Raw genomic sequence first — 140,122 nt, forward strand, 5'->3', positions numbered from 1 at the left:
GTTTGGTTGTGGACGTTTGACTTGGATGAAGGTAGTTTAGGTATTTAGTAAGTAAAAATATGATGACATCACTAATTTCTGTTAGGTTTCCAATGGAAAAATAACAGAAGGGTGTAGTCAAAGAATAATTTCAAAAGCAAGGGAGTGCAGTGCAATTTCAGAAATCACAAGGGAGGTTCTTGCATTTGTTAGAAAAAAATGACAAACAAATCACATCGGAGGTTCCTGCTCTTTTTCTCATTTTTTTATTCTACCGATTCCTCTTGTTGAAACAACAAACAATTCAGAAATTTTTTTTTAATCAAAACTAACAAATGTGAATTTTTTTAAAAGAGAACAAAATAAAAATGCAAGTTGGCTTTTAAAGAAAAACTAGGGCTTACTCTTTAGGCTCTTAAAAAGGTTTTAAATCGATCTGATCGTGAATCGAATTTGAATAACTTGATTTCTATACGTAATATATATTAATTGGGTATGTGAGTGAATTGTTCAACCAGATTCAATGATTTAATATGAGTTTTAAAACTATGTTAAGTTTAATTCTTTAACAAAACAATTAATCAATCTTCAAAGGAAATAAAATAGGTTTGAGATTCTAAGGTAATTGTCTTAGATCACTATTTTCTCACAACAGAGGAATATCATGACAAGAAGATATTTGTCAGACTCATAATGTGTGATAACTCGAATCCATAATAATTATTGGTGAGCATTTGCTACGTGACCTACATCTGATTGTATGGGATCCATTCTGAAGTTTCACACTATTGATTGGAGTAGTTCAATTGGTTTAAAATAGTAATATTACATTTGCCGTAATAGACTGAGCTCATTTGAATATCGGTAAGGAGTTAATCAATACATTCAAATTTTGTTCGTGCAAATTTAATTACAAAGTCGATCAAGCCTCTACAGATATTCGTGTGAGTTGATTTTCCTACATGAACTTAAACAAAATTGCATAATTCCGATCATTTTTGTGTAACTCTGAGGTAGGTCTCGTGCACTCTAGTGTGCAAATAGTGCACCCATGGTATATTTTTTGGGATCCACTGCGGATGAATTACCATGGGGTTTTGGAGATTTTCCTCCAGTATGGTGGAGCCCAAAATTGGAAAAGATAGTCGTCATGATGATCTTCCAAATCCAACGGTACAAGCTATTGGTTTCGTTTACTCTCTCTCTAATTATGATATGCCAAAGGGGTCACTTCGATCTGGTACCCACCTGTTACAATTCCCCTAACTCCTCCTCCTTCTTCTCTCTCTCTCTCTCCCTCCACACATAATATACCAAATCATGATTACTCTCATCATAATGTTCATCATACCCACATCGTATTTGGCCCTTCATATATCTACCCCATTACCGGAGGGGAAGATCCATTGCAGATAGAGAGAGAAGATAGGAAGCCTCTGCTTTGAGGGGGATGTTGTCTGGCTCGATGCCACTCAATTTGATGACCCAAATTCTCGATTCATACACACACGAAAATCACTTCACACATATACACGATTCTTCAATTGGTGTCGTCGGACCAGGCTTCATTCCCCTCAATCACTGCTTCCTCCTACTCTGCCCAAGATCGATCTTTTTCCGATTCCATCAACCGTTCAATCACCAGGTTTGTAGTAAATTCCTTCAATTCCTGCAATTTTTGGCTAAAATGTGTTGTTCTTGTTGTTGGGTTTTTGGTTAATTTTCCATGCAAATCAAGGTTGTTTAGTTTAACTAGACTAGACTAGACTAGATAGAAAACAGATTGGGGCAATGATGAGGGTTTTGACCGATTGCATTCATCTGACAGAGTAGACAATGGTTTCCATCATTACTTCTTACTATTAATTAAAAAAATTCGTTTCAATGATTTTCAACCCTGGTTGTCATTGGCTTTTGATCTTTTCTTGCGGGTCTATAAAATCTTCGTAACCCTTTTGCGGTCCATCATTGGACTAATTATTTTGGCCACGACTTCATGGAAACGTCTCTCTCCTTCTTCTTCTATCCATTTTCGTTTTCTCTTTCTTTCTCTCTCTCTCTCTCTCTCTCTCTCTTTCTTTCTTACTAGGGTTTGTCTTCGAAAAAAATACCCAGAAGAATTAAGTAATTTTTGCTCTTTAATTCCGATTTAGATTCACAGTTTTCGCTCACATTGCACCGGAGTCCTGGACTAGCTTCCAAATGCTGTTATTTTCTGGGCGGATTTGCAGATCTGTACAGCTTTACCAACCACTAATGTTTCTGTTATTGTGCTTTGATTAAATAAAACATGGCATATACTGTAAAACTGAGGGTTCAAAGTGGATAGGAGGAGGAGATCATGGAGATTCGGTGTGGAATTCTGGAGGCGAGAGTGGATAAATATCCGATGGCATCGATTCTATCTTTTTGATAATATAGTTATCCGGGTTAACTTATGCGGATCTCGACTAATCCTCTCATCTTTCTTTCAATAATCTTTTGGTATTTGGACATCTTTCTTTCACTAAATCTTTTGGTCTTCTTTCTTTTCTTGTGTTTCCTTTGGGATGCAAACTCAAATCTCTTTCTCTTTAGAGAGAGGATAACGCAATTAATGGGAATGCTACTATTTTCCTTTTTCTAGAGAATATGTCTGCTTTAACTTGAAGACCAAGCCTCTCTCTTGTTTAAACTTTTTGAGAGTGGGCATATTTTTGTTATCTTATTTAAAAAAAAAAATTTTGGCGTCTTAATATATCAAACAGAATAATACTACGTAGAGAAATTAAAAATCCAAAACCTTACCAAGGTACATTTTACGAGATGAGCTCACCATGCGAGATTCGGACATGTCATGACACTTTTAGTTAAAGTTATGTTGTAGTTTAATCACAACGAACTATTAAATTTGGAGTGATCATGTCCACTCTAAGTAACGCGGTTTAACCACAACACGACCGGTTTAACATCCCTTTTAATATGTTGCTAAAAAATTCACAGCTCTAGTTTTTACTTTTCCTCAGTATTGTATGCAAAAAAACATTTATATTTCACAACAATTCACAGCTCTAGTTTTTATAGGTACGTATAAATATTTTGGGGGAGTTGAAGCGTTTCTCAATTGAAAATTCCTAAAATATTTTGTTGACCTGTATAGTGATTGAGAAAACTTCCATAAGCAATGGGGAGTGATTAATAAATATGGACTGCCAAAGTGATTCATAAACTTGTGTGAAGGCCATTCTTCTCTCCCTTCTTGAGAATCTTCTTGTATACGGTCAAGAATCATAGGCATTGGTCGGTTTGAATTTTGAGACGGGTTTTTGAGAGAAATGAGTGAAGAAAGATAAATAAAGAAAATGCATTAAAAATCGTGTCCAGAGATTTTTAGATTCAAAAACGAATAAGGCCTATCGATGTACCTTATTGTTCGATCTTTAGTCGATGATGCGGTATAGCAAGGCTTGTATCATTTCAATCCAAGTTCCAAGAAAGAAAAAAAACATAAGGTTGGTTGAGTTTGACCTTCTACCCTGATTGAAAACTTTGATTCATAAACTTTTTAAGTAATTTTCTGGTGAAGTAGCTAATGACATAGTATCTTCTTCTTTTTTCTGTTGTGGGCTTTCAATGAACAATCAGATGGAGCATCAGCCTGTTCCCAAATTTTCACATTCTGGTGTCTATTTTTTACCAGTTTCACTCGAGTTTGCGTCATTTTCATCACTGTAGTGTCCCATTCATTCACTGCACTTTGCACGAATTTGACAGCGATTCAGGTCTGGGATTCTGGGAAACACCACCAAGATGCACATGTATTATTGATAGTGTGATAAAGGAAGATGATGGACGCCAGAACACAGACTCTCTCTCTCTCTCTCTCTCTCTCTCTCTCTCTCTCTCTCTCCAAACTTCACAAGCTAGCTAGCGTCGGGCAACAGGTCAGCTAAATATGCCGGAAAATGAGTTTGCTGAAAATGGCAAAGCTTTCATGTGAAGAAAGTGGAGTTTCAAACTTCAAAACCTGTTTGTTTCCATGCTTTGTCAAATTCAGTAGCTGCTCCGGCATCTAGGAAATAGATACTATAGATGTGTTAAAAGCAAATATCTTATCGATTGCAAAAAAAAATGTGTAATGTACAAAATGTGGGTTCAGTACTCCAAGCCAAGCCGAGATTGGTTGGAAAATAGAAATATATTTCCCTATATTTAATGAAAGTTAGAGTATCTCCAGTCTCATTTCGAGTTTAATCAAATTTTCTTTTGCCGAGAAAAAAAAAATCATGACCCAAACCATTCCCAGTTTTTGAGTTTTACCCATTTTCTTTATCAAATTTGAGACAAACCAGACTCATACCCATTTTTTCTGCGTCTCTCTCTCTCTCTCTCTCTCTCTCTCATTGTAGATACACATTCACATCCACACCTCATTGTATGTCCATGTCTCGAAACCTAGTCCCGTTCAAGTGAATTGCTCTTTTGATTCAGTCCATGACACTCTCAAGCTCAATTATGCCAACATCTCCCATTGCTGCGACTCATCAAAAAACGACCCCAATGACTTTCACCTCATTTCTTCCAACCTGCACGTGAGACGTTCGAGCTTTGCTGGAGCAGCATTGGAGCAGCTAATTTGAGGATTTTCTCTTGTCTTATTTACATGAATGCCACTGGGTATTTAAAAAATGATAAATTTGGGTCAAAATAATGCTTTGCTATTGGAGATGCTTCTACCTAAAATGAGTTTTTTTCTCAAAATTTGACCCAAATTTAAAGAAGAGAGAGTAAGGACTAGAGATGCTCTTAATTTCTATTTTATTACTTATTAGTATTACTTATAGTGGGTGGCATGTGTGCAGTGTGTATTGCACAAAACCGATAGATCAGAGAGAGCTTCCGTTTTTTTTTTTTGCTGTGGCGTACGTACGTAACATCACTTGACACTTATTTTCACTTAAATTTTGTGACTTTACCCTAATACCAAAACTAATTAAAATGACACCTTAATTAAGATAATCTTCGTTTAGCTCGAACAAGGAAGCATCCCCAAAAGTATTCACTAATAACAAAAAAGGGGATAAGTCATTTTGATGTGAACAAATATATAAAACTCTGTCACAAAAATAGTTTTCATAATTCTTCCATCAATTAAAACCCGCTCATCTTTCTCTCCCTAAGTACGGAATGGGAAGACTTAAATTGACAATCGGAGGGCAACAAACAACAAGGAACGGAGGGCAAAGACTTGACAAGGTGGGTTAGGGCTTGTTCGGACAAAAAAGCCATTGGCTTTCCCGCCAAAAATAAACCAAACAAACCCACATAAAAACAAAAATAAGCCAAAATAAGCTGTAAATCGCTTCCATTTTCCAACCAAGATCTTCCGATTTTTCTTGCTGATGTAAGTTGTCTCCATCGACTGGTTGAGTCAAACTCTGTAAATCTCCTTCCATCGACGTGGATCAAGGTTTCGAAGTTTGGTTGTATTCCCTTGTGTTTGCTTTTACGGTTTTACCCTTTTTTTCTTTCTCTTTTTTTGTTTTCCCGCTTCTTTCACTAAGTCCAATAACTCAACCATACACTATAAATCCAATTCAATTACAAATCTCCGTTAGGGGGAGAAAAAATCCCAACGGAAGAATACCCACACGTAGGTGGGAAGATCGATTCAAACTCCTAACCTCTTAGAGAAATACAAAAGTCTTGGCCAACTGAACTAGCCTCAATTGATTTCTAGTCATGTTTTAATCAGCTACATAACGCAATGATTTTTGTACCCTTCCTTTACTATGCACATGTTTTGGTCACTATTCATGTCAATTTACAATACTATCTTTTCGTCGTTCTATTTTTCACGCATATTATAATTTTAGTAAATTCATTTGAATAAGAACAAAAAATAGAGTATGGATTTCAAAAAATAGCAAAGTGGTAAATTCAAATCGCAAAAATTAAATAATTGTTTTTTCTCTTTAGCATATTTTGATGAATTGGTTTCCGGCGCGCTCGAGTAAAGACCTACAAGCATAACTAAGACCAATGTGAAGAAATTGTCACCCAATCTTGCCAACCATACGAATTCAGTGGAAAGTTAAATTGCAAAATGTTCTAGCAAATTAAGAATGGAACAAGGGCACTGTAAGCTAAAATGCCACGGGGAAAATTGCTTTCTACTTGCAGTAATTTTTAGCAACACAAAATTACAAACTATACAGTTTCATCTGAAAAAGAATTAATTCTTGCAAATCCAATATATGGTAGGGGCAAAGGAAAAATATCATCATTCATCGTCTCCCATTGAATTCACAGACTGATAACCATTCTTGTGCTGCGCGTCGTGACCAATCAAGCTGACAAAAAGTGCCCCGGGAATCGACGAGAGAAGACCGCGATGTCAGTGACTCAATTGACATCGTGATCTTCGGCTCGTTGCTATTGACTACCCTCCACCGCGGTCTCTCGTCTCCCTTCCTCCGAGGGCCGCGACCACCGTACGCTACCGGGTTTCCACACGGAACAATCTCCTCCGGCCGCCAGCGCGTCCGCGATCGGTCTAATCACCAAGATGCCCTCCCCCACGGCGGCGCACGACAACACGCTGAAAAACATTCCCAGCATCACGCCGCCGTACACGGGGCTCTCCGGCAGCCAAAAGGACGACAACGCGAGGAACAACACTTGTATCGGCAGGCAAATCAGAACCGAGAACGCCAAGACGTGGATTCGAGCCCTCGTCCCCTTGTTGATCACGAGAGAAACTACCCTCCAATACGAAAACAAGAACGCGAAGGAATAGCCGATCCCGAACCCGGCGAAGACGACGGTGCTGAACAACGGGTACCTGCACAACAGAACCTCGTCTTCGGTCGAAAGAACGGAACTCGTGTAGAAAACATCGGGCAGTTTATCGTCAAATGGCTCGAAAAACACGAAGAACATCTGGAGAATCGCGACGGGAAAACACGCGAGGAGGATAATCCCGATCGGGCACAAAGGGCTCCTCTTCTTGATCGACGCATTGAGGAGGAAAAGGAGGGTGGTTAAGAAACCCGGCTGTAAGAATCCTAGGGAGAAAACAATGTGGATTTTACAGATGACGGATTGCTGGGGCAGGGTGAGATAGGGGAGGAATGGGAAGACGTTGTGGCGGTAGAGAAAGGGCAGGCGGAGGATTTCGGCGAGGGACCAGAGGGAGACGAAGAGGACGAAGAGGAGGCGGGCGAACCAGAGGGAATTGAAGTTTTGCAAGTGGTGGGAGGTGCGGGACTTGAGGCGGAGGTAGAAGATGGAGGAGAGAGAGAGGAGAGAGAGGAGGAGGAGGGAGGAGATGAGGGAGAGGGTGGCGACGTCGAAGGCGGAGTCCGCGATGGGGATTGGGGGGAAGAAGGAGGGGCCGGTTGGGTCGGGATGGGAATTGGTGAGTGATGGGGATGGGGATGGGGAAGGGGCGGTGTTAACGGGGTTGAGTTTTCTCATAGGTGGGAGGTGGTGGTGGTGGAGGAGGCGGCGGCGATGTGGTGGTGTTGTTGAGGGGATGTAATTGCATAATTTTTTTGGATGAGGGGAAGGGAGAAGAGGAAGGAGGAGGGTGGTGTAATCTCTTCGATTTTTTCCCCCTTCTCTTCTCCCAACCGGCGGAAAGGAGGCAGGTGGGAAACTACAAAAAGGAAGGAAGAGAGAGAGAGAGAGAGAGAGAGAGAGAGAGAGAGAGAGAGAGGTGGTTTAGGAGATGGGTCCGGGGATATCGGGGGTGTAAAGGGTTTGGTAGTTAATGAAGGGGAAATGGCTTTTATAGGATGTCAAAATCTAAAATATTGGATGTGTTATTGCATATGGAAAAACAAATACAGAGTATTAATACTCATCCGTTCCATATAAGGGCCCACTTTCATTAATTTCATTAATTTGATTGTACTTCTTACAAAAATGTCGATCTGTTTTAATTTATAATTTTTGGCACATGCAATATGAATCTTATTTATTAAGAAATTATTTATGGTTAAACTCTTCTCAACTTATCAATAGATATAACCCTTTTGGTATGAATAGTTTATCGGTTTGGGCGTGGATGTTCTTATTTGGACATCTTGTTTGGGCTACTGGATTTATGTTCTTAATTTCCTGGCGAGGATATTGACAGGAATTGATTGAAACTTTAGCATGGGCTCATGAACGTACACCTTTGGCCAATTTGATTCGATGGAGAGATAAACCAGTGGCACTCTTTCCATTATGCATATATAAAATATTATAAATTATAGGATATAAACAATTTTCTTAAGATGGTGTGTATGGACCATCAAATGGCTGCTCGGACCATATGTGATTGAGCACAGAGATTCATTACGGTGACTAAGATAAACACTCGAAATGGGTTTTGAGCGTGATAGAACTCTCTTACATTGTCTCTACGTCTACAAAATAGTAACTACAAGCAGTCCAAGCCCAGAGAATTCTTATAATGCTAAAGGGATTATGAAAGCTGCGGTCACTGGACCCAATTGGTGTCATCCTTATCTACATTTTGGGATTAGGATCCAATCCTCATGGGATTTTCCCCCTGAGATACACATATATACAAACTGACTGACTTAGGCATCGGGGGTGTTGATTGACCCCACACCACTGTCTAGCTAGCTTTCTTGTAGGTCCTTAGTCGAGCGCGCTGGAAACTAATTCATCAACTATATTGTTCATTCGAAAAAAAGATAGCAAACGTATTCATGAGAATCCAGGCCCTTTTTGTGAATTCCGGCCTGTGACTATTTCATAACCCCATGTTTTTGTGCTTTTCGAATGCAGTCCACCAGTATATGCAAAAATTAAGCTGGTTAAAGCCCACTTTCAATTGTCCTTGTCCTATTCGGATTGCTCTGAATTTGCTTATATTTGTCTAGTAGTATAAGTGACCTGCCAATTATGCAGCCCAAATTTTCTCACCTACAATTCATTCTTAGCTTTTTTTGAATCCAATTACTTTAGATACATTTTAGGCCAGAGGACAAGATAGAACTATTATCCAAAACCTGGTTAATGCAACCAATATTTACGAAGTTATGGTTTTTTTGTTTAAAGTCCTTTCACAGTGTCAAGGGCATAAGTATCGAGCTATAAGTATGTATCATGCACCAATGAGGGGTTGGTTAAGTGGTTAGGAACTTAGACTTGGTTGGACAAGGTCCAGGTTCAAATCCCCATAGCCTCTAACACCATTAACGCATGGTGGGATCTTAATTTCGGCCTCGACGTATGTGCGGTGGGGTCCCTTACGGATAGCGTTGTGGTGTGATGGAACAATACTCTCTAGCAGAGATGACAGGATACCATACCTGCACTTTCCATTTTGTATACCAAAAAATACATATATGTATCGCGCTACGGGCCTGTAACTGTTACTGGCCCAATATTGCGGACTTCTTGGACCAGCTTTTGAAGTAAATGGGCCTAACAAGATTGCAAGACTGGCCTGAAAATCTTGGCGAAATAGTGAAACATCTTTCGAGGAAAGCAAAAAAATTTCACCAAACTAAGGCCCCGTTCCCGAAATGAAAATAAGTACTCCCTCCGTCCCTTTTTGTGTGTCCAGTATTTCATTTTGGGCTGTCTCTTAATAAGTGTCCATTTTGTAAAAGTTAGGGGGGTAAAAGTTGGTACATTGTCTATTTTGTCCCTAAAAGTAGATTTCATTTTGAAAAGTTAGTGAATAAAAGTGTAATGATGATGAGTAAGTAGGGAAAGTGGATGAAAAAGTTGATGTGAAATGTGTAATGATGATGTCTTTTTAATAAGTTGGAGTTATGAAGCAGGACACTTAAAAAGGAACAGAAGGAGTACTTATTTTTTAAAAAGACAATTTCAAGTTCAAAAATTATGTGCTTACGCAAAAAATTTTCCTATCAATATGGATTTTGTTTGTTTGATTTTATTGAGATCTTTTATACGGTACAAAAAAAATTGAAAAATTATTTTACATTTTTATTATTTTTGAGTTTGAAAATATGAAATAAATACTTATTTTTTTAAAAAGTATTCTGAAACGGGGCCTAACTGGGTCAATTGGCAAGTTCTTGAGAACATAACATTTGAAACAGTAGAATAAGGCATATATTTATTTATTTATTTTTGGTGCAATAAAACTATAGTCTTGTCCATCACAAGAACATTTATGTCCATGGCGTGCTATTTTATTTATGTTTTCATTCTAAAGTGTTGCTATATGTACCGACCACGGGGAGGGAAAACGTACCGACGGCCGCCGGCGGGCCGTCTCCGGCCACCGGACGGCCGATCCGAGCCGTTCAAAAATTCTAAAAAATAAAACCGAGGGGGTCAACGCGGGAATCAAGGGCATCCGAGGTGTTTAGGGTGCTTGATCAAAGCACCCTTTTTTCGTGTATATATGTACACACACATATATACACGAAAAAAGGGTGCTTTGATCAAGCACCCTAAACACCTCGGATGCCCTTGATTCCCGCGCTGACCCCCTCGGTTTTATTTTTTAGAATTTTTGAACGGCTCGGATCGGCCGTCCGGTGGCCGGAGACGGCCCGCCGGCGGCCGTCGGTACGTTTTCTCTCCCCCAATGGTCGGTACTCATAGATTTTTCGTTTCACCTATATATACTTACTACTCAAATAATTATTCAACGCTACTAGAATATCATGTGACAGTTTTCGTGTAGTACTTCAAGGTATCACGTAAGAGATGCCACGTGCTATATAGTAAATACCCAATAATTAGTTCGATCCTCAACTCGGCCTACTCCATATACATCCCTTTTTTTCTTGAAAATTAACAAATTTTAGAACCCAATGAAAGGATAGACGAAATTACTTTAAAATCTGGCACATTCTATTTGGACCCGATTCTTGGGTTGGTGTCCTGTTGATTACTTGATTTTATAAGTATAGTCAAGATCTGAATCCTCATAAAACATTGACCAAAAGCCTTTTCTTTCCTTTTTCTTTTTCTCAATGGGAGACCAAGCCTCTTGATAGAGGAGGCGTATAGATGCAGGCCTGCCTGATCACTAACATTACGAAATAGTACATTATTCCACCAAAACAGTTTTTTTTTTTTTAATAACCAGATGTCCAGACCTACTTGTGCGCGCACCTCGATTGATTTCAGAGAGCCCTAAAGTTAACGACCCGGCAAACCCTCCAGTGGCTCCAAGAATTGAAATGTTTGGCCTTTATACGATTCGAACGCTAGAACGTAACTTACAGATAACAAGCAGTTATTGTTTTTTTATGCTCACTTGACTAGACTTGGGTTTATTTCCACATAAATAGCTGAACATGTATGATTAGGTCTCACATCAGAATTAGAGAATGGTGATGTGCAGTAGTGTGCACAGGACAGTGCTGCACACCTCCGAGCCGTCGAATCGTGCATCCGACGGCTTGAATCTAATCTTGACAACCAACTATAGAGAGTCGTTCATTGTTGAAATGAGATCCGAGCCGTCGGATACACAATCTGACGGCTCGAAAGTGTACGGTGTTGTCACACGTTTTGTACACACAGTTGTGTATGTAGGAATGTTCCAATTGTGGCGCACTACCTCCTAGCGTTTAGGGGACAAAGAAAAACAACAAATCCTTTCACTATGCCCAACTTTGCCGTTGCTTTGTCCGAATTAAAGCAAGCCAGGCCAACCCCACCCATGCTTTATGGGTACTTAGGCATGGAGCTGCCTGATAGTTGTTGTTCATGGTGCTGTCGCTCAAGTGCTTCATACGGATCGTTCGTCTCGGCAATCAATATTTCGCATTTTAAAAGAATTTTTTCAGAAAAGTGTCTAACTCTTCGCTGAAAGATTTATTTTAAAATTCGAACCATCCAAGATACTTTTAAACGGATGAAATTAATTAAGCACTATACGGTACTGCCCCGAATCTGCTTTTTGGACAGCTTGGCTTGCTTCATACCTTTTCCTATTTTTTATATTATTCCTTTCTTTTGTTCCCCCCCCCCCCTCCCCCCCGGGGATTGTGTGTGTGTAAGCTTTGAGTTAAAGAGGTCGGATTAGGCTCCATTTCTATTAATCGTTCATGTTGGGTCATGTGGTACTCTAGAGCTATGTCACTTAATTCGAGAGCACAAGCGTGAAGCCTCTCATCTTTGAAAAAATTTCAAACTATCAAGATTTGCGTGAGTGATATGATTGAGAGCGAAAGCAAAGAACATTCTGAAGAATTATGTGAGTAAGGTTCAGAGTGAACCTACAAGGCTAGCTACAATGATAATCTTAATCACTCGATAAGTGGAATGATAATGCAAAAACTTAACTTAATCAGACATCGATCAGTGGAATGACCACACACGGTGAAAGCCGATCATGTTTGTTTTTTTTCCTTTTCCCTTTTGACTACAAATTTCTTTGTTGATCATTAATAAATCAGAAGAAGACAGTCCTTTTTACACGTTGGTGGTGATTATGTGGGCTTGATCGCGTACAGCGGAGATAAATTCTCATAACTCATTGATTCGTCTAGTAACTAAAATAGAATTCATTTATTAAGGCTTCATTTGGCTTTAAAAGTGGAAGAATAACTCTCTCTTTTTTTGTCTTTATTCAAAAAAATTTGCATTTATTAGTTTTGTGTCAAACTTTTGTGACTTATTGACTCGTCTCGGCAAGAGGAATCGAAAAAGTAAAAAAATTGATCGAAACTCATAATTTTTTTCAAAAAGACAAGAATAAGTAAAAAAAAAAAAGCCTACTTATTGACTTAATTTTGTCTTTATTCAAAAAATTATGAGTTTCGATCAAATTTTTTTTACTTGTCCGATTCCTCTTGTCGAGACGAATCAATAAGTTACAAAAATTTGACGCAAAACTAACAAATGCAAAAAAAATTTGAATAAGAACAAAAAAAATAAGTCACTCAACTTTTTAATCCAAACCCATCCTAAATTTACTAGTAAATCGAAAATTTATCACATTAAAAAATGTATACATCCAATGTTACATCCAATAAAAATTTGTGATACATGTGTAAGGTGTAGTCAATATGTCCGAACCTGCCTCGTAGATGTATTTGAAATGATACCCAGCTCATGCTTTGTTGGAAACATGATTTTACCATCACGCTAAGATTGGAAAGCACCACCACGATGCAGAAATTACACCACACTTTAAGAAGACCCAAGAGATGTGAGGACTAAAATTTTGGTTTTCACAAGGAAACTACGACTTGTCAAAATTCTTCACTTTACGCGCTTTCAAAACTTTCCACCTCCACTTCGTATCCACTTCAATGATCGGACTCGTACACACTATAGAGGTTAGAGCTAGCTACTCAAGTACGTAGAACAACCGAGCAAAGCATCAAGTTAATCAGAATTCAACTAATATCTTATTGGAGTATATTTTTTTTCAAGATATATGTCCTTAGATTAGATAATACTAGCTAGTTGGTTTCCGAGTAACTTGATTTTTTACATATATATAGTTGTTGTACTCAAGAAGGTCTACAATGTGAACCGCTGCGATCGTTGAAGTGGATGAAAAACGGGTTAACATACATACTCCATATATGACCGGGCTACACAAGACAGCCAAAACAGAGAGAGAAGCCTTCTCCTTAATTTTCTGATCCACAAGTATGCATGCGGGGATCCATATGCTCACAATTCAGCAATCTAAATGGAAACAAACAAGCTAGCTACTCAAACTAACTAGGGAAAGACTACAATACATACCTCTTATTTGGGTGTGTATCATATGCACCCATCAAAATGTTATAAATTATAGGGAAAATATTACGAATCGTATTGCTAAAAAGTTACGAATCGTATACGTATAAAGGTTACGAGATACACCAAAATGTTATGAATCATAATGAAAATGTTACGAATCTTACTGCTGAAAGGTTATGAATTCTAGAACAAAAGTTATAAAACACACTAAAATGTTATGAATGAACCCTTTGTAAGGGTGTGTATTGTAGACTTTCCCAACTAACTAATACAACTCTTTTTTTTTTGGGCTTTTGAAGTTGATCTTGGAAGAAGTTGTAATAAACCATTTGCTAACTAATTGTCAAACCCTTTGTTTAGAGTTGGAAAAATCTCTCTCTCTCTCTCTCTCTCTCTCTCTCTCTCTCTCTCTCTCTCTCTCTCTCTCTCTCTCTCTCTCTCTCTCTCTCTCTCTCTCTCTCTCTCTCTCTCTCTGGGATGGAATCAGAATTTGTATCTTCAGAGGATCAAAGCATGACGATAAAAAAATATACTCCTGTATCACTAGCTGGCAAAGCAGTTTGTTTATTTACCGGTTCAGTTCTATTGAGAGACTCGGGATTTTTATTTTTATTTTTTATAATCGAATGTTCGGACCGGTTTGCGCGCACCTCGATTAATTTTGAGGCCCCGGAGATAATGACCGGGCATAACCCTTAGTGGCTCCAAGGTTTGGAATATTTTGGCCTCCGTAGAATGAAACATGCGACCTCAAGAAGGAACAGTTATTGCTTTCTCACAACCACTTGGACAAATCCCTCGGGGTTAAGATACTCTCGATTTTACGAGTCACCAAATCCGCAGTAAAGGTTTTAACTAGAAATCCGACCAATGAATGTGAGATTCGGGGATCAAAAAAAGAAGAAGTGAGATTCGGACTGAAGCTTGAACCTGTTTTTATATTTTTGTCAAACTTCAACGATGTAAAGAGGAATATCTTATTTCGTTTTTTTTTTTTTTGGCTTATTTCAAATAGGAAAAGTAAATATAGGTAACTAGATGTGTTCATTGTATTAATCTTGTAGGCATATATGCAAGGACGGAGCTATGTCGGAGTTCGGGGTCCTGGCCCCAGCTCCCCGAGCTTCCGAGTTTTAAAATTTTTATTTTTTACATATCTGATTTTGAATATTATTGATAACTATTCGTGTATAGCTACTTATAATCTCAATAATTTTGGTTCGATTTGATAAAAAACCAGTTATTTTACATTCTCAATTTCTTTCATAAATAAAAAAATAAGCACGTGATAGTTTATGTAGCCTAAAGAATCATTTTAATGTACAAATGTAAAAAATTGGAAAGCAAAAATCTTATGATATACTATATGTTCCGATGAAAAATACATGTCTATTAAGCGTCTAAGCCGGGCCCCCGGAGTTAAAATCTTGACTCCGCCACTACATATATGAGAAGAAAGTTTCCACATTGCCTGCATATGCTTCAACGATGAATAAAAATACTACCGTACTTTTTACTAGCGATGACCCGTTCTATACACGGGATCATTAGAAAATTGACGTCTACATACTGGAGTACTAGTATGTGGTAATATGTTTTTATTTGTCAAACTTCAACAATGTAAAAAGTAATTCTATTTACTTTTTTTTACTTGTTTTCTTATTCTATGCGAATAGAGAAAGTAAATAATGGTAACGAATGTGTTTATTGTTAGTCTCAGAGACATGAGAAGAAAGTATATATATCAACATTGCTTGACTCTGCTTTAACAATGAATAAAATTACTCGTATAAAAATAGAATAATTTTTAGTACTAGCGATTGACCGCACGTACGGGATTAGCAGAAAGAACCAGAACAACTGGGAGTGAAAGTTTGTTGTTTACATTTAAGAAAAGAGAGAAACTTCTTCACGAAGCCTCCGTGAACAGGATGTTCACGAGGTCTCTCAATTTCGAGCGTCCATTTCGATTTTGGATGGTTTAGATTTTAATAACATCCAGACCGTCTAAAATCGAAACGGACGATCGAGAATGCGCTCTGCAAAAACTTATTCACGGGCCCTCTTAAGAAAATCACATGATGGTTTTTATTTCGCCCCTACGAATCAAAAAATAATACTTACCGATATCCACTAGAGCTGATTTTTTACAGGGCCCCATAAAATAATATTCAAAAATTTATGAATATTTTTCTAAATTTTTTTGGGACCCGAAATAAAACCAAACGCGTTTATCTCTGCGTGGTTCTCTGCGAATTGTCTCTGCCGTTTGCAGAGCTGTTTTCAATACTCCAACATGAGAGCATGCTATTGCTAGGTTTAGGGAGAACGGTGTGCAGCCAAATCCGGCACGCAATCGGGTCATGGCCCAACTTGGCCTCCTTGGGGGCGCGACTTGCGGATCCCGGATCCGTACTGGCTATACACAGAAAATTCCTGCCGCATAAATCGGTAGTTTGGTGATGGGGCAATGGGGGTGTTTGGCCACCCACTTTTCACAAATTATTCAAGTCAATTTACGCGCACATTGACTAATTTTAATGGTCTCTTCAAAAGAGTTTGTAGCACATAAAAATTTCGAACATGAGAACTTGAGAGGGAATAAACTCCCAAGTTTCAGGTATTCACCACTAGGTTAATCCTATTTTAGGTTTGCCATTTTCATATTTTGGGGGTTTTGAGTTCACGCTATATTTTTGGTATATTTTGTTTTGAAATTCCTTTTTGTTTTTTCTGAATTTGTTTTAAATTCATGTTTTATTTTTTGGATAACTACATGACGAGAAGAGTTTAAAAAGTGGAAAATCGTGAGTAACAGCAAAAAAAGGTTTTACAAAAAAAGAAAAAATACCAAACAGTCAATATTTTTTTCGTGTCGTTTAATATGAAATTTTTTCAACTTCAGTGCACATTTTCAAACTTTTTCGACTCTCGTGACGAGATAAATGATTAAAATCCCAAAGATTCCAGAGAATAGCTCAACAAAAATTACGGAAAATAACTTTTTATTAAAAAAACATATTTGCGCGACTTTAATGTGCTCCGGTCTTGTTGGGAATAGGAATCAGGTGAAGTGACGCATTTGGGTGGACATGTTCGATCGAGCTCGGCCATTGGATGTTACCCCAAGCTGACGTGTAATGACAGGCTCATTGCCGGTTAAACTTAGCGCTTGTAGACCCCACAACCACCGGCGTGGCGCAGCCTTCGTGGTCACACCTTATCCAGGTGATTTGATCTCCACCTTATCAAAACTATCACAAAGTCTTTTTTTAGTAAACTAGCAATTACTATGAGCAGTCCAAGTTAAATTCTATTTCCAGGTGATTGCTTAACAGCCCAGGGATTATTAAACTTGCGGTACAATTAAACACGAATCTACGGTGTAGAACTCTGCCATGTTAGGACTCAACTTCAGAGATTTGGCTTTTGCTTATAGATATCTTTGTTTTTAAAATTTAGGAGTAGTAATTTCACAGCATTTTACCATGCACAATCAGCTAAAAGACACACAAGAAAAGAAAAAAATAAACCCCAAGCCTAGGTCATAGCCGACCAGTAATGCTACATACACATCAACAACATGCATCTCTCTTACATACGTATCGGCCCCACATATTTAATTGTGGGACGGGATCCACCCTTATGTGAGATGGGTGTGGTTGGAATTGTTGTGTTTATAGATTTCGTCAAATTCAACCGAGAGCATTTAAATCTAATTATTCGTGCATAACACTTAAGTCTAATTAATCTATTTCATTATACCTCTATATATCATACCTAAATACTTATTGGAGTACATATTTTTTTCCCGATTGCCAGAAAATAAGGATGTTGGTGAACCAAATTTCACATCTCAGTAAAATCAAAATGTACGTCGACGTACATTTTAATACCTTATCAAATACCCTTGACCGGCTTTGCAAAAAGAAAAAGAAAAAAAAAAGGTAACAGGGAGCGGACTGCGAAAGGTCAACGCCTACCGGCCGTTACAATTGTGTTTTCATATTATCATAACTGGCGACAGCAACGTTTGACCTGGGAATAGTCCTTTCTGGCTTTTTTACCAGTTTTTTTTCCCGTTGAGAGCAGGAACTACGAAACCCCAATCCCTCTCTCGGACGGCAATTATATATCCCACCCCCAAGTTAACTAAATGGCGGTTGCACCTCAAAAACACCTCCTCTAGAACATCCTCAAAAATACCTTTGACCTCCCTTCTCCTCTTTTGTGGTGCTGTGTAAATCAAGAAACCTCTCTCTCTCTCTCTCTCTCTCTCTCTCTCTCTCTCTCTCTGTGGTATACCTCTTGTGTATACACATATCCTCCCTCAGGACCCTCACTATATAAATCGCCCTCCCCAATCTCTGAATCCCCCTCTCAAACCCCCCCTCCTCAGAAAATTCATGTGTTTAATCTCAGAATACTACTCTAACCAATTATACCATGAGCAACGTTCCAAGAGTATCTCTATCAGACTCTTCCCTGACCCTCTTCAAACTGGCCATTTCTGGCTCTGACCCCTGGCCCTTCTCTATCGTCTCCTTCTAGCCTCTGATCAAATTCAAACAAAAAAGAAAGATCCATCACACCAAGGGGTTTCTTGTAATTTTCTTGGTTTTTTTTGTTTGTTTGTTTTTTGTTTGGAAGTACAGATGGGAGGAGACAAGATTAGTGTGTTGAATAATTTTCACCTGCACTTCCCCCACCTTCATCTCCACCACAAGAAGGAGATGATGGTGAAGGACATTCCGAAGGGCTGTCTGGCTGTTATGGTGGGGCAAGGGGAGGAGCAGCAGAGGATTATAATCCCGGTCATATACATCAACCACCCACTCTTTATCCAGCTGCTGAAGGAAGCCGAGGAAGAGTATGGGTTCGATCACAAGGGACCCATTAACATTCCTTGCCACGTCGAGCAGTTCCGCCATGTCCAGGGCATGATTGACAAAGATCAGCAGTCCCACCACCACCACAGCCACCACCACCACCACCTTCTTTGCTTCAAGGTTTGAAAGATTGTGGATTTGAATTGAAAGTTGGGAGCTTCCGTGTAAAATATTCAGCAGTGTCACGGATACAGATGTTCCGAAACCATCTCCCAATTATTTTAAACTTGTTGTTTAATGTTTGATTTTTTTGTTCTGTTCTTGTTTTTATTTAGTGTAGTAATTTGGTGAACCCAAATACATGTACCCAGATTGCTGTGGAAGTTGATGACAGTATTAATTATTACATAAAGTTATTCATATTTGTAGCTGTATTTTTGTTGTTGTTTTGATACTCCTAGTTTAGATTTTTCTTATTTCTTTAATTTCTTCATTTACAGATAACTAAGATATACTACACCATCATGTTCCGATGGATCAACACTCAAATAAGACATACATATATGTATGATACTTTTTGAGATATGAATCAATAAAAATACTTTTGAAACAGCTCGGATTGTGCATTACATCAATGCATGCACGTACTACAAGGTCCCCGGTTCCAGATCGGAATATTACTCCATTTAAATTTGTGTAGATACAAAATGTTCTCTGTTTTTCTTAAGGTCTTCTTCCTTCTTCTACATCACTTTTTTGCCAGCTATGGTATTAATGATGAAAAGTATGAACGCATGAAATCGGTTTTTAGAGAGAGAGAGAGTGGTTGGGAGGGTGGAGGGGCCCCAGATGGTATTTGCTCGATCGAAGGCAATTAGAAAAGTTTGATTGATTAGGTTGTGGGGTGGTGTAGAGCCCAGAAATGATGGACATAACAGAACACGAAACTCTTTCCTTCCTTATTAGCGTTATATATTTGTGCCGTTACCCCAAATCAGCTTACCTTAGCATTACATAATGAATGATGCAAACCATATACATATAATAGTCATTCTCCAAATTAGGGTTTCGCGATTACGGCAATACCCATGCTAATTAATTATATGGAGTAGATTATGAAGTAAGAATATTAATACGGGATACTGATCACATATGAGATCGATACGATGATATGGTTAAACCTAAACAACGAGGACAACTAGAGTACGTATGCAATTCCGTGAGTACAAATGAGATTGATTCGATCGACACAATCTCAGTTTCATAAAAGTACAAATACTTGACCTAAATTATGTGAAAAGTATTCTATACTTTGAAAATAAAATAAAAAATCTTTTCATATTGTGCATTGAGACACAATTCCGTGAGTACCAACATATGATACGAATATGTTATTCATATGACTCTCGTATGTACAGAACTATTTGTGTTTCATAGCGTGTGGACTACTAACCCTCAGCCATTGTAATTACTAGTTTTTTGCAAGAATCTTATCAAATAAATGAATGGTTGTGGAAATTACCCTAACGCGTTGAACATCACAAAATAATTCCAAATTATAAGTGACATCATTGTGCTTGGAATCTTGAAAAAGGAAATTGGTTTCATATAACATCACCTGTATAACGATATGTTTGAAAATGATTAATGGAGTCAACTGTTTCTTAACAATGAAAAACATCTTAGTGGAAGACAAAGTCAAGAGTCCCATCAAGAGGTTAGGCCGGAAACTTCGTCGGAGGTCATGCGTCGATGTCAGATACTTGGCGAGACACTCATCAAATTAATATACGAAATCAAAGTGTTCTATATTTTTTCAGGTAGTGATTTTGCCACACCCTTTTTTGATAATGTCACACCCTGCAAATGTATTTTTTGGTGTAAAAATACACTTGCAGAGTATGACAATATCAAAAAATAGTGTGACAAAATCATTTTCCATTTTTTCCCCTTCCCTTTTTTTTTTTTTGCTCTTTCTTTTATGCCTTTTTCCATAATCTAATTGTCATCAAAGGGGGAAAACAATCAAAGCTATAAAATAAAGTTTGCTTAACACAAAAAATGCCCCAAAAAAAGATTATCTTTTCTAACCGTTTCCTCGAATTGGGTTATTTGTTTTCTATTTTTTTATTTCTCTCTTCGAGACAAATCACATAATGAATACCCGATTATGAAAAAACATAAACTATATAAAATGAACGAGTATGCCTAATTACATGTGTCCAGTTAATTTAGTCTTCTGTCATCAGTTAAGTAGTGGAATCAAGCAATGTAATTAATAATGAGAGATTTAGTGATAGGTCCACTATAGACAATTTATAAGTCCACAAGTCACACCTAATAGTTTTGTAAAGCCACAGGTCCACACAATCTAAGCCCTAGGGTACCCTATAAAAGTGTCTAAAACCCTAAACCCTATAAAAGTGCCTAAAACTCTAAACCTTATGAAAGTGCATAAATCACTAAAACCCTATAATAGAAAAGTGCATCTTAAAACCTTATAAAAGTGCTCAAACCCTAGGATACCCTACGCTAGGGTAATCTACCCTACCCTTGGGTACCCTATCCTATAATAAAAAAGTGCACCCTAAAATCTTATGAAAGTGCCTAAATCCTAGAGTATCCTAAAATAGACTTGAGACATTACATAATTAATAGGTGGACTTATAGGTTTATGAAGTTCACATAATGAACCTATGACTAATTTTCTAATTAGTATATACTCTTATCTGAACAATAATTCTAGCATCAACTAAACCAATGAAAAAGACGTATTGATTGATCAATCAGAAAAAGCCAACAATCCTTCCATCAATCATCTGTTAACGTCATGTAATTCAATAGTTCAAGAGCACCGCCATATAGTGCTCCGGATCACTCCACAACCACACGTTTCCGTGGGAAATGTTAATTAGAATATTGTCACTATCTTTCTTCTTCACTTCTCATTATTTGAGATTAATCAGTTGTTGGTTTAATTTCTTTCTTTATTCGTCTGTATATGAATATGTATCTTGTTCTCTTTTTTGTTTTTGGATGCCAACCTCTTATCTTGGGGTTCGAGAGGCGCGTGATAGTCGGGGCCTGAAGTGCCAACCTAATTGTGATGCCAGGTTTTCCCCGTAGTGATGCCATTTATGGTTGTATCCATTTTCATTGTTGTACCTATATATTCCACTGATTAATAAATTCCTTTTTCGCCAATCGAAAAAGGCAGCTGATCGATTTCTTTAATAAATTCCCTACATTTTCAATCGTTAGTTAACCGAATAAGTATTAAATTGTGAACCACTAGCTAGCAACACTTAGGATTCTCGTGCTATCTAGTCTATCCTAGAATTTCTCTCCCCTAAAATGTAGGGAATTGTACTGAACAGCTTAATTTCTTTAATATTGGCTTGGATGATTGATTATACAAGCATATATTGACTTTGAACTTGTCTTTCTCTAGATCTAGAAATTTAAGATTTCAATATATACGGTTTACACTCCGATTCATATGACACATGCGAGCACTTCTGGTTAACGTGGCAGAGCTAGAATTTTTATTGTGCCGCGACCGAACTATATAAGGCAGAGAAAACGCAATTGGACCAAAATTTGGTTATCTATCGGTTTTATACATTTTTTGCTAACTTATTATATGCATCAGATTTAATTATTTGGTACTTAGAATACTTAGATAGATACTCGAAATTGATTATTGTCATAAAAAAACCAGACAATTTTTTCTTACAGAAAATTAAAAACTAGTATTCGAATGGGAGAATTAACTTAATTTGTTTCAACTTTTTGAGATAAATTTGTAATTAATTATACCATATTTATGTACTACTATAATAAATAAATGAAAAGCACCAAAGCTATCTTCGCGATGCCAGGCACTGACTTCTAGACACATGAGTTCTCGTGAGTCACTTAATTAGTACTAACATATCGGAAGTACAAAACCTCGATTTGCAAAAGTTAATCCTATTAACCATCTTGACGAGAGTTTCTGTAGTGGAAAAAGTAGGCTTGTCGGACTTGGCTCGAATTGTCAAGATGAAATCTAAACCATTGATAGTCGAGATAAAAAAGTTCGGATTTTGAAAGTTCAGATTTTGCCCTTCAACCCGACACCGGTTCCAGGGTTGTATACGCTATATAGTGCAGTGGAAGATGGCATGCAAGAGAATGAAGAAATTATTGAGCTTCAAGTTTGCTTTGTTGCTTTTGAACTTTGAATAATACTCGCGAAAGTTGACAATTGGATTGGCCTGAAATTTGAATTATATTTGCGAAAGTGGACGATTGGATTGGCCCCAACTGCTTTGAATCAATCATATATACACAGTTGACGGTACTCATCCTATATCTTAACTGCAGCAAATTCTCCTTTTGAAAAAGAGGAGTGGTTCTTAATCAAACAAAGTGTCTGCCATATTCCCCACACTCAATCTTCAACTTGTTTTTGCTTTTTTCCCTTTACTTTTTCTCCTTTTGCTTATTACCCATTATGTTTGTTACAGGAATAATATTGTTCCATAATATTGGAGTCCAACAGCTTACAGCTCCAATAATCTTGCATGTATATATAGGCCAGGAGTAGCGTTACGATTGGCAACGGGGTGGCGTGGGATGGATATATATACCACTTGTTCCTGTCCCCGAACCCCAAAACTCCTATCCAATTCTTGTCTCCGCCCCAATCTCCATCAGGAATCAGTTTGTTTACTCTTCATCCCCGCCCCAAATGGGAAACTGTCTCCGGTAGAAAAACCCAAATATGAAATTTCAACTCCAAACAGCAAGCATTTGGGGAAAAAAGGCCAGTTGATGTAGAAAATAAGAAGAGAAGATCAAAATAAAGTGTGTTTCTCATGGAATTCGTTTTTCGTTTTGTTTCACATAGAAATTGAACAACCACAAGTATTGCAATTTCCTTTTAGTTTTATTTTCGGAATCACATACCAGGTCCCAAAAGAGCCCAATATTTGGAAAATATTCAAATTAATTAATAAATCTGTGGCAACTAGTTAATTTACTAAATAGATATCTGTATTTTTAACCCCAAAAAAAAAAAATCACTTCAACAAGATTAGCTTCTTTTTATTTATTTATTGTTTTTCATAAAATTCATTCATCAAACTCATACGGCACTTAAAAAGAGATTTCGTAACGTTACAATAATTGATACTTTAACGTCAGCTTGAAGCTAAAATAGTTTCAAGGCAGACAATCTCTATTATAAAACAGAAGGGTGTGGGGACAAGTTGTTGGAACGGCTTAGATTCATTTGATCCAAAGGCTGTAGTGTATTCTCCCACTTCCCGGTTAAGTGTCCATGATTTTCACCTAAATCGCACAACTGTCATCCCTTTCCAATCGGGATGCGTAGTGCCGTAGGCACGGGTTAGCACTAGTCTATGATATTTGACTTGCAACCCGCTTGTATAAAATGGATCCGGATCCTCTCCGGTCCATTTGGACATTGGACTAGACAAGATTGTCCAAATCGGAACCGTTCACTAGCATAATTAATGGTTTAGATTTGTTCAAAAACTCTTCCAGGTAAGAGTTAACTCTTCCATAGAAGAGTTTTTGAACAAATCTCAACCATTCATCGCAAAAACTCAACCATTCATTGCAAAAATGGACGATTACATATGCATGGACTATCTCGTCCAATCCAAATCTTTGAACGGGAGAGGATCCATTTCCTACAAAAGTTATTGTATAGTTACAATATGGCATGGGTGTATATCAATATATCTGAGGTGCTATATACATTACTGCGTGAGATTATTCTGCGATCACAAGAAAAGTTTTTACTCCTATATGGAATAGGATCCTCTAGCTTAGTCTCTTAAAGGGACTAAACGGTTTTGGTTCGGATCGTTTTTTAGCCCTTCCTGAGTCCATTTTGATGATCATCACCGCTAATATTTTAGATCGATCTCATCTAGTACATTAGGCACACACACACACACAAAATCATGTTAATCGTACATTGATGTCTTCTCAAACCATATTTATCTCTAGAAAAATATATTTTTACCCAATATTGCAATGTTTCTGAACCCATTTTTTTAAAGATAAATGTGTTCCGAAAATATATTAAACGCTATCTGATTAACATGGTATTTTGTCGACGTGCCTAATACTCTCGACGCTATCTAATCTCAATCATTAAAACGGACCGGTAAGGACCCGAACAGAACCGTCAAGTCCCTCAAAGGGACAAATCCCATTCCTTTATACATCTGGGCCAGTACTCAACAAGGACATGATACTCAGAAAAAGGGGCAAGCAGGCATGCATCCACAGTCAATGGGAAAACCAAATTCACTCAAGTTTTTTTTTTTGGTTCTCAAATATTAAACGATGGGTAGCGGAACATACAGTTCTGCATTTTTGAAAATATCGAAATCAAGAGTGTAGTACGCTATGAACTTATACACAAAATTATAATTAATTTTGTTACCGAGGAGTGGATACCCGTATTATTTAAACACACTCAATTGTGGGGTGTGGATCGTAGCATTGCTCACCGTGGTTTTGACAGGCACACTTTTGATTTCACTACCTCTAGGATTTGTTATGCACAAAAAATGAAGTTTCATTGCCATCCTTTTTTTTATTTTATACGAGCATTGATAGGAATTAATACAGATTTTTACAATACAGAACCGGATAAAATTGTGTTTAGAGAACTGTTCGATGTACACATACACATTCATCGCACACATACACACGTGTATCGAACGATTTCGGATACAGTTGTGTATTGAATCCGTGTTACTAGACTTTTTCTTTTGTGATTCTCTTTGTTTGAATTAGCCAAATGATTGGTGCCTTTTCTCTACATGTCACAATCTAGCTCCACCAATAAATTAACAATCAGACAACAAGTATTATTACAATAGAAAAAATCTTCTTTACGGTTGTTCCGTAAAGAAGAAGTTACGGAGCTCATTCATGAACGTCCAAAGTGATTTGAGAATCTGGATTGAAAATCAATTATGACCGGTAATAATTGATTGTGATTAACTTTTTCCCGAAAAAGTTTCATTAAAATCTAAACCGTCCAGAATCGAAATGAACGCGCGAGATTGAACAGCTCCGTGACACTCTCATTAGAATAATCTAATGTTGTTAAGAGGGTCATTATCAGGCCGTGTTCGGTGAACGCTCGAATCTATGGACTAATTACACGAATATAGGAAAATAGACTTGCCTAATTAATTATCATTTCCCTCTTACTTACTCTCTGATCTTTTTTTTAGTTTTAAACTCTGAATCGAAATGAGGTGTTCCTTTTTTCTTTTTTCTTTTTCTTTTTTTATCACCATCAAAATGAGGCGTTTAAGTTTTGTTTAATTAGTTCAGTTGGTTGCTGCGGCTATTAATGAGACTAGAACAGAAGTATTAGAACCACAAACACATTTGCAGAAATAATTGCAGGTGTGGGACCCCACAACGCTGCGCAAAACTTTCCGGATTTGAATAGTACTTACAATTTTGTTGACGTTTAAGTGAGGCCTCGCTTTTAATCTTCGCAAATAATCACAATAAAATTAAAAATTTAAAAAGTCAATTAATAAGTGACCACCACCCCCTAATGTTATAGTAAGACCTAGCAAAGGGCTATATTTCAATGTGGGAATGTTCAAAGAATTGCAGACCAGTTGCAACTACTTTTACAAATCCATAATATTCTAGCAGTCAGGAAAAACATTACATGGTTGACTTCGTGGAAATCCGACCACTTCTTCAAAATCTCTGATGTTCTGATCAGAAGGAAAGAAATCGCTTGTTGCACAAGGTTTAGTGCACATTAGGACGGTCCGTCTCGGTAATTAATGGTCTAGATTGCTCGGTGCCGTGCGTAATCTCAACCACCCAACCGTCTCGGCAATTCTGGCTATTGATTGCCGAAACGGACGGTTTAGATGTGCACAGCACCATTCCCTAGTCTGAAAGTTAGGCTGAAAATTGATGTTTCCGAACTATATGTGGAAACCAGAAAAGGGGGAAACTGGTTCCAGCCCAACTCTTTAAGACACCAAACACACAGTGTCAAAATCCTTTGAAATTCCTTTTGAGGAGTTGTATATGTTTGACACGCTTTTCATGTCTTTGATCTGCTCTACCTTTATTTTTTTAATTTGTTTTCCTATTCAGTTCTTCTTTCTGTCTTATTCTTTTTTATTTCGACAGATGAAGAGTTCATATCAACTTATACACGGCACATCAATTAATCCGGAAATTCTGAAGTTAACAAAGCAAACCACTGGTACTTCTAAGAGCTTTTTACTAGCAATGTGAGTCTAACCTGCAAGCTCAGATTGAGGTAGATGGAGATGGAGATGGGGATTCCATATAATTAGAGGGCTTGAAGATATCATAGTACTAATTAAAATGCATGTGAGCTCCTCCCAACAGTTCTCTTTTTTTCTTTAGCTCCCAAAATACTCTTCGACAACCAAAAAAAATTTCAATAAGTAAAAAATTTGGACCATTTCTCGATTTGTGTGTGCTTCTTGGCCATGCTAATCTTCTCTGTATTGTTCCAATCTTTTCAGATGTCCCCAAAGGGACCTTCGACAACAATATTAGGAGAGTAAGATGGCTACAGAATAGCCAGCCACGTCACAACAATCAATTTTTGTTATATAATGCAGAAACTCAAGTGTTTATACAACCTCAAGAATTTCAACAGATTGCTCTTTTTTATACACAGTATCCATTCCCCAAATGAAGACTGTTAGATCTTGACCACATTTCAAAGCATATTATGATCGCCGGAGTTGGTATGGACTATGGAGTTGTATTGCCCAAGAATCTGGAGATTTTAGGCCTTCTAAATATATTCGCTTTCCCTCGATTTCTTTCCAAAAAATGAAGGGAAAAAAAAAGAAGAAGACACAAGGGGATTTCTTTCGGCGATCCTATGTCCATGAGTATTAGACAAACTATTGATGTCTTGTATTAGAACTGCGAATCGTCACACCATGCAAAAACTTGGTATACCCAAGGAAACTGAGTCTTCCGTCGGAGCTCCTTATCCAATCCTTAAGTAAAGAGTGCGCGGAATGACCCAAATTCAGTTCCTGCAAAGTTTTCCGAGTTCATATATAGTCTGAAAAGTGAGAATCAAGAATACTAAGCAGTTGCATATTAGATAGACGAAAACCTGGGCCAGTTCGGCAACCGAGACGCATCGGTTCCCTTCTTCTTCAAAATACTGGAATGCTGTATTTGCAATATTTTCCCACCCTTCAAGAGCCTCAAGCTGATACGTGCTAATGGCCGCGGCACAGAATTCCTCGAAATCCATATGCTTATAATAGAGTGGTTCCATCTTCAACAACAAAAATTGCAAGCTTTAGCCCCAGATTGTAACTTGTAAGGACCAACATTATGTCATAGCAGTATGAGCAAACATTAACTAACTACGATAAATTCCAGTCGCCATAAACGAAGAAAGATGGACATTAGTCCCCAAAAATTTTCTACTGCAGTAATGGCTTTTCATGCAAAAATTCAAACAACAAACACAAAATTAAGACATCGAAAAAATGGGGAGATGAAGGGAAAACAGAACTTTATACGCATGCCGGTCTCAATGTAGAAAGTTCAAATTTCCAACTGCAAGTATGGAGAATCTCACCAAATTTAAAATATCAGTAACCCTCGACTCCTTCATAGCATTGGTTACGTTCTTCGTAAGGGCCTGCATAATATTTTCAGTAATTAAAAGGTCATGAGAAAACATATTGAAAGATAATTAACACCTTATAGGCAAAGAAAACAAACAAGTGATACAAATGGGGTAACACAACGAACCTTTGTAAAATTATTGAGCGACACAAGCCCATTTTTTGGCTCCAAGAGGCTAAACTGAGCCCGAAGGTAAATCAGTTCATCCTCTGTTAAAGCTTTTGAGAGAGCCTGAAAAAAAAAGAAAATGAGCCAAATAATATGCAACCTAAAACCAACTTTCATGACCCAACGAATAATCAATGAAATGGTTGCCTCTCTTTCTTTCTTCAAACACTCATCGACTGATCAATACCGTAATATATCAATTACAAGCAGCCTAATGCAGAAACTTTGTAAATCAACCAGTATGGGTCGGTAATTACCATGAATGCTGCACGCTTCAAAGGTGTGGCACGAATATATGACTTGACCAATTTGTAAATCAGAATATCGAGAGGCACATCACAGTTTTCAACTTGCAACCATGGGTGAGCTGCAGTTATAAAGGGAATAATTATTTCCAGCAGAACAGAAACAGAAATCCAGATGCCACTATCGACAACAACAAATTATTTACATGTTTGTAAGTCCAGAGTCTATCCCTGTTGGACTAAAAGAGTACACGAGCTGATCAATAAGAACTTACTCAGTGCTTGGGCAGCAGTCATTCTTTTCCTGTGATCCTTGTTCAGAAGCCTTCTGACAAAATCTTTGGCTTCTGCTGATACCCCAGGCCAAGGTGCATCGTCAAAATTTGGATCAGCCCTTAGCACAGAACGAAAAATTCCTGATTCAGTTCGTGCCCAGAAAGGTCGGCTTCCGCATAACAATATGTACGTTATCACTCCAACACTCCACATATCTGCTTCAAGGCTGTATGATCTATGCAGTACTTCAGGTGCAACATAGTATGCACTACCAACAATATCGTTGAGACGTTGATCTGCTCCAAGTTCAAGAAACCAAGATTTTTAATTTTGGAAGATATGCAAAAAAAAAATGTAGTCAAAGAGCTAAATCTAATGCTAGACTGTTGGTATAGCCATGATCAGAACAGCACATATTTCACCCACGCCGGAGTTGCTGGCTCACCCTTGCTGTATCCGTGAACCACCGAGCAAAGTTTTCTACCTCTAGTTTATCAGAGAAGTTGTCCTATACCAACAACGGTAGAACTCCCATTCCACTTCTTCGAATCCCAACGCCAGTATTATTACTTTTTTTTTTTATAAGAACACCACTAGTATTACAGAACCCAAAAAGACAACAATGATCAAGAGTCCATTCGTTTTGCTCCATCAGGCAACAGATGGGTACAAACACCAACCTAAAAGTGCAAAAGGAAGCAGAAAGATAATTCAAGGTCGTTCAGCCGTTACCTGGCCTAATAAAATCCGATAGACCAAAATCAATGACCTTCATAGGAGCATCCTCGGATTTAGTAGTAAAAAGAAAATTCTGTCAAGCCACGTAAGTAATTTGTTAACAATAGAAAGAGTCATGTGCATACAACAAACAACTGTAGGCACTGAGACAAACAAAAGGAAGTACATTATTGAGAAGTTCTGCTCGTCACAAGTACCTCTGGTTTCAAATCACGGTGTACAACACCTTGAAGATGACAATAAGCAACGACGCTTAATATCTGGGCGACAATAGTTTTAGCATCCTCCTCTGTATACCTTCCACCTCTGCAACAAAGTAGTACAATGAACCATTGAATTCAGCATTAGAATAATTAAACACCACCAGAAGTTGTAAATAAAAGTGTTCCATATTCAACCTTGATAAAATTCTGTCTAGCAGTTCTCCACCTTCACACAATCTGTCAAAACAATATCATAAATGGCTTAGAACATGCTTCGAATATGTAGAAATGTTGAAAGTTCACGTAGATAGATTAATTCACTGGCACAATTGGATTCATTTATCAAAGTAAAGTATTAGATATGAAACTCTAAACAGAAGAACGGGCATGAAAATGTTATGAGATCCAGAGAACTCGTGAAGTCCGTTTGATACTGTCTAATAGACCTATAAAGACACATTATCATTTTGATGAACCACATAACTACACAACTATGTCCACACAAAACAAACTTGAGCAAAAAACAGTATCTTAAGTCTGTCTTTTCACCACTCTATATGTGCATGGAAAAGAAACTACAACAGGAATCACGTACTCCATTACGACGTAGACGTTATTTGCATCCTCAAACGCATCGTAGAATTTGACCAGATTCTTATGTCCGGACAAGGCTTTTAATATTGTCACTTCCCTACGAACATCTTCAATCGATATTGCCGTCGTCATCTGCCAAGTGATACTCAGTTAGTTGCCTATCTAACGAAAACTGAAATGAGTTAGTGCCAGTAAAACTATAGTAGACTGATTCTATAATTTGACACAACACCCCATTTTATCTCCTATCAAGAGGATGAGATAATAAAAAAATAAACATTCCAAAAAAAATCTGGTGACAAGACTGTAGGACAAACTACAGCGATATTCTTCATGCGTTTAGTATCTCAAGTTCCCCGATAACTTCATACCAGACAAGGTATACACAGCTTCAATACTACTGGCAAATTCTTGGCTTGCTGTTCTCTCCTTTCAATTCACGGCGTATTCCCCACGAACATAATCCCACTGCTCTACTGCAGTTTGGTAGATCCCAACTTGGTTTACTATTTGTCAAGTATCTAATTTATGGATGATTGATTATCCTCAAAAGGTAGAGGATTCTGGTCTAGGTAACTTGTAACCTCGACATTCACTAGTTCTTCAGCTTGAATAACCTAGGGAATAACCTGAAGACGACAGCGTCAAAAAGGATGAAGAGATGTATTACATGCAGAACAACAGAGCCTAGGGCGACTTGTAATCGATAGTCTTGGAAGAAACTTCTGCCGGTTACCACTATCTTGTGGATTGGCATTCCAGATTTAATTGAAATTGGTCTGAATAACCATTTCTCGGAAAGAGCGGATCCATGAAAGACAACTTTTGTATTTGTGTGCAATATAGAAACATAAGATTTCCCTCATCCAAAAATCTGCTATCCAATGAAACAACACATTCACCAGTAAAAAGGAAACTGACAAACGTTCCTCAAGCAACTCATCATTGTTACAACTTAAATCGTTCCAAGCCGAACATATCCGACAGTCTAAGTCATCTTTCTTGGAATGGTTCACATCATTTCGACCATCTAGGAAAGAACAATCTGGTCAGATTGTCTAAATGTGGTATGGCACTGTTGGTACATATAAACGTAGTCCAACTTTATGCATCAACTACAATAAAATCTTCACCCAAATAATTTTCTCCCAATCCCTCTGCCACCTCCTTAAGAATATCAACAGCGAAATATGAATGTACTGAAACTGGTGAATTAGGAATTTCCAAGCTATATAATACCCCAGTGTCCACGCCCTAGGATATGGAGTAAATTCCTGTTTTCATGGTGAAATGGCTAACACAGCGTCGGTCCAAACCTCCATCCTCAGACAAGAGCATGGTCTAACAATAGATTGCACAATGGGCAGCCCTAAAAACGCTTCATACATAACTGGTAACACTAATGGTAATCGAACAACTATGCTTCGGGTTAGGCTAATAGGATGATAAACCACCCAAATCAACACCACAGGGCATAGTAACAGCTGCATGTAAGTACCATGCTGCCACCATTTGTCACCTTCCAATCCAAGGAAGTAGCAAGTGACAGACTATTGAACTCTTTTCAACTAAGCTAATACCAATAGACGTCCCCAATTCAAAGAGAACCCCTACTTCAAAGATAAAAATAAATAAATGCCCCTGAAAAATCATCAAATTTAGACCACATTGATACTGATTCTAATAGACACGGACTTCGGCCCTGTGGTCTTGTACCGGCCGTTAACATGCTTGGAGTTTCTGGGTTCGAGCTGATGGAATATCATCGACTCACTAACGCTACCTATGACACACACACACACACAAAAAAAAAAGCCACCTTTGGCGAAAACAAAGAAAAAAAAAACCTGATTCCAATCTACACTTCAGAGTATAACCGATTCCATTGAATCATGCAAACAAAAAACTGATTCCAGATTGAATCATGCAGACAAACTGGTTTACAATTTAACCCAAAAAAGTCAACCGATGCCGAACAATTGAACTCAAAAAGTCAACTGATGGCTTAGAGAGAGGAGATGATAAACAGAAGTATGAAAAAACACAAACATGCCACCACACACCTTAGCTTTGGAAATTATCTTCACAGCCACGGGTTGATTCTTAAGCTCACCCTTCTTACCCTTTGCCCAACATGTATGACCGAAATGCCCTCGCCCCACCTCCTTTCCCAATTCGTACTTGGCCGGAAAATTCTTCGGGTACCCAAAGTTCTTGTCAAGATTCCCATCATCTTCGCCGCCGCCTTCGCCGCCGTTTTCCTCCGGTATGGTCCCCTCCATGGGCGGCTTAGGCTGTCCCTGCCTTTTCAGGATGGCCGAAATGATCGGCCTCGCCGGCGACGGCGGAGGGAAAGGAAACTTAAACCTCTTCCTCGGAGTCCTCGCCGGCGAGGGCGGCAAGCCGGCGGGGTACGTGGTTTGCCATGGGCTGGTGTCTGAGAAGGAGGTGGCCGGGGTGGCTTTGGCGGAGTTAACGGCGTCTACTGCTACGGTTCCGTTAGTAGGCGGCGTCTCCGGCGGGGTCTCAGGCGGCGGATGCGGCGGGTTTGACCGGTCGAACACGGTGGAGCCGCCGGCGTAGACACCTCTGCTGCAGCACTGGCCCATCTACACGGCCCACGGATTGTCTGCTGCGATCGAGATCGGTCAAAGTCTGCACATTGAACGGCGGTGATGATTCTTATTACTTGGAGTTGAAGTATATTCTCTCGTACCTTTTGGCCGGCAAAAGACCGTTGGATATGTATACGAAGAAAACCGGATATAAGTATTGTTTATATATGTCGAGAGGGAAATGGGTTGGCCGGTTGGGTGCGTGGGGAGCGAGAAGGTCTAGAGAGAGAAGACGGCAAGCTCAGCAATGGTTCTTTTAGAGAGAGAGAGTAGTCGAAGGACGGACGTAGTTAACTTTTTCTTTTTTTAAATTGATACTGTAGAAGATAATCTTTTACGGTATAAATCCGGCACACTATATTAATTTTGAGAGTTCACAAGATAATCGAAGTTGGCCTATTCGGACAAATAAGTCACAATGGCTTATTTTTTATCCTCATTCAAAAAAATTTCGTATCACTTGGCTTATTTTCATTTTTATGGGGATTATTACATCCTCACGATAAGAAGAATCTAAAAAGTAAAAAATTTTGACAGAAATCCAATTTTTTTTTGAATATATACGAAAAAATTGGCTTATTAATTTTTTTTCGTATTTATTCAAAAAAAATTGAATTTTGGTCAAATTTTTTTACTTTTTAGATTCCTCTTGACATGAGGATGCAATAATCTCCAAAAAAAAATGACAATAAGCCAAGTGATACGAAAAAAATTTGAATAAAGACAAAAAATAAACCAAAGTGGCTTATTTGTCCGAATACCAATAACTCAATCAATACTAGAAAATTCGGAATAATAAATCTGGGTCTTGTGATGATTTGATAATTTGTCGTTTCAAACGCAAAAACAAATAATTTGTCAAAATTTCCTAGGTCCGGCAGGTTAGCAGACACGTGTTTCCACTAATTCTGATTGGGGTTTAACTATTCTTGAAATTGGCATGTAATTGGCAGAAATTGATTTGTACGTAGACCATGAAAGTCAGGTGTTATTTGACATTTGACTTCCTCTACAATTCGAGTTTGAACTTTAGACCATCGGAATTTTATTGCATTAGCAATTTATGAAAAAGTAATGGCTCGTGAAAATGAAAATTAAGAGCTTTTAGTTGTCTTGATACCATTATCAATTGCAATTTGGGTGTCCAGATTGCACCCTGTTTTCAAATTCAATTTTAAGAAAAGGCAAATATTTTTCAACTACGTGAGTCTCATTACTCCTCATGATTTGAGCCGTCTCATTACTCCTCATGATTTAAACTGCAGCTCAGTAGGCCAAAGAAGACTCAAACTTTTTTTTTCAATTAATAGAAGAAATCATTCATCATATATAAAGTATAAAGTACAAATCCGGAACACTATATCAATTGTGAAAGTTCACGAAATAACTAAGCCTAATAACCTAATGAATACAAGAAACCCGTTATATGGTAAAAACAAAGAAAGAAATGAAAAACTCCTCCAAGAGAAGAACACTCACACGCAGATGAAGAGATTCGAACTCCTAGTGAGATGCGAGAGTTCTAGTGGTCACAGTTTCTGTGGCCATGTGGGTGAGTAAAATGAATTTTGAATTAGTAGTGTATTGTTTGGGAGAGAGAGCACAAAATTACGGAGCAGATTTTCTGCAAATACCAATTAATTCAGTGATGAACATATATGGACGGACTGGGACAAAGTTGCTAACTAATCTCGAGATTGTTTTTTTCCCTCAAAAAACGTTTAAAAAAAAAAAAAAAACAGAGTGTCTTTTGTTGTTGGAATTGAGTTAAACCAGTGACATTATTTCCTGGAAATAGATTGGATTATTAATGATGCAACCAAATTCACCTTGGATTTTTTTGCGGTGGAATGATGATTTTTGGGTTATGGCCATCGGGACTTGGAATGTGCGCTGGATGGATGTCCTCTGTTTCCACAAAAGCGGGAACAAAATAAGGAGAAAAAAGGACAAAGAAGAAAAAGGTTTGAACCAAACTTCCTACAGTATCTTGCACATTAGCTCAGGTGTCTTGAACCGTTTATGCACGCTCTGACTAATTTTGGAGGTCGATTTCACCGTTCATTTACAGGAGTCTCATTAAAATCAATGTAAAGCTCGGTAATATAGACTAGTCCCGGAAGAGTTGATAATACTAGCACTTTAGAAATTTCGAAAGGAAATTTGATTATAGAGAAAATTCCAAACTCTCAGACATTTACCACTTGGCCAACCCTTCGGTGCGTTTATATTAAGCTATCCTTGCAAATTATATACTCTCATATAGAAAAATTTACACAAGAATGAGATGACATTTTTTTGCCATTGGAGAAATCAAACTGAGCCTTTTTCATTATTTTTTGACAAAGATTTTGTGGAGTTATACTTATTTATCACAAATTCACAATTAATGTGACTTACATAAAAAAAAATACATCAGGAAAATTGAACTGTGGCATATCTTGGTTCTTGAATGTGAATTTCTTTTTTGGGCAAAGTTCACTTTGACCCCTGTGGTATGGATCATTTGTTGTGTGCTGATACACTCCTCGTACACATAATACCAATATGGTTTGTGAAGCATACATGTAACACCCAATTCCGTTTATTTTAACGGATGTGTATCATTCAGTTACTGCCGACTCACCTACCAAATGAAGAAGGGCATTTATTTATTCATTCAGAAGTTGAAAACTCCTTCGAAAAATGGCCAGGTGCTGGTTTTCCTGGCAAAAAGGCCCCTTCCCAATTGATCATTCTCATCAGCCTGCAGTGATTAATTGATGAAGTTGAATCCCATTAAAAGTGTTTAGCTGTCAGTTGGTGAACTGATCGATGGTTTCAGATCTGTAGCCTAATACTAGAGGGCCTCCTAATTAACGTAAAAATAATGCAACCAAACCAACTGTTTATATTAATTCTATATATTGATTGTTAATTCTTCCCTACCAAAGAATGCTAGCTGCTCTGCTCCTCCTATAATCGCATGGATTTAGCCTGGATACATTATTTCTTTAATAGTATAATCACTTGTATGGACCATAATCAAGGAATCAAGTATCCCAGTTATGGTTTAATGTATATGCTACCTTTCACCAGAAGAATATATTTTTCTTATAACTCGTGTGTCTGAGGCAGCTTTTACAATGCATCTCGATTTATGCTGAGTTCTAATCACACCGCTCGCTTAACCTCGGAAAGCAACACTCCGTATGGACAACAATGGACAAGTTTTAAAGGGATTGATAACACTTGAGAGGTTTCGAACATAATATCTTAGAAGCGAACAAACCCTAAATCCCAATCCTCAAAAAAATATTTATTATCGATTGTCAAAATCCTACATTTTCAACATCCTAATAACATCTATAGGCTTGTTCTTATGTTTGGCGAGGGCAATTTTGTGACCATTACCTTCCATCTTATTAATTGAAATAGTGAACAAAACTCATCTCATATTTGACATGTATATAGTAAGCAATAACGGGCGGAACGACTATAGGAAGCGGGCCTCAATTTTTACGAGCAAAGAGTATTTTGATAATTATAATACCAAAGCATTACTGGTTTGGCCCCTTCAATTCTGTTCCGCTGAAGTTCTTATTTTTTGCTTTACAAGACAAGTCATTCTCTCACAATATATATCACTTTTAATTTCAAAAAATAAATACTTATTTGTGTTAACGGGACGGAGCCTGTTTTATTTTAACCCGTTCAAAATTTCTTTTTTTCATCACAATGTTTCCAAACTCAACATAATTTTACATTTAGCCCCTTTTTATTAAAATTTTGCTTTTGTCATTGAGAATGAGGGAGGGAAAGAAACACTCATTTTGTTCCAAGTATCTCTAACTTAAACATGGATCATATCGTGTCAAAACCAAACAAATGCACGCCAATTAAATGAAGACACCAACAAATTAGTTGAGTAGTAAAGCCTATATATGGAATTAAGCATTCTAACTGGGTTTCACTCTCAACAAAGATTGAAACTTCCAGTACAATTTATTGCTGCACAAATTATAATATCTGCAAAAATAGTTTGGTGTTTTTGAATTATATAACTAGTAAGTTGACGTTGGAAAATTTGAGATGTTCTTCTATATATCTTACTCCTATATTTCTATCCGGTGTATCTTTATGTTATTATAAAAATACGTAGAGAGATCTCATAAAGGATTTTGTTTTAGTTTTATAGAAATGTTGCAGAGGACTAGGTATGAATATCAAATACGAAAACGAGTCACTTATAGCGCGTCAAGATTGGCGTCAATCTAGCATGAAAAGCGATTAGACTAATAAAGTCACCATCCTCCATTAATTGCTCAGGCTTCAGAAAAATCAGAACCCTATATTTTCGTACCGTTAGGTAGTATGGTCGTTGATGTAATTGATTACGTTGCACCTTTCGTTTTAAGAAGTACTATAATTACAATCACACTAAAATTCACATGCCACTTGGAACTCTCAGGGTTCTAATCAAGAAAAATACTATTAGAATGTTATAAACACGTTGCGTAATCATACAAAAATCATAGACGTATATACTGTGACTCTTTTGTTAATTTTTTCTCATTGAAGTTACAAATTGTTTGGGTGGATGGTAAACCACAATTGGGCTTTTCCCCAAAACGACTAATTATTACTATTATTATTTTTTGTTACTAAACGAGTAATATGGTTGTCAAGGATGGAACCAATGGAGTCTAGTGGCGGCGGCCGTCACAACAAGAATTTTAGAAAATATAATTATTATATGTAAAAAGAAATTATCCCAAATTTATAGTCTCTCTATCACTAGATTTTTTTTTAAATTTTTTTGTCATATACTAGTCTTAAATCTTCTTCTTATTTTCTCCAATAAAGGAGACCTAAAAATGAAATAATATAAAAGGTGAGGTGTAATTAAAGGGGAAAAAAAAAGTCTACACTTTAACTGTAAAAACAAACCTCCAAAGTAGTCCCATTGAAAGGCCCAGCCCAAACCGGGAGCGGCGCGCGTTCGATTTGGCGCGAATTTTGGCCCGGCCCGGCCCGGCCATTTTGTTTCCCACAACGACTGACGCCTGTACTACTTTCAGTTCATTGCACTGCACTACTCCCAATTCTCTTATCAATGGAAAGCGAAACCACCGAACAATCTCTCCTAATGGAAATAGACGAAGAAGATGAAGAAGTAGAAGTAGTAGAAGAAGAAGAAGCGGTGCCCACTCCATAAGTACAAGAGCCCCCGAAGATCCACCGCCTGGACGAGTCCGTGGTGAACCGAATCGCCGCCGGAGAAGTGATCCAGCGGCCGGTCTCCGCCGTGAAGGAGCTGGTCGAGAACAGCCTCGACGCCGGCTCCACCTTCGTCAACGTCGTCCTTAAGGACGGCGGCCTCAAACTCATCCAAGTCTCCGACGACGGCCACGGCATCCGTGTATGTTAGTCGTTAACCCTTCTTCCCGCGATTGAGCTGCCTAGGGCTGAAAAAGAACCGAACTGGTATAGGCTCGGCTCGTTAGCCAAACGTGTCGAGCTCGAGTTTTAAGCTTGTTTTGGTAAATGAGCCGAGCTAGAGTTAGTTACAGGACAATCTCTTCTGGGGCAATATTCATGTTATTGAGAGGATTTTGTTTATGGAAAATTATAAATCCTGTTAAACTTTGAGGATTTCCATTAGTGTTTTCGAAATCCATAGGATATTTACAATCTGGTGAATTTAAGAATCCTAGTGTTACTGAATTTGAAACTTGACTCTTTTATGGAAACTCGGCTCGTTTGTAGAGGCTCGGCTTGTTAGGCACAAGTCTGAGTTTGGACTAAATTAACTTTTGTTAGAGACTGTAATAGTAATACAGTATGTATTATTTAATTGTAGTTGCTTTTTTTTAGCATTTCGTCTAATTTTTACGTCACATCGTTGGGACGAAGTGAAATCGAAAAAATGTGAAAATATAAATCAAAGGTGAAAAATTGTTCATAAGAAGATGCGCTAGACACTAAAATATATATTTTTTTGTTTTGTTTGTGTGTGGTCTTTTTCGAACTTTTTCATCTTGACCAAGGATTAATCCAAAAAATTTGACCCCATTATAGTAAATTGAGGGAAAACAACAAAAAAATCGGCCAAAAAACTCGGAAACCTAGTCCAAAGGGGGTCTTAATAGAGGCTCCCTTAGTAAATGAGCGGAGTTCAAGCACATCGATACTAAACGAGCCAAGCTTGAGATTGATTATTTGGGATCGACTTCAGCTCGGCTGCTCGAGTGAGTATAGTTTTGATGGAGCCAAACTCGAATAGTTCAAAGCTCGGCTCTGCAGCCCTACTGAGCTCTGTACTTTATTCTCAAACTTGAATAGGTTAAATAGCCATTTGTTGTTGTTGTTTGGTGGGGTGTAGTTTGAGGATTTGCCGATACTTTGCGAGAGGCACACGACATCCAAGTTGTCTAAGTTTGAAGATTTGCAGTCAATTCAGTCGATGGGGTTTAGAGGAGAGGCATTAGCTAGCATGACCTATGTGGGTCATGTAACCGTCACCACCATTACCAAAGGCCAATTGCATGGTTATAGGTATATATTCATTGCTTCTTCTTGCTATTTCACTTCATTTTGGCTCTTATTTCTTTTGTTTTGAAATTTATGATACCCAGCCACCAAATGTGTTTTTTCGTCTGTTATTTGCCCCCGCTCTAAGAATCCGGAGCACGTTTTTTAATTATGTTTTTTTGCTGGTGGTTGTTGATTTTTATGCTTTTGTTGTTCAGGGTGTCAGAGAGATGGTGTAATTGAGCATGAGCCCAAAGCATGTGCAGCTGTAAAGGGGACACAGATAATGGTATGTTTTGGAACTTTTACCTTGTCATATGCTATCTTATTAATGACAAATTGACAACTTCGTGATTTGAGAGTGGGATTAGAATAATTCAGTGGTTAGTTGAGAAACACGAAGAAAAAAAAAAAAGGGATAGTTCAACGCAAAAGTGGAGAATGGAGATTAAGGAAAGAAAAACATACGGGGAGAACAAAATAAAGAGTAAAGGCTGTCATCATTCCGCAATTTACTTAGAATCAATTCACTAGATTCTGAGTGAATATGGGAACTATTTGCATCGATTGGGGGGGGGGGGGGGGGGGGTGTTGTGTTAAGGGTTTGTTGGGTAATTTGAATCCTATAAAATGCCATGGGTTTCAGGAGATAAAAAAAAAGGCATGTTGTAAAGGAGTTTTAACTTGGTTGTTCTGTGAAAATGTTCTTATGCATCCCCAAGTATTCCACTGATCGATAAATCTATTTTCTGTTTTTCCTGTGTTTGATTTGTGCTCAGATAGAGAACTTATTTTATAACATGACTGCTCGGAGGACTTATTTTATAACATGACTGCTCGGAGGAAAACACTTCAGAACTCTGCTGATGATTATCCAAAAATTGTAGACCTACTAAGTCGGTTTGCCATTCATCACACAAATGTGAGCTTCTCTTGCAGAAAGGTTAGTCTATTTTCCCTTGATGCTCAATTTATCCACTTGGGGAAACATATTTGTCTTCCTTCCCTGTTCCTTTTACATTATGATTAATAGGAGGCCACGTCAATTTTTCGTGTATGTAGCATGGAGCTGCTAGGGCAGACGTTCATTCAGTTGCCACAGCCTCAAGACTCGATGCAATTAGGTATGTTTATGGGGTGTCAGTTGCTCGCAATCTGATGACTATAGATGCTTCGGATGATGATCCTTCTAGTTCAGTTTTCAATATGGATGGTTTTATCTCCAACTCTAATTACATTGCTAAGAAGATAACGATGGTTCTTTTTATAAATGGTATGTGTGCATATTCTATTGATGTAGAGGAATTGACAGGTAACCATAGGTTGATCATTATCTGTTGAATCTTATCTTTGTGGTTACAGTTGTGCCATTATTTGTATGCAACTACTACGGGCTTTGATACAAGTAGTTGGGCAGAAATATAGGTTAGGACTTTGGAGCACGTGTTGATGTCCAAGCGTTAAGTCTCTCTAAATCCTAAATTGGGTAGGAATGTAGGAGTGCCCTTTGTTGTGAGAGAAAGAAAGGAAAAGTGTATAGGGTGTTAACTAACCCTAACACATGTGAGCTTTATTTATATTATGTGGCGACTAGTTACATAACATAAGCAACCAATGTGGGACTAAGTCCAACTCTATTCTAACACTCCCCCTCAAGCTGGAGAATAAATATCACAAAATCCTAGCTTGTTACGTAACAACTCTAAACGTGGTTTAACTAGAGACTTGGTGAAGATATCTGCCAACTGAGCTCCTGTAGACACGAAAGGGGTAGCCAACAGGCCACTATCTATCTTCTCCCGAACAATATGACAATCTACCTCGATGTGTTTGGTTCTCTCATGAAATACCGGATTCGAAGCGATATGTATTGCTGCCTGATTATCACAATACATAGGAATAGGTAACTGTACACCAAGCCCCAACTCCTCGAGCAAAGCTCTCAACCATACAATCTCGCATGTAGTATGAGCCATGGCACGATACTCTGCTTCAGCACTGGAACGAGCAACCACAGTTTGTTTCTTGCTCTTCCAGGTAACTAAATTTCCACCAACAAAAGTACAGTACCCAGTTGTGGACCGTCTATCAGATGGTGATCCTGCCCAATCAGCGTCGGTAAAGGCTTCGACACGCAAATGACCATTTGAACGATAAAACAAGCCACGTCCAGGATGAGCCTTGAGATACTTCACAATACGAAGACAAGCGTCCCAATGTGGAAAACGAGGAGCTGACATGAACTGACTTACCATACTGACAGCAAATGAGATATCAGGCCGTGTATTGGTGAGATAATTCAGCTTGCCTACCAAGCGACGATAACGGTCTGGATGAGGAAATATCTCCCCCTGATCAATACACAATTTGACGTTTGGATCCATAGGAGTCTCCGCAGGCTTTGCTCCTAATAAACCAGTCTCCTCTAGAATATCTAGCGTATACTTTCTTTGAGATAAACTGATCCCTTCCTTGGATCTTGCTACCTCAATACCCAAGAAATATCGTAGCTTACCCAAATCTTTGGTGTGAAACTGACGCTGTAAGAACTGTTTCAGCTCATCAATACCTTTCTGATCATCCCCAGTAATAATGATATCATCCACATACACAATCAACACTACTCTTCCCCGATCTGACTGAATAGAGAAGACAGAATGATCAGAATGAGAGCGACGCATACCAAACTGCAACACAGCATCACTAAACCTGCCAAACCAAGCTCGAGGGGACTGCTTAAGACCATAGAGGGCTTTGCGAAGGCGACACACCTGAGAACGCTCCCCCTGAGCAACAAACCCAGGAGGTTGCTCCATATAAACCTCCTCGAGCAGGTCACCATGTAGAAATGCATTCTTAACGTCCAACTGAAACAAGGGCCAACCAAGATTGGCAGCCATAGAAATAAGAATGCGAATAGAGTTAATCTTGGCCACCGGAGAGAAAGTCTCAGCATAATCAACGCCATACGTCTGGGTATAGCCTTTGGCCACAAGACGGGCCTTGTACCGTTCTACTGTGCCATCTGGATTATACTTGACGGTAAATACCCATCGACATCCAACAGTAGACTTTCCTGGTGGAAGAGAAACCAACTCCCAAGTGCCATTGTCATGAAGAGCAGACATCTCAGCCTCCATAGCTGTCCGCCACTCAGAAACAGATAAGGCCTCCTGAACAGTGTTAGGAACAAAAATGGATGAAATAGAAGTAGTAAAAGCACGAAGGGACGGAGACAGATGATCATAGGAAACAAACTGAACAATAGGATGAGATGTGCAAGACCGAATACCTTTGCGAAGAGCTATAGGAAGACTAGGTGATGGCGGAGGTGGAGGTGGAGGTGGAGGTGAGGGTGGAGGTGGAGGTGAAGGTGCAACCGGATCTTGGGACGGAGGAGGCGTGGTGGCTGGTACTTGTGGGGCTGTTAATACTTGTTGCCGACGAACATACACCTGCAAGGGAGGACCAGATGGTACACAAATAGGAAACACAGACTCAGACTCAGGAAGGTCAACTGGAGTACTGTGACCCGAGTAAAAGGGCAATGACTCATTAAATGTGACATCAGCACAAACAAAATGACGACGAAGAGATGGTGAGTAACATTTATACCCTTTCTGAGTGCGTGAGTACCCCAGAAAAATACACCGAATTGACCGTGGATCAAGTTTGTCCCGGTCAGGATCCAGAGCATGAACATAACAGGTGCACCCGAACACTCGTAAGGGTAATGAGTGGAGAGGGCGACCAGGAAATAAAACGGTATGGGGTATCTGACCACCTAGAACGCTAGATGGCATACGATTGATCAAGTAACATGCTGTAAGAATAGCATAACTCCAGTAAGACTTAGGAACTTGCATTTGAAATAATAGAGCACGCATAACCTCTGATAAATGCCTAATCTTGCGTTCGGCAACTCCATTTTGTTGTGGAGTTCGAGCGCAAGAAGATTGGTGAATTATACCATGGTCATCAAAAAACTTAGAAAGAGAATTATGAAAATATTCACCTGCATTGTCAGAACGAAATATGCGAATGCAAGTATCAAATTGAGTTTTGATTTCCATATAAAATGACTTAAAGATAGAAGACAACTCTGACCGCTCTTTCATGAGATAAAGATACGTAACACGAGAATAATCATCGACAAAAATAGCATAATACTGAAAGCCAAAAACATTAGGAACACGCATTGGACCCCAAATATCAGAATGAACTAAGTGAAAAGGACGGGTTACGCGACTCTCAACCCTAGGATAAAAAGACACTCTATGATGTTTACTAAACTCACAGACTTCACAAGGCAAAGCATCAACACGGCTACATGAAGGTACCAGCCGTTTAAGATTCTGAAGGGATGGATGACCAAGTCGACAATGATGTTGATAGGGTGACACAGAAGACTGAAAGGCAACAGAACTAGGGTGAACATTGTCAGTAAAGTAATATAAACCACCACGCTCAGTACCACCACCAATTTTTCGCCCCGTCTTGAGATCCTGAAACACACAACCATGAGGAAGAAATGTGACAGAGCAATTTAAAGATTTAGTAAGTTTACTAACAGACATAAGATTTAATGGAAAACGAGGAACGTGCAATACTGAATCCAAAGTCAAAGAAGAAGTAACAGAAACCGAACCCAAACCAGTAATATCAGTGGTAGAACCATCTGCTAAGGTAACACGAGATGGTTTATCAATAGACTGATGGCCAGAAAGAATAGTAGAATTACCAGTCATATGATCAGATGCACCAGAATCAATAACCCAAGGAACAGAAAAATGAGAAGTTGCAATACAAGCACTAGAAGAACCTGTCTGAGATAGCGTAGCAATGGAGGAACTTGTCTGAAGTGACACAAGGCGTTGGTACTCCTCCATAGAAATAGTCACCATAGCAGTGGAGCGTGCAGCTTGCCTAATATCCTTGGGAGAAGTAACCCGATGAGCCTGAGAAAAACCATGTAGGTCATAGCAGTGGTCCACCGTATGATTAGTTCCCCCACAATAAGTACAAAGTCTATAACCATGGCCTCGACTATGGCCACCTCTCCTTGACATGTGACCTGTACGACTAAATCCACAACGACCAAAACCATGACCACCAGAAACGCGGTCAAAACGACCACTGTACCCATAATCACGGCTAAATGAAGAACCAAAATCACCAGAATCAGCGGAAGTAAAATCAGAACCAGATTTCATTGCAAACATATCACCGTACAATGAGAGGCAACTAGTCAACTACCGATAGATCAACCAACCAAATACTCCACTAACAAACGGCCAATAAACAAGAAATAAGGAACTGATTGACCGGCTAACGACCAAGGGCACGACACCGCATGCATCCAACAAAACCAAAGTAGCCACCGAACAACATAATCCCAATATCAAGCAACAACCAAGAGCTCATATGCCAACATAGACCAAATAACTCAACACAATCTAACAATTGAAATCAGACTTCAACATACCCAAACTACCATCTATTGGAGAGGATAAACTGTAGATTGACCAAAAAATCCAAAATTACTAGAACAATCAGTGCATAAGAGTAACGGAATAATACCCAACAATGATGAACAGTGCGCGATGAACAGTACGACGGTGAACAGTAATCGGTGAACAGTGCCGACGATGAACAGTATCGGTGAACAGTGCCGACGATGAACAGTAATCGGTGAACAGTCCTGTGAACTAATGATTAGGGTTAAGGCAGAGGCTAAGATTAGGATTGTGATTTTATGTACAGAGACTAGGGTTTAGGCTAAGATTGTAGGGATTATGTACAAAGGCTACGGTGGTTTAGGATTGTTGTGGTGGTTTAGGATTAAGATTAAGATCCCGCTCTGATACCATGTTGTGAGAGAAAGAAAGGAAAAGTGTATAGGGTGTTAACTAACCCTAACACATGTGAGCTTTATTTATATTATGTGGCGACTAGTTACATAACATAAGCAACCAATGTGGGACTAAGTCCAACTCTATTCTAACACCCTTGACATATTCAGGTACCTTAGGTTAGGTCGTATAGAAGAGTCCATGTCATGCCACTGACAGGGAATGTAGTATAGGACAGGTGTTGCTGGAAGAGTGACGAGATTAGAACAAAGCAATTGACAGTAAACAAATAATGAAATGAAACCATAAGTACCCAAAAGAAAAGGAAAGATCAATTGCCGAAATTTCTCTTCTCCAAGTCTCAAATCACTATTCTCAATGTAGAAATTGTCTATCAATAACAATAAGCCATGTATATTAAGTCTTTTTAATGAAGCTCTTTTTTTTTCTTTTTTTTGGGTAAGGCTTTTAATGAAGCTCTTAGTATGACAGAGAAATCTATCCTGAAAATGCATAATTATCCGAGAATAAAGCCTAAGTCAAAGTTGATCTTAACATTTCATAGTTCCTCAGCTGATTCTTTTTGTACCTATCAACTGGTTAGCAAAACAGGTAGATTGTACATAAAATCAAGTCGTATACTGTTCAAGTCAGAAAAAAAATGATTGAATACTGAACTGGAATAGCTTCTGTAATTGATGTTACATAACGGATGTAGCTGAGGTCAAGTGATATTTTAAGGCCAAAGATTTGGGGTACGAATCTTAAATTCTTTTGGTTCCGTGTCTCCTTCTATATCAATGACATTAGCCTGGTCATTTCCACTTAGGTATTATTAGATTGAGCAACCAGCTGTCGATGATACTGGTTTTGCAACGTTAATGCATTCAAGTTTTATTTGTTCCCTTGGGACCAAGATTTCCATAACCAAGTTTAGTAGCCATCAAATTTCCAAACTGCGAAAGATTTTAAATTAATAAACAAACTACAACAAGGAAGGAACTTCACGTGATATGGTGTTCCGGGTGTCATAGGTTTTCCTTAATTTCCGTCGTCTTTAGTGAAGGGAAGGTAGAGCCAACCAAATGGGACAAGCTGAGCAACCTTGATGATCTCTCAACTCTAGCCTACAAGCCCTCCAGTTATCTCAAATGGAGATCCATATCGGCAAGTGGGGGAAGGTGGAGGGGAGGGATGAGCCGCGGTAGAAGTGAGGGTTTGGCGGTTCTTTGGGCAAAATTACTGTCTATATTTTTGCCTCGGTTAACTCATTTCCCTACATACATTTAAAATTTTAATTTATGAAATTGCCTGTTATACTGTTCTAGTTATTGTTTTGACTGTAACAATCATACTAATCTCTTTTGCCACCCCTTAACCTAGCAATCGAAATAGTATTCACCCTTTTTTTTTTTTTTGCTTTTCCTTTGTTTTACTTCCAGGTCAATTAGTTGAGTGCAGTGCTTTAAAAAGAGCTATTGAAATTGTTTATGCGGCAACCTTACCCAAAGCATCAAAGCCCTTCATTTATATGTCGGTTGTATTGCCACCTGAGCATGTTGATGTGAATGTACACCCGACAAAGCGAGAGGTATGAATGTCTCTTGACACATTGCTTGAAAGCTGATACTATTCTTCTTAATTTTAATTTTCCTTGAGCCTCTCACAGCCTCCATAACTCAATGAAATTGATCTATGAAAACCTGATAGTTGATTCCAATCATCTTTTGAAATTCAAGCCCTACACTTCGTTTTTACTGAGCTTGAAACTCCAAACTCAATGAAACTTGTTATGGTGGTCCTTCCATTTCGTGCGCTTGGAGGTGTTCCTTTGTCCCTCCTCGTTTTCGATTTATGTCCAATGAATTACTGTGTTTGCTTCCATTCTCAAAAAGAATTTTCAAAAAATTCCCCCTAGATTCCCCCTACTTCTGACATTTCTCTCTCTATCTCTCTCTATTTATTACCCCTACTATTTTTCAAAAAACAAACCAAACACAGCATAAAGAGATTGGTTGATGGAAGCTGGTGTAGTTGAGTTCTTCCTCTGGTAGGAAAGGTGGAAACCCTCTGAGCTGTTCTTTCTTCATTGGGGTTAAGCTCATAGTAAAATATTGCTGTAAACTTGGTAACCTCATTAGGGAATCATCCATGTGCAGGTAAGCCTTTTGAATCAGGAAATTATCATTGAAAAAGTGCAGTCCGCAGTGGAGTCAAAATTGAGAAACTCCAATGAATCGAGGACATTTCAAGAACAGGTAATTTTTTTCTGCCAGATTGGTAGCTTATAGTTTACTGATTGATCCAAACAAACTGAACAATGGTTATTTAGTCCCCACTACAATGATATATTGGTTCTAACATCTCCTTGAGCTTGAGGACTGGCTTCAAGCATTGTCCCTGTTTCCCTCTTCCCGGGTTTTCTTGTTTACTTTTACTTGGATTTGAGATAATTTCTGTAGTTTCGTAGTGCAGAGTTTCTGTATGGAGCATTTACTATGGCTTTCATCCCCGGTGATATTTTTTAGAATCAATAGGGCTCACGCTCCCAAACTGTAATCTAAAGCAAATACGGATTTCTGCCAGCTACTTATCCATCACAACTCACTCCTCATTAAATTACCAAGATCATCATATAGTCCTGCTGTAATTAGAGTTTTAAACATAGTGTACGGGCCTTAAGGCCCTTTTAAATCGTTAGGTTGAGCAAGGCTGTTGGGAAATGTTGACTCTGTATAGATATTGGAACACTTGCTACCTGTGCTACAATTGTATATCCTTTTTTTTTTCCGCAATTATAAGTCTAACTTTTATTTCATGCTTTTAGAGATGGAATTGGGATTACAATTAAGTCATTAATATTATTCAGCATGAGCTTTGTTGACTGTATGTTCGTAAATATATACTTAGCACTTAGTCCTAGGGGCATGCAGTTATCTTTTATGTTCCTGCTATCTACGGCTGTGCTGTTAGTGCTTCGCTTTTTCTTTATGCTCTCTGCATTTCAAATATATCTACGCCATTTTACTATTTTCCTCAGTCTTTTAGCGACATAACCCTCTAAACTTATATGCCTACATGTGTTCTCTTTTGTTTCATTTATGAGACAGGTGGTAGATCCCTCTCCATGTAGTCCTATGGTTATCGTCAAAGATTCGCAAACGAAGCCCTCAGCTTCTGGTATGAATATATGTTTCTCTCTTACTTGGCAGTGCCTCATCCTTTAGCAGATCTATCAAAGATAAATAGGTCATTGTGGGCTTTGGCTATCAAATTCACCAATTTTATTGGCCTTGTCTTTTAGGGACGAAATCACAAAAAGTTCCAATCCACAAAATGGTACGAACTGATTCACAGGATCCTGCAGGAAGGCTGCATGCTTACTTGCAAGTTAATCCTTCTAGCCTTCAGGAAAAGAGTGCTAGTTTGACATCTGTTAGGTAGGAGTCATATACAGTCCAAGTGCATCGATTACTTTGTCTGTTTGTCATTGACGTACTTAACTCATCTTTCATTTGTTCCCACTCTAGAGATCACCATCTGTTCGACAGATCAAATCTTCCCTACAACTTACCACCCTCTCCTCCTTATCATTGGTCAATATTGATTTTTATCATTGCTCTTCCTGAGTGAACACATGGAAGAAGCAAACATCACATTGTATTTATGGGGAAAAGGAAAAACAAAACATAATTAAAATACACCAACCAATATTTGAAAATTGTGCTCCGAAGAACGGCAAAACAAAAACAGGAACAAGGTTAAATAGGGACAATGGTAACAAGGAATATGACTTGGATGAGTGTATACAGTAACATCCATAAGAACAATGTTAAATATCTTTATCTGACCCTAGCCCAATCCAAATCAAGGAGACAGCTGTTAAGATTTGCGGTACAATAGGACCTAGATAGGAGTAGAAAATTAGGGTAAGTTATTGATAGCAGAAAAATCTCAACATGAGATGACTCTTTTTGTGGAATGACATGACAACACTTGGATTCTTATGATAAAAGATTACTCGAACTTTTAGGTATGCAGGTGCCAACTCTTAGCCAAGTAATCCAATGTGGGTTATAACTTACATTGGTTGGACTTCAAAACTGAACCAAACGATCTACTGAGTGTCCTTAGTTCTAAGTACTCCATTGTTTGGTGTGTGTCCACAAATTTGACATGCGTGAGAAGTATAAAATCAGTTATGTTTTGGGTTCGATGGGTTGACGTGGTTGGTTTTCAAATCCTAGTGTAATATCTGAGCTTTCATAAAACGTAATATGGGTATGTATGTCAGTCGAAGACAATACAGCACTTGCTTGGATCTTGCATAGTAGGAGAAGTAATGCCTTTGTTTGGTTCTCATCTTTGGGTATTTTAGTTTTGGTAGTGGGTGGAGAGAGAAATAAGGTAATGATTGGAAAAAGGGGTAATGAGTAGAGAGAGATAGAGATAAAAATGAAAGTAATAATTGGAGAAATAGGGTAATAATTGAAAAGAGAAAGAGGGTAATGATTAGAAAACAAAAACAAAACAAAGTTAAATTAGAAAACGAACAAAGCCAATATCTCCCTGTCAAAGTGAGGGTATTTCCATGTGCCATCTTATTTGTTTGTCTTTATGCAGAACCATAATTTGAAAGTGAGAGAGTTCATTTCTGGCTTGATCTACTCTTGTGTTGGGAACATTTTAGTTATTGTCCTACGGCGGAGGACAGAGGTATCTAGCAGTTAGTATAATCTGAAATGTGTCTCATATCCTTGGTGTTTAATTTTAAGAAGGAAGTTGAATAAGGAGGAATCCTTTAGAATTTTGGTAGTTATGTGGAGGATGAATCTGTGGTCAGTGGACACGTAACGGTTATTCTTGTTGACATCTATCAATTAAACATTGGCTGCCTATATTGACTGGACATTGATTGTACATTTCACTTTGGGTATCAATTATACCTCTGTGAGGGAAACATAGTTGGTCTTGTCAGGTACCCTGATCCTCTTTTCTTGTTGCCCTTATTGGTTTCGTATTGTTATCTTTAAATGTATTGTAGACTTTTTAGTTTTGGTAGCTGAAGGCTGGTAGCTAGAAAATTATATTCTAAACAATCTGTAGTAAACCCAAAGTTGGTACTGTACTGATTCATAATCTTAATTTCGAGAAGATTTCGTGGTGTTGTCTCCTACCAAAATTGTAAATAGAGTATCCAATAGCAAGTAAAGCTCGTGAATGACTGAACTGGAAATATTATTCAGCAGAGCACCGAATAAACATTTTTAAAGCCTTGCTTCGCAGGATTAAACTAATAATGAATACTGTAGTGAACAGCTTAGCTTACTGTTAGGCACGCACACACACAAGTTATATTTGTAGGATGAGAAGTCTGTTTCTTCGGATATTTTTATGGTCTGGCCACGACTGGGATTAAGTTGTAGATGCGTATTTTGTTATGTGTAAGGTTCGTATAAGAGAGCTCTACTGCAGGTCTTCTATCAGACAAAGGAGGAACCCGAAGGAAACTGCCGATCTCACTAGTATTCAGCAGCTTATTGATGACAGTAGTCATTCTGGTAAGTTTTTACCAGATTCATCATCTTCAACAATAAAAATCTTCTCCTGATATACTTCTTTCTCTGTAGCTCTGCTGGACATTTTAAGACACTGCACATATATTGGGATGGCAGACGATGTGTTTGCTCTGCTTCAGTATAACACTCACTTATATCTTGCTAATGTAGTGAATTTGAGGTAATAATGCTGCACTGTTGCTGTTTCTTAGAACAAAAAAGAATGACAGATTTAGATTTTTATTTTCTTATCTATGTTCCTGGAAAAAAAATTGTTCCAGAAATTTTGTTGTCATATAATCCTTTGTAAGACTACCCACTAAACTGAAGATTCTGAAAAGTAAACTATTTGAGTTTATCTTACTCGTTTGTCAAGTTCAAATTGATCTAGGGAATACTGATGACTAGATGTTGCACTTCTATGTTTACTTGTTCCCTTTATTGTTGCATCAGTTCCTAATTCGTTCTTTTGTTTTGGTCGTATGCTTTTGACAGCAAAGAACTCATGTATCAGCAAGTCCTTCGTCGGTTTGCTCACTTCAACGCAATTCAGCTTAGTGAACCGGCCCCTCTGTCTGAGCTTATTTTGCTAGCACTGAAAGAGGAGGATTTAGACCCACAATGCCGTGAAAAGGATCAACTGAATGAAAAGATTGCAGAAGTAACTAAATCTCAACCAAGCAGATTGTTTTCTTCACTTTGCACGTTATTTTGCTTCTATCCTGTTTTTCCTTTGCCATCAAGTGCGTAGTACATTTTGCTTTTGTCTCTCGTTTGACAATTTACTATTTATGAATTGCTTAAGTGCTCGTCCTCTCACCTCCTCCTCTCTCTTTCCCTCTCTTTCGACAGGTTAGAGTAAAATCTGGTTTGATTGATAAATGCAGATCAACTTAGATCACACGGTTCTTATTGGTCAAATTCGTGCTGACCTATTATCTGGGGCTCGCTCATTAGTTTAAGATACTTTGATATCATTTATTCTGTTGGCAGTAGGTTATTTATCACTCTTATCCATCAATAGTCATGCTTCATGTACATGAAATTTGTCTGATTCATGAGAAAAAAGGAAAAACAAGCAACATACATTCGGTGTAAAAGTGTACTGATATAGTGATGGATTAGTTATACTCCCTCCGTCCCGATTTGTTTTTCCCCTTTTTGACTTATACATGTCCCAAATTGACTGTTCAATTTCAAAATCAATAGATGAGATTATGTAAATTTTCAAATCAAGGGATCAGATTTGGTTTCCTTTATAAGTTGGAAATCCAAGATTAGACAAACAAATCGAGACGGAGGGAGTAATGCTAAACACGAGGCTGCAGAACACTTAAGGATGCTGAGGCAAGATCAAACAATTTTTACTTGATTGTTTATGCATTCAGAGAACAAATAGCATTTTTGGTTCTTACGTAATTATCGCATAAGACAAGATAGAATGCAAAGAACTTTTTTATGCTTTTTGGCCTCTATATCTTAGTAACAATAGAAACTAGTACATACCCTCTGTTTAAAACAGCACTTTCTCTCTCTAAAACCAGTCTCCACTCTCTACCATCTGCAAATAGGGTTTTCGTTTGGGGGCGGCACCCGCCGCTAGCCGCTCCCCCCTGCCTCTCTCCCCCTTTTCTTCTCTCATCTCTTTCTGTGTCCATCTTTCTTCCTTCCCCATTCTCGTCTGATCTATTCCCTTTCTTTTATTCACAAAACGATTGGCATCGCAACCGATTGGGCGGCGATGGTGGCGGCTGGGTGATGCTGTGTTCGTTTCTCGGCGTCTGATTCTTCCAATCGTTTTTGGGAGTCCTTTGATATCGCTTCACAGCGGTTGGGTCCTGGATCTGGCGGCTGGTATGGCTTCTCCTCCTCTTTTTCCTCTCTCCTCTGTTTTTTCGAACCCCTGCCCTCCGATCCCGCTGTTCGCCTGTTGCTGGACTCACTGACTTTTGCCTAACGGCAGGGGCTTTCCTGAGGGGGTTTTTGCGTCCGGCGTGGTTCCTACCTGGGTCTTTGTCGGTGGACCTGGGTTTTGCTTAACGGCCTGGTCGTAGCTTCCGCGGTTGCTTGGGTTCGTTGGGCTTCGTTTTACTCCGTCGTTGGGTGACCAGTGGTGGTTTGGTGGTGGACGATGGTGGCTGACGGGTGGTGGGTGTTGTGCATCCTGATCGGATGGGCGGCGGTGGGCGATGGTATGATCTGCTGTGGTTGTGTTCGGGTGCGGTTTGCTGCTCCGTTGGGTTGCCAATGGTGGTTTGGTGGTTGGCGGAGTGGTTGACCGGCGGTGGGGGCGGTTGAGATCTAGGGTAGGTTTTGGTTTTCTTTCGGGCTGGGCTGTAATGTTTTATCTGGGCTTTTTGGCTCTCTGGGTGTTTTGTGCTTCATTGTATTATCTGGGCTCTTGGGCCCTTAAGTGTTTGGGCTTCGGCGGTTCGGCCCTTTGGGTGTTTTTTCCAACTTTTGGTTGAAATCCTCTTTCTCCTTAAATAAAATGTTTGCTTCGCCTTTCAAAAAAACAATAGAAACTAGTAGCCTAAGTAGTTCCAGAAAAAATTCTATTGCCTTGCACTGTTCTGTGACATATTGAGATTTATCCAGCTCAACTCAGCGAAACATAATTCTTACCTCAATGTCTGTGGTCATATACATACATTGTGTCAATCCCTTCCCAATTCGCTTTATCCAGCAGTTAATGGTCATCCTCCTATATGAGAGCCAAAATTTACAGGTGGACATTCTAAATGAAAAGGTAAAGCATCCAAGTCAAAATTTGGAAAAGAATGTGGATTGCAAGCTGCAGCTCCTCGTATCAAAATAATCGTAAACTAATTGTTTTTTTGGTCAGACTCATTATTGTAGAATAAAATCTTTATGAATAGGGGTATTTACAACATCCTAGTGGGATTTAAGATTTTTTAATTACGTTTCTATGGATTTTTATGTACTTATAGGTATTGTTTTTCTTCTTCATCTTCTCCAGATGAATACAGAGCTGCTCAAGCAAAAAGCTGAAATACTAGAGGAATATTTTGGTATTTATGTTGATTCGCAGGGTAAATTGTCTAGGCTTCCTGTCATACTTGACCAGTACACTCCTGATATGGACAGGGTCCCAGAATTTGTACTTTGTTTGGGCAATGATGTGAGTTCTGATATCTATTTCTTTTTATCATTCCTTTCCTTTGCATGTTTGTCTATCTTAATGTATATTTAGAAGCACTTGCAGATGTGATGTTGTCTGGAAACTTAATTGACTACGTATGCGAGTCTTGTGTCATTCTAACGTCTAAGGGTTCCACTCTGCATTATTGTGGGAGATACAAGGCATGTACAATTTCACAATAGTCTTCCCAATCAAACCATGTTTGGAAAGACCGCCTAATAGTCGATACAATTGTTGAGTTCATCTTTCAGCACAATCCTATTGGTCCCAAAACAATGAAAAGTCGAACGAGACGGAAAATTGGCAGAAATAGAATTGGTTTCTTAGTTTTCCTTCCCCGAAAATATATCACGGATGTTTAATCTAGGAGACAATTAGAGATTTGTTTTTAATCACCAGTGTATTTATCCGAGAAGGCTTCGCTGTTGGTAATGTGGTATATCATTTAAGTTTTTGTTCTATTACATGGCGGTTCAGAAACTTTTAAAATTTGGTAGGAGATGTCAGATTCCCAGAACTGCTTTTATAATTTTTTTTAGGTGGACAATTCTATTGCGAGATTAATGCATACTAGAGGTTCTTGGTGGATTATCTCATCCTTGAATCTGGTATATTTGGAAAGGAGTAAGTCATGGCATTATTAAAACTTCTGCTTTCAGGTTGAGATTGCTGCTAGTGAACTTTTGGGCTGCTTTTTCCGGGTTTGGTTTGCCTCCTTCCTTAGGTTACATAATTCAGTTTAACGACAGCACCAATCTCCTACATGCCTAGTTTGATCATATTCTCCTTCAAGTTCAAAACAAACAATACAGAACACAAGGAATGGAGGAGCACACGCATAAACATAGCTCCAACCACGAAAATGTAGTACACTCAAACCGAGACACGAGTCAACTACTCAACCAGTTCGATCTAATTCTCAATCCTCACATTCCAAAAAAAATGCTGAACACTGTAAATGTGGTAAAATAAATCAGGAGTGCACACATGCCCAAAAATTTCCATTCAAATTTTCACCCTCGAATCTCGCACGACGCACGCCCACTGGTTCCAATTCCACCCCTCTCGAAAAAAAATTCAAAATTCAAACCTCCAGTTTGCCTAATGGTAGAACAGTCATTTTGTTTTCAACTTCCTTTCCTCACACAAAATAGCCACTTTTTAGCATGTTGTCAACCAATTATTACAACCATTTATTTGATCACAGGAGGACCTCAAAAGGCGATAAAAACGCCTGTATGAAATTCTCTAAACTGGTATGTTTTCTTTTCTTATTTGGTTTGACAATACGTTCAATCAATTCAACTAACGGAAGAAATGACACAAAAAAAAATAGCAATGGTTTTCATAAAGACAATACAAGAAAATAATACAAATACAAAGCCACAACTTTCATATCAACAAATCCAAGGGGTTTCAACACATAGAAGCCATGGAAGCACAAATGAACCCTAAAAAGGACTACCATCACGAATTGAGCTGAAAACACAGGAGAACGAAAGAAACGAACCTGATTAGAGAAAAGAGGAGCTCACTCGAAACAAAATCCGAACATACGGCCTGCAACTACCAAATTGGCTCTCTCGATTTCGGCCAACAACTCCCAGATCTTGATGAAGAGAAGATGGAGGCCGGAGCTTCTTTTTCCTTAACAGAAGATGAAGATGGAGGCGAGGACGGCGCTGGTGGAGGAAGTCGGTGCAAACTGCAGATCGTGGAGGACCAGAGGTTAGAGAGAAGGGAGAGAGCTGAGGTCCGAGGGAATGGCTACGCATCTGAACTCTGGAGTGGGGATTTTTTTTTTAGGAAGGATAAGAGGGTAATTTCACCTACGAAACTCACCTAGGCAAGGAAAAGATAGATAGGGGAGGGTAAAGATAGGTAGGGTACGGTTTGGGAGTGAACAGTCAAGATTAAAACACCAGCTGGATTGACGGTCAAGATTAAAATGATTTATATAAATGTATATGTATATAATATATATGGTTCGGTCCTATATCAGTTCAGTCGGTTCAGTCGGTTCGGTCCTACATCGGTTCGATCAGTTCAGTCCGAATAGATTTTCAAAAAACCGAGACCGAACCGACCTAAGTTCGGTTCGGTTCGGTCCACCCTGAACCTTCAACAAATGCCCCTGAACCAACCGAACCGATCAATCAGTTTTTACGGTCTTTTTCGGTCCAGTCGGATTCGTAACAGCCCTAATCAATAGTGTCATATTTATCACTAGTTGCAATTGCCATGTAGAATGAGTCTACACTACTTATGGGCTTGATATTTAAATGGGAGTTGTTGGATTTCAGCCAAGTAATGAGATGTTAATTTTAACGAGGTTAATCATAACTCATCTTGAGTCACCTATACCAAAAGGTAAATGCACTTTCTAGATGTTTATTTAACAGAAGTAAATGCACTTTTTGGGTACAGAAAATTTGGCCCCCTTGAGTATGACTTGAATTTCCAAGTGGATATTGAGCAAATGTCTAGAAGTGACTATGGAAACATATGTCACAAATTAAGGAAGAGATAATTTTGTAGAGACCATTTAAGATGTTAACCCGTTTTTGTAACAACTAATTACTAGTGTAAATGTGCTCGGCAATTCCATTTCAGGTGAATCGGGCATTTTTATCCATTCTATTGGTCTTACAATTATTTGGAAGGAACTTCTTCTTAAATACTACTATGAAATTACCCTAAGCTGCATTTAAAATCAAGATAGTACAATTATTTGGAAGGAATTGACTCTGGTTTCTGTGGCCTCAGGCCAGTAGAGATTCCCTACCACTCACACCTTCTCCTTGTTCTTTCTTTCTTCAACCCCCTTTTCCCATCTGGAAAAACACATGATTGAGATGGAGGAGATATTGCATTCTAATGATAAATAATACCAGAGAGAGAACCCAAGCAATATGTTCTTGGGGAAACCTTGACAGCAAAATAAGTTGTTTTCTGAAGATCTACGGAAGAAAATTACAATAGAGACCAGACGTTATGAACGTTTCTTCTCACTCATGAAAAGCAAAATGATGTATACAAAAAATAAGTGTCTTATAAGCTAGAAAAAGACAAATATCTCTTAAACCGTCGATGCATATAGGTCTCTCACAATTTGGTGGAAACACGTGAAAAGAACTATTCAAAATACCAATATTTAATTACCCCAAAAAAAATACCGATATTTTTCGATCTGTGCATATAAGACATTGGACGTAACATTTTTCCATAAGCCATGCAGAAAAGGTGAAAAAAAGAAGAGAGAGAGAAAGCGAATTCTCAGGGTAAGTTTCACTCCATCGTTGAGGTTTTTCTTAATGACGGATCTTCCCTTCATGTATACGAAATGATTCTAAATTCTCCGTGATTTCAGTGTTCATTTCACTGACAACAAAGGAATAGATGTTCAACCAAATAAGTGATGGAATTAGCCAAAAGTAACTTATAATGACAAATTCACACTTTTTGGTTATAAAATAAATAATTACGAGCTCTGAATTCTCCATTTTTTGGATCCAAAAGTAATTAATCTGTTTTTCCTTCAATGACTAAGAAATAAAGTACTACCGTGTCCGTACAAACAAATTTTCAATTCGAAGTATCGGTATAATGCCCCAAGAAACCACGAGGGGTTCATTGTCTTTTTGCATACTTGAAGGGTATCCGTCATTAGGAAAACATCAGGGGCTGTCACTGAAATTTGCCCAAATTGTAACTATTACTATTATCACAACTTGTTCATTTAGAACTTGGGCGCTGCTATTCGCAGCCCTCTATTTACTCCCATAACCCGTTAAAAATTTTCAATTATACTCGATAGTTAGTTACCGAAATTGAAATATATTTTCAGCGTCCAATTACCGAAATATAATATTTTTTTCAACAGATGTTTACCGAAAATGCATGTTCGGCAATTGTTTACCGAAAGTTGAACATATTTTCGACATGTAGTTACCGAAATATAATCTTGTTTTCAACAGCAATTTACCGAAATGTTATTTATGATTTTCAACAATCATTTACCGAAATTTAGTGGGCTACGGGAGTAAATAGAGGGCTGCGAATAACGGCGCCCTAGAACTTTCTCTGTCTGAGAAGAAAAGGGAAAATGGCTCATGCGAAAGCAAGTTTCCCCAGTCTTACAAGGGGAATATTGTGCAGAGAAATATCATGTGGATACAGAGTTTGCAAACATGGTGAGACTAATTTGACTGACTTTCGATTGATTAGATGGAATAATACTATAGTTCACAATGTGAGGAAGAGAGAGAACAGGAATCCAGAGAGAGAAAGAGAGCTTATGGTACAGTGCAGCACTTCTTCTTCTCCTTCTTCAACTGAGGAGATGGAGTTGGATGGCAAGATTGAGGATTTGGAAGCAAAAAATGGAGATGGAGAGGGGCAGTTTGGGGATTTGGTGAGGGAGTATGGATGGAAGGTGAGGAGAATGGTTGAGGAGCAGAGTGAGATGAGGAAGGTAGCTCAAGTTCAAGCTGAAGCCTTTCACGAACCTGTTTTTCTCTTCAATGATCTCTTCTTCCAATTCTTTGAGGTTAGTTTTCTTCTCTTTTCTTCTTCTTTTCTTGCTATTGTTCATGGGTTTCTCTTTTATTTTCTTGTTCTTCTTGTTTGTGGGTACCAAATCAGAAAGTCTACTGTCCCATAACCAAGATCAAGAAAACTTCCCATGATGCTAATTGTATGGTCCAGATTGACTTGAGTATATTCAGATGAATCTGAACTACACAATTTATTTTGTACAGAGCTTTCTTGATTCCAATTCTTATCACTGCTTGTACCCTAGGAAGCACATACAGTTCACAGATACGGCATACGGACACGACACGGATACGTGGACACAATTTCTTCTAAAATTAGTGCACGGACAGGTCAGAGTCACGTCAAATGTAAGATGTATTTGTGTATTATGGAGGTATGTTATGAATTCATATAAAAGTCGGGAAAATTATTTCTATCAAACTGAGAATAATACGGAGAAGGGTCTGCATATAAGTATACAAGAACTGTACTGCTGTGAAAATTTTCACTCTAGGCCAAGGTTAAAGGTTTATTTAATGTTCCAAGAGTGTCACCAACGTGCCATAAAATATCCACAATGTGTTTGAGCAAATAAATTGTATAATAAAAAGATTGGACAAGTGTTTAAGCATGTCCGACACGTGTCGGGAGAGTGTCGTATCGTGTCCGTGACTAATACGTGTCAGACACGGATACATGAGACCGGAAGACATGCTCTTAGACTTGTACCAAATCAGGTGGTTCTGTTCCTATTAAAGTTGTTTCCCTCATTTGCTCAGAATCTTTCTCATTTGGTTCTGTTCTCATGACATTTTCTTTGGCATTGCAAACTGACAACTGGTTCGTATCTTTCATGAATTTGAAGAACTGTAAGTTATCTCCAACTCATTTGGGAAGGAAAATCTAGAAGAGCTTGGCTTTAGAGGATTTCTCTCCATTCTTTACCAGCGGACGCAAGAATTAGATAAAAAGAAGGCCAAACACAAAATCATTTTCAGTTTAGAGGATGATTAAAAAATTATAATTGAGAGGTTCAAGTTAAGTTATCAAGATTTTAAAGCGACGAAAATTATGATTTTTGCATGAATACCAAAAAAGAGAATTATTGAAAAGTTTGTGGTGCCATGAACTCACCTGCTCCAGCTCCGTCCGCCACTGCCATTATCTGTCCTACGTACCCTTTCTAGTATGGACATTTTTGCTTCAACACGAACAAAGTACAATCCGTGGGAAAAAAATACTCTTATGTTGGCTTAAAGCCAATCGAATATTTGATTAGGTTGGCTTTAAGGAACGGTTTCCTTATTCAATGGTTGAAATCTGTGATTATATGCCAGCCCAAAGAAGCTGCTTGAAACTGTCCTTGAATTTCGACATGGGCTAGTAGGGAGCAACCTAAGGCGTTATTCTTTGTCCTGTCACCTGGGCATAATTTTTGATTCAAAATAGTTTCAATAATGCTACAGTAACGTCATGATCAAAATCATCACCATTGCAATGCCACTACTCACAATTTGGTTTCTTCTTGTATCATATAGGCAGAAGTACTTTCAGGACTTCTTTACAAACTTCAAAACTCAGCCCCAAACAGGTAAATATGAGCTCCAAAACTTGTAACAACTTCTTTCTTTCCTTTTTTCTTTTTTAAGGCTTATTTTCACTCTGATCAAAAGAGAGCAAGACGGCAGATTTTCTAAGTTACAAGTTTTCTTTGTCCTCTAGGATTTTTGTAGTCAGTCTCTATGGCACCATTTCATTCAAAATGCACAAAAAATGGTAATCACAATCCAGAGTGGTGGTTACTGGTTAAGGTTGAAAAAGCATGTTGAAAATTGTGAGAAAAGTATGAAAATAAGTAAAAATCCATTGAAAGGTGTAAAAAGCGGTCTGAAATTCTTAGGTACTTGACATTATTCCCACTTAACCCTGCCTAGTTGGTAGCCATTAGAATCTGCTATTGAAAATCGACATGCTCTTAGCAAATTCAAATTGCCCATTCAGTTAATTTTCCACATATGCTGACAGTGAGGGACATACCTAACAGGTATGCATGTTTGGTGGCTGAGTCTAACACCGATGATCTCGAGTTGGGGCAAGAGCTTGTGGGAGTCGTAGATGTAACAGCCTTGAGAGATGAAGCTGTTCTTCGGCATCTCTCTGGAGCTAAAGAATATCTTTATGTGTCTGGGATTGCCGTTTTAAACACTTTCAGGTAAGAACATTCTTTAAAGAAAATCCTTTTCCTTTCCTTGATAATCTGCAATGCAATGCAATGCAATTTAAGTTGACGTTCCCTAAGCTTTTTGATAATCTTGAAGATGTCTCTTGTGGTTTCTCAGATTATGTAAACATCTCTTGCTTTTTATGATAACAAAAAAAACTTCCTCATTAGTCAATCTTCTCCTTGTACAACATTGAATTACTTGGTACAACAACACCACCACCACCACCACCGACAAAAGGGACATTGCGTAAAGGCAGTAATAGCATGCGTGTTTATCAGTTTTGTGTTTTTAATATAGGAGTTTCGCAAATTTATCTGTCACCATGTTTAAAACACGGACTAGGTGGCCATATGAAGGACAAACCAAATTCGTATATTGTTAATTTTAGAATCTATAGGGGACTAGGGGAAGTGTAGTTGGTTGATACTGGTGTATTGAGTGTAATATTGACTATAATTCTTTCTATGACTAACAGGAGGAGAAAAGTGGCCAGTGCATTGCTAAAAGCCTGTGACATGGTTTCCATTCTTTGGGGTTTTGAATATCTTGTTCTACGGGCTTACGAAGACGATTTGGGTGCTCTCAAACTGTATGGAAATGCAGGCTACAGAATTGTCTCAGCAGATCCCCCATGGATGACTACTTGGATTGGTCGAAAACGCCGCATTCTTATGATTAAACGGCATAGTTCTTGTCCAAAATGACACTTTGAGCTATCATAGAGCTCACAGATTAATGCATATGGTGTATAGGTGCCTGATTGCTCCAAATCATGATTGTCAATCAACTCACAAATTGTTTGTTGGCACCCAAGCCTCATTGGCTATGGCTACCATCTCCTAGTCAATTGAAACGTTTAATTTTTTTAATAACCGGATATTCAGGTCAACTTATGTAAGTTTTCTACCTAATCAACGAGGAGTGTATAGCCCCTCCACTAGGCCTTTTAGGTGATCACTTTGGTCCTGTACTTCAAGGAAGCCTGAAACTTTTATGTCCTAAAACGATATGAATCATTTCAGCATCTGAAGAAGGTTGAATGTCTTGCTTCTATTCGGCAAACTTCAATTGTACTTGAGCAACTCCAATGGTTTTGGCCATTTTTCTCGAGCCAAAGCTATTTTTATAACTTGCTACAATACTACTATTTATCCAAAATTTGGCTAAATTCCTCCAATGGTGTGTCAGCTATTTTTTAGCAATCATCATTCCCACGCAATCACAACCATTGGATCATCGTTAAGTACCAAAACTCTCAAGACCTGCCGATGCGCAAAATCATTAGATTACTACACAAAATCAGTAAATTGTTGCATACAATCAAATATGGTAATCAATGATTGTTGCACAAAACTCACTATTGAACATAATAAACTTTGGTTTGGCAAAGCCCAAAGTTTACGTTATTTTTCTGCTCCTAAGAATGATGTTAGTTAAGCCTAAAATGATATGACCACCACAAGAAAGGGTGAACTTGTATTGAATTGAGTGAAGATATTTAGTGTCCCTAGGCAGTAGGCACTGCCACGCCAAGTGGAGTTGCATGCCTCCTCTTCACTACACATTTGTACGGGCGCCGCACATGAATGTGTGGTGAAGAGGAGGCCTGTGACATTCAATATTTTTTCCTAAAAGAGGGTCATCTGGTGTTACTTTCAAATGAAAAAAATAAAGGTTTTGGTTATAAGTTAGAAAATATTTTATTATCCAAACTTAAATATTTTATTTTGCTTCGCATTTAACTTTAGAAACGTTACATAAATTCTTTTGCGTGCTGCCCTGGTATATAAAATAAGCTTCGACATTGAAAATATCTCAAGTAATTGAGTTCTTCTTCGATATTGTTTCTTATTTTTTGAGTAATTTTATCTGTTTTTTTGAGTAACTTTATCTTTTGAGCGATTAATCTTTTACACTAGATACCATGATATAAGTAAGATCAACTTTTGACTGGATAGAGAGAGATAAAGACTTAAATGAAAAGTATTCACAAGTTCTTGAAGAGCTCAAGTGATAACACTTTACACCGAATTATTTTTTTCATCACATCGAACCTCACTTACTCAACCCATCAACAACATTGTTATCTCCCTCTTCGTACAAGTTGAACAACAGTACTTCATCGACTTAACCTTTTTTCTTTTGTCCTTAGCCTTTTGAACTTCTTAAATTGTCTTTATTTAATTTTTTCCCGCATTTGTTAGTCTTGAAATTTGTGAATTATTGGTTCGCTAGTTGAGATGAATCGGAAAAGTAAAATTCATATATTTTTAAAAATATCCAAGATAAAGCCCGAAAAAGGATAAAAGTAATAATTTTTTACTTTTGTCGTCGAGACGAATGAAGAATTCATAAAAATTTGACGTAAAACTAAAAAACGCAATTATTTTTTTAGATTTTGATTTTCGCGCTCCACTTTTTATTGATAGCGCTCCACTTTGTTCATGAAATTACTAGTAACTTCACGTTAAAAGTGGAACGACATCAGTAAAAATTGGAGCGCGAAAATCAATATATTTTTTTTGAATAAAAAACACAAAATGAGAAAAAAGCCAAAAAGGAGGAACGGGGCTTAATGTAGCCACATACATAATCGTTGGGCCAACTACATTCATAGCCCACTTCTTTCTGTACTGGGTTATCAAGTCAAGTTTAGGAGTAGACCCGTCTCAAAACCTTTGCTAATTCCTCATCTCCACTTCTCGTTTTCTTTCTTTCCAAATAATTCTTCCTCTTCCTCTTCCTCTTCCTCTTCTTCTTCGTTTTGTTCTCTGCAGAATTACCGAAGCAAATAGATTAATCCCCAGGCAAACAGATACTTGTGTATTTGGGTGTTCGTAAATACTAGTAGTATCTGATGATGGAAAGCCTGGCCTTAGTTTCCTCGCCCAAAATGGTACTGGGTTGCTCAACCAAACCCAAAGACATGGTCTCCGGCAGATACCCATTTGGCCTTTCCCGTCAATTTCACAACACCAGAAGAATCGGTCTCAATAGACCCACCACTTCGATTTCAGCTTTCTATCCACCTCAGTCTAATCACGGTCGAACTCCTATACGCCTCGCCAAATCCAACGGTACTCTCTCTCTACATGCACGTGTATTTATGCGTAGGGCTGATAAACGACTCAAGTTTGGGCTTGTGTTCGTTCGTTAAAAGCTGCTTCAACGTCAATTTGTTGAGAAAACAGACTAAGCTTGAACAAAATTTATTTATTTTTAGCTAGTTAAGCTTTCAAACCAAGCCCGGACAATCTACTGCGCGGCTTGTTCGGCCTATAATGTATGAAACATTCAAGCCACTCATGACTGACTCTTGTTCGACTCGATTAAAGCTCGCATGAGATTCACTTGTCTCATGCTAAGCTTGAATATGTTTTCGACTTTCAAGCTCATTAAGTTTGCAAATCAAGCTTGAACAATGTAGTGGTACTTATTTGGATGCCTTCAATTACCCTTTTATGCATCAGGTTTAGTGATTAAATGGAGATTTCTTTTTGCAGTTGCTGCGGTATTGAACTAGTCGGTAAAGAGATAGGAGTGATGCAAAGGACCGTTTGAACAATTTGACTTTGACAAGTTTACATGGTGTACATAGCAATGGTTAAATACAAGGAAAATATACTTTGGAGGGGTCACTTTGCAGAACATTTTACGGAATAAAAAACAAGTCCAGTTATTTCCTTATTGATGACTGGTAACTTTTGGCCATAATTATCAAGATCCTGTGGTAGGAGAGCATGTTTAAATTGCACCCCAGGTCATGAAAAGCACTTCATTCGGCCATTTAACTATTTATTTCGTCTGGTTTGTGCCACCTGCTACCTGATGGATGACAGATTATAAATGCAGAATTACTTATAAAAATAATAAGTGCAGAATGGTTGGCTGAAAAAAAGTGAAATAACACATAAAATTAAAGCAATAAAAAGATAGAATAAAACCGAACTTTGTGAGCTTGAGAGGTTTTTGCCAAGAGATGACTTGTGCAAAATAGTTTGGTAAATTTGGTTCAATTTTGCAGCCCTTGATTAAACGCGTTGACAAATTTGAAAAACTTTCTCAGTTTTTTCATTAGTCTAGGGCCGTAGGTGGAATTGATCCCACTAAGATATTGAGGAACATGTTTAGCCACGTGCCTTAATGAAAAGTTCTTGGGGATTCAGAAATATGAACCTAGTGGAGGTTGTGGAACACAAAGACTAGCGTTGGATTCAAGTGTTTTAGAAAGAGAAAAATTAGTTGAAACTTGAGACCTTGGAGTGCCTATTTCCATTTTTCAGCTTGTGATTGCAGGATACCTTGTGATTACAAGATATTCTTTTGCTTTTGTCATGTGAAATCAAGTTTTCCTCTTGGTTTTAATCTCGTAAAGTTTCATAAAGGTAAGATATCCGAAGATGTTTCGGAAAACTGTTTGATTCTAATATTACAATCATTGCTTAAATGTTTATTGAACAAGCTGTATTAATATCCCCAAGTAGTCTTTTTTGGGGATAATTTGACGTATTTCATGTCCTTTAACAATATTGGTAAATAAGTTAATGCGGCTTATTTTTTGTTGTTATTAAAAAAAATTGCATTTGTTAATTTTTCGTCAATTTTTTGAGGATTATTGCTTCGTCATGACGAGAGGAATTTAAAAAGTAAAAAATTACGATCGAAATCCAATTTTTTTTAAATAAAAGACGAAAAAATTGGCTTATTTTTCGTCTTTATGAAAATATAGATTTTGATCATAATTTTTTACTTTTTAGATTCCTCTCGTCATGACAAAACAATAATCCTCAAAAAATTGACAAAAAACTAACAAATGCAAAAAAAAATTGAATAAGAACAAAAAGAAGAAGCCATCTTGGCTTATTTAGCCTAAATAAGCTCACAATGAGTATCAATACATTCACTGTGTATGTCGTGTCAAATTTATAATCTTGATTGATCGGAGATGCTCCAAGATATGACACATACATATGGACTACCCTACGGTCCAAGGGCGGACCTAGAAATTCATGGCACTGGGTCAAGTTTTATATGTAGTAATTTGTTTCATAAGCTCTAATGGTGTGGTTATTAGTTTCGTTTACTTACATTGTAAATACTTGCAATATCAATTTCTATGTTGATTTTATATTTTTAAATTATTTATTTGTGAAGTATGTTAAGGGTCTCATTTGAAAAAACTAAATAACAAATATCATTTACTATAATTTTTGTTATGTTATTTTAATTTTTTCTAGAGCCGGTGACTATTAACATTGTAATGCATTTTTTTATTTTTTTAGTACACATTTCGCCACTACTAAAGTAAAATCCTTGTACCGTCTGTGATGGTTGTCCATCTTGTTCAAATAGATTTTATGCAGCTAGTCGGCCCTTGATTGCGGCCCACTTTATTACTTTGATGATGCTTGTGCTGTGATGGTGTCTGCAAGTGGGGTAAAGTTGAGGGTTGCCAATTTATAACCATCAAATACTCCCCCTTCTTATTTAACCATAGTTACGTCTTGGTTCGGATCCCATCCAGTATATTTCAGTCCAATATTGTTCATTGTGTGGATAAGATCAACTTAGGATTTGTTTTGGCGTGAGTAAAATTTTGATTTTTGAAGTGTGAGTTTGGTTGGTCGATCTATGTGGCAACAAGTTAGCCATAGATCTCAAAGGGATTTTCCTAAGTTGATCTTGTCCACACAATGGACTATACTGGACTGGTATCCAAACCCCAAAAATCCACAATAATACAATTGGGAGCACTTTGAGTGGAGCAAGGTTCAAACTCAAGACCTACTCAAAAAAAATATTAGTTCTCATAAACTGAGCTGAGCTACTCCCAAGTAAGCTATCGAAGACTTATTACTCAGAGTGCTTTTTCTGGGAAACGTTCAAATATCGATATCACAAAATATATATAACTAAGTTAATTTTGAAAAACAAATTCACGGAGCTAGGTTTTCCAACTCTGTCTATCCAAATACCTCATTATCTCTAAAAATAAAAGTTCTTCTGCCCGTAAAATTATACACTTGATATTCAGAATCAGGTACGTTACAAAACCGTCATTTTTTTATACAAGATTTGGATTTTATGTCCGTAGAAATATAACAAATAAACTTGAAGAATATATATATAAATAAAAAGGTGAAACTAATCGAAAAAATGAGGCTCCTCCAAACTCCGAAGTAGACCAAAGCCCAAGTAAGCCTGTTAAAAAAGAAAGCCCTCTGAAAATCTAACCCAAATTTTTTTTAAAGATGGGCCGTGATACCGCAGCCCATCCTCTCTGACCCGCCCAATAAACGCTTCGCACCCGACCCGAATCACCCCCCAGTAAATACTCCAGGGAATCGTCCTCCCAGGCTCCCACCCAATCCCCTCTCTCTCTCTCTCTCTTCGTGCTCTGTCGTGTCGTCAACGCTTCAGTTTTTTACCCTCCAATCCCCTTTAAAAACCCTCCAATCGCAAAACCCCCTCCGCAACCCAAATCTCCACTCCGTGAGTACTAATCCACCACCACCACTCACGCCCTTCGCTCTCCAATTCCCATTATTCTCTCTCTCCCCCGGACTTGCTCGATCCTCATCGACCTTCCGTTCTAGGGTTTTCTCCGCTCCGCTCCGCTTTTCTCGTTTCTCTTTTTTCCGAAAAAAAGCTAGGGTTCTTCTGTTGGACGGAGAAATTGGAGCGAGCGCCGAGTTTTGATTCCGATGGAGGCCGCCGCGGCAAGTGTCGCCGCCGCCGCACGCGGTGTTTCTCTCCCGATGCCGTCTTCTCAGCCTTCCCGCAAAGAGTGGCGCATTGTTTCTGAGCAATCGGTTCGGAACCTCACCAACGAGGTGTGGTTATTTACTGAACCTACTCACATTGTTTCCATTCCAATTAAAAACGTTAGGGTTTCTAAGTTTCTCGTCAATTTGATTTTTTTTAGGACTTGGAGCGTTCGAAGTTAGGGCAATCGGATGAGAGAACGATATATGAGGTAATGGATGTGTTCTGAGACTAGGGTTTTGTGCAGGGCTCATAATGAACCAAGATACTCGAGTTTGAGCTTGTGTTCTTTTCTTAAAAGATCGTTTAAGATTGGTTTGTTTGTATTTGCAATCCAAGCTTGAACATTTTTCTTAAAGCTACTAAGCTTTTAAACCAAACTTGAACAACGTACTACTCGCTTGTTTGGTTTATGATGTATAAAAAAATGCAAGCTACTCGTCCAGCTCCATCAAAACTCATTTACCAAGCTACTCGAGTTCGAGCTTGTATTCGTTAGTTAAAACCTCTTTTTAAGATTGATTTTTTATATTAGGGAACCAAGCTTGAACATTTTTTTGAAGCTCATTAAACTTTCTAGCCAAGCTCGAACAAGTTACTACTCTTGTTCGGCTCATGATGCATATAAGAAATTCAAGATGTTCGAGACGGGCTCGTGCTTGGGTCAATTAAAGCTCCCCTAGTTTTGTGGTTCGAAATCAGCGAAAATGAACTTGTTTTTCTCTTTTGTCAAGGTGCAGCAGGGAAGAGAGCCCGCTGATGTGGACTTCTGTTCGATTACCATTGACGGGAGTTCGGAAAACGATGTTCTGCAGCACCGGCTTCACAACGTCGCGAGGCAAAGAGAGGAGCTGCAACACATGGAGATGGAGCTTCGGGCGCAAATGATTGCAAGGTCGGAGATGATACAAATGCAGAACAGCTTTGATGCTCAGATTAAAGAGCAATCCAATTCCAATGTTAAGCTTCAGGTTTGTTAAAGTGAAAATTGGTGTGAGCGTGGATGTATGCAATCTTGCTGGACCATGTATACATGTGTTGTGATTGATTGGTAGTTCTTGCTATCGGGTGTGTACATTTGTTTTCCTAAGTTATCACGTGTGTCACTTATTGGGGTTGTGGAGGCTGATTAGTAGTGGATACCCTACCGTGTATTCACTGAATAAATCACAGATATTGGCAATTCGATCATGGAAACTCTAACATATGTGTTGCCTGCCTCCTGCAAGGTTATGTTGAACTCTTCTTCCCCTTTTTAATATTAAAGTGAAAATTGGTATGAGCGTGGATGTATGCAATCTTACTCATATACATGTGTCATGATTGATTGTTTCTTCTTGTGGTTTGTTATTCAATGTCAGTAAGCGTGTATATTCAGACTTTTGTTTATAAATACGGTTTTGCCTGGTTGTGAAGGAGCAACTGCATGAAATGGAACAAAAAATACGTGAAATGGAGAGGAAGATGGAAGAGAAAGATAGAGAGCTACATGCCATTAAACTGGACACTGAGGCGGTTCGTTCAGCATTTTTGTGCTATAATTGTTTCTTGTTGTGTCATTGTAGAATGTGTGATTCAGTCTTTGTTCTCTATTTTGGCAGGCATGGGCAAAGGAAGATCTCCTTAGAGAACAAAGCAAAGAGTTGCAGACCTTCCGGTGTGTGTTTGGGTCCCTAGAATGTTACTCTTGATGTAGTATGTTCAAGTGTGTTAGTGTCTTATCTCAAAGTATCTCAACTACTTGTAACTTGAATTGAAATTTACTACTCTGTATCTATAAAATTTCCCCGATACGCAATGGCCTCACATGCTGGTATTTTTACCATCTTTTCCCTCCTAGTCCAGTAAGAGAACTAAAAGTACCAGCTTTTGTGTTGACTATCCTTTAATCATCAAAAAAAGGAACGAAAAATTTATCTGCATCCACTCCTGTCATAAACCTGCAATCAGCAATTTCTCCCTGTTGTTCTGCTGTCCTGTCTTCCTGGATGTAATGTAATGTGAGACGTTTGTGATAACTTTTTGGCAGGAGAGAGCGTGATAACTCAGAAGCTGAAAAAGCGCAACATGTTAAACAGATTCATGACTTTCAAGAACATATTCAGGAGAAAGAGAGGCAGTTCCTCGAGTTGCAGGAACAGGTTTGTTGAGTTGCATGTTCGACTGCACTTGTTAAGTGATGGTAAATAGAAGTTGTGTTTTCTGCCTTGGTAGCAGTGAAGACTTTTGTTGTGTTTCTGGAATTTAACTTGGGTTTTATGAGAAGAACGAGTGTCATTTGGAGCAAAGTTCACAAACATGCATGCTTGGAGTTTTGCTTTTGATGCTGAGACTTCTCTCTCTCTCTCTCTCTCTCTCTCTCTGTGTGTGTGTGTGTGTGTTGGGACCTGGTTAGTGGTTAATTTGTTTGTTTGCTCATTGGATGTTCAATGCAACTTTGGGTAGTGGATTGGCTAAAAGTAGCTTTATCTTTCAGCATAGGGTTGCTCAGGAAACCATCCTTTACAGAGATGAACAGCTGAGGGAGGCTCAAGGGTGGATTGCACGTCTCCAGGAGATGGATGCGTTGCAATCAACTACTAATGTCTACTCACTACAAGCTGAATTGCGAGAGCGAACAGAACAATATCACCAGCTTTGGATTGGTTGCCAAAGACAGGTTGGTGACTGTGGATATCAATTCATGAACTGACTTGTGCATTACTTTGCAACCTCAATGTCATTGGGTGGAAGATAGATTATCTGCCATTCATGGCCATCTATCTCTGTTTGGCAGTTAATTTGCTGCTTAACCTCAGTTATTGTTGTGTCTGAGTCAATTTGTTAGTTCATCAGCCGTACTGATTGTATTTCTGTGGGTTATCTATGTTAGTTTGCGGAAATGGAGAGGCTTCATGCTCATACAATACAGCAACTCCAGCTTGAACTGGCAGATGCAAGAGAGAGGAGTGGAACTTACCCTGACGAAACACATACATCCCAAACAAACTCTAAGGATTCTTCTCAGTTTGGACAGAACAATGGAAACCAACTTGATGTCAACGGAAGTATCATGCCAAGTACAAATTCTGGGGGTCTTCCAACTGGAAACTCTGAAAATGTTTCATCCTTTGTCTCAACTGGCAATGCTTCAACTGAGGTAGAATGTGTTCTGTTGTTTATTTATTCTTCCTCACCTTCTCTCTCTTGAACTTACTTGCAAGTACCAAATTGTAGAGTGCTTTTCTAGCAAACAATCCGTTTTTGACGAATATTAGTATATTTGTTTGAAGATGGATGACAAAGGACCATCCTTTTGTCAGTATTCATTTGGTTCATGGTTTGACGATGTTTCTGAAGTGTGTGGAATTTGGTGATCCACATGCAACACTTGCGTTGTGGTTCGTACTTGTGGCTAACGTTTCCAGGATTGTTCATTATTTTTGGCCCTTTTTCTTAATTTAGCACCAATTAAGGACACCTTAAGAGAGAACTAGATGGTTTGGTAATGTACAACGACAAAAAAGAGTGATACCACTAGGTCCACTACTATAATTCGTGCTAGTGGGAGGGGAAGACCTAAATTGACATGAGATTCTAAGCTTGTTAAATTTAAGTGAACATATATCGGGGAAGGCCATAAGCCAATCGTGGGATTCATTCCACCAGGTGATTGGGACATATGAAACATGATTCATGTAGCGGATCAATTGATTGCAACAGAAGTGTGAGGTTGGTTTGTTTGGTTTGTCTTTTCTTCTTTGGATCTCTCCTCTGCTTGCTCCATTATTTAATTGTGTATGGGCAGCCTTTATTCCTAGCAAAGCTGTGGTTGCCTGCAGACGAACAGTAAAATCTAATTTCTGTACATTCTTGTTATAATTTAGCCACTTTGCATTACTAGGCCAACCATGTTCATGGTGTTGCAATTTCTCCAACATCCCTGCTTGGAATGCCTACCTACCTTCCCCCTGGACAGGTGACTGCTCTGCATCCATTTGTAATGCATCAACAAGGAGTTCCCCACTCTGTGCCATCACATGTTGGCCATTTTCACTCGGTACCCCTTCAACATTGGCAGAACCAACAGGTACAAGAAAATGGATTCATTTTTTTTGTTGTCACATCTTTCACATAACTCACCGAATTGTCCTATTAAGTACTCTCTCTCTCTCTCTCTCTCTCTCTCTCTCTCTCTCTCTCAGGCTTCACCAGATGGTTCACAGGTGCCAACTCCGAACCAGTATCCTCCTTCCCAAACTGATCAGAGCTTGTTGAGACCAGATACTAATTATGACTATGAAGTTTCTGCAAATGGGCAAGCTATTCATTCAGAGTATTTGGATATTCATTCCAGCCAGGGAATGGAGCCTGATACAGTGATCAGACCGACAGCTGAGGAAGGACAGGTTATGTCACCGAAACATTATCCCTCAAGATGATGCTTTATGCAATAATTACTTCGTATGCCTTTTCCCATTTTTTATGCACTGAAAGTTGGTTTTCTGGTTTTTGAGCAGGTCGATAAAAGTTACCTGGTAGCCCCGCAACCCCAACAAAGCTTGCAACATATTTCTTCCCAGTTCCATGATGCTTTAAGATTAGACACTCTTTCACAAAATAGTGAAACTAAGGTTTGTCTTTTGGGTATTGATTTAAGGGTCACTGAGTTACATCTTTGTCTGTGCTCAGGTTTTGTTTACTTATGATAATCGTCTATTTGCTTGACTTAAATTGCCAGAAAAATTGACAAATGCTAAGCTAGTCTTGAATTTAAACTGGCACAGGAGAAGAGCATTACCACTTCCACTAATCATGGACTTGAGGGTCAAGGGTTCACTACAGAACAAGAAAGCTCTGCCAACACACCATTGTCTGAAACTTCAATCAATCATGTGGATTTAAGCGAAGCGACAATGAATAATCCCACTGGTGGCTTTTTATCTGAAGCATTTGTCTCATCTGGACCGAAAAATATACCTACAATTGGTACGACATCGGAGATTGTTCTTCTTGACGAAAGATCGTTGTTGGCTTGCGTTGTTCGAACAATACCACCTGGATCCGGTGGTAGAATTAGGATTAGCTCTACGGTGGGTGTACATTAATTCTACCATACTGTATTTTTTATGGCACGTTTGGTTTCGCTGATGATTTTTATCTGTTTCAATTACAGCTTCCAAATAGGCTTGGCAAAATGCTTGCACCTCTTCATTGGCATGATTACAAGAGAAAGTATGGAAAACTTGATGACTTTGTGGCTGGTCATCCTGAAGTAAGTTCTATTACTCATCATGCTTTCTTTTGTTAAGCTACTCTTTTATTTTTTGTGGGGGGTTTATCACAAATGCAAATTGCTATCCGAGAATCTCATTGTTGTATTTCAGTTGTTCTTAATTGAAGGGGACTTCATACAACTTAGAGAGGGTGCACAAGAAATCATAGCCGCGACAGCAGCTGTTGCCAAAATTGCAGCAGCAGCTAAAACTGTATCTCCTCCTTACGCCTCACTGTTGCCATCTGTTGCTGTTACTCCCATGGCACAATCTCATCGACCGAAGAGGGTCCCATCTATCGATTCCAACTCTGTGAGGTCTGCCGCTGACAATCCTTTGCAGCTCTCAGTTCCCAATCAACATTCCAACGGTGTTAGTCTAAATGCTGGAAGTATCTCAAATGTTAGAATTTTGAGCAAACCAAAAGATCAGCTGGACTTGAATGGCAATGAAAGTAGGCTTGGCCAGTCATCTATGCTTATGGCAGTTGGAAACGGAGCAAATCATGATAGGTCAGGTTTGGGCAGTTCTGTGAGCAAGGGATCATCTCATGCTAGACCTAGTGCTAACCTTGTTGGGAAGCAGCAGGGAAGGTATTGATCCTAGTTCTTAAAAAGCTGCTGTGCGGTCATTGTATGTTCGTCAAGTTATTTGCCATAACATCTGATGATTTTTTTTTGGTTGTATGCAACAGGGCTACTGCGGTAGCATCAAACTCAAGAAGATAGTAAGTTCCCTTGATGTTGATGTTGATTACGTAATGAATGTGTTGTATGGAAATATTTCAGCCTTTGGCAGTTCATTTGTATTGATGTATTTGTTCTCTTTCCTATAAAATTGTGTTCTAAAGCTGATAAATGAGCCAAGCTACTCTTGTTCAGCTCGTTAACGAGCTTATTTGAGATTGGTTTGTTAGCTAACCAAACCAAGCTTGTACATTTTTTTTTTTAAAGTTTGTTAATCTTTCAAATCAAGCTTGGACAATCCACTGCTCAGCTTGTTCAGCTCGTTTAACGAGCTTATTTGAGATTGGTTTGTTAGCTAACCAAACCAACCTTGTACATTTTTTTTTTAAGTTTGTTAATCTTTCAAATCAAGCTTGGACAATCCACTGCTCAGCTTGTTCATCTGGTTGATCAGCCCTACTTCCTCTTCTCCCTTTGTGATTGACTAGTCCTTGGAAAGCCCGTAATAATGGGAGCTAGAATGCCTAACGATGCCTAATTTTTATCTATGACAAGTACTTACCACCATCCTTTCAAGGACTAGTTATCTGTTGGATTGTTTTATGCCATTAATGAATTTGTGATCACATGCTCAGTGTAGTAACAAGTGAATAGTATTGAAGAACTTAATTCATGGTTCTCTAGGGCATCCTAGGAAAAAGATAACAAAGAGATCTTTGTTCGACACAGTCTTGGCTATTATGTAACGAATTTTGGTCGACATTGTATAGTATTTGAGTCCCCTTTCTACATCGTCGTACTCTTGCAATGCTGCTGCATAGTACAAAGCTATGCATTAAAGCATTCATGGAGTACTTGTTTGTTTTTGGGATTAGCATTTTTTGTGTTCCATGTCTACTTTCTTTGTCCTTTCTTTTAGTGGTTGTAATTCTTTCACTTGTTTGGTTTGGCAGGATACAATTTGGACATCGGCATCTTTGGTTGAATGAATGTGCACCAATGTGCCAGATGAAGGGGACTATGACAGGATGTGAGGGAGAATCCCTTGACTATAAAAGTGATTCAAAGTCTTTTTCGCTCACTTTTGATTATAATCTTCATAGTTGCCCCCCTCCCCTTCTCCCCTCCTTTTGTTTCCCGCTGGGGACTGTTTATTCCTGCACGAGTTGGTACACTCCGAACATTACATCCAAACGACTGCCCGCTGTGACATTCATGTGCACAATTGCATCTGGCAGCTGCCTTATGTTTTCAGATTCCTAATTATTGGGCAGCAGTGATTTTTCCTGAATTGGCTGAACTTTTCCTTTCTTTTATTAAATACTTATCATTCTTGTTAGTGAGCCATTGCAATGCAGCTACGCTGTTGCAAGGTTATTTTGTATTTTCCTTGAATTGAGTAGTGTTCTCATGTCAATTCCTCACGAACCTGTCAAATTATATGGCACAAAGTTGGTAACTTGCTGAAAGGTAGTGCAAGGTCCAGCTAACCTGTCACTGGAGGTTATCTTTGATCTTTTGGTTGGGCGGCCTTATGGTTAGGGCAACTAGCTTGAGCCCGAGTCATGTATAATGTGATGCTTTGAATGGTCGCATATTGCTCTTTCAAAGGGTGGCGATTGTGTCCGTCTGTATAATTGGCAACCTGATTCCTTATCTGTTACCCGAGTTGCTAAACTTTGATTTTGCGTACAAGTAAACATCTGCTATTGATAATTAGTCGATGTAGTTATTTGTGCTTTTTTCTGTGAGCATAGCTGGAGATTTGGAAAATTTCAGCTTTCCATGAAGGATAGATTGGTATTCGACTTTGAGATCTGATTGTCTTTTAGGATTGAAGGCCATGGTCTCCTAAAGAGAGTACTCCAACTGTTAACAGTAACCTTTGTTGTGGGAGATCAAAGGGTTGGCTCAGTGGACTATGCCTGGGACTTAGGAGTTTACATCCTCTTAAGATTTTGCATTTGAAACCTATCAGGTGCTATCAATTTCTCTGGGACGAAGTCCATATGTAGTTTAACTCTCGCTTTAATTGAGCTCTCTGCAAGAGAGCGGTGGGATTGGGTCCCTTGGATTAGTCAAGGTGTGCGTAAGTTGGCCCAGATACCTGGGGGAAAAACTTGTGGTGTGGGGGAAATGCAGATGTAGATCACGAGGCACAACTCTTCCATTCCAACTGATCAAGATTGAACTTTCCTTTCTAGTGCCACAGAAAGAAAACGAGACCAATTGAAACCATGATATAATATATAGGATAACTGGCTTTTTTTTAACAGTTTTTCTCACGTTCTTCTGGGGACATGACGGTCAACTTCTTCTAACTTAAACCTTGGCAACTGGTAATAAAAAGGTTCAAAAACCTTGGCAAGTCTATGCTTCAAACCTTTGGCCAATGTTACAAAGGGATTTACTCTCTTAAGGTCTCATGTTTGAAACTTTATTTGGTGCTATCAACTTTTTTGAGACTAGTCCATATAGAGCTTTGGCTTTAAATGGGGTTTTGCTAGTGGTTGTTGGGATTGGTCTTCCACGATTAGTTGAGGTTCGAATAATCTAGTCCGAACACCTCTTTATTAAAAACAAAGAAAAACCTTTGGCCAACATGCCACTGTCATGGACTCCGTCCATCACCATATTTTGTAATTGAATCCAAACAATACTATTTTCTTATCTTCTACTAACCGAAACTGCTCTCACAAGGATATGAACCAAAATATTAATTTTGTAACTGAATCCAACGAATTCGAATGGTACTGCTTATCTCTAGTAACAGAAACTGCAATGCTTCTAAGGATGCTTGGAGAGTTTCCAAAATCTACGAGTCTATAATACCCTAGGAGACAAACCTATTGACAGTATACTATATACATCTTAGAGATGCGAATCCCTTTCCCCAATGAGACGTCCAGAAGCAGAGTTCCCTCCTTGACTTCCACCAGAACCAGTCTCAAAGAAATCTTGCCTGCTTCCGCTTCGCGTGTCTCCCAAAAATCCTGAATTTCCAATTCCAAGTTGCATGGCTTGCTGCATGCTAGTGTTTGCTCCGGGTATCATGCCCATGTGGTGGTGTTGGAGGAACTGATGATGTTGATCTTGAGACTGAAGGGCATCAAGCTGGAAAGGAAAGTTTGGAGTCAAAGCACTCGGTTGTTGCTGAGCCATTTCTGGCTGAGGTTGTTGGATGTGATGCTCTTGTTGCACAACAGATTGCAGGGGAGTCTGCAGTTTTTTTAGATGTGAGACAGAAGCCGTAATGGTCCTGTATGTGAAACTTCACTTAATAAGTCAACCCACCTGAGAAGTCATTGTTGGTGCTTGAGGTTGGGCATCCGCAATTGCCGCTAAGAAGATTAAGTTCTGCTGAAGCTGAGCTTGATACCTGAATCATTTAAATTGTTGTCAGGTTGTGGCGACCCAACAAATACAAGAAAGTTTAAAGCTATTGAGATAAAAATAGTGTGAGGACGTTCCGTTTCCCTTTAGATTCCCACAAAAGTTCTCAAAAACACCTATACCTCTTTGCAAACAATCTGCTCTGACAGTTTTGTGTCCAACCAAGTCGAAACCTGATTGAATCTATGGTGATAACTAAAAAGATTACGTGTCCTCTTCAACTGTGAAGAAAATACTTTAGATCAAACTTGGTGAACATAGCACTGACATAAGATGTTACGGATATACAAAATTTCAGTATATTTTTAGCATCCTGAAGGAGACAGAATACAGTCTCCCCATCCTATAGGTTGAATCAATAACTCAGAAATAAATTCATTTTGGAATTCAGCTAGTAATACAGAGAAATGAACTGCCAGAGTTGATTATTTGGATATTGAAAACCTACCTCAACCTACCAGATAATTGTCCACATTAAAATTAGTCATTCTTGGCAATCTCTAAACTTTGTCCGTAGGAACCTGAAATCTTATCGACTTTTTTGAATTCGATGAAGACCACAAGAACTTCATTCGTCATTACACAAATACTAATAATTTTATCTAACCTTGACCTTCTAGTTTGGTTACCCCTCCTCATCTAAATATCCCAAGCTCTAATCAAGTTGTAATCTTTCTGTATCTTCATCGGCAATCCTTAAAATTTTCCAATTTCTGCAGTAAGTAGTCTTTGATGTGTAGATCAAACACCAAGGCCAAGTTCAGTCCAACAAATCATTAGAAAGTTAAAAAATTCACTGTCGCAGTGCACCCCTAAAGTTCTATTTCCAGGAGAAACCCAGACACACACTTGATGCGGATAGAAACATGAGGGAAAAAAAAACTGAGCACTATTCATCACCAGAAATCTTATAGTTGATGCTTCCATTATGCACTATTCCTACTCATTATCCTCCACAGTCCATAGTGAATCAGTTGCTACACAAAGCATAGTGGGCTATGTCGCACAGTTTCATTACCATAAGAAGTCCCATACATTACTGTCTTTCCTGTCTTAGTAATTGACTTAAAATCAACACATGCCTAAACTAAGCTTTGATAAATTTTTGGCCCAGTTTCCTTTCAGCAGAGTGATTCCTCTTCACATTTTCTTCTATGGGCTGTCTTCTTTGGTTTGTATCAGACGCAATGATCCACACAAACATGAAAAAAGGCTAGATAAGTATGTAATGCCGAATTTACTAGGTACCCCCCAGACTTCTAATGCGTCATCCAAAACTATGAATACCAACGCATTATTAAAATGCAAAATCATGATTTTTTTCCCCCCTTGAAGTTAGACATGTAGAATGCTATGGGTAAACCATGCGAAAACAGCCGGCATTGCACCCCCTTCCAAGAAATAAATAATAGGAGTAGAGACGACAGCATTTGCATTGCACTCAAAAGTCATGAATGGTTACCGTGATGGTAAAGAACGAGAGAATTAGCTATAAAAAATATCAGCTGCAAAGAACATTAGGAATAATAAAGTGAAAACATGCATGATGCACCTAGCATTTGAAATTTTTCACTTACTGGGCGCTCTCGGCAGTTCTTCCAAGGTTATTATTCTCCATTATTGCGCAAATCAACCTTTTGTTCTCATCCAAATACTGCATCAAGAAAAATTCATATCCTTAAGCACCTTTATCAGAAGAATTTATGGCCACATACAGAGCATTCCCTATTTATCTAGTCTACCATGAATCAGAATCATTAATTTCCCATTCTTTTGAACAAAACCAAGTGAACTTCCACTGAAACCACGCACATTCATGGCTGGTTCACAACCAATGTCTAGAATTCTTACGGCCATACATGCAGTCTAATTTATTAAAAATATTAAATGCATCCAGGACTACTATACGTATATAAACATTTATACATATACATAACCCCAAGGGGTTGGCCCGGTGGTTTTGGCCTGGAACTTAGGGTGCATTTGGTTGGATGGAATGGAATGTAAATAGGAATAAAATTAAGAATGGAATAGAATTGGAGGAATTGAGAATGGAATAATCATTCCCATTCTCATGTTTGGTTGTGCTTAGGAATAGTCATTCTCATCTTCAGTGGGATAGTGTGGCAATAGCAAGTTTTTTGAGTGGCAATAGTAATTTTTGAGGTGGCAATAGTATTTTTTGGAGTGGCAATAGCATTTTTTGGAGTGGCAATAGTAATTTTTGGTGTGACAATAGTGAATGTTGGAGTGGCACTAGTAATTTTGGTGTGACAAATAAATGGAATAACAATTCCTTAATTTTTTTGAATGGAATGACAATTCCTTTACCAAGGTGAATAATGATTTCATTTGGAATCATCATTCCATTATTCAATGGTGAACCAAACATTGGAATAAGTAAGTCATTCGAATGACTATTCCATTCCAACCTTGATTCCATCCAACCAAACATACCCTTAGGATTTTCTCCCTCCTAAGTTTTAGATTCGATTCCCCTTACTAGCAACTCTTGGGGCAACCTCACTCCATGTGTAATCTTATATTCGATTCCCCTTACTAGCAACTCTTGGGGCAACCTCACCCCATGTGTAAGCGTGTGAAACGACTATAGGAGGGGCAATAAGGAATAGTTTGAGGTGCGCGCAAGTTTGTCCGGAACACCCTGCATTACCCAAAATAATAATAATAATAATAATAATAATAATAATAATAATAATATATATATATATAGAGACACACACACACACATATACACACATGTATGTACAAAATCAAATAGGTTATGATCCTATGATAACGTCATTTCTGTAACATATAAAGTGCGATTCTATGATTAGAGAGAGCTTTCTTGGAAAATGGAGGGATAGGGTTCAAGGGAGTTTTTCCGATTGGGCATACGAAAACAAGATCAATTGACGTAGTACATTGTTATGATATTCGCGTAAGAAGCGAACCTTTTGGATTTCTTCGGTTGTCATGGTATTCGGAGTCGAAGGGCCTGCAGTTTTCGTCGGTTGCTGCATTTTCTCGAATACTTTCGTCTTCGAAGATATGAACCCAACTTTAAACCCTAGATTTCTTTGGAGAGAGAGAGAGAGAGAGAGAGAGAGAGGGGGGAGGGGAAGTGGTGCGACGACAGTTGTTGATATGTACTGAGGGAGGGAGGGAAAACCGTGAGCCAAAGGCGGCAATGGCATTTGATGGGTTTCAAGGCATAAGTAAAACGACAGCGTAAAGCCAAAAAATGGAGATTGTAAAATACGGGTACTTTAATTAGAAAGAAAATTGTGTTGGAAAATAAAAATGAGAAATATGAAGTGAATTTTTTTAAATATTTTTATGCGTTTGATTAAATGAAAAACTTGTAAGAATTTTGTAAAAAATATTTTTTTCTTACTACCTTATCTTGAATATACAGTATAGTATACGACTGGTGATCATAATAAGAAATAAAAATTTATATTCGTAACGAGGATTCTCTTGTCATAACAGATTAAAAATTTTCACACGAGATTATGATAAGAACGAACATGTATATTTTTTTTTATTCAAATATTTTAAAAAATAACCACTTTTAAAAATAAAATAAGTCAACTAAAAATAATGAAATTATCTTTTTAGGCGAAGATATCCGATGTCCCTGATTAACGTATGGTATAGATTTGATTTGTGTTCAATCTTATTCTATGTTCAACCTTGTTTTAGGGGCATCTATTAATTTCTAATAACCCTCACAACAATTTGAAAACGATTTTTTTTTTCATCCAATTTTGAAAACGATTAAGAAAACAAAAGAAAAAGAAAACCTCGTAGTTTCTCTTCCGCATTACCGATGGAATCGCCGCGGCGGAGTTACGCCGAGGTATTGACGTCGGCATGGCCCAGCAGTCACCGGTTGCAAATGGACATTCCAGAAGAAATCGTCGTCGAAATCCTCTCCCGTCTACCGATCAAATCTCTATTGCGATTCAGGTCCGTTTCCCAGGCATGGCGATCTGCCGTCTCCGATCCTAAATTCACTCTTTCTTCCCCAAACTACCGCCAAATAGCCAGTAGATCTAGCGATGACACCCTGCACTCCATCAATCGCCGCGAAGCTTCGTCACGCGATCTCATTCTCAAACCAATGATTAGCAACAACAAGAACTTTAATAACATTAATATCTTAGGTTCATGCAACGGCTTGTTGCTTGTAAGCCAGCGCGCGGATTTGTATCTGTGGAACCCATCAACAGGGGAATGCACCAAAATGCTCTCGCTTGTGGCGGACGGGTCAGAGGACTATCATGTTATTGCCAGCTCTGGACTGTGCTATGACTCGTTGATGGATGATTACAAGGCCGTAATGGTGAATGGTGGATTGGCCACAATAGTTAGTTTTAAAAGGAGAAATTGGACTACCAAGATTTGTTTATCTCACGGCGACGATGGAGAGGTTTGGAATTCCGGGCCTCTAGTGAATGGCAAGTTGCACTGGATGATCGCTCACTATGGAGAGGGTAATATGGACTTTCCGACAAACTGGATTGTTTGTTTTGATCCGCTTACTGATGAATTTGTAGAACTGCCGATGCCACCTAACAATGGGGAAAGGAATATGATTGTAATGGGGTTGGGAGTTTTGGATGGATGTCTTTGTATGACACGTTGTGTCTGTGAAAGTGGTGATGGAGTTGAACCTATCTTTTTCGAGGTGTTAGTCATGGAGGAATATTGTGTGGAGGAGCCATGGACTAGTGCTTTCATCATGTCCAAAAATTTTATAAGAGTACCGAGCCCGAATTGGGACTATAGGCTTGATTTATACGGGACGTTGGTTCCCTTTTGCTTTACAACGAGTGGTGAAGTTCTGATTATGGTTAATCGGGAATTGTTGTTGTACAATCCCAATGAGATGTCTCAACGGAGGATTTGTATCCCAAGAAATCATTTTCCAGTTTGGGGTCTTGGTGACGTTTCATACGCTGAGAGTTTGTCTTCACCTGCTACCTATGCCCAGAAAGAAGATTGGATAGTGGAAGGGTTTGATGCCTTGAATTTGGTCGAGCACATTTGGTGTTGTGACAGTTTGCGTTCTTATGGAGATTGGGATTCTTATAATTTCATCGATGAGGAAGATGAGGAAGATGACGAAGGCTCCATTGAGGAAGAGAACAATAGGGTGTGGAAAGGTTTCTGGAAAAAGGATGAAAACCAGGAAAAGTTCTGTAGAAAACAAAAGGCCCGACTTCACTACTTGTCAGCAAAACAGAAAGAACAAGAAGTCAAGCATAGAACCATAACTAAAAGCAAAATCAGAACAACAAATAACCAGAAAAAGAAGCAGAGAAACAATCTGGAGGCGCTAGATTTGCATAAACAGGTATTCTCTGTCCTTCCTTTTTCCTTTCTGGTGCATAATGTTTGGACATTCAGAGTTTAGCTAAAGGACTGTTAAGTTGGTTGAGTCTTCAGTTCCTTTTAGGTTGCTTCTATCTGATGCCATTCAAAAAAAAAGGTTGCTTCAATCTGATGGTATTGTATGCTTGACGTGTTAGCAAAGAAGACAATCATTGTGCCAATAATTTACTTGATTTTTTTTTTTTTTTGGCATTTGTAGGCATTGAATTATATGCAATACTTCACAAAAGATTCCTTGTTTGCTATAACACATCTCGTGGAGCACTTGAATTGTACTGAATATGTAAAGTCCGAATCTAGGGATATCGATAGATGGAAATACTCTGAGATGGTCTTTTTAACTTCTGTATTTCATTATGGCAGGTGCTTGATTTCTTTGTGAAGTAGACTATTTCTAGTTTTTGGATTCGTTCTCACTGCAACATGCTGGGATCGGGCAGTTAAACCGTCACATTGTAAGTTTCCTTCGGAGGCAATCAATAAGAGAAGCGATTGGATTGGAATGTGAGAGAAGGAAGAGATGATACCTGTTGAAAGTAGAAAATCTAATTTATCTTCCGTTTCCTCACTTCTCATTATTTCAAATTGTCTTATAGGCTTCTTCACTGTTTTGTGATTTTCTAAAACATATGGTCTTTCAATAACATATGGTCTTTCAATTTTATTGCATTCACCTGGAAACAAAGTGAAGGAACAAATCTTAGGGATCATTTTGGATTCAAGCAATAAAAAGGGATGAATTCCAGCCTCCGTTCGACCTCCAACTTTTGCCAGTTATGCATTTTGATAGGTCCTAGTTCAAACTTCAAACACAATGATGTTCTTCAACTATTGAGATGTTCCTGTTGTGTACACTATTTCAGTTCAAATCTCCCATTGACGCCGTCCACATTGACTTATTTGTTTCTGCTAAGGTACTCTTCATTCTTCTCCATTTGTGATATTGATGAATGGATGGTTGAGATGTGTGCTCTTATGTGTTGACGAATGGATGTGCTCTAACCCCTATGTTCCAAAAAAGGAGGACAAAATCGGAGAACCATATCACTCCTTTCTTCAGTGATTTATCTCATGAGAGCATCTTTTTTGTTTCATGCCATATCGACGAGGGTAGATCCTTTTACAATTGTCTCAGGTAACTAAACTATATTATAAGGGGGAAACTTAGCTTTCATTTTGATTTATAGATTTCAAACGATTAGGTTGTGTGGAGTTCAAAAAAGAATGTGGAAGATGAGCAAAATACTAGTCCTTTTTTGTTGGAACTCTAGCAGCAGAGGATGACGGAGACAGTTGGTATCAATCTCTCTCCCCTTTTCCGTTTGATTTTTGATTTTTGTCCTGTCACAATTTTCGTTAATAAAAGCACTGATTCTGCCTGAAAGGAGACGTTGCCCAAGTTGCTAAATTATATCTTGTACGACGGTTTTGTAACCGTGGATGAGACGACTTGCATTGTGGTGAAGGTATTTTGAAGAACTTTCCTGCAGTATGGTTGTTCCCCCCTGCAATATGGGCTATTTTTCTGTGGTAGGAATTGAGCGCATCCTTGGAGATTCCATTTTCCATGCTGAATAACTATACAAGTACATTTGTTACGGACGGTATAAGTTTTTGACGCAAGTGGTAACTTTACATAGTACCAAAACTTGGGTTCGGAGAAGCCTTGGGTTTCAAGTAGACTCAATGGTTGTAACTTTCTGAAACTCTAGGTCTTTCATAGCCCATCAGAGCAACTCTCAGGTGTTACGTTGCCCTTCTGATCTTATGCATGTGTCTGGTTTTTTTTTTTTTTTGTCAATTTTTATGTTTCAAACGACCAAGTCAGAGCACAATATCACTCCTTTCATTGGTTTAATCTCGATGCCCAACATGATTGGTACCATCGTACGCAACCTCAACATGAGAGTATGACACCGCTTCGCGCCTTCGTACGATCGACTCCTCGCCGCTACATGACCTTTTTTGACCTCTTTGGTTAGTACCTCTATTTCTTCTCGGTAGAATTCTCCCTCCCTCTTGCATGCCAAAGCTCACTTGGATTTTTTTAAGTTACGGAGGCAAACCTTGCAAAAAATCTGTTTTTTTTTGTATGTTATCTTAAATTTATTTGCTAAAATCAAATAAATCAATTCGGTATTTTTATTTTATCGTAAATTTATTTTCTAAACCAAAATGAAGTGATAAAATATTGCAGAGCCAAGGATCCGATATCAACACTCATTTGAGGGGCAATTCTATTTATATAAGAAATATCGCTAGTCTGAAATTTTCTTTTGGAAATGTCTTATTAGAGAATATTCCTCTAATCTTGAATGTAGTTTGCTTCTTGTAATTTTCTCCAGTTACTTTTATGTTTCTTTCAAAGTAAATAAGCAATACAATTTGAATAAGTAAAGATTACCAAAGGAGTCAATATTTTCCTTATATGGAAATTTATAATTGTTTTAAGGGCAAGTATTAATTGCCTAAATTTATTTATTTTTTCCTTTAATAAAGACAGTCGGTTATCTTAATAAGAAGATATGCAAGACAAAAAACCAGCTGGTTCAAAATTTTCTGATTTTTTTTTTTTTATTATTGATGGTAATCTTTTACTACTTTTTCGATACATCTCTTTAAGACAAATGATTAATGCTAGAAAAGTGTGTTTTTTTAACTTGTAAATTGTATTTTTTTTTTCAGTCGTAAATTGTATTCTCTGTCTCTTCTAAAGCATCTATTACAATTCTACGTGTCATTTTCAATGACTTATGTCTCTATACGTATATGAGTATGTTTTGTGTTTTAAATTCATTCTCTTATAGAAATAATTGAGATTTATTAAACAAAATTCATATAGCATATAATATACATTGAAAGATAATCCATAAACACTTGAAAATGACGTGGGAGCCGGCATTTAAAAAGGGGCGAATGGAGTAATTTCACCCAAATGACATAATATATTACCCGAAAAGATTGGAAAATGAATTTCTTTCGGGAAAAACAAGAGTTGGCAGGAAACTGCGAAGAAACAGAACGGCACTTTCAAAGAGCATCTTTAATCCAATACTCTAATTGAGAGTATCAAAATACTCTATTTTATTCATAAAGTGATTTTAGAAGAAATTACTATTCCTATTTACTCCAACCACAAATCTTTTATTTTTTTCTCTAAAATCACTTTACGAAAAAAAAAGCCTTTTTTTTATACTCTCATAAGGATATGATTAGTATAAAAATTTAGTTAGAAAAACTTACAAGGACAAAAATGTCTTTTAAAAAAGTGAATAGTATTATGGAGATGGTCTTCTATATTTTCTCTTACTCTCTAAATATGAAGAATCAAAATTCAATACTCTCAAATGGAGGAGGGTTGAGAGGATGAGTTGGAATGTCTTGATACTCTCAAATAGAGATATAGAGTATGGGTAGGAGATGTTTTAAGCATCTTCAATCAAAATTCTTGAAAAGGAAGGAGAGAGAGAGAGAGTGAGAGAGAGAGCGCGCGATGGGTTACGTTCTAAGAGTGAAAATGGCGTCCTTCTTCGCCGGCGCAGCGACGGCATCGTTGATTGGTCTGTACCTCCTCCACGAGGACTACAAGGCTGCCCACCACTCCATCTCTCAAAAGGTAAACTATGTTGTTTCATACCTATTCCCTTTGGATCCTTCTTTGTGTTTTTGATCTTTCCGTGTAATCTATTAGCTTCATTTGTTACAATTTTTTAGGTGCCTTTCACTGGTTTGATATGGTGCCCTGCTGCCCTAGCTTGACTATTTCTGATTTTCTGAATATAAAGAATCAATATGATGGGATTGACCTTTGTATTTTCTTCTGCAGTATTCTGGCCTAATACGATTGATTCTTGATGAAACCCTTGGTCTGGCATAAATAGATGCGTTTCCTATATTTAGTTGTTTGCCCTTTATGTTTGCACTAATCCGGCACATAAAAGGTTCTCTGAAGCAAATGAGGAAATAGTTTGGGATTTAGAGAACTTTATGTTATCCATTAAATGCCAGAAAAACAACGCCTAGAAAGCTTAGAAAGCAGATTGTCCACATACATTTCCCCATCATGGTTAACAACTGGACGTTGGTTTTTAACATTTGAAGAGAAAAAGAAATCCCTACCTTTCCGTTCCGCGCGGGTACAAAAAAATAGACAAGTCCAGCTTTAGTACCAGGGCCAGAAGCAGGAGAATCAACGGATAAGTGCAGTTCAAGCTGTAAGTGGAGGAAGTAAGGCCACTCGCTCTGTAAGGGACTAAGGGCAGCTAGGCTCATTAATCTATTGAATCTTTAAGCTATGAATACCCTGCTTGAATGCCTATTGGAGAGTAGTATATGGAAGAGAACTACAATCTTATGTGACTGGAACTGTTCTCTCATCTCAAACCATGTTGCAATTTTACGAAGTTCCCAACAGGCCAACATAGCCATAGGTGTTGGGAGCTCTGGAATGTTTTACATGACTTCATTAGTTTTCTTAGGAATAAAAAAATTATGGTGTAGCACTTCTTAATTAGATGACATGCATGGAGTGAGGTCCTCTATATTATATATGACCCGTACAGATTTGGCGCTCTCTAACCTTGTGAAGCTGATATTTTTTTGGCTAGAAGAGGGTTAGCTTAATTTACTATGAGTGAAATCTAAGTTATCGTGGGATGAAGTTTGTGAACGTGGAAGGAGGAGAATGCATGACAAAATATCTTTTTCGAAATGCTTATCTCCTGAATTTGGAAAGTTTCCCTAGTAATTTGAATCAGTTGTAGCCTAGCTTGTTGTTAGGATCCATTTGTTGCTACAGTTCAAATGCTTGGCTTGTCAAGCAAGGAATGGTAGTTTGTGTCTGAGTGCAGCAATATTGTGCATTGCCTGTGATTAGGTGTATTTGATCTTAGCGTACCCTGCAAATTTTAAGCCATTCATATTTTGGCAGAAGCTATTACAATGACGATTTGGTATTGCCTTATTTGTATTTCATGTTTACTCTTTTTTGGGTTGAGGATCAGTCTCACGCTATGTTAGGTTGTGAAGAAAGAACTTTGTTGAGTTGTTAGTAGTCTTTTTAAGTAGAATAGAGATGGTGACTTTAACCTGCAGATTCACAACCAGTATTTGACAGTATTTAACTACTTTTTGTGTTTAGATGAAAGGACTGCATGAATCTCTGGATGGACGCATAACTTCTCTGGAAAGGTTAAAGGAGGTTGAAGCTTCAAAGCCTGTGGAAGCAGCAGACTAGATGGCTGAGGGTTTGCTGCTGGTAGTTTATGTTGTAGCCTTTCAGGTTCTATTGCATAAGGATTCTTCAATTTTGTTTTACTATTCTCACATTGCACCAAATACTGTCTTTTAGTTTGCTTGTTTGTTTCTAATAAACACAGAATCTTTTAGCTTCTCAAAATTATAAATATCTTTCTAGATGGTTGAGCAATCTTATCTAATCTAGCACTTTAGAGTTTAGCATCATTTCAAAGTCGCATAGCTTTCAATTCTTGTGAGCATTTTGCCTCTTCCCTTCGCATACTTGTATGTCTTTTCCCACTCCCCTCCCCCTTCTTCCATACGTACAGTAAACTCTATGAGCGTTTGATATCACCTCTCATGCAACATCTGATTTCATCCGACTGGTAGAAGTTGGAGGAGGCCGTGCTTTGAGTTGCCAAATCTAGCAGTTCTGTTGCCTTCGATTGCTTATCCACACCCAGCCACCCAGGAACTTATTTTCTCATCTAGAAAGCCAATTCAATCATTAGTTTTCTTTAAATTGTTCTTCCTGCCACACGTTGTCCTGGCCTTCTATGAAAAAGGGGTCTGCAGCCAATCTTTGGCCGGAGATGCTCTAGCAATAAAACTCCATAGCGGACACATCTCACTTCTCTTCTCCGTCTATGGACTTGCATATCCGCATTATGGTTTCATTATTGACAAAACATAAGAGCTGAGAGAAGGTTTCCTTTAGTTTTTGGCATGTTTTTGTTTTTGACAGCTGGAATTCACCTTTTGCATAGAAATACTAATAGAGACAAGAAAAAAGACAGGAAACAAGAGTTTGTGTGTTTCTATTGTTAATGTGTTGCTTGGCATAATTCTTTCATAATCATGGTCTCTTTTTAAAAAAAAAAAGCTCTTGGACTCCCAAAAAGTTGTGGCACGACCCAATAGGCAGGAAACAGGAGTCGCCCAATTGGGACCATCTTTGCTCACTTCCGTCCCTCTCATATGGGCTTTTTGTTTGTTCATCTTTTTATTGTTTCGACTGCGAAGGAGTTTAGTATTTAACAGCAATTGTCTCAGTTATTGAAGATGATTCAGCTTCCTTCTAATGAAGGAGTAAGTAAATGATAGTAGTACTAGGAAGAAAGGGTATAGTGTACCGGACTAGTGATGGCAAATCAAGCACGGGTACAGGACCAATAATAGCACATAACGACTGTGTTTCCTTGGGCGGAGCCAGGTAGCTTAGCTTATGCTACTGTACTACTAGCTTTTACCAAGCAAGCACTTGTTAGTCTTTGTGGTCCTCCATTCCGTTTGTTAATTGTCTTTTTCTTTGCACCTCGTGGCTGTCCCTGTCTCTCTCTCTCTCTCTCTCTCTCTCTCTCTCTCTCTCTCACAGTATTTGACCGGACAGTCTTGAATTTAATTTTCTAGGAAGTTGATAAAGCCACTTCTTTCCTAGACTGTAGTCATAAAGGCAAGCAATTAAGAAAAGCTTCATGTTTCACTCCAGTAAATCACAGAGAGTTAATTCGCTAGTTCCAGTAACGTTGGAAGAAACTCTCATACAAATTTGTTTACATGGGGCAGGATATTTGATCGGCCTAATCGTGAGAAGGCTCAAAGTTGAAGTCGGAGCAACTACCGGGATAGTTGAGTCTGGCAAACAGCTACGATTCATTTAACTTATTAATGGCTTTAAAACGGCCTAACTTTTTGTCAGATTAGGCCAGATCTAATCCAGTAGTAACATAATTTTTCAGTAGGGCCGTCCGATTTATTCTTAGCTTTTACGCTCATGTTTTCAATCTTTATTCTCGCTAATTATAGTGTTATTTTCGAAATATATTTTCGCACTCGTGTTTGAGTTTTTGTTCACGCACACGCATTATGAGGCTTAGATGGGTGCGCAGGTACGCGGGGGTGAGACGTTTGTTTGTTAGTGGGAATAGATGGGGACAATCATTGCGCCATACAGCTGTCTTTCCCCCCACACACCCTCTCTCTCTCTCTCTCTCTCGTTTTGGCTACTCCATCCATCAACGCTCCGTCCCCTCCCCTCACCTATTTGTCCCCACTCATAAATACTCTCTCTCTTAAATTGCCGTAGAATAGAAAAAACTACGTCATCCCCTGTTCCACTTCTACCACCCACCTTGGGAAACTCTTCCTACCACTTCATTTCGGTCCAAGGACTGTTTTATCATTTTATTTAGCCCTTCAATTTATCGTATTTTACAATTTCCTTTTGAACCATTGACAATTCAATTCAATGCAATGGGATATGGTTATTTGGTCTCCTTCAAGCCACACCACACCCTTGAGGAGGGCAGGTGCCGGACTTGTTTACTTTAGATTTTCCCGTACATACCCTGTGGTGAGAAATAGAGATAAGAAATGGGAGCTATTTCTCACCCAATCTCATCATTTTTCATGAGATCTAATGAGAAAGGGGAAGACCAATTAAAAAAATTTATTTTTGTACTTTCTTCTCAAATTTTCACCAAAACACACGAGTGGTTTTGTTAGAAATTATAACTGTTTTATTCTTTTTTCATGTATTTCTTTCATTCAAAGGGGCTGTTAGAGATGACTTCAGTAACTAGTGGAGTAGTATTTTAGGAGTTCAACCCAAGACTTCGTCCCAAAGAGACTACACAACTTGTTGGGCAAAACCCATGGCCATGGTCATAGTTTTTTTCCCCAAAACGATAAAATATTGTATTATTAATCTCAATAAAAATACATTAAGTAGAAGACTCGTCTCTAAATAGAAAACCAAGCAACCATTATGGTAAGAACTCAACCCAATGCCTAACCCCAAACCAAACAAACATTTTCCAGCCAAAAACACACTTCATTGGAATGGCTAATTTTAACTTCATTAAAATGGCTAATTGTTTTGGTGTTCGAGGGATCATCCATCACAAAATCTAATCAATCAATTATCGATAATTACATGATTAGATCGCATTATGTCTTTAAAAGATGAATGTTAAAGTATAACATTGACGAAAAATTATACTCCCTATGTTTCTAAATAAATGGCCGGTTCGCAAATTTAGGTTTTTAAAAAGATGTATTTTTTTGTTTAAAAAATTCAAACTCTTTTCATAACCGGAAAGAACTCGTTGATTTCTATTGAAAAAAACTCTTCTTTTTTTTTTTTTGTTTCAAAGTGTTAGTGAAGCGGTATAAATGTTTGATCCGTAATACGAAAACGTAAAAATAATATTTTTTTTCAACAATTTACTAGATATCCATCAACTTTTTTAATTTAGAAAAAAGATGAATTATTTTTCTTGTAGAAAATGTATTACTTTTAAAAGCTAGGTTTGCGGACCGGACATTCATTTTAGGACGGAGGTAGTACTCCCTCCGTTCCAAATTGTTTGTCAGGTCCGCAAAACGATAACTTAAAAATAATACAAATTTTTAAAGAAAAAATTCAAGTTTTTTTCACAAATTAATAGAACTCATTGATATCTAGTAAATTGTTAAAAAACTTTTAAATTTTTCCTACAAAAATTGTATTATTTTCAAGACTCTGTTTTACGGATTGGACAAATATTTTGAGACGGAGGGAGTAATAATTTATCAGCTACAATGACTGAAGGAAATTGGACTTGAATAACATTTGACCTCTGATTGAAAAGTAAAGGATTAAATATTTGGGAAGTGACATCGAAGATATCCTGATGTTTCCATTGAAGAAACTCCTCCGCAAAGAAGGTGCCCAAATCCAATGTTCATTTCCCATCTCAAATAATTATAATAAAGAATAGAAAAAGTATCACTTCGGTACGGGGGTCAAGTTGCTTCAGAAAACGATGGATAACGCAATAATGCTAGAGAGAGAGACACATGAGAGAGGAGAGAGAGTTTTTTGCTTTTTCTGTTTTGTCTTATCCGTCGGAAAAATGTGCGAATGTTGGCAGCACGGGAGCAAAGCAAAAGGGCGAGAATAGCGAAAAAGGTTTTTTTCGCCTAATGGTGGAGTGTTCGGATTACCTTACACGTGTCTCAATTAATTCCTTTTTTTTCTTTTTAGTCAAAGATAGATCATCGCTTGTGGAGACCAGAATTCGAGCTCCGTTAGAAACACTTATGGTTCAAGACTATGAATAACTTTTGAACTTCTGTGGACTAACTAGCCCTTAACCCATGTTTCTGTATATGGCTTGTAAAAAAAAAAGTGAATCATTCACGTCGAGGCTCGAAAATTTTAAAAAAAAATTACTTTCCTTAGGCCTAACTCTAAAAATCAATCTTCGATCAATTGTGTTACGTGGATGGCAAATAATTCACCAACCAATCGATTGGTATAACGCAAATGCTTTAGGGCTCTTTCCCAACACCCCCTTGACATCACACAACTCCCACACTTGCACCATTTGCATATTCAAAACCCTAAAACGCCCACGGAGAGAGAGAACAAAACGGGGTTTACTTGCGACTGGGGGCAGTAGGATTTCTGTTGTTTTTGCTGTTCATTTGAAAGGCATTTTCCCGTTTTAGGCAAGGTGGTGTTGGGCAACAAACATGGAAAACCGTGTGAGCAGTGGGTATTGCGTTCCAGACAAGGGATCAACAGCCCTGGAAGGAAAAAAGTACCGAATCATTCCCTCTCAACGTGATGGGTCATCATCCTCATGATCACCACCGTCCATTACCATCATCGCCATCATCTCCTCTCGGTGGGCCCAGTTGTAACAGCAGACCAAACGAGGTCTTGGGAAGCAATATATGCCAAGGCGATGATAAGGTTGCTGGTGCCACCCCTGCTCCTGCCCCTGCCCCTGAGGTTGCTACTACTAGTAGTGGTGCTGTTTGTGACAAGACTTTTCAGCCTTTTGACCTTTCCACCATCACCACCACCACCACCGCTACCACCGCCCTCAAATCCCCAGGTAGTAATCTAATTTTCTAATCGAAGTCAAATCCACACCAAAATACTCCCTCCCTCTATCCCTCTCCTCTCTCTCTCTCTCTGCAGAGAAATTGTTGGAGTACAAAGTATGAGTGTCTTTCTGAGTATGTGTTGATTTCTCTGTCTTTATTTTGTGTGGCAGGAGGAATGGCAGGAGATTTGGGGTTTCCTTTTACATGGGCTCAGTGGAAAGAGCTTGAGAGACAAGCAATGATCTACAAGTACATGACGGCCTCCCTTCCTGTCCCTCCTGACCTCCTTTTACCCATTGCCCAAAGCCTCTCCCCTGCCCAAAACCCCCACTACTCCTGTAATATTTATAATCTCTCCCCATTTCCCTTTCCATTCTTGTTCCTTGATGTTGGTTTCCTGTTTTTCTCTCTCTGATTTTTTTGTTTTGGTTGGTTTTCCATTTTTGTTCATCAGAATTTTCTTTACATTCTTGTTCCTTGATGTGGCCATTTCTGTTTTCCTGAATCTAATTCCTGTTTTGGTTTGTTTGGTGAAGTGGATAACAATGGGTCGGTGTACAACCTCAGACTGGGACTATCATCGAGCAATAAGGAAGCAGCAGCAGCAGCAGCAGCAGAGCCAGGGAGGTGCAAGAGGACGGATGGGAAGAAATGGAGGTGCTCGAGAGACGTGGCTCCTCACCAAAAGTACTGTGAGCGCCACTTGAACAGAGGCCGTCCCCGTTCAAGAAAGCCTGTGGAAGTACTTGTCCAACAACCCCCTTTCGACAACAACAACAATGGCATCAGCAAGAAGACCCGTTTCGACGGCCACAATCTTCCGAACCCTTCGGTTCTACACTCCACCGCTTCCTCGCACGGGCTGCTCAGATCCAATAGTAATACCGTTCAACCGAATGGGAGGATCCCTCTGTTTCTTGATAGAACTGACGAGAATCTCTCTGATGTTTCCTCTTACAAGGAGCTGAGCAGGTGCTTTTATGGAGTTGTTTGTTTTAGTAGCTTTTCGCCAAACACAGCAGCCCCTTTGGATAAATTGATTTGATTTCATGAGAAATGAGAGGGTTATGGTTTCTCTTCGAATTTCTCACCTGTTTTTTTTAAATCACTTATTCACTCTCTGTTTGGAACACTTGGGGAAGGAGGAAGGGCAAAGGAAGGAATATTAGACGGAAAGTTGAGAAGAAATTGAACTCATTTTTTGAGTTTTCGCTTCTCCTTCTCAAGAAACCAAACAATGGATGGGAAATTCTTAAGGGTCTGTTTGGAACTCGTGAAAAGAAAAGAAAGAATGATTTAGAAGGAAAGTGTGAAGAAAATGTGGAGGAAAATGAACTATTCTCAAAACTGAATGTTCCTATTTTCCTCTCATTCTGTTTCTAAACAGAGGACGGAATTTTTTTTAAATTTTCTTTCCTTTCCTTCCTTCTCTACCAGTTCCGAACAGACCCTCTCTTCTTTTCTACTACTGTATTTCTTTCCTCAAGTTCCAAATAAAAGTGGAGAGATTCTCATCTTTTCTCATTAAACCCTTCAATGCAAAGGGGCGTGTACCTTGATTCATTGAGTTATATTTTGCATTTTTGTTTGTAGGGGCTTCGATTGGAGTAGGCAAGAACTAAATCTGAATCCGTATACAGATTTTAGTAATTTCTCCGATGAGCCACTGAATCTGTATCCATACACAGATTTCGGTGCCCCTGAATCAGAACCCGACCTAATCTCCTTACAAACGCAGAATCGAATGGAAACCCCGAGGGGTTTCATTGACGCCTGGTCAAAAACCGATTCCAACGCCAACAAGAAGCCCAGTTCCTCTGTTTCTTCACATTCCAACACGTGGCCTTCTTCTCTAACCTTATCCGTGGCCATGGCGGCCGGGAACGCCCTCGACGAGGAAATGGGCCACATCGAAACGGGTTCAGGTAATGCAGATTCAGGAGAGTTGGAGCTCCACAAGGCCAATGTTTCAAGCTGCTGGTTGAGCCCTGGTTCGTACGTGGGTTCAGCACCAGGGGGCCCACTAGCCGAGATGTTGCGGCCGAATAGTATGGCCGCGTGTTCGGATTCATCTCCGTCCGAGGTTCTTCAGAGGACACTGCTTTCGCTTTCGGATAGCAGCGGTTGCACTAGCCCGGCCATTGCAGCAGTTCCAGAGATCATGCCTTTCCAGTGGCTTAATTGAGTTTATTTGAGTTGGACTAGCCCGGCCCTTAGGCATTTCCTCTGTTGGAGTGGATTTTCGTTTATTTTGGGTTTCGAGAGTGACGGTGGACGGTTTTTGTGCCGACCTTAGACAATGCTTTGCTGCTTGTTTTTTTTTTTTTTCATCTAAGCATTATAAGTTTCAATTAATGTTTCGAGTGCAGAAAGTGTAATAGTATGTCTCAGCCATGGATTTGAAATTTTTGAAAGCTCCCTTCTAGTTGTGAAAGAGATGAACCAGTTGAATTTTTTGGGGTGGGAAAAAGTGTTAACAGACTAGTGGAAAGAGATGATGGGTGCGGTTTTGTTTGTGATGGGCTCTGAATTCTGACGATGCCATTGCCTTTGATTCTCAAATCTTGGGGTGATATTTTGGCGTTACATGAAGTCGAAAGTACGGATTTTCTGTGTTTAATTTTTGGGTAAACTACAAAGATTGTGCGATGGTTGTTGGGGATACAGTGGCTTCTTCTTCCTTTTGGGATGGGCCACCATCCTACTATTGTGTCACTTCTGGGCAATTTTTAGCAACTTGGATTGCTTTGAGCCGACGAAACATGTCTGTCTCTACACCCATCGTGGGGGGTGCTCCTAGCTGTTTTTACTTTGGGTTTTGTGTTAAAACTGCAGCTTTTTGTTCTCTTAACTTCTACACGAGTGAAAACTGGTCCATTGCTCAAGGGATTGGGAGATGCCGTCAAGCGGCTAATTCTACCGTTAATCTCGACACGGACGTCTCGGATCTAATTGGAACGTATAAAGATCTGAATTGTCCGTTGTTCGGATTAAGATCCGATCTGTCAATGCCGAATTGAATAGTCAGATCGGTTGCTCGATACTGTTGCCAAGCACCGCGCTTCAAGCACTGTTTGGAAACTAGAAGGCTATAGTTGAATCGATGAGACTCGAAGTCATGTAATGCGCGGGCTAGAGCAAGATGCAAGGAAGAAAGCGTCTCTCAAAAGTATTACTCCCTATTCCATGGTAAATATTTTCTATAGAAATTCGTGTATTTTTAAATTTCAAAAAATATGTATTTCTATATATTTGGTGGAAAAAAAAAAACTTAGGATTTGAAGATGCAATTCTCATGGGGTACATTTGAAGTGGGATGGAGGGAGTACAAATTAGTACTTACTACATTTGCGGGAGCGAAGATTAAGAACACAAGCGACGAGCGTAGAGAGGATTGAGAGCAAGAGTTGAGGCTCTTGCTGAAAAATTATGCGACTAAGATGAGACTCGCGTTGAACCTTCCAAGTTCCAATGTGCTTAGGGAGAGCATTTCGCGGACAATTTCAGGGACAGTAGGATTTCTGCTTATAGTGGTTTGCTTGAATTGGGAGAAATTTCTACTATAAAAGTCAAGACTCCTATCGGTTGCTGTGGTACGAAGTCTTGGGTTTGGCCTAATGATTGCGTAACGCTCCTTTGGGGCGAGAGGTCTAGGGTTTGAGTCCTATGGACAGGAGGTTGACCCTCGTAGTAATCTAACTTATACTGACATCCTATCGTCGGGTAAAAAGGAAAAAATCGGCGGTTGTGGTACTGGGCTGTTAAAGATTTGCCACCTTACTCATGGGCCAGAGGCTGGCCCAGTGGCATTGACCAGGAGTAAAAATATGGTTCAACTTGTTGGGCTGGTCGTGGAGGCATTCATACCAGTCTCCAAGCGCAATCCAGCCCAGAAGCTAAGTCAACCCTTGCACGCGAGACGGTCATCGTCGCATCAAAAGAACGTGGGTTCGAACTTCGAAGCCACACTTCCTATGAGGTAAGTCATATCACTGTTATCACATCTGTTTCCTCGATTTTGCGAGTAATGTTTCTGTTTGAATGTGAGTTTTTGAGTTCTTGCGTCAGGTAAAGTGCATTTTGATTCTTATTTTGTGGAGACCAATGTTAATCTTTGTTGAATGTTCAGTGTTCGACAAAATGCATCAAAGTAGTTAAAGGTTTTAATGTAAATTTTTAGTAGTCAACTATGAAGGATTTTAAACCTCAGGGAAACATTGAATTGGCAGAAAGTTCTTAGAATGAATATGCTACATTCATCAGCAGGTTCAGCACCACCTTTCTTGCCGCATTTTCCCAAAGAATGTGAACCATTTAATGGTACATTTAGTAGGTAACAAAATGCATCCGCAAAAGCTGGTGGTAACCATTTTTTATCATAAACCATCACCGTGCACACTAAGAGAACTCGATTTGAAGTACCAAGGTAGACTTCTGTAAAACTGACTTGCAACCGTCTACTTGACCTCGAACAAATTTTACAACTACTAGAATTTGCCTTAAAAAAACTGACAGATGGGATATAGAAAGGGTTATCTTCATAGGTCAGAAATGGTGTCTCGTTGTTTTTTGAATACTAGCCACACTCTAGAGTTTCATCATAAACTTTTCTGCATTTTCATCAATATTCACACGTGCGCAAAACTTCTCCAGAATAAAAAGGTATGGTTGTGTGAAGTTTGTCCTCGGTCTTAAACTAGTCTGCAGTGTCAGTGTGTCACTATTAGGTTTTTTATTTGTGAAGGTTGACACACGTTCTACATGATTAGATCAATGTAGTCCCTTTTAAATCCTAGGACGACAAATATAGAACACACAGAATATTTTAGCATAATTGTCAATTCTAAAGGATAATTATTTTTGTATCTACTTCTGTCACTCATATGCGCATGAGGTTAGCTACGTATAGTTAGCGATTTGTGAGGCTCTGGCTAACACCTTATTTAACCAGTCCAATGAAGTACACGATAGTTTATACAGTATATGTATGCTATACAGCTAAGATCATAGGTAGTCTAAATGTTGAGAGTGAGACAAGTGAAGTTCATAAAACTGAAGGAATTCGATTAGAAAGAGTATTCAGTGCAAATACAATAAAAAGTGAAACTTTACGTTTCCCTGAGGCAATGAATTAGCTTATGTCAGTGAAATGAAATACAGGTTAAGGTAGTTTGCCCCTTCTAGTAGAAAAACCCAACAAGGTTGTTCAATGCACGTCACTAATAGTACAATACTGGTAGATCTCCAAGCACAGAGCAAATCAGTTCCTCTTAATGGATAATCTCATTTTAACCACCTCCTACCACCACTGATTGAAGGTGAAGAAACCTCATCACCCAAATAGTCGTAGACCGAGGAAGTAGTGGACCTTTGCTCCATCCCAGAGTGTTCCCTATATCTGTTCTTACAATTTGGGCTCCTCAAGTAATATTCATAGCCACCCTCACTAGTGCCAACACCATTATAAGGCTCTGGAATGGGGAAGGATAGCCGTTTCTTGGCTGAAAACAGTTTCTCTTTCTCAGGGGTCACTGACCTATGCCTCGGTGCACTTTGTGACCGAGCCCTGGCCTTGGCTGACTCAGTGGCATTCATGTAGTTTGGCACAGAATCAGCATTTGCACCTGTCCCATTGTAACAAACAGATCGCAAGTTGGATGTCTGAGCTTTTGTGCTGTCCCTCTCTTCTCTTGGGCAACGCGGGCTAGCTGAGTGTACTTGGAGTGGTTTTGATTTGGAAGGGGATGGAGTGGTGCGTGAGTTAATGACGAGGTTTTCGCGTGTCCTGCGAAGAGGTGAGGAATCAGAGTGGTAGTGGTAACTCTGATTTTGTGATCTCTGAAAATTAAGGTTTATGTAGGAGTAAGGCCTAGAGGTGTCGACTTCGACAGTTTTAATCATCTCTCTTAGATCACTTGATGAAGCTCTGCTTGTCTTCTCCCATTGTTTCATTGTCATCCACTGGTCTGACAATCTATGCTTCTCTTCTAGTTGTTCTTCTTCACTGCATCTGAACCAGTTCTGACCGGATCTCCACATCTGGTTATTAGAACCATTTGGGGACTTTAGTACTAAGCTGAAGCAGCAAAAGGGAAATTGGAAAGAACAAGAGAAACAGATATGTCAAAACCTGGTTTGAGAAGGCATAGGAAAGGGATTTTTCACGTTTACGTGCAGTTTCCTTTGTTTTCTGTGGCATGCCTTGTATCTCGTCTACCAAATATGGAGCACAGCTACTATCTCCGGACTGTGTTTCAGAGTAGCAAAGGCAATCAAAACACAGAAGGAGCTTACAACATTAAGTAAAAACTTCTAACAAAACATTACTCACCATGGATTTTCTGTCTGCAAAGTGGGATCCCCACAAGCTGTTGGGGTCACTAAACACGGAATCTATGCTTCCTTCATACGAGAGCCTCTTGCGCTGCTCACACACTCGATCTTGCGCTCGAACCAGTGCTTGCATGCATTGGAGAGTCTTTTTCGCTCGCCGTCGGACATTGTGCCCTCTTACTAAGGCTTGTAGCTTCACCACCCCTTTAAGAGCCCGCAGAGCTTTCCTTGCCTGAAGAATATCACTGATAAGTTCAACACCACTCTCTTTGCAACTCTCAGTTTTGTTGAAGTTTTCTAAATCAGTTATGCAGAACATGTTCAGAAACTTGTTCAATTTACTGTTGTTCGAAACTTATTTTGTTGGGGACCTGGAGTTGTGTGGGTTTGTAATTTCTCTGCTAGCTTCTATGCAACTAAAAATAAATATGTCGAGGCCATTAAATCCCACCAAATCATTCAAATCAGGTTACTTCGTTATAGTAGAGTTTGCAAGGAACAAAATTTTTCAGTAAAGAATGACATAAAATTATTATTATTATTATTATTTTTTGTATTTCGGAATAATAAAAATGATGAGTGTTTATGCTTTGTAAGACAGTTATTGGAAGGTGTTTATGTAAAACTAATTCTGAAAACTGCAACCTAACAGACTAGTCTCTGTATTATTAACAGTGCAAGGAAAACTTATTACCAGGTACCCTCTGAAGGCTGTTTGGATAGCTATAGCAGCAAAGTGTTTTCTGGCCAGAATTGAAGGGCCGGTTAGCCGAATGATCTCCACGGCAGCTTGAGCTGTTGCGACCGCTGCCTCAGCAGCTGCTGTGGTTGCCATAGCCACTGCAATCGCCCGTCTTTGCTTGTCATCAGTAGCTTTAGGCAAAGTTTCTGCACTAATAGTCATTGAAGTATTAGCACTGGTTCTGAAGTTCTTCGCTTCATTGTGCTGTATCGCTGTTTCATGAGTCCCAGCAACTGCAATCGCCCGTCTTTGCTGGTCATCAGTAGCTCTAGGCCTAGGGTTTTTAGGCAAAGTTTCTGCACCATTAGTCATTGAAGTATTAGCACTGGTTCTGAAGTTCTTTGCTTCATTGTGCTGTATCGCTGCTTGAGTCCCAGCCACTGCAATTGCCCGTCTTTGTTGGTCATCAGTAGCTCTAGGCATAGGGTTTTTAGGCAAAGTTTCTGCACAAATAGTCATTGAAGTATTAGCACTGGTTCTGAAGTTCTTTGCTTCATTGTGCTGTATCGTTGTTTCTTGAGGCCCAGATGGTTTCCGGAAAATCCACATTCGCTTTCCCCTCTTCTGCAAAAACCCACAACAAATTTCAGTACAGCAAGTTGTTAGAAATACACGCACACATGTGCATTGTAACGTGAGCAGTCTATGTCTATTTACCTTCTCTTCATCTTCTTGTTCATTTTCTTCTCTCCTTCTGCTGCTCCTTTTCTCATTTTCTTTAGTGGGAGACCTGAAAGCCTTTTTCACCGCATTCAACCACGAGTTTCCTCCGTTCTTCCCCATGAAAATGGTTGCCTTAACAATTTGTGTACGTTTAACAATAATCCAATTTGGGAAGGACAAGGGGGTGAATTACTTATCTTGAAATGGAAGATGTAGAGTCATATAAATCTAGAAGAACAGGGGAGCATGATCCAACAAGGAACTGACAGTATCTCAGCATATGAAGATTGAACAGAGGTTGCATTTGTGTAAGGCTAATATTATTGGGAGCAACTGTTGGGAAAATTGGTAGCTTATGCTCTGGCAAAGGAATGTCTATTCTTTTGTGGCATGGAATACTTAATGGTTTGTGTGTCAGGCATTCGGTACAGGACATAAGGGTATGTTGTCTCGAGAATGCAGAAAGCTGGAGAGAGAGAGAGAGAGAGAGAGAGAGAGAGAGAGAGAGAGAGAGAGAGAGAGAGAGAGAGAGAGAGAGAGTATTCCTTTTGGTGTTCTTTAAAAATGCTCCAACTCTCATAGCTTCACGTGTTATGGGATTTTGAGCTATTGGTGAGGGAGACCATAGTGGCTATGCTCTTTTGTGGATTGGTATAGGGAGAAGAGAAAACCAATAAGAAAACAGTTATTTTCGTGTTTTGGAGCTGTTGATATGTAAGTCCTGGGGACGAATTCACGAATCCCTTCTAATAAGTCTCCACATTTTGTTCTCTCAAGTTACTGTATTGCTAACGAGGTTGGATAAGAATCACATAGCACCAAAAGCGTTATAACTTCAATACACATCTCCATGCTTTTTGTACCGTTGCACATGCTTCTTTGCACATTGCACACTCTCCGGCGCAGTTTTAATCTACATTCACCCGCCCGTCATTCTGTTGTTAGTTTTTATTTGGTCTTCTGACTCTTCTCTGGTTGACTATGTCCGGTCAATAGTTGGAAGCCGTTTGTTTACCTTGTTGAGAAAAGAAGTGGATAAAATGGACACCGATGCTTGCGAAAGAATGAATAAACCGTCCTGTTTTGCAGTGCTATTTGTTTTGCTTTGACTGTAGTAGTGTATTTCGACTTATGGAGGAGGGCTCTGCAGATTTTGCACAAAGCCGGTTAATCAGATGAACGGTTTTTAAGATATAGACAAGACAATTGTTCAAGGATCTTTTTGTGCCACTGTTTTCTTTTATTTCTGTAGAGAAGCATGAATTCTGCTTATATGAGCTTGAGAGTTTTCTGAGAAAAAATAAATTGGCGGTGGTTTAAATTCGATAGCAATTCATAATAAATTGGCAGTGGTTTAAATTCGATAGCAGTTCATATAATGCTTGGCTGCTTGTTATTATTGGCAGCCAAAAAGAGGGCTGAACTACAAAGCAGCAAAGCATGTATACTATACTGACATCCTGGCTTAAAGCTATGATGGGTGGGATCCAGAAACAGTTCTTTCCTATTCCAAACAGGTGAATTACTGACGTTTTTGGTAGCTTTAACTCATTTCTATGCCACAGCAGATCCTGTCCTTGTCTTAAAGGCAAGTTGTAACATTTTTTTTTTAACGATCAGCGGTTTCGCTTACGCCCACCTCGACTAATCCCCTCTCCAGTCTGGGTAAAGACATGCCATCTACTCCGGAACTAAGAGGGACTAAGAGATTCGCAAAAAATTACTTTCTTACGACCTGACCCCAAGAATTGAACCACGGCCAATTGTTATTTGTGATGTTTGTATGGATTGGCAAGTGGTGATTGGTCTGTTGAGAGATACAAGTACGCAGGGTGTATTTTTCATTGACAAAGATCAAAGAGGTACATTCATGGATTTTGGCTCGGCATTGTGTGTGTTGGATATGATTCCATTGGTTGCTTTCTGTGCATGTCCTAGCGCCGAATTGGCGGCTCTGTCCTATCATCCAACTCTGTTTGCTAGATCGGCCCGTTCAGTGTCACCTTGGGCCTGTGGGGTTTGGTACCAATCTTGCGTGGGCCGTCTTTCTAGCAACTCTTGCAATTCCCCCAGGCCAGGTGTAAGGTTGATAAAAGTTTGAGGCTCTAAAGGCGGAGCCAAAATTTTCGTACAATGGGGTCAATACCTAACCTAATCTGATCATTACTCCATTTGGTGTTACAAATACTATGTCTTAACAATAAAAATACTACCGATTAACTTTGGGGTGGTGGTTAATATGCAAAAAGCGTTTAGTATCCGAAAATTTGTGTATAAAACTCTCCTATTTGACATATTAAGCAAAATGGTTGAGTTAAAAAGACGAAATCACGATAGTGTTATTGAAAGTGCTTCATACGTGAGGCGGTTTTATTACATTTGTGGGCATCAAATTCTCAAATGGAGTTAAATTTCGAAATAATAGATGGAGAAATTGAAAGTAACTATACCCGTCTAGTTTTGTGGGGCTCATTCAAAAAAACTATACTTTATAAAATTGCCTATAAAAAAAAAACTATACTTTATGAAATTATTTTGCCCAAACTTCAAAACAAATGCCAAGATATAGATAAAGATAACTTGTTCTCCCAATCGAAAAAAGAACATTTTAGGCTCCGTTTCAGACTGGGTGAAAAATAAGTGGAACTAAAGAGAATTTTTTAAAAATTCCCCTGCTTTTGTTTGGTTCTCAAAGAAAGAAAAAGAAAATGTCAAATGCAAATTCAACCTTTTCTCCGATTTCTCTTTCACTTTCCCTCTCATTTTCTTCTTAATTACGAATTCTTATTTTTCATTTTTTTCCTCTGAGTTCCAAAGAGAGTCTTGACAATATGATGACGAATTTACGGAGATACCCTTTCCGTCGGGAGAGGACTTGTCCCGATGCTTCCCGAATGCAGGTGAAATGAATAGGCATTGGGTAATTTTGGGTTCTTGTGGGACACATCTCCATGTCCAGATCCTTCTTCATCTCTCTCTCTCTCTCTCCTCTCTCTCTCTCTCTCGAACATTCACGATCTCTCTCGAGTCTCCGCACATACTCCCCCAGCATGCCTATAAAGATGTCGCAATCTCTCCATCCCTGGCATAGAACGTCATCCAAAGCACTCCACACCTATCACAAACACTCGCAGACACGTTTGGTTTCCTTCTTATTTTCGGACAAAACCGGTTCGCGAAATGGCATCAACTACATTGGCATGCCCTTGCTTGCCTTTCGTATCGAACAAGGCCGGGGCCAGCCCGACGTCGTTAAGAAGAGTTGGGCCGTGCTCCGCCTTCTTTCCGTCCACAAGCAACGTGAGCAAGCACAAGAGTTTGGCCACGGTGAGGGCTCAGGCCGCCGGAGGAGATAACAAAGACACGGCGGTCGACGTCCACACCAGCAGCCAAGGCAACCAACAGCAGGGGACCGCGGTTGAGCGGCAGCCCCGCGGGATGGCCCTCGATATCTCTCCTTTCGGTAAGTATGTCTACTGTTTTTTGGTCCGGATATCAGTTATTAAGGAAGATCTCTTTTCTGGTTTACTAAGGATTTAAATCTGTTGACAGGCTTATTGGACCCCTTGTCTCCAATGAGGACGATGCGCCAAATGCTGGACACGATGGACCGATTATTCGAGGATGCTATGCCGTTTCCCGGAAGGAGCCAATCGGCATCTGAGATAAGAGCACCTTGGGACATCAAAGATGATGAAAACGAAATCAAGATGCGCTTTGACGTGCCTGGACTCTCCAAAGAAGACGTGAAGATATCTATCGAGGACGATGTCCTCGTTATCAAAGGAGAACACAAGAAGGAAGGAGGCGGAGATGATTCTTGGTCAGGGAAGAGTTACAGTTCCTATGACACTCGCCTTCGTCTCCCTGATAATTGCGAAAAGGATAAGGTAAAAGCAGAGCTGAAGAATGGAGTTCTCTTGATTTCTGTTCCTAAGGCCAAAGTAGAGCGGAAGGTGATTGATGTTTCGATTCAGTAAGAACTTGTGTTTGCGATTGTTCGCACAAGGTTGCTTTTCTTTTTGGTTTCTCGGTTAGTCTCGTGGCATCTTAGGCTTGGGAGTGAAGTCCTCTTTTAATACTATGTTTAATTTACTATGTGTAAATAGTATGTGAAAAAATGATAAGCCGCAATCATATAAACTTTCTTGAACTGAATTTGCCTCTTCTTCCTGTTCTCTTTGTTTCTGTGTCTATAAAATCCCTCTTCCATTTACGTTGAGATTTCAATGAAGTTAAACAGTAGTGAGAGTTTTTCCAAATATGAGTTGGAAAACTTTTGGACGAGTTTGCTACCAATTTGCAACAACGTTATGTCCTCCAGAGGAAGAAATTCTCTTGATCTAGAATAATCAAATACTACTTGAAGGAGTTGGTTAAGTGAGAGCATAGCAACAAATAAAGACTTGTCATCTCGAGTGCACAACTTCGCTCTTATTATAAAACAAAATCTTAGAGCCATTGAAAATTTGTACGTCGTTAGCTATATGATCAAGGATTAACTGAAATGCATGTAACTGTCGAGAATGCATGGTTATATCAAAAAAAAAAGAGCAAAGAACTACAACAAGGCTAAAGTTCCGCTAAGATTTTTGGTCTTTACCAACAAGCCAAAAGCTACACATCTCCAAATTACTCACTCACTTCTTGAATAGGTTCAAGCTTAGGCTTCCAGCAATTTGAATGAGAATCAATACAAGAAGATGTCCTCTCACTAACACCAAGCCCTGATAAAACGTCTTCCACCGATATCCGTTTCGACAGCAACTCTTGAAGCTGTTGCTTTGTTATCACCACTTTAATCCTCTTCACACCCCCTGTTTCCTCTGTTTCAACTGCAGGTGTAGTGCTTGTAGGACTGATGATCCCGCTAGAAATCGGAGAAGGTCTAAGATGGTATATCTTTCCCATCTTCAACTCACAAGCAGGAGGCAGACTCTGGGAAGCTGTTTCTGATACAAAAACACCAAACCCAGAGAAATTCTCTAACAAGTCGTTTACAGTGATTGGTGATTTGAGCTCCAAAATCTTTCCATCTACCTTCACAATCCTCAGAACTCTATGGCGCTTGTCTGCAGCAGCTCCACCAACACAATTTCCCATCTTACATCCAAAATTCACAGTTGCAGAATTTGAGAGAGAGAGAGAGAGGGAGAGATCACAGTTGCAGAATTTGAGAGAGAGAGAGAGAGAGAGAGAGTTGTTTAGAATTGGGACATCAGATTTAAAGACAAATATCGTCTTAAATAGTTGAACAAAATCATGGGTTTTTGATTTATCAGTTGAATAGGAGGGTAAAAACTAAAAAGGCTTTTTCTTTAGAGAAAAGAAATATTTCGGAGCCGAAAAGGGAAAAAGGAAATGGGGATTAAAAATAAGTGAAAAAGCAAAAAAGAGAGACTGTTATGTCAACACGCATGCAAGAGAGGTCGGTTAGTGGAAGATGGCGGATTGGCACCCCTCCTCATGTTGCCTTGCTCTGTATTTGTAGAAATCCCATTTTAGCCTACTCTAGTTTATGTTAGTATAAAAAGAGAAAATGGCCAATAGACTTCATGCCTGAACAAGTGGTTCAACTTAAACAACTTGCCTTCTAGAGTGGTCCTCCTGAAGAATGAGGTTGGGGGCAATATGCCTATGGAGATCTTCCTCCCTGGACAGGTGGTATGCTGGTATAGGGTTAGGGATGGTTGATTGAATACTCTAGTCTATAAACCCATACCACCAATTGGTGGGGTTTTGTTTTTTTTGGAAGTTACTTTGGTTGGTTCGATGGGTAAGTATGTGAAGTTCCTCGTCAATGCTCGGGTTCAAGTTTCTGTAGCCATTAGATGAGACTAAACATACTCTTTTGTGCCCATAACACGCGCCGAAAACAACACGCGCTCTTGGATATGCTGAAAAGGTTATCTTCATCCATTTATTTGTTAAAAAAAGGAAAGAGAATTGTTAACCAATATGTGTTGGGTGTAGGAATTGTTTTGGTTTGGTTTTGGTTCTAATTCTTGGACCTTTTGGTGATATCAAAGACGCACAAAAGCCAGCAACTAGTAAAAAGAAAAAAAAAGGACAGATATGATATTATCAAGTTACAATAGGGGTAGGTTGAATGTGATTATCACAATTCTAGACATGCCCTCTTGACTTGATTTTGCCTAGTTAGTGACTCTAACCAACTATGGGGTCCTACAGAATGTTGCTCAATTTGAGGCAGAATCTCGTTTTTTTTCATATTGCTGCAATGGAAAAGAGAATTTTGTGCCCTAATATAATTGGTAGTTTAGGTTATTGGAGAGGATAGGATAATAAGACAGGGAAACCTGTTTATGGTGGAGTGATACTATGCTGAGGTGCAGTTGACATATGGTAGGAATTGGTCTTTTAAAGGCTTCTTTCAAATAGCTTTTACTACTCCCCCCCCCCCCCCCCCCGTAATGTAGGGTGTTCTAGGTCAATTGTTGCGCATTTTGAACTCTTTTCTACAGCCTCTCCCGCAGACCTTTCACGCACGTACGCGTGGAGTGAGGTAGCCCCAAGAGTTACTAGCTAAGAAAATGGAACTTGAGATCTTAGGAAGGAGCAACCCCCTACGTTCCAACTTCCAAGCCAAGACCAGGCCAACCCTTGATTTACTCATGCTATTCATTTTTAAGTGTCCAGCTTCGTAATTCCAATTTATTAACTTTTTATATCAACTTTTATCTTCACTTTCCAAAATTATCCTCCACTTTTATCTATTAACCTAAAATAAATACTGAATTCTTATTTGGAGATGGAGGGAGTACTAGTGTTTGCTAGCAAAGCTGATTGCCTTTTATTGCTTGAAGGTATTGTTGGGTCCTCCACTTATCTAAATGTCATACCAGTACTATGTTGGAGGGGAATGATGTTCTTGCATGACGAAGATCTCGTAAATCCACAAAAGTGCATTTGAACTCACTAGGGACATTTGACTTGATTAGTTGCTAGATAATTAGGGACTAAATGGTAATGGTGGCAAAGCTTAGAACTTTGGGGGTTTTGAAAATGCATGCCTCAATGGGGATTAAGAGCAAGTCTAATGGTTGTCATTTTTTGTGCTATACCCGTAATTTGGAACCAGAGAATAAAACTTCGGAGCTCTGACGGAAAGTTATATTTGGTTCTAAAATGGCACAATGGCAAAATTGGTTCCATATTTGGAACCCAGAAAGTCGATCTACACACACAGCAGATCTGTGCACAGATTTTGTTGTGGGATCTACCACGGGTCCCACACAAATCATCCGAACCGTTCATTAAATTTAAAACATTTTTTCAAGGGTCTCAGTAAAAAATACGCTCAATCCGATACCTATAAGTACTCGATCCAACTATATAACTTTTCATTATCCGAAAATCTGAATGAAAAGTTAGATGATTGGATGAAGCACCTATAGGTATCGGATTAAGCTTATTTTTTACGGGAACCCTTGAAAAAATGTTTTACATTTAATGAACGGCTCGGATGATTTTTGTGGGACCCGTGGTGGGCCCTACAATGAAATATGTTCACAGATTTGCTGTGTGTGTAGCAGGACTCTTTGGAACCAAGGATGACTAGCCTTGCCACATCAACAATCACAACTGAAAAAGAAAAGAAAAGAAAAAGGAATCGAACCAACGAACACACGAAAGTCTAATCGGAAAGCGGCCGGAATCTGAAAACATCGCCGGACTACCCTTAAATTTATTTTGGATGTCCTATCCCCTTCGTTTCCCTTCTCCCTCTTATTTTGGCTAACATCACAAGAAGAGGCAGACGCGAGAGATGATGATGATGCGCATGTGGGATGTTTGGAAACCGGGTAAAGATCGGTGAATCTCGATCGTGTACATTTTTAACTCGGAGAAATGGAATACGACATTTACCATTAGAATAGTAGTACGATATTACTAATACAATAATATCCTAGGAACAGAGTTTAGCATTACAAAAGTAGGTGAATCTCGATTCACTGAAGATTGGGTCAAAGAAAGAGGATACTCTTATCTTGTCGAGTTCAAACGATAAATAAATAAATAAATCTTATTAATGGGTTAGATTGTGGGACTCAATAGTTCCCACTTTTTGAACCTTTATCAAAAGATCATATTATTTAACATGTCCTCAAAATTCCCATCCAGAAGGTCATGCGATCACCCTTTTCTTTAACTAACTATATATATATATATATATATATATATATATATATATATATATATATATATATATATAAGGTCAGCTTGTACGCACCTCAACTAATTCCGGAGTTATGAAGTTAACGACTGGATAAACCCTCAAGTGGCTCCGAAGTTTGGATATATATATGTATATATACATATATATACATATATATATATATAAGGTCAGCTTGTACGCACCTCAACTAATTCCGGAGTTATGAAGTTAACGACTGGATAAACCCTCAAGTGGCTCCGAAGTTTGGAACATTTGGCCTCAGTAAATTTCAAACATGTGACATCATAAAGAACAAACACTTATTTACTCTATCGTGCCCACTTCGCCGAAGCTCTAGGGTAATGATGTGATCACTTAACGGCAACTCCATATATATGCTGGTTTCCAAGAACCCCACTAGAGTTGCAACTTCGAAATTGGAAAGTGTTGGGACCCTTTTCTCAACGAAAGGCAACAAGCCCTTGGTATCTCCTGCTTTCACACGTCTAAATCTTCTTTAGGAAATGGCATATAACAGAAAATTTTGTCCTATCAGGCGTCAATTACGTGATGAAACACTACAACTACTAGGAAAAAACCAAATTTGTTCAAAACCCTCTTGTCTAGTCTAGTTAGTTAAAGGAAGAGGATCCTCTGTGGCACAACTGTCCGGGACAATTGCTCGAGCTGTCTTACAGTGTGAGTCCCACAAAAATATCTTCTCGTGGGGTCGTGTTAGGCTAAGACCTGGATAAGCTCTCCCCCCTCTAAACAACCCTCTTCCTTCTCCCCCTCTCTCCTTCATCCCCCTTCCTTGTACCCCTAACAAACGGGCCCTTAGTTAAAAGATTCTGCTCCTCTCCACTCCCATCCCATCCCATCCCAAAACTGGACCGGACAGTTGGGGACTCCGGAATCAGTTCCGATTCCACCACCTGTGCCACAAAATCTAATATTTTCTGGAAAATCCAGAAACCTAACTATGAAATGTAGTTCAACAGGATTTATATTGTAATCCACAAAACAAGGAAGTCCTTAATTGATTCTGAAAGGACTAGAGGAGATAAATAAAAAAGAAAAGAAAAAAAAGGAGAGCATTCAAAACATGAGACATGAACAAATGGAAAAAAGAAAAACTTGTAAAATTTAGTCTTTCAAGAATCTTTCGTTAGAGCATCTGGATAGTAACAGTCATTCGGAACAAAGCCTAGAGAATCCACATAATAACATGCAACATAAGTTAAGACAACTTAAGCCTTGGAATTACATCCAAATTCTCTACATGCTTAAAGAACAAGCATAACACCTCTCTATATGAGACAGATACTGGGCAAAGACGCAATGAACAACGTATAACTTAGCATGCCACAAGTACCTTAAATATCTGTCTCTATGTATGTAAATATAGATATATAAATCAGCAGATCAGTTCAGCAGGAACAAAGGTCGGTCCTCAGTGCATTGATGGGCGAGGAGAGCGGGGACGAACAGGTGTCTTTGATGGGCTTACCCTACAAGAATTAAAAGTCGAAACAAAACAAGAAATCTCAAAATTGATATCACCTAGTTTAATCAAGTGATGATAAGTGAAAAGAAAAAGGAACAATAAGGTCAGTTGGAAGAGTAAAAATGCATGCATATTCAAAAACAACCTTATCGGCAGTGATCCAAGGACTGCACCACTACAGTTCAAAGCAGCAATTGCACTCTCAGCCTGTAAGAGAATAGAAACTAGCATAAGAGCTCCATAGGGCCTGAACATGATGACAAGTACCACCACGGAGATTACAAGCAAGATTCCGCTATCTATTCCTTTGTATTAAAATATTAAGACACGATGGCAAGTTCGCTGGTTTATAATCATTCTAATATCGACTCCTCTTCAACCTCAATAAAGGACCAGTCCTACTAGTCTAGTAAATGACAGGATTGATACAGAAATTCACCAGAAAAGCAAAACAATGAAATGCCAGAAAGGGAACACCAGTAAAATGGCAGCGATGTCACCAAAGCAGTTACATTCAGCAAGTTAACAATACAAGGAGAACGTGTTTGATAAACAGAACAGGAGAGAGAGAGAGAGAGAGAGAATGAGACTTGTATTTTTTTTTTTTAATGAGCCTTGTGTAGTGACGGGAATCCTACAGAGCCAAAATTGCCAAATGTTAAATAGGAAAAGGGACCATCTTGTTAAAGCTATGATACTTCACGGATAGGTTATGCACCTGATTATATCCTAGAATGCCCATTATTTACTTGTATATGCCTCAGCCTCGCTTTACCAACAAGGCAGGTAAAACAAAAACAGTACTAAGCATAGACGTCCACTTTCCGTCATACCTTTTTATTGAACTGTAGACCTAGCCAATTCATTAGGTATAACTAGTGAAGATAAGACTTAGTTTGGTTGGGTATTCAACAACTTGAACAATTGGTAGGTATCCAGTTTCAGCACGGTCTTATAAAAAGATGGGGGAGTTCAATTGTTCCCATATAATGAAAGCAACACATATATGCATTGGGATGTTGTACATTTATCAGTCATAAAACCAAACACAAAGCTGATACGAAGACCAACATGCACCGGAACAGACAACAGTAGTCACCACAAGCAGTGATATTATGCCATTAATGATATGTGAATCAAGTCTCATCACTGTAACTCACATGCCAAGTCCATTTCACCTAATAGCGCAAAGTAGTCAAAAAATCAGAGACCAACACCAGTAAATGATGCATAATAATCAGGTAGGTAAACAATGCAATGATGGCTCAGCGTTTTCCTGGCAAGAGGGAAAAAATCAATGAATCAACCAGTTAAGAGAGACTCCAAGACTCCAATGATGCATAATAATGAAAGGTTTTAAGGACACATATTTGAAAACGAAATTGAGGAAGTTGGACTCTTCTGCCATGATGAAAGAAATCAGATGACTATACCACCGGTGAAGTGTCGTTGAAGCTAGAGGCCATGCAACCTTAAATGACACTGCTACAACCTCAAAGACTGGGTGAAAAGAAAAAAATAACCAGCAAAGGCAGAGGAGCATAAAGAAACTAATCCCTCCCTATTTTATTGTTTAACGATGTCAATGCACTTCCTGAGGGAGAAAATCGTCACCAACTGGAAAACTATGCTTTCTCCATTCCCTTGCAGCATCAGAAGCATGACTGCAGGGACATCTGAGAAGAACCATATGAGAAGAAAACTGAGATCATCCTCGATATCCTCCAGTATGGCGACAAGGTCCAGAGGAAGAAGATGAAATGTACACGGCTAAGATGGTCATCCTCTTAAATTCTACCCTAGAGTGATGGCTTGCTTGGCAACAAGCCCGATTGGTTATGCCTTGGGAAAATGATCTCATCAACTCCCCCACCCCAAAATAGTTTGGACAAGGACCATTTACCAGCTAAAAGTATGGACTCTAAAATTTTGCCCAGGGCGAGGACAAGCTCAATGTCATCGTTGCTCCCTCCTGGCTTAGCCTACGGACAAGAGGAGAGATGAGTTCTCCCCTGCATCCATGATGTTATTGACCCAACATCAGGTACCTTCGGAGCCAACCTAGAATTTCTTACACACGTCTCCTACCAAAAGTCAGAGAAGGAGCATTTGAAATGGTGACAAAATAGAGAACACTGAGTGCAGCTATAAAGAAGCAGGATGGGGCTGTAGAAGATCACAAATCAAAGAATTGCAAACAGTGCAACGTCCCTGACCACTTCAGTAGACCATTTTAAAACCTTAAGCAGGTAAATAAGATCTCATGAACAGATAGAGGAAAGACTCATGAACAGATAGAGGAAAGTCTCATGAAATAATAAGAAGAAAGTTCAAAAGGAAAGCATGCTGAAACTGTCATTAAGACCCTTGACGTAACAAAATACAAGTTCTCAGATTGAGAGACCCAAAAGGAAAGAGGTAGAAACGAGTTCGCCCTACCTACTCATTTGCTGACAGAGGCACCGAAGACAAGTACATACTCCCTCCGTCCCAATTTGTTTGTCCATTTACGACAAACGTGCCATTTTTTGATTGCTTATATATTTCAATCTATGACGTTTTTATGATTTCGAAATTTTTGTACTATAATAGAACTCATCGAGAAATATCAAACAAGATCCATATTGCATATTTTTTTGCGATCATAATGAAAGACATATGCAACTGAAATTTGGAACAAAAAAACGAAAATGGACAAACAAAGTGGGATGGAGGGAGTATAACAAAGCTCTCAGAATCCACCACGTCATATCATATTCAGTAGGAATCTACTACAATCCAATACCCCACTTCTAGTATTAAATAGTTATCCAAAAATCATTTCCCTTTCTTTCCCCAAAAAATATTGTGTTGAACCAAAGAACTAGTCCTTCACATAGCTATGGAAAACTCAGTCACTAATCTTATTTATCCAATATTCAAACTTTTGAAATCCAACTCAAACGGGAATAAAAACAAACTAACTATGAAAGCTGAAATATTAGGGCCCAAATGAAAATACAAGAACCATGCAAATTCAAAATGCAAAAATATATAACAAGAAGTAACAAAAAGCTAATAGGATTGCCAGCAAGGGCAACATATTGCTATCAACTCAAAAAAAGGGAAGGAGATCATTCACGTCACATCTAAGCATATCAAGCAGTAAGCGAAATGAAAAAGCATGTGGGTACTAACCATTACAAACTCAACAAAAGCAATGCGAGTTGAGTGATGAAAGTCTCCAAGCAACCTCAAGCGGTAAACCTACAGCAGAAAAGATGATCCACAACATACGAATAAGAATTCACGAAGAAGCATCAGTTTAGATGTCTCACATAAACATAAAACATCTACGAACCTCTCCACAAATGGATTCGAAAAAGAGCTTGACATCAGCTTGAGTAACCTGTTCCCATCAACATATACACCGTAAATTCTGTGTCCCCTAAATGATCATTAACCACCATAAAAGGTGATGTCTAAGTCAAAATTACCTTCTTATCAATGTTTGTGCAATAAATAGTCCTTGCACACATTTCTCGTTCATCTTCAGACTAGAAAGCACCATCCAAGCATTCAAAATGAAAGGCAACAAGTTATCAGCTTGAATTTCAAGTGCGTTGAATTTCTGAGACTGCCCTCTAGCAAGAATATTGCACATTACAAGGACTGAACTTATTACAGAACTTCTCACCCGTGGCAAGAAAGTTGAATTAACAGGCGCAATTGCAGTTTTTGAAGGCAGCACCCTGACTGGGTAGTATCCAAGCATAGTCCCTGCCAGACTCAAAGCATTCCTTGCACCTTCTGCAATTAATAAAAATTTAAAACTGTCCAAACTCATCAACCATATCCAACAAAGATATGTCATACATCCAAAACATGGACATTACACATAACTCAGTTTGGCAACGTACCCTCATCAGTAAACTCAATAAATGCAAACCGGAGAACGGAATTAGGGTCGCCACAAACACGACAGTCAACCACCTTAAACCCAAAAATAGTAGGAGGTTACTCAGAAATGCAAACCTCCATCACAAGAAGTAAAAGTGGACGTCAATGTATCAAATAGAAATGCAGTACCTGTCCGCAGTTAACAAAGAGAGCTGCAAGTTGTTCTTCAGTAACCTACAAACAGCAAGATCAATCCCCAATGAAAGCACAATACATACAAAGCAGTACAACCGGAAAGTAAAATAACAATCCAAAGACCAACATACCTGATGATCAATGTCAGAAACATACACAGTCCTCCGAATTACCTCCTCTCTTTGTGCCAAACTGGTACGGTTGTTCATCCTTCTCTTCCCATTAGTATAGCTATTTCTCTTCTAACCCATAATACAAAACCAAACCCCTCAGAAAAATACAGTTAAATAAAACTAATGGGAATCCAAAAAAAAAAGAAAGGGAGGATTATATCCTAACATTACTAGTTTGAGATTTTCTTCTTCTAGGTTCCCCAAGTAAACGCAATCCAACTAGGCAAAATGGTACACACAGCTGAGTGGGTTTTTACAATCATCACTAGCAAAAGCCTATGGTACACTCCCCAAAATATTTTGGTAACATAAATTTTGGTCACCAAAAACATGCGTAACTAACCAAAAGAATGTGACTACTTTATGGTTTACCATACACCTCGTTTGTAACTTCAGTAAAACAAAGCCTAACTCACGCCATAGGACATGTAACTAATGAGCCAAAGAAATATACATAACCTACCCTGAAAACATGCGAACCACCACAAAAAATATGTGTACCATCCTCCAGAATCAATGGTAACATATACTTTTCAAGGGTAAACGACCCCTTGCGTAACTAAACAGAAAATTGTGTAACATACACCGAAAATAATAAGTATATATACTAAAAGAAGGTAATATTTCTCAAAACATATACTAAAGAAAGGTAACATTTGCAAGGTTTATCATAACTTTCTGCTCATCTCTAAGGTCCCAGTGAGGAAATTAGAAGTATTCATGCTTAAAGGAACGAGGATAAGAACGTATACCCGTCTAGCAGCAATGTTTCCATTGGCAATGCCAGAGCTAGTTTGCATCACAAAATTGTTAATGTAACCCAGGTGGCCCCCATCAAATAACACTGGTTGTCTATGGTTATTAACAAGCGACGGGGGCACAAATTCTTCAGCCATAGGGTTCAACTTAGACAACATTTCCTCCAAATCCCTCATCTCAAAACCCTCATCACCGCCACTATCTCCATTTCTCCGCAACTCAAACCCTCTGCCGCCGTTCGCCACCACCCGATGATGATCCTGGACTCCGTTTCCGTTCACCTGAGCCTTGCGACTAACGCTGCCGCCGTTGATCCCGTGGAAATTCTGATCGCTTGACCTAACCCCCGCTTGATTCGACTTCGGTTGGTCGTTGCTGTTGTCGGTCCGATTCGACGAGTCGACGCTGATTCCGGCATTCTCGACTACCGCCATGGTGGAAACCTCCGTCACCAAAAAAAAAAAAAAGTTTTTTTCTTTAAAATCTGTCTCTCTAGAAAATTTTGATTCTGCGAAAATTTGTGATCGATCAAACAGGGAAATCAAGCGATTGAAACATAAGAGAACTTTTGAGGAATGAGAAATTGTACTAGTACCTGATGGCGTTAAATCCCGACCATTGAGGAGCTGGGTTTTTCCTTTTTTGTTGATCCAATTGAGGAGCTGGGGTTGAACGTTGAAGAAGAAAACAAAGAACGGAAGAGGGCGTACAGACGATAACTTTTTCCTTTGAAAACTATTATTTTACTAATTCAGCTGATAAGAGTGTACGTATAGCTGATTATTACGTATGTATATATCCACGGAGAGAGAGAGAGAGAGAGAGAGAGAGAGAGAGTAGTACTCCTACTAAGAGCTTTCGTTAGAGAGAGAAAGAGAGAGAGAGAGCAGGCTTCGGATTGTCCGTTTTCGCCACTTCACCTTTTTGGGCCTTGGCGCAACAACACAAATTCGATGAGATTTTTGTTTTTGGATAAGTTAGAGCATCTGCATCCTTTTTGACCCAAATCTGAGTTTTAACATTTGTGGAAAAAACTTGATTCGGGTAGGATAGGAAGGAGCATCTCTATCTAATGGATAAAATTCAATTTTTACTTGAAGTTTATTGGTTTTAAGTTACCACTAGCATACATGTAATTATTTTATTATTATGTAAATAAGAGAGAGAAGATAGAATCAACTCTAGCTCTAACGAAGCTGAAAGATCGAAAGATTCGACGAAGCGCTCTTTCTCTCTCTCTTTTCGTTGGAAAAAATGGGTAAGAGTTTGTGATGTTTGTCCCTCATCTGGAGATACAAAATGGTAAAATCCAAAAATAAGTACACATTTTGATAAGCATTGGAGATGGATTTTTGGTACCCAATTTTGAATTTGGGGCTGATTAGTGAATGGAGATGGCCTAAGGTGTTCAAATTCAATTCATGCTTCTTCTTTTTTGTTATTTTCACGAAAATTAAAATATGTCATTCATTGATTTAGTGTGATGATTAAAGCCACGCAAAACATCTGTAAGGACTATTCTATGAAAATTGATAGCATTTCAAACATCAAATTAAAGGAGGGACAAAAATTTTGAGACTCGGTTCTTATCCATCAGGTCAATCTGTTAGAGTTATAAAAACTTGTGATTGATCGTACATCTCCAAGCCATTTTATTTTTCAAGAAAAAATATTAGTATATAATGACAACATACATCGTGTATTTATTACAACAGGATGAGGTGTTTGATATAAGAAAATGACATATATCTTGTTGAGTTGCATCCTCGGCTGATGCATCAATATCTGTGCCCCTAGATTATCTTTTGCATGGTCTTTCACTCTCTCATGTGTTTTTCATTTAAAATGGAGCATGGTCGTTTTTCATTTTTATAATTGGATGTCCGGGTCAGTTTGCGTCTATCTAGACTAATTTCGGAAGGAACAGAACCATAAAGGTAACGACCAGACATAACCCTGGTGGCTCCAAGGTTTTGGAACAGAGCATGGTCTTTCAATTAATTGTGTTGACAATTCATAGAGAATTCGTATAGTTAGCAATTACTCCTCATTTCTTTTGTTGAGTATTTGTTTTTGAAATATTCTAAAATCAGCCCAATGGGCTGACAATAGTAAGTGTGTGAATGTGTATTTAAAGGTATAAAAAGCACACAGAAATACATGTTTTTTTTGTCTTCTAATGTAGTTATCGTCAGCCCAGTGGACTGACAATAACAAGACCGTTTGTTTTTATATGTCATTATATATAGTAACCTCCTTTAACTTTAATTGGATACTATATTGAGCATGCATTTATTCTTTTTTAAGTCTACTTCAATTCATTTCAGTCGCTAAACATAAGTACAATCAAACATTTAGGCTGCTGATTTTGCAACTCTTTTTTTTTGTTAATGTCACTCCCCTACAAGTGTATTTTTGCCCCAAAAATACACTTGCAGGGGAGTGACGTTAACAAAAAAGGGAGTGGCAAAATCATTTCCCAAAATTTATCGAGTAAAATGAATCAGTCTCCACGTTCTTCTTGTTTCTATATATATATATATATAATGTCTCATTTTGGTCCGGCCAAAAAAATCAATTGCCTCTTTTTGGTAGACATTAGCATAGAGCATTGTAGACATGGATCTGTGCAATGTCTTGGTGAACCACTGCAAACTTAAAGCTTGTTTGATTGTTTTGCTTCTTTTATTTTTCTTATTTACATTTAACAAAAATAAAACTTAAAATAATTAAAGATTCGTGGATTGAATAATAAACAAAATAAGTACAATAAACAAATAAGCGAATGCTACCTAATGGGCCTTCAGCTCTTCTCTCTCAGTCTATTTTATACCTTGAGTAGTCCGTAGTAGAATACGATGATCGCATTGTATTTGAGTAAAATGCGAAAAGTCAACGTTTTGACAAATTAATACATCAAAGGAATCACTTTTTAATTGTGATGAACAATTCGACAATAGGACAGAAATAAACGCTGTATATCTTCAACCACTATTCTTGCACAGGAGGATTCTCAAACAATTTCCGTAATCCTATTACGCCATACAAGCCAACTCATATTCTTGCGAAACAACCGTTATTGCTTTTGTTCCACCTCCGTTTATGAATCACAACCATTTTCTTATCCCTAACGCCAATATTAGGGTTACCAATGTCGATATATATAGCATAAACTGCACACAAAGATTTAGACCTGGACTTTTTTTTTTTTGAGTCGTCTGATAATATGTAAATCAATTGTTTACGTTCTAAATGAATACCTTCCATTTTTATTTTATTTTTTTTAAAAAGTAAACAATTTCATTTATTATGCACATTTTTAAATTTTCCAAACGACAAAATTTTGATGTGATGGGTTAGAAGTTTCGTGAGTATCAACAAATTTTGTACATTCAACAACACAATCACCACATTTGAGAATATGTCAAAGAATGAAAGGTGGACACAGACACAGTTGTTGCTATGATTTTGAACTGTGCTTTGGACTAATCCATTTCAAGAAAGTGATAGTAATTCATTGCAATGCTTAATTGGACATGCATCCCGTTTTTGAAAAGGGAACAAGCAAATGGGATAGAGGATCCCAGTTGCCTAACAATCCACACAAATCCTTGGATTAGTAAACACTTGGAGTTCCGGAGCCAGCCTGTCTATATGAAGACACAGAGCTTAATTTCTTTCTTCACTTATTAACTTCATCTCTCTATTACCCCCTCTCCGTATGAAGGCGCGAAGTTTAATAACTTCTTTCTTCACTTATTAACTTCATCTCTCTATTACCCCCTCAAATCTCCTTCAAAACATGTGGAGTACCAAACAACCCACGTCATGAAGCGACGATATGACTCGTTGCTATGTCTGTCATTCGAGAACCTTTTTTTAGACCGATCGGGGAGGAATGTCAAGGAGTGTCAGTGAAAGGTGAGGCCAGCACCAACTGCTCATTTACTAAGTCGGCTTGGGACCGAGACGACTGAATGTGATCGAGGGGACACTTTGACATTCAAAGCACCGAGCAAAAATCCTATTGCATTGGGCACAGATCGTGCCAAGCCTTGCCTTGTCCAAGCATGCTTGTCATACGGGAACACCAACGCGTCATCAAGATTCTTTTCTCTCCGCATTGTAAAAAACAAATGCGACAAATAGCTCATGTGGGGCCAGCCTCATGATCTACCACCTACTCGTAGGATGGGCCAATGTCAATTTATAATTACCCTAAACATGGTCATTGGTCATTTTCCTGACCCCCAAAGTAATTAAAACCTTTTACTTTTCTGGGCAAAGATTGATTCTCTAGGACAACGGATGAGAGGGACGGGGACCAACCAGGAAACCAGTTCGGCATAAAAACCAACTATTCACTCTTCTTATTACTGACTCTGACTAGAGCTAGTCTGAAACAGATTGGAAATATTTTTACCTTTACTCTTTCATAAGAAAGGTTAATTTTCTTGACTCAGAATCACTTTTGTCTGGCTCCAAACTTACCTTTTTGGTTGAAGATGCAGTGACGGAAAAAGAGGACTGTATTTTTTGGGGTGTGATGATAAAAGGGCTGTTTGGGTCAACATATGCGTACCTCGATTAATCTCGTCCCTGAATGGGTACAAGCCATCCACGTCTAGACTAGTAAATTCACAAGAAATTACTTTACTTCGGTCTGACCCCGCTAGTCAAACCCTAGACAATTATGTTAGGAGCAACCCACCACCAACCATCCGGACTAACCTAAGGTTTAAGAAGACTCTATTTTACTAACAACATATATTTTGTGCACCGTGCAGTTATTACCTATACTGAGCCTATACCGAGGGTTGCAAACGAACCGAGCTGCTTGCGAGCAGTTTGTGGCTCGGCTTGTTAAGGCTCGGCTCGGTTAGTAATCGAGCAGAGCTCGAACTTGAGTTTTAGGCTCGTTTAGTAAACAAACTGAGCTCAACAGTTAAAAGCTCGGCTCGGCTCGCAATATATACACACACACACTTCAACTCATTTAAAGAGGCTCATTGAGTAAATTAACCGGACTCGACTCATTTACAACCGTGCAGAGCTCGAGTTTTAGCCTCATTTAATAAATAAGCCAAACTCGAACAATACAAAACTCGGCTTGACTCGACTGTTTGCACCCTTTGATATACACAGACAATTTCAAAAGAAAGGCTCTGGTCAAACAAACGGGGTGGAGAGAAAATTTATTCTGACCATTCAATTTGAACCGTTCAACTACTAGCCATTCTTTGATTTAGAAAAGAACATAATAATTTTTTTTTTTGGTTCGACGGTTAGGGATATGTCCAGGCTAGCTTATGCTTACCCCCGACTAATCCCCTTCCCGATCCGATTAAATGTAGATCATCCACGCTGAGACTAGGAGATTCACAAGAAATTACTTTCTTGTGGCATGACCAAAATAACTACTCCTAGCTATTGTTCCAACGTTGAGCATACGAAACTGTCTTAACAAAACCATCATAGTAATCCAAGCAAATCCAAATTCTTCAGAGCAAAATTCAAACATGGCATCCAGGCTTAAGCAACTCATCTTCTTTCTTTCTGCTCGAACTTCTATTGTTCAACTGGAGTATCATATTTCATCTAGAGCACAAGACTCATGAACAAGTAAATCCAGCGACATTGTAATGAATCAAACAATTGAAATGAAAAATCTAACACCTTTCATTGTTAGCTTTACAGTTAATAGACCTTCGAAAAGATTGCTAGGGAAATAAAAGAACCGCTCCCAATATAATTAGATTTATCCGTAAAAAAGAACTTATCCGTAAACATATCACAGGTTCAACAGGATGCAAGTCACAGCAATTCATATTCTATGGTGCCTTTTTTCCTCCTTTTCTTGGTCGGAAATAGAGCAACCATATTACGTAGAGGTTGATATCACCGTGTAAGAGATGAGATATGCTGAATATAGAAAACAAATTAAAACACAAGTAATGGAACTGTTATTACCCCGTGGTTCCGCCATTTGCGATGCTTTATCCAACATTAAGCTCAACAATGGCACTGACAGGACGGTTATCACATACTATTGTACAACATAATCCTAGATATATCTAATTTACACTGGTGGATTGGCACTTGATAGGATAATTATCACTTATGATACATCAACTACAAAATATGATTGATTTACACTGGTGATTTTGAAAGCAGAAATTCTGGCTGTAATCTCTGAAGCAGTATCCCACAAAAGGGACACAAGGGTTTTGAAATTACTTCAGGCCTTGAAGATACAGTAGAGAACTCGAAATCAAAAGGACAAGTCGCCATTCTAAATAGAGCCTGGGGCGCCAATTTGGAAACCCATCTCTGACAACAAATGCAAAACCATGAAGGAGTAGCAGGGCAGACCTGCATGGAAGCAGCACACCGTAGCAGTTTATGGCTCTGACCAACTCCGCCACTGCTACTTGCAGCCCGGCAGAAAGCAAACTCTGTAGATTCAAAAGGAACAGATGCTGAACAATAGCTGCATTGCTCTTCTGCTGCATACCTGCACATGTTGTGGAGCTAACTGTTGACATTGACGAAGTGGATGCTAAGAGCAACTCCAACCCACTCTTAGACCTTCTAAAGGTTTGTTTTGTACTTTAACTCTTTTTTCACACAAAAAAAAAAAGACCATAAGTAGGATTCATGAAACCCCATCTGTTGCAAGTTGCAATAGAAACAGCTTACCTATTACTCCACATGATCATCAATTCATCATTTAAACAAGCTTTTCATTGATTTAGGTCTTATAGTTTCATTCATATTATATATTTTTCACCCAAATCAACATAGGAATTAAATCTAATGCCCGTCTATTTTAGGAAGCATGTTCTGAAAAGGACCATTTCGATTCTTGATTCAATTCACTGCTTGACAACCTTGTCAACCTCTAAAAGTAACCAAAAAAAAGTGATGAGCGACCCACCTTTTGAAGATTGTGACTGAGTTGGCAAAATTGAAGAGCGAGATTCACTGGGAAATTTTGGTGCTTCAATATATTGTGTGCGTTGGAGCAAGTTTTATTGCATGGCTTTTCAACATACTTGAAAAAATGTATTCCAAATAAAAGATGAGCAAAGAAATGCATGGATGCTAAGGAATACCTATTATTAAGCTTTCTGAAACCGGCCACAAGGAGTTTCAGATGATCCCGTACATTATCACCATTATGTGCAACCCATTGCCCCATTTGTGCCAATCCCACCGGTTGCCAGTCTCCATTTGAGGATGAAGTGGATATAGAGCTCGAAATGGCAGAAAAACTAAAAGCCACAAGCCTTTCTCGGAGTTCATTTTCACAGCCAAGAAGCAGCTCCATCCACAAAGCAACGTCTTCTTCAGCACCAATCGGTCCTAAATTTGTCTGACCACAGTTAATATTATCTGCCTTCAGCTCTGCCAAGACTACACGCCGATTTACAATGTTGAGGAGGTGCAACTGGCGGGAACCAATATTTGAGAGTAATCTAGAAACCTCTGACAAGGTTTTTGCAATAGGAAGACCCAACTGGATTCCCACACATGACATCAGCCACTTGGCCAGTACGTGCTCAACATACTTCGGTGCAGACTGCTTGAACGCCAATAAAGCTGTTATGATATCCCAAACAACCAGAGGCTTCTCCACATTTTCATATTGTTTCAAAGATAACAAAATACTGTGCGTCCAATAAACTAATTCCTTCTCCGGGAAACCAGAAATTGCTTCAACATCAAAATCAGGGTCTCTGTTAGATAAAACGTCCCATTGCTGCCCACCTATCCAGAAGAACTCAATAGCAGCCTTCTGACTCCTGAATGTTTTTCCAACATATGTTAATTTATGAAGGATGAGACACAATGTTCAGATGATCAAAGAAAGCAGATTCCGTCATTTTCAAGTTATGAGGTTTTTCCCATAAAAAACAATACTTCTTTAAAATAGGAGTTTTTAAATAACTTCACTACGTTGCATTCTTTTGCATTTTCATTGTATTTATCTCATCTAGAAGTCCATCTGATACTCTTTCTTGCTATGTCATCATTCCAATAGGTCTGTTGGTACATGCCAATGTGTTTTTGAGCACACTTGCTCCTATTATACACTTGTACCAGCAGTTTTAGACACATAATAAGTAAGCATAATACACAACCCTAATGACATCTGTAACGCATAAATAAATTAAATGAGAATAATAATAAATAAAGAAAAGTAGGAGAAAATCCAGTAGAGTTTTTGCCATTCATTTCTTTTTCCATGCACATGGCACTTTGTAAGAAGTGCTTGCTCACAGGAAAGAAAAAAAAACAAGGAAGGTTGTGGGAGAAGAGGGTGAGATGATGGAAGAGAGAGTAGAAGTTAAGAACGTAGACCGGCAAGTGGGGAGAGATAAGAAGAGGAGCAGACAGAAAAGAGAGGGGGTTTATGTCTATGTAACTATAGTCGTCAATGTAGATATCTATCGAAACATAAGTGTTGGAAGAGAACCCGTATATCAGGACTTATTTACTTTTTAGGGCATAGATGCAAAATTTGGCCAGAATATTGCCTTATTGTAATGGTTTATATGTCTATGCATGTCCTGCGTAGAAATGCTCCCATACATACTTTGCAAGCACTCACAGGTGCACCGTGCACATATACAGAAATGCAATCGGCAATCCTAATGCAAAAGGACATAAAATGAATAAAAGGAAAATCAAACCTTGCCTGGTACATCGGATTCAATAGATCAGCATCAAAACTACGGGCCTGCAAAGATTGGCCATGAGTTAGTTTTGGATCATGTCTTGCAACAATAAGAGTCAATTGTCTTAACTTCCCTGCGGCAACCTTCATACATCAATCTAGCAAGGTAGTTCCTTAAAAGGTAGTGCTTGAAAGGAAGAAACATACACAAACCACAATTTTGATGGATGTTGATAATGCAACAAAGAACTGATAACAAATGTGTGTCAACCTATAGGTGACACAGTCACTGAGAAAACCTGAGAAAGTAAATTGAGGTATGTTCCCAAGGGGCAAGGCATTGGCAGAAAGTGAATTGAGAATGTTCCCCAGGGACAAGACATTCAGCAAAAGGGATGGGTTTGAATAGTTTTCAGAATGAATGCCAAAATCAGAGAAGACTTGATTCTTGAACCATTATTGCAATATTAAGCCAAAAGCATTGGATTGACCTCTTTGTTTTTAAGACAAAAACGCATCTAAAAAGGCCAAGGATGACAGCTATCCTACTCAGTCATTCTACACGGCAAATAAGTGTAACCATATTTTGCAAGATTACAGAACTTCAGGAAGACAACATCATACCACGGCAATCACCAGATTTCCAGGGGATGTTGCTAAACCAAAGCATGAATCAAACACATTTGGAACCTGCAAAGAATCTCCATATTCAATGAAGTAGAAGAAGAAAATCTAGATAAAGAACAAAAGAGGGTTGCATCTTACATCGCCGGAACTCTTTACAAAAGGAATATTTGAAGGAAAGGGTACTTCACAGAGGCGGCTGTCACATAAGGTCCAGTTATAAACAGAATTGTCCTGTTGTCATTGAAACAGATAAATTTAAAAAATGTCTTAAGCTAGTAACTATCATCAGCTTTATGGCCTTATCATGCACCCTGAAACACAAAGGCTAGTTGTAAGCCTTATATGAGTGCAGATATCCCATACAAGAAAATTATATAGATAGCTCAAATTATCTACTCACTGAACTAGCGATATGCATGTTGTATAAAATTGAACATCATGAAAACCTAATTGATTATTTTTATTACAACTTGAAAGAAAAGAAAAGAATAAGAAGCCGCCAAAGGCAAAAAAAAGGGGGAATCTCACTCAATTTTAGAAAAGATTAAACAACTCATTCATGAAACTCAGAAGAAAGTCTCACTTAGAGATGAATTATTTATGGCTGCAATGTACGTAACAAAATCTACCAAATGACCTCTTTCTTCCCGTTGGAATAGGATCCCAAAGTTGATTTTCTTACAACTGATAGCATGGTACATCTTGACCATACTCTCAGATTCAAAACGAGTTGCATTAACTGTTGACAGCACACATTTCCAAATAAACGAGTGGAGGATTTTATTTTCCCTTTCAAAAACAAAGAAGAATAAACAATCTTCCATAAGATATAGTCATCGAAACAATTTGTATTTTCAACAAACAAGCAACTAAACTTCCATAAAAAGAATACCTGGCTACAGCTGTACAGACAACATCCATCAAATGCCCACGCTAACCCTGTAATCTGATTGAAACCTTTATCATATATACCATCATCATTAAGCAAAAAGACTGAGCAACATGTATAAACTTACAATATGGTCATGTGCACCATATGAGCCAAGTTTATCAAATTTGCCGGTAGTTGAAGATATGTCACAAATCCACACATCAAAAGACCCAGATCCTTTGCCAACAGCTAAATGCATTTTGTTTGCAGACTGGATGGGCACAATAAGTGAAACTACAGAGACTGGGACAAAATCAACAGTCATAACCTATTTCAAAGTAGAGACAAAAACAAGAAAACAATTAATTCTCTTGAATGCGAGATAAACAGAACAAATGAGATTCTAATTCGTCAAAATGCTGACCTCCTTTAACAGGGAAAATGGAGCATTATTAACATCTGAAGACTTCAACAATGCCCCACCATACCCAATCCAGATCTTCACACTGGGAAGGAAACAAAAGAAGGAACAAGCTAAGAATGTAGAAAACGTTAAACACGTAATCTCCTAGTCTAATGGAATTTAAAGACTTTCACCTTTGAAAAAAACCAAATTAAACCAGCTAGGATACCAGGGAACATCAAGAATTCAAAATTTTGTTTTAGTAGGATTCCGGTGAGAATCTCCAGTCCAATGCACATCTTTAAAAATTTTTTTTGATCGGCAATGCACATCTTTTAATTACTCTTGAATAGAAGAGAATCATGGAAAAATCACATACAATTATGCATCTAAAGACCTAACCCACCTCCCATCAGAACTCCCAGTAGCCAATAAGAGTTGGGGATCTGAGGCACCAGAAGAATACGAGGCCCAACAAATGGCAGTGATCCAAGCACTATGTACCTGAAGAACTCCAACCAGTGATGCAGAAGTTGAATCTCTGTTGCTCATAACAGAGAAGCACGACGGTTCAAGGAATCTCCAAAATGAAACCTTTCCAGACTTCCCTCCCACAGCAAGTATAGAACAGCGGTTGGATGAGTATTTTGCAGAAACTGGCTCCATTTCAGACGCCAACTGCACAACTGGCGACCAAGCAACAACAAGTGATGATAGAATTGTGCTGCGAAAGGAATACTGATTTGCAGTTATTTGTGGTAGACAGGGTCTTTCTTCTTTTTTCTTCAGAGGTTTTGCTCTAGAATTAGGCACACAAACAATTTGGTTCAGATTATTTGCTTTCATATTGCCAGATTTGATCTCAACTACCTGAAGAAGGTAACAAGGAGAAAATGTACATTATGGTTAATGCATTCTGTCGTTTTCGCTTGGATTCATTCCTTGAAATAGAAGTTAACTGATTGTCAGGACATACAACCTCTAAGCTGAGTTGATTTGCTTGCTCCTAGTATAGGAAGACCCAAAAAGCACCACAAGAAAAGTTAGGCCTCAGTTGTATGAAATGTGATCTAAAAAATGAAGCAACAGGCATGCATGCATGAAGTAGCAAATCAAAACACACAAACCACAAAGTAATTAACATAAAAGGCAACTTACGTTTGAAATTTCTGAATTGCTATCATCTGACTCCACAAAGTTGATACTTGCAAAATAACTATACAGCATTTCCGATATGTCATCAGCCTAATAAAAAGACATAACATGAGACCATTTTATTGTAACCAATACTCGATTTACAATATCCTAGGAACCTAGTTTTCCTAGTTGTTCCGAAATAAATAAGTGTTGACATCATCAAGCACTTGATCAAACCACGTGGCTGTTTTCTTTATAAGTGCAGATGGGTGCATACCTCTACCCACTCTGCAGAAAACTCACAATAGGGCATGCGATAAAGCTTCACGCGACCTTCTGTGGTGCAAACAGCAAGCAGGCACCTTCATAGAGCCAAAAAACCCACAACCTTAAAACCTTACAAATTCAGTGACATCAAGAGCGTAGAAAGTACATTACAGAAGCAGGTGAATTTACAGACATGCCAGATGTAGTAGTCGGTAGAAGAAATGAAGCTCGTACCCTGAGTTCGGAGCAAATCCAACTGGGGACCAGGAAATTGAACGAACACAAGGACGGGGGTCACGTGATAAACATGTCGGCAACAAGCAGCCCGAGAGCAAATCTGCAAAAATAGCAACACAATCAAAAAGTTGATGCATACAAAAAAACATATTTATAAGTGAGATGCTAAAGGAAAGAAATGATGAAAACAGTAATAGTGTTGTCCGCGAATCTGCGCTGTTAAGCTGAGTAGCATACTTTAAACAACTTGAAGTAGCTCATCTAGCAGCTTATAAGCAGAAAAACTGCTGTACTCTTTTACATGTGGTGATATGTCAGTGAACAAACCAGAAGCTGCCTAAATGTCATGTTCAAATTTCTTACTAATTTTATAGAAGCCAAACGAAGATATTTGTCTATGGAACCACGTAGAATAGCCACAATGAAGTGTTTCTGCCATATACAATTCAAAAATCATCCAAATAATGTACCAATAAACCATCACCTGGTTCTTAGACTGAACTAGGCTGTGAAAAATATCGTTTCCATAGTGTTGAACAATAAAAGAGCTTTCTATTTACTTGAAAACTTAACCTATCATGGCGTGAGGATATATGCTCTTAAGTCTTAATAGATCGGTCAGCCATGCCCAATCTTTTCCTTCTACCTCGCCAAAGCTAACTGTGACTGCCAGCATAGCAAATTGAGTTACACCTTCCCCTTTCCCTTCCCCTCTAAGAAGCTTGGACAAAAAAAAACAGAAGGATGTTGGAATAATACTTCTCATTTTGTCTTAGTATTCTGATATCTTTTTGTCCTTAATAGGGCCTCCGTTAGTGGGCGGTTAGATTAGACGATTAGTCCCTTGGATTAGTCAAGGTGCGCACAAGCTGCCCGGAGAACCTCGAATGTCAATAAACATATGTTATTTCTGAACTTCCAGTGAGAAATCCAGGTCACAATGAACAATCGATAAAAAAAAAAATGTGGTGTTGTCTAGTGAAAATAGAGTAAGTACGAAAACTGCTTTGCCTAGTGAATTATGTTTTCTTTCTTTTTTTTGTGATCGGCTTCGCCAAGTGAATTCTGTTGCCCGTAAATTCGCCGCCCCCCCCCCCCCCAAAAAAAAAAAAAGAAAAAGAAAAAGAAAAATGCCGATCATTGATAAAATAGCAACGCAGAATGCATTTAGTACTAAGCTTACCTTTCCTTTCAACGACGCCAATCGGAAAAGGTTTGCTGGGTGAGATAGTAATCAGGCCTCGAGGTCCAAAAGGCGTAGCCGGATTCTACAATCAGGAAATACCAAACAATAACGCGAAAGCAGAAAAACAAAAACAATCCGTGCAAAATTATTGCGTGTGCGTTAACTGAAAATTGCTAGTACCAGAATCGTGACGATATGCCCAGAAGCTACAGCGACCAAGTTCTCGTCGGACCACGCGACGGCATTGGGATGCGACGGAGAAGCCACGAGCGCGGCGGCCTGAAAACGCGACGCCATTGTCGGAAATTGTTTTAGCGTGACGAAAAGCCGTTGGTACGGTTAAGGCGCGAAGAAAATCGAGAGGGAAAATCGACGTCTTCTGTATTTGTAAGTCGTAGTGGTGAGGAGATGGCGAGATCGAATCCCGGCCGGGGTTTGTACAAGCGGATGAGAGAGAGAGAGAGAGAGAGTGTGTGTGTGTTGTACTCGAAACTTGTAAGCAAGAGAGAGAGAGAGCCCTAGTTCGAGTCTCCTCCTTAGCATGTGCTTTCGTACCCTAGGGTGATTTGTAGGAGTACTCCATTTTGTTCCATATTGTTGGACCCCTACGAAAAGAGATGTGCAATTTTAATATCAAAAAATAAAATACTTTCGCGCACCATTTTTAAAATTCCTTTGCACTGTATTAAAGAGCTCTTGAAGTACTTTAATTTGGTGTAAAAAAACTTAAAGAATGATGTCTGGAAGTATTTTATTTTTCGAACCGAAAATTGCACGATTTTTCTTAGAAGGCAAGCAATTTGGGACGGAGATGGTTCACAACTTGTATCGAACCTACAGAGATGAATATTTGATGCGACAATTAAAATTGAATAATATTAATGTCAAAACTGTATTTGTTAGAGTTGAAGACCCTGCTGTCTCTTAGGGACGACAAGATGTGTTGTGCCTCGAAGTGACACCATTTTGGACTCAAAAAGGTGAAATGGGATTCCAAAGGTTGATCCTTGTTTGCTAATTGCTACTAGTAGCTAATAAACACCGGAATGAGTTAAAATGCTACTAGTATTTTTTTGCTCAAATTGAAAACACCTAAGAGCAAGTACACCAGAGTCTGTAAACTTTCGAAACAAGCCACTTTACCTATTCAAAGGGAGAAAACCATGTTGCACCAGATTAGGTAAAAAGGAAGGCAAAATCCATTTTGCTAGAGTTGTTAGCTTCTTTTACCTAAGCACTATTCATAAGGTACTCTATGTTTTATTGTTTCCCCCTTCTTTCTCTCTCAACTGCTCCTCGTCCTTCCACTTCGTAAACAAATTGGCCGTTGAACGACATGTTGGTTGAGATTCGTTTCCCTTTCCAAACGGCGACGTACCGCTTCAACTTCCCTTGCTTTTTGGTCAAATCGATCTCGTCCTCCTCCAACATTGCCCCAAATGGAAATGTCTACACCGCCGGGTTTGCCATGAACGTTGTCGCGGATTTTGACACCCTCATCGGCGACGTGAAGGTGCGTTTTATGAGATCGCCAAGCTGACAAAGCGAGGTCAAGAAAAGAATGATTTTGTGTAGGGGGAGGCGACATTGATTGAGCAGGGATTTATTGTGGTGGCTGCTGTGGCAAATATTTTTGTGGGAAGAGAAAAGAAAAATAAAAAATAGTATTTTAATAGATGGATATGTAAAATAAATAGTGTTGGTGTAGTTATGAAAGAAAAAAAGTTAATAGTTAAAGTAAAATTGTAAATTGTAAATTGTTCACAAATCACAAGGTAGTACACCTATCCACTGGTAAACTTGCTCTAAGAACATGTATCGTAGTCGTTAGCAAAAATTGCTAAAGAATAGTAAATATTTTATATTTTACCTACCCACATCACTTTCAATATTACACCAATACTTTCTATTTTACCTAGTCTCTATTATTATAATGTTAGTTTTTCTCTCTCACTCTCTCTCCGACATTAACCATATTTTTTAATTTATAAACAGTTTGAAAAAATTAAGTGCTCCAATTTTTTTATCCGTTTGAATCGGTGTGAAAATCTTATTTTTTTGATTATTTTATCCTAAAGCGTGGTAATTAATTTTTGTGAATATGACTCTCATAATCAAGTATCCGCTTTACATAGTCCCAAATAAAGAGCATATACTGAATTATGATAGCCCTAGAGATAAAAATTAACTACCACGCTTTAGGATAAAATAATCAAAAAAATAAAATCTTCGCACCGATTTTAAATGGATTAAAAATTTGAGCACTAAATTTTTAACCATATTTTTTAATATATAAACAACCTAAAAAAATTTTTGAGAGGGAGAGAGAGAGATAGAGAGAGAGAGCAAGAGGAGAAGGAGAGAGAAACAATAATTGTTTAAGACTTTAAGTTATACCTCCGCTACAGTCGTTCGGTAGATCTACCAAAGTACTATTCATCTAGTAATAATCGAAGTCATTCAATTTGTTTAGAAAATTTTACGAATTATGTTCCATTACGGATGTTACAAATTGTTAGATAGCTGGTGGGTTAGGTGTTTTCAATTTGAGCAAAAGAAGGTGCATTTTAACTCTTTGTGGTGTTGTTAAGCTACCTAGCTGGGGTACTAGCAAACGAGGATCAAGCTTTGGAATCCCATTTCCCCTTATTGACCCCAAAACGGTGTCACTTGGAGAAACTTTTTTGTATATCGGGAATATCAAGGGGGTTGGTATCCCCTCTGGTTCGTTTTTAATTTCTCGGTCATTTTTCGATCACATTTGGATGATCAGTTCCGTTTATTTTGTAGAGTTTGGTGAGAACGACAAACATTTCAAAAATTGTGTTCATCGAACTTTAATAGATACATAATCAACACATGTGAAAATTTGCCAAAAAACAAAATTGGTTTCCGATTCATTGTGGTTTTGGATCCAGTTTTGATTTCTTCAATTTTCATGAGTGCCGATCATGTATCTAAAAAAATCCAATGAAAATGATCTTTGGTACGTTTAAGGTTCTTGTCAAACTCTACAAAATGAATAGAGTCAATCATTCAAGTGTAATCGAAAAATTAGAAATAGACCGTAGGGTAGGCCTGGGTAACAGGTCGTGTCGGGTCGTGTTCGTGTCGTGTTAGTCGGGTTCGTTGCACAAATCACCCAACCCATTTAGAATTCGTGTTTCTCGAGTCGTGTCATTTTCGTGTTTCATGTCAGAAATGCTCAACCCTAACCCGTTAACTTCGTGTCCGGTTTGTGTCGTGTTATCGTGTCTGTTGCCCAACTCTATATAGAATTACAGATATACCATATATTATGTATATACGTTCGTGTTAATGGGTGACACAGATTAGTAACCGTGTTAATCGTGTCAATTTCGTGTCTCGCGTGTTCAACCCGAACCAAACCCATTTAGAATTCGTGTTCTCAAGTCGTGTCATTTTCGTGTTTCGTGTCATAAATGTTCAACCCTAACCCGCTAACTTTGTGTCCGGTTCGTGTCGTGTTATCGTGTCTCGTGTCCGTTGCCCAGCTCTACCGTAAGGGATACCAAATGTCTTGGTATCCCCGGATCGGTGTTTGTTAATGCTAAAGTTTTAATGCGTAAAATACTTGTATCGCACACATCATTTCCCTTACAAAATTTGGGATTTACCCGAATTTCGTAATCCAATAATGCACGTTGGGATGATAGTAGTAAGATGTAAAAACCACCCATTTCTTCAACAGCTAAATACTTGAGTTCTCTCACTTCAAAAAAAATACTAGTACTTGAGTTCTCGTTGTTCGATGCTTTAAATTTAAATTTTTCTAATCGCTTGTTGAGACTAAATTTATTATTCTTTGACATCTATAAAACGCGGTGGGATCTACGTTTGAATATGCGATTTGTAGGTGACTTTGTAGTGTTATAAAAGCAATGCTCACTGACGAGTATGTGGAGTTCCATATTGATCAATCCATTATGTACTCATAAAAAAAGGTTTAAAAAAAATGTACCATTTTAATGAAAAAAATTGTTACTATTATTTTTTGGAAACTTTCCGGGCTTGTTTGTTTGGAGATTTCAAAACCCCTAAGCGCGATCCCCAATAATTTTTATCTATCTATCTTTCTCTACTCATTACTCTCAAAAACCACCTTCAAAATCTAAACCGAACTGGGTCTTCGAATCAATCTAGGCCTTATACGAGGGCTTCATTGTATTAAGTTAAGTCCAATACCGGCCCAAACCAAACCACGGAATATGTTAGCCCACAACCAAAACGGAGCCCATTAGGTCTTGTGCCCTAAGCCGTGCAACATTCCATATATACACTACACTACATATCAAGCCCCTACGCCGCACAAGCAACCGAGAAATAGCAGGCTTCGTCTTTCTTCACCGGTACTCTCTCTCTCTCGCGTTTTTCGACCATCGATATCTCAAATCGACCTAGTGTTGATCATTCAGTTTCTGTAGGTATTACACAAATCTCTTGTAACGATGTCGGTTAGCGAGCTCGCCTGCACCTACGCCGCCTTGATCCTTCACGACGATGGGATCCCCGTCACTGTAATCTTCATCCCTCCTCATATCTATCTACTGCTGCGTTTCGTACTTTGCGGATTTTTTTTTTCTTTTTCCAATAAGTTGTTTATACTATATGTTTGTACACGTCTATTTTGTGGAATATGGCATACCATGTGACTGCGGCTTTTGTCAAACCCTAAAAGGCTAAAACGAAAGAATTATTATGTATAGATAAAATTATTTTTGAGGGAATACACTCGGGCTATTTTGAAATTGAATCAAATTGGAGGAAAATTAATCTCTAATGAAATCTGATTTATGAATGTAGAATTGGGGGAGACGAAAGCAGTTTTTGGTCCTTCTTGGCAGTTTCTTTAGGAGGTTTAAGGGTAGTTTAGAAATTAATACGTGAGCTAGCCTCAAACTAAGGTTCACATCGTGAACGGTGCTCCCTTTGTTATAGTAATTTATCTCTAGGGGGAACATATGGGGGGATGTTCTTTGTTTAGAAGATATGACCTATTAAGTTTGATGAATTATTGCGAAAGGTTCACATCAAAATGTATAATTGTTGTTGGTAGGCGGAAAAGATTGCTGCCCTTGTTAAAGCAGCGAATGTGAGTGTGGAATCATTCTGGCCTAGCCTCTTTGCAAAGCTGGTTGAGAAGAGGAACATCGAAGACCTCATCCTGAACGTTGGATCTGGTGGAGGTGGTGCAGCTGTTGCCTTTTCTGCTCCTGCTGCTGGCGGCGCTGCTGCGGCAGCTGCCCCAGCCGCAGCTGCGGTTGAGGAGAAGAAGGTAATAAAACATCTCTGTTCTAGTCATTTATTGCCAAGGTTATGAAAGATAGAACTTTTGTGTGATTGATTGGGAGGTTTGCGTTTTGATGTTTTTGCAGGAAGAACCAAAGGAAGAGAGCGATGAAGACATGGGATTCTCTTTGTTCGATTAGGTCGCTTTGTCTGGGTCTTCGGCAACATTGGGGCTCAACTTTATTCTTAGTGCTTATTTTGAAATTTTGTTTTTTTTTTCCATAGCGTATAATTGCTGTGTTTTTCACTGTTGACCTTTAAGATGGATCTATCTGGTAGAAATTTCATATTAAAACTAGATTTGTCTGTCTGAAGTTTTCTATGTCAAGCTTGTTGTTTGTGGTAATTCTTGAGTTGTTCGTGTTTTTTTTTTGAATTTCTTTCATGTTTTGCAAATGGCCGCATGCTAACTAGTTTAGTCGGCAAGTGATTGGGCTATATTGGCATGTTTGATTCTCCTAGTAGATTATTAGAATGGTTTATGAATGCTGTAGAAACCTTATTTACTGGTATTTTGATGCAAGCATCACACATCTGTTTGCATATTAGTTGGATTACTTAGCCTGTAGGATTTTGGGAATCAAACATAGGTTGCAATTGCCCCTGCCCCCTGAACTGATCCTAAATTCCCAGGAAAGGATGTGGAGTAGGACTTCTGCTAATTTTGGGGCCCTTCTGCCCTCCCAATTGGGTTGTTCGTCCCCTCTTGATTCACACAGTATTCTTGCTTTGGGTGCTCCTGCTGAAGTGATAGCCTTGGGACATGCTTCTCGAGTTCGGTAGGCAAAACACATACACTTGATTTTAGTAGAACATTTATGCCAATGTACCTTTTGTCCATTGGCACGAACTAGTCTAGTTCCCTAAGTGCATACCAAGGTACAGCTTTATCGTATGGATGGCAATACAAAAGAAGCTGAGAGCTAAGATAAGCTTTGTAACCTTAACAGGGGAGTTATCTTTTTTAGCTGTTTGCTCCTTCTGCCATCAAGAAATAGAATCTGTACCTCACATCCTCTTTGGCTGCCTCTATTCCAGGCACATTTGGCAGAAGGTTTGCCATGTAAGTGGTGCTTCTAAGCCACAACACACTTGGGATGCTGAAATTTTGTGGCCCATTGGTATATATTAAGTGGTAAATCATTTGGCACAAAGTTAGGAACCTTGCTTGGGTTGCTATGACATACTATACTACATATAGCAAGAAAGAACCTACAGAGTTTTTCAAGACATTCATTGATCTTTTTTTGATGAACACATTAAGAAAATGTACACAGAATAAATTCCCAGTTACTGTCTGTAAAGCAAATGCCATTTAACACCATGCTCTGGAACCGTTGGTGAATCCTCCCAAGGGGTTTTTTTTTTCCCTTATCAAAAAAGTTTCCCTGAGTTTTTACTTGTTGGAAGGTATGCTTTCTTGATTCTCGTAAGATCGTTCTCCTTGATTTGGTTGTTCAACAAGTAAATGAACACGTTTCCCGGAAGGTCCGTTATAGGCAGAAGAATGCCAATTGTTGTGAACAAAATTTTTGTAGTTGGAGGATTGTGAATAGGGATGCCAGAATGCAGAAGAATAGTACGTTTATCTTTGCTGGATTATATTCTATTTGGGATTTAGAGGGGCCACAATGGGTCTCTGCATATGACTAGCCTATTGTCTCCATTTTACCAACGCTGCATATGAAGTAAAGAATTTGGTATGGCAGGAGCCGCAGGAATACAAACAACTCTGGTAATTGGTTCAACAAGGTTCGATTTTTTAATTACACTATCGAACACCATTACAATAGTCACACTCGGGACCTTTCTGGTAACCATCCGTTTTTCAATCCATCTACTTGAAAGATTACAAGTTTTGAGTATGGTACTATTCAGTAAGAACCGTCAAAATTAACTACTAGTAAGTAGCCCCAGGAACAGCAGTTTGGTGCTCAAGGAGTTGCAACGTTCTCTTTAGCAAGAGGAGCTATCTCCTCCCCATCAACACCTGGTTTGCTGCCAGCTCCCTCCATGCTCAACAGCAGCTTCTCCCACTTCTTTGCAGGCTCCTGTTTCGCAAACAAAGGGCAACAAATCCATTACATTTTCATTTAAATGGCTTCAGAAACTTAAAAGCACCCTGTAATTGACTAGGAGTCTGTAATATTGTGTGCGCTTATCTTCCGAGCCTAATAGTCATACATGTACATGTAAGTGATTGCCTATTTGGTTGAACCAGAATCAGGAATGTTTGATGTAATCAAAAGTTTATGCCAATTATTCTCAATGACTCACCTTCCACGAGAGTTCTTGAGCCATGCAGTTCTGAATCATCTCTGCCAAAGCAGGGGTGCTGTAGGTTTGGAGTGCCCTCTTCACAGTCGTTGCCACTGCTTTCACATCAGCAGGATCGACAGTCTCGCACTGGAGCCAAGGTTTTTCAAGAATTAGTAGTCTTCATCAGTTAACTTGATTAGAAAAAAATGTCACACGAGAAAAGTATCATTACCTCAACGTTGAAGGCACCCATTTGGAATCCTGTAAAACCTTCTTTCACGGTGTCGAACAGTCCACCAGTTGAGGCAACAATGGGAATCTGTACCAAAAAGCCATCACTTCATTTGATGCAACTTCGAGTAGGTTTTGAAAAAGTAGTCCAACTCCAGTTAGATCATATATGCAGAATATGTCCGTCCAAGCACATGATAAGCATATGTAGTCTGCATTTTTTGTATGGTAAGTAGGTCTTGCTGTATATAGCACTTTCGATGCTTTTTATTTGTTTATGAGTAATTGGCAATTTTTTTTTTTTTGCTCGGCGAGTTATTGGCAACTTGGTCTTCTCTACAGCTTTTTTTCTCCCTTTGAACTGAATCAGGCTCCCTTGAGCAGGATATTATAAGTTTAAATGCAGGATGTAAAATATGGTGAAGAATAGAACGAGGGTCAGTACCGTTCCATATGGCATTGCTTGCAGCTGAATAAGACCGCATGGTTCAAATCTACTGGGGATCAACATAAAATCCACTCCAGCTATGATCATATGGGCCAAAGGGCGATTGAACTTTGCCACTCCACGGGCCTTGTCAGGATACAGGTCTCCCAGTTCCTCAATCTGTTCCTCCATATGCTTTTTGCCAGTCCCCTAGAACAACACACCATAACCATTTCACACAAAATCGATTTTGGTTTTAGCAACAAAAGCAGCAACATTCAATCAAGTTATTTGCGTCTAGGATTGATGCTTACGAGAATAATTATCTGTACATCCTCTCCAACAAACTGTGAAATGGCTTCTACAAGAATATCAGAACCTTTCTGCTCTTCAAGTCTACCGATGAAGCCAATTACAGGAATGTTCCTATCAACAGGCAGCCCAACTTCTGCTTGTAGGGCTTCTTTCAAAATGGGCTTCGCATCCATCACCTGAAATTTGACGAAAATTTTTCAATACATATCGTTGAGGCGTCTAGGCAAAAGGACTCGGAACTTCTAGAATAAAAAACTTACAGTTGTGGCATTGTACTTCACATCGATATATTTGTCAGTAGATGGGTTCCACTCTTGTGCATCCATGCCATTCACAATACCAGTGATACCAGTCACGCGAAGGATGTTATCCAATTCCACACCTTTATCTTCACCTGAAACAAGTTCGTGAGCGTAATAGGGGCTAACTGTCACAACCCTGTCTGATTCTAGTATCCCAGCCTTCATCCAGTTAATCTTCCTTCCCTTCACCGGCTTGTTATATCTGCAAAATCAGAAGAGAAATTGGCTCAAAGTTTATAAGACCTGTAGTTTGTGCAATGGGTTGCATTTATGTAAGCAACAATATGCATACCCGTCCATGAAATCAAAAGATCCCTTAAATTGATCTGGGAGGTTTAGTAGTGAAAAATCTCCAAAGGCAAATCTGCCTTGGTAGGCAATGTTGTGAATGCAAAAAGCAACCTGGAAAGATTATTGTCGCATAATTAGCTGATTTTTAAACTCGGCCTTCACACGAGTCCCCATTGAAATTACCCATATTGAGGCGCATGCAATGAAATTACCTTGGCACTTTTATACATTCCCCTAGATTTGTACATAGTTTTTAGGTAGCAGGGAAGAAGAGCGGTGTGCCAATCGTTAGCAATGAAAACAACGTTCTCTCCTGCATAACAGAAGTACTTCCTTCAATCAAATGGAACGCTTTGGACTAAAAGGTGAAGAAATTGTTAGGTACAGGAACTGGAGACCATACCATATGGTCCGGAGAAGTATTTGCTGCTGTTTAAATTCAGGACCCTTGGTGCTTCAAGAGCAGCCTGAGAGCCGTAGCAGTCCAAATTAGATATAGAACAACCATTTATTTGTTAACTTTTTTAGAATCAGAATAATTAAGGCAAAAGTCAACTGCAAGGAAAAATTCTCACCTGGCATAACAGGCTGAAGCGAAGTTGGTTGTCTTTATAATCCACTCCGGCCTTGGGACCATAGATTTTGGTTGCAGTTTTTCCCCACACCTTCAACAGTAAAACAGGAATAATCAATGCCCCTGAATGAATTTGCTTCTATACATGCTAAATCCTTTATCAATTTACCGTCTAAACTAACAACATCCACGGATGCAAAATTATACCTTCTCAAGGAAGAGTGGATGGTCTACGAAAACACGGTCAACACCTCGTTTGTAGCAGTGGAAGAAGCGAACGGTTTCAAGTCTGTCCCCGACTTTGATCTGTGCATGAAAAGGAAATTCTCGCAAGGAACTAACAACAAATTGAACTTTTTTAAGTGTTTAGCCTAAGCTAGCTTCAGATGAGTTCCGGAATCTACCTCAACGAACACCTCTGTATCCCAGGCATCTTTATACTGGTCGTATCGTGGTGATACTGTCATGACTCGGTGCCCATTGGCCTGAAGAAGCAGTAAGCCACAACATAATATATAAGTTTTCTATGGATCAAACGAAGCGGGCGTTTGTTGCGATTTAGGTGCTGCAACTTGTGAGTATTTGTTACTTGGAAACCTGTGTCAATCTGTTTGTCACAGCTTCTGCTTTTGAGTTATGGGGACTTCTGATTTTTATTAATTTGCTTCACATAAGTATAACAAGCGCTTACCGCCATGGCCGGGGGGAGTCCTCCAAGAACGTCGCCGAGTCCACCGGTCTTGCTCCAGGGACCAACCTCTGCTCCAACAAAGACCAAGTTCATTCCACACTTGATTACTCCCTGGGATGCCCTGGCTGTTTCAGTTTTGGCCGCTTTCCTCCCAAACAGCCTGCTACCGGCCTTCGCATTGGTTCTCAACTGTAGCAGATCCAGTTTGTTAGAAGGTCTCAGTCCACTGTAAGTCATGTGTTTGCTTCTCATGGCGCCATCTTCGGCGAACGGTGATTTACGGTCCGATCCAGTTGCGGAGCTCCTCGATACAAGCCGCGAAGAGGCCACGGTTGCCATTCCTCCACAAATCTGAAACGCACGAGACAGCAATTATAGAGAAAGCTAGTACAGCAACTTCATGTAAGAATCAATATCAATACGACCAATTGAATAAGAATTGCATCCATAAACGGTAAGAAACAGAAAAGAAGTAATCTTGAGATCTCACCTCTCTCTCTCTCTCTCTCTCTCTCTCAGATGAAACTCTCTCCTCTCCCTCTCCCTCTCCCTCTCCCTGGGACTCGTTGGTTTCACGAACTTCAGGAGCAGTAGCACTAATAATGAGGGTGAATTATGGAGAGAAGTGGAGTTGGAGCGCACATTTTTGTAGGAGGAGATGGCATGGGGGGACGTTGATTGATAAGAGGCAATTTACGAGTGGTGGGAAGGTGATTAGCCGTCTCCTCGTGCTGGCCGGCCACTTGATTTAGTAATTCTGGGCCATAGATGATAGAATCACCGATCACGAGAGGTGGGGTCCGGTCCGATGGAGGCGCGAAATATGCTGCGAGGAGAAAGGCAAAAATCTTTGGGGCTTAGTTACATTACATCTGAGCCGCAAGATTTTATCATCAAGATTTTTATCACAAACGAGGAGGCATTAAACGACAGAAAACTCCTAAAAGAGAATGATGATTTGTGTGGTACGTGATTTTTGCCATGCAGAGGGATGTATTGTGGGGTCCTTGATTGATTGGGAGCCGACGGGGATGGTGTTGTGCAGCAGTGTGCGCACTGCGCAGCACCGTGCTGCGTGCCTCTGTTACATCCGATGGCTCGGATCTCATGTTGGTAATGAACAGATTTCGATCGTTGGTTGCTGAGATAAGATCTGAGCTATCGGATCGTGACGGCTCGGAGGTGCACAGCACCAACCCGAAATCCGATTGGGAGCGTCCAATTGAAACCAGACGCAAAATTTGGGGAAGTAATTCGTGAGTGTTTGTAGCGGAAGATCACGGGCTTGATTGCGCAATTGTGATTTGCATGCATAGCCGTATTTGCGATAGTTGTGGATACGGATTTTAAAATATAATCTAAGATTCGTATTGTA

The 140,122-nt window shown here is 38.9% G+C and overlaps 14 protein-coding genes and 2 pseudogenes across 23 annotated transcripts; 8 read left to right on the plus strand and 8 right to left on the minus strand.

The window, feature by feature from the left end:
- Positions 1-17,766: 17,766 nt before the first annotated feature.
- On the plus strand, positions 17,767-18,934 carry LOC131319852 (auxin-responsive protein SAUR32-like). The gene has a single exon (XM_058350271.1). The coding sequence runs from the start codon at positions 18,327-18,329 to the stop codon at positions 18,684-18,686; it is 360 nt and encodes a 119-aa protein (XP_058206254.1). The 5' UTR covers positions 17,767-18,326; the 3' UTR covers positions 18,687-18,934.
- An 8,055-nt stretch (positions 18,935-26,989) lies between these two features.
- On the minus strand, positions 26,990-27,083 carry LOC131321545 (U6 spliceosomal RNA; annotated as a pseudogene).
- A 51-nt stretch (positions 27,084-27,134) lies between these two features.
- On the minus strand, positions 27,135-33,339 carry LOC131319854 (CDPK-related kinase 4-like). Its single transcript, XM_058350272.1, has 11 exons — positions 32,493-33,339; positions 30,431-30,561; positions 30,031-30,072; positions 29,830-29,938; positions 29,627-29,705; positions 28,894-29,190; positions 28,631-28,740; positions 28,332-28,436; positions 28,156-28,218; positions 27,679-27,846; positions 27,135-27,595 (listed from the first exon to the last, which is right to left on the minus strand). Exons 1-11 carry the CDS (start codon positions 33,036-33,038, stop codon positions 27,458-27,460), a joined length of 1,788 nt encoding a protein of 595 aa, XP_058206255.1. The 5' UTR covers positions 33,039-33,339; the 3' UTR covers positions 27,135-27,457.
- Positions 33,340-37,977: 4,638 nt separating this feature from the next.
- Positions 37,978-54,863, plus strand: LOC131319855 (DNA mismatch repair protein MLH1-like; annotated as a pseudogene).
- Positions 54,864-58,208: 3,345 nt separating this feature from the next.
- On the plus strand, positions 58,209-61,915 carry LOC131319856 (GCN5-related N-acetyltransferase 10, chloroplastic-like). 2 transcript variants are annotated; one of them, XM_058350274.1, is made up of 5 exons: positions 58,209-58,679; positions 58,891-59,016; positions 60,205-60,257; positions 60,711-60,878; positions 61,367-61,915. In XM_058350274.1, exons 1-5 carry the CDS (start codon positions 58,236-58,238, stop codon positions 61,593-61,595), a joined length of 1,020 nt encoding a protein of 339 aa, XP_058206257.1. In that variant the 5' UTR covers positions 58,209-58,235; the 3' UTR covers positions 61,596-61,915. The 2 variants fall into 2 exon arrangements, with proteins under 2 accessions (XP_058206257.1, XP_058206258.1); XM_058350275.1 differs by lacking the exon at positions 58,891-59,016.
- A 5,335-nt stretch (positions 61,916-67,250) lies between these two features.
- LOC131319857 (uncharacterized) lies at positions 67,251-74,888 on the plus strand. Of its 3 annotated transcripts, none has more exons than XM_058350276.1 (16): positions 67,251-67,724; positions 67,817-67,867; positions 68,391-68,627; positions 69,073-69,171; positions 69,258-69,313; positions 69,686-69,797; positions 70,133-70,315; positions 70,529-70,795; positions 71,540-71,725; positions 71,841-72,044; positions 72,156-72,269; positions 72,423-72,728; positions 72,812-72,910; positions 73,023-73,504; positions 73,606-73,638; positions 74,551-74,888. In XM_058350276.1, coding segments are annotated over exons 1-16 (2,559 nt in total). In that variant the 5' UTR covers positions 67,251-67,595; the 3' UTR covers positions 74,552-74,888. The 3 variants fall into 3 exon arrangements, with proteins under 3 accessions (XP_058206259.1, XP_058206260.1, XP_058206261.1); XM_058350277.1 differs by having other exon boundaries at positions 68,397-68,627; XM_058350278.1 differs by lacking the exon at positions 67,817-67,867 and having other exon boundaries at positions 67,259-67,724; positions 68,397-68,627.
- A 1,413-nt stretch (positions 74,889-76,301) lies between these two features.
- Positions 76,302-80,275, minus strand: LOC131319867 (GRF1-interacting factor 2-like). The gene is made up of 4 exons (XM_058350295.1): positions 79,948-80,275; positions 78,568-78,644; positions 76,892-76,976; positions 76,302-76,816 (listed from the first exon to the last, which is right to left on the minus strand). Exons 1-4 carry the CDS (start codon positions 80,188-80,190, stop codon positions 76,469-76,471), a joined length of 753 nt encoding a protein of 250 aa, XP_058206278.1. The 5' UTR covers positions 80,191-80,275; the 3' UTR covers positions 76,302-76,468.
- Positions 80,276-80,536: 261 nt separating this feature from the next.
- LOC131319863 (F-box protein CPR1-like) lies at positions 80,537-83,057 on the plus strand. Of its 2 annotated transcripts, none has more exons than XM_058350286.1 (2): positions 80,537-82,457; positions 82,491-82,727. In XM_058350286.1, exon 1 carries the CDS (start codon positions 80,826-80,828, stop codon positions 82,413-82,415), a length of 1,590 nt encoding a protein of 529 aa, XP_058206269.1. In that variant the 5' UTR covers positions 80,537-80,825; the 3' UTR covers positions 82,416-82,457; positions 82,491-82,727. The 2 variants fall into 2 exon arrangements, with proteins under 2 accessions (XP_058206269.1, XP_058206270.1); XM_058350287.1 differs by lacking the exon at positions 82,491-82,727 and adding an exon at positions 82,757-83,057 and having other exon boundaries at positions 80,740-82,355.
- Positions 83,058-92,098: 9,041 nt separating this feature from the next.
- LOC131319864 (growth-regulating factor 7) lies at positions 92,099-94,962 on the plus strand. 2 transcript variants are annotated; one of them, XM_058350288.1, is made up of 4 exons: positions 92,099-92,520; positions 92,680-92,847; positions 93,046-93,481; positions 94,103-94,962. In XM_058350288.1, exons 1-4 carry the CDS (start codon positions 92,244-92,246, stop codon positions 94,692-94,694), a joined length of 1,473 nt encoding a protein of 490 aa, XP_058206271.1. In that variant the 5' UTR covers positions 92,099-92,243; the 3' UTR covers positions 94,695-94,962. The 2 variants fall into 2 exon arrangements, with proteins under 2 accessions (XP_058206271.1, XP_058206272.1); XM_058350289.1 differs by having other exon boundaries at positions 92,099-92,517.
- A 2,590-nt stretch (positions 94,963-97,552) lies between these two features.
- Positions 97,553-101,939, minus strand: LOC131319861 (protein IQ-DOMAIN 18-like). Its single transcript, XM_058350283.1, has 5 exons — positions 100,242-101,939; positions 99,537-100,148; positions 98,841-99,074; positions 98,640-98,756; positions 97,553-98,548 (listed from the first exon to the last, which is right to left on the minus strand). The coding sequence occupies exons 1-5, from the start codon at positions 100,365-100,367 to the stop codon at positions 97,793-97,795; spliced, it is 1,845 nt and encodes a 614-aa protein (XP_058206266.1). The 5' UTR covers positions 100,368-101,939; the 3' UTR covers positions 97,553-97,792.
- A 1,312-nt stretch (positions 101,940-103,251) lies between these two features.
- On the plus strand, positions 103,252-104,405 carry LOC131319868 (small heat shock protein, chloroplastic). Its single transcript, XM_058350296.1, has 2 exons — positions 103,252-103,710; positions 103,800-104,405. The coding sequence occupies exons 1-2, from the start codon at positions 103,428-103,430 to the stop codon at positions 104,225-104,227; spliced, it is 711 nt and encodes a 236-aa protein (XP_058206279.1). The 5' UTR covers positions 103,252-103,427; the 3' UTR covers positions 104,228-104,405.
- Positions 104,406-104,713: 308 nt separating this feature from the next.
- On the minus strand, positions 104,714-105,931 carry LOC131319869 (uncharacterized protein At1g66480-like). The gene has a single exon (XM_058350297.1). It carries the CDS (start codon positions 105,348-105,350, stop codon positions 104,880-104,882), a length of 471 nt encoding a protein of 156 aa, XP_058206280.1. The 5' UTR covers positions 105,351-105,931; the 3' UTR covers positions 104,714-104,879.
- A 3,614-nt stretch (positions 105,932-109,545) lies between these two features.
- Positions 109,546-115,875, minus strand: LOC131319866 (polyadenylate-binding protein-interacting protein 12-like). Of its 3 annotated transcripts, none has more exons than XM_058350291.1 (11): positions 115,535-115,875; positions 114,933-115,447; positions 114,139-114,249; positions 114,002-114,046; positions 113,833-113,905; positions 113,610-113,722; positions 113,410-113,469; positions 113,274-113,321; positions 113,111-113,179; positions 110,079-110,140; positions 109,546-109,937 (listed from the first exon to the last, which is right to left on the minus strand). In XM_058350291.1, exons 2-11 carry the CDS (start codon positions 115,371-115,373, stop codon positions 109,880-109,882), a joined length of 1,080 nt encoding a protein of 359 aa, XP_058206274.1. In that variant the 5' UTR covers positions 115,374-115,447; positions 115,535-115,875; the 3' UTR covers positions 109,546-109,879. The 3 variants fall into 3 exon arrangements, with proteins under 3 accessions (XP_058206274.1, XP_058206276.1, XP_058206275.1); XM_058350293.1 differs by having other exon boundaries at positions 114,139-114,246; positions 115,535-115,847; XM_058350292.1 differs by having other exon boundaries at positions 114,933-115,382; positions 115,535-115,738.
- A 4,984-nt stretch (positions 115,876-120,859) lies between these two features.
- LOC131319859 (uncharacterized) lies at positions 120,860-128,885 on the minus strand. Of its 3 annotated transcripts, none has more exons than XM_058350281.1 (15): positions 128,528-128,885; positions 128,345-128,429; positions 127,159-127,261; positions 126,935-127,019; positions 126,679-126,765; positions 126,500-126,526; positions 125,927-126,390; positions 125,542-125,623; positions 125,263-125,445; positions 125,139-125,192; positions 124,385-124,477; positions 124,244-124,309; positions 123,636-123,682; positions 122,055-122,744; positions 120,860-121,453 (listed from the first exon to the last, which is right to left on the minus strand). In XM_058350281.1, the coding sequence occupies exons 1-15, from the start codon at positions 128,642-128,644 to the stop codon at positions 121,090-121,092; spliced, it is 2,547 nt and encodes an 848-aa protein (XP_058206264.1). In that variant the 5' UTR covers positions 128,645-128,885; the 3' UTR covers positions 120,860-121,089. The 3 variants fall into 3 exon arrangements, with proteins under 3 accessions (XP_058206264.1, XP_058206263.1, XP_058206265.1); XM_058350280.1 differs by having other exon boundaries at positions 125,927-126,319; positions 126,420-126,526; positions 128,528-128,853; XM_058350282.1 differs by lacking the exon at positions 126,500-126,526 and having other exon boundaries at positions 128,528-128,854.
- Positions 128,886-132,603: 3,718 nt separating this feature from the next.
- LOC131319870 (large ribosomal subunit protein P1-like) lies at positions 132,604-134,003 on the plus strand. The gene is made up of 4 exons (XM_058350298.1): positions 132,604-132,717; positions 132,793-132,885; positions 133,425-133,643; positions 133,744-134,003. Exons 2-4 carry the CDS (start codon positions 132,817-132,819, stop codon positions 133,795-133,797), a joined length of 342 nt encoding a protein of 113 aa, XP_058206281.1. The 5' UTR covers positions 132,604-132,717; positions 132,793-132,816; the 3' UTR covers positions 133,798-134,003.
- LOC131319862 (granule-bound starch synthase 1, chloroplastic/amyloplastic-like) lies at positions 133,862-139,131 on the minus strand. The gene is made up of 13 exons (XM_058350284.1): positions 138,748-139,131; positions 138,461-138,541; positions 138,264-138,362; positions 138,058-138,147; positions 137,886-137,949; positions 137,695-137,795; positions 137,484-137,593; positions 137,150-137,393; positions 136,889-137,065; positions 136,593-136,784; positions 136,149-136,235; positions 135,935-136,063; positions 133,862-135,708 (listed from the first exon to the last, which is right to left on the minus strand). Exons 1-13 carry the CDS (start codon positions 139,084-139,086, stop codon positions 135,592-135,594), a joined length of 1,830 nt encoding a protein of 609 aa, XP_058206267.1. The 5' UTR covers positions 139,087-139,131; the 3' UTR covers positions 133,862-135,591.
- Between the last annotated feature and the right edge of the window lie 991 nt (positions 139,132-140,122).

This window comes from Rhododendron vialii, chromosome 3a, assembly GCF_030253575.1.
Source record: "Rhododendron vialii isolate Sample 1 chromosome 3a, ASM3025357v1".
NCBI classification, from domain to species: domain Eukaryota; kingdom Viridiplantae; phylum Streptophyta; class Magnoliopsida; order Ericales; family Ericaceae; genus Rhododendron; species Rhododendron vialii.

Excerpts from the sequence above, each read along its gene's own strand:
- LOC131319852 (XM_058350271.1), top strand. The coding sequence starts at position 18,327 with ATGGGAGGAGACAAGATTAGTGTGTTGAATAATTTTCACCTGCACTTC.
- LOC131319854 (XM_058350272.1), bottom strand. The coding sequence starts at position 33,038 with ATGGGCCAGTGCTGCAGCAGAGGTGTCTACGCCGGCGGCTCCACCGTG. Across the intron at positions 29,939-30,030 it reads CTAGACAGAATTTTATCAAG|AGGTGGAAGGTATACAGAGG; the intron begins GTTGAATATGGA and ends ACTTTGTTGCAG. Across the intron at positions 28,437-28,630 it reads TGAAGCGTGCAGCATTCATG|GCTCTCTCAAAAGCTTTAAC; the intron begins GTAATTACCGAC and ends TTTTTTTTTCAG.
- LOC131319856 (XM_058350274.1), top strand. The coding sequence starts at position 58,236 with ATGGCTCATGCGAAAGCAAGTTTCCCCAGTCTTACAAGGGGAATATTG. Across the intron at positions 58,680-58,890 it reads TCTTCTTCCAATTCTTTGAG|AGCTTTCTTGATTCCAATTC; the intron begins GTTAGTTTTCTT and ends TATTTTGTACAG. Across the intron at positions 60,879-61,366 it reads GCCGTTTTAAACACTTTCAG|GAGGAGAAAAGTGGCCAGTG; the intron begins GTAAGAACATTC and ends TATGACTAACAG.
- LOC131319857 (XM_058350276.1), top strand. The coding sequence starts at position 67,596 with ATGGAGGCCGCCGCGGCAAGTGTCGCCGCCGCCGCACGCGGTGTTTCT. Across the intron at positions 67,868-68,390 it reads ATGAGAGAACGATATATGAG|GTGCAGCAGGGAAGAGAGCC; the intron begins GTAATGGATGTG and ends TCTTTTGTCAAG. Across the intron at positions 69,172-69,257 it reads TTAAACTGGACACTGAGGCG|GCATGGGCAAAGGAAGATCT; the intron begins GTTCGTTCAGCA and ends CTATTTTGGCAG.
- LOC131319867 (XM_058350295.1), bottom strand. The coding sequence starts at position 80,190 with ATGCCATTGCCGCCTTTGGCTCACGGTTTTCCCTCCCTCCCTCAGTAC. Across the intron at positions 78,645-79,947 it reads CAACCGAAGAAATCCAAAAG|TATTTGGATGAGAACAAAAG; the intron begins GTTCGCTTCTTA and ends TTCTTGATGCAG. Across the intron at positions 76,977-78,567 it reads AGAACTGCCGAGAGCGCCCA|GTATCAAGCTCAGCTTCAGC; the intron begins GTAAGTGAAAAA and ends TAAATGATTCAG.
- LOC131319863 (XM_058350286.1), top strand. The coding sequence starts at position 80,826 with ATGGAATCGCCGCGGCGGAGTTACGCCGAGGTATTGACGTCGGCATGG.
- LOC131319864 (XM_058350288.1), top strand. The coding sequence starts at position 92,244 with ATGGGTCATCATCCTCATGATCACCACCGTCCATTACCATCATCGCCA. Across the intron at positions 92,521-92,679 it reads CGCCCTCAAATCCCCAGGTA|GAGGAATGGCAGGAGATTTG; the intron begins GTAATCTAATTT and ends TTTGTGTGGCAG. Across the intron at positions 93,482-94,102 it reads TCTTACAAGGAGCTGAGCAG|GGGCTTCGATTGGAGTAGGC; the intron begins GTGCTTTTATGG and ends TTTTGTTTGTAG.
- LOC131319861 (XM_058350283.1), bottom strand. The coding sequence starts at position 100,367 with ATGGGGAAGAACGGAGGAAACTCGTGGTTGAATGCGGTGAAAAAGGCT. Across the intron at positions 100,149-100,241 it reads AACAAGAAGATGAAGAGAAG|AAGAGGGGAAAGCGAATGTG; the intron begins GTAAATAGACAT and ends GGGTTTTTGCAG. Across the intron at positions 98,757-98,840 it reads TTGCAGACAGAAAATCCATG|TCCGGAGATAGTAGCTGTGC; the intron begins GTGAGTAATGTT and ends TCTGAAACACAG.
- LOC131319868 (XM_058350296.1), top strand. The coding sequence starts at position 103,428 with ATGGCATCAACTACATTGGCATGCCCTTGCTTGCCTTTCGTATCGAAC. Across the intron at positions 103,711-103,799 it reads CCTCGATATCTCTCCTTTCG|GCTTATTGGACCCCTTGTCT; the intron begins GTAAGTATGTCT and ends ATCTGTTGACAG.
- LOC131319869 (XM_058350297.1), bottom strand. The coding sequence starts at position 105,350 with ATGGGAAATTGTGTTGGTGGAGCTGCTGCAGACAAGCGCCATAGAGTT.
- LOC131319866 (XM_058350291.1), bottom strand. The coding sequence starts at position 115,373 with ATGGCGGTAGTCGAGAATGCCGGAATCAGCGTCGACTCGTCGAATCGG. Across the intron at positions 113,470-113,609 it reads ATTCAACTTTCTTGCCACGG|TCTGAAGATGAACGAGAAAT; the intron begins GTGAGAAGTTCT and ends GGTGCTTTCTAG. Across the intron at positions 110,141-113,110 it reads CTTTTGTTGAGTTTGTAATG|GCTGAGAGTGCAATTGCTGC; the intron begins GTTAGTACCCAC and ends ATTCTCTTACAG.
- LOC131319859 (XM_058350280.1), bottom strand. The coding sequence starts at position 128,644 with ATGGCGTCGCGTTTTCAGGCCGCCGCGCTCGTGGCTTCTCCGTCGCAT. Across the intron at positions 125,193-125,262 it reads ATGGTGCACATGACCATATT|ATTACAGGGTTAGCGTGGGC; the intron begins GTAAGTTTATAC and ends GGTTTCAATCAG. Across the intron at positions 124,478-125,138 it reads GTCTGTACAGCTGTAGCCAG|GACAATTCTGTTTATAACTG; the intron begins GTATTCTTTTTA and ends CAATGACAACAG.
- LOC131319870 (XM_058350298.1), top strand. The coding sequence starts at position 132,817 with ATGTCGGTTAGCGAGCTCGCCTGCACCTACGCCGCCTTGATCCTTCAC. Across the intron at positions 132,886-133,424 it reads ACGATGGGATCCCCGTCACT|GCGGAAAAGATTGCTGCCCT; the intron begins GTAATCTTCATC and ends TGTTGTTGGTAG. Across the intron at positions 133,644-133,743 it reads CTGCGGTTGAGGAGAAGAAG|GAAGAACCAAAGGAAGAGAG; the intron begins GTAATAAAACAT and ends ATGTTTTTGCAG.
- LOC131319862 (XM_058350284.1), bottom strand. The coding sequence starts at position 139,086 with ATGGCAACCGTGGCCTCTTCGCGGCTTGTATCGAGGAGCTCCGCAACT. Across the intron at positions 138,363-138,460 it reads ATACAGAGGTGTTCGTTGAG|ATCAAAGTCGGGGACAGACT; the intron begins GTAGATTCCGGA and ends TTTCATGCACAG. Across the intron at positions 136,236-136,592 it reads AAGCAATGCCATATGGAACG|ATTCCCATTGTTGCCTCAAC; the intron begins GTACTGACCCTC and ends TTTTTGGTACAG.